This window comes from Gossypium hirsutum, chromosome A05, assembly GCF_007990345.1.
Source record: "Gossypium hirsutum isolate 1008001.06 chromosome A05, Gossypium_hirsutum_v2.1, whole genome shotgun sequence".
Taxonomy (NCBI): domain Eukaryota; kingdom Viridiplantae; phylum Streptophyta; class Magnoliopsida; order Malvales; family Malvaceae; genus Gossypium; species Gossypium hirsutum.
Window position 1 is genome coordinate 8,877,919 of NC_053428.1, and position 104,104 is coordinate 8,982,022.

General features: G+C 33.0%; 13 protein-coding genes, 1 long non-coding RNA gene and 2 pseudogenes across 19 annotated transcripts; 7 read left to right on the top strand and 9 right to left on the bottom strand.

The window, feature by feature from the left end:
• Positions 1–2,577: 2,577 nt before the first annotated feature.
• Positions 2,578–4,943, top strand: LOC107959136 (pentatricopeptide repeat-containing protein At4g39530). The gene is made up of 4 exons (XM_041111853.1): positions 2,578–4,355; positions 4,409–4,473; positions 4,598–4,713; positions 4,812–4,943. The coding sequence occupies exons 1-4, from the start codon at positions 2,578–2,580 to the stop codon at positions 4,941–4,943; spliced, it is 2,091 nt and encodes a 696-aa protein (XP_040967787.1).
• A 998-nt stretch (positions 4,944–5,941) lies between these two features.
• On the bottom strand, positions 5,942–8,687 carry LOC107959134 (transcription factor PCL1). Of its 5 annotated transcripts, none has more exons than XM_016895119.2 (3): positions 7,160–8,687; positions 6,616–6,673; positions 5,942–6,499 (listed from the first exon to the last, which is right to left on the bottom strand). In XM_016895119.2, the coding sequence occupies exons 1-3, from the start codon at positions 8,152–8,154 to the stop codon at positions 6,452–6,454; spliced, it is 1,101 nt and encodes a 366-aa protein (XP_016750608.2). In that variant the 5' UTR covers positions 8,155–8,687; the 3' UTR covers positions 5,942–6,451. The 5 variants fall into 5 exon arrangements, with proteins under 5 accessions (XP_016750608.2, XP_016750607.2, XP_016750610.2 ...); XM_016895118.2 differs by having other exon boundaries at positions 5,942–6,505; XM_016895121.2 differs by lacking the exon at positions 6,616–6,673.
• A 178-nt stretch (positions 8,688–8,865) lies between these two features.
• On the bottom strand, positions 8,866–15,540 carry LOC107959133 (pumilio homolog 2). Its single transcript, XM_016895116.2, has 9 exons — positions 14,251–15,540; positions 11,814–13,306; positions 11,599–11,740; positions 11,405–11,512; positions 10,787–10,999; positions 10,569–10,679; positions 10,179–10,373; positions 9,585–9,759; positions 8,866–9,331 (listed from the first exon to the last, which is right to left on the bottom strand). Exons 1-9 carry the CDS (start codon positions 14,911–14,913, stop codon positions 9,294–9,296), a joined length of 3,138 nt encoding a protein of 1,045 aa, XP_016750605.2. The 5' UTR covers positions 14,914–15,540; the 3' UTR covers positions 8,866–9,293.
• A 1,379-nt stretch (positions 15,541–16,919) lies between these two features.
• LOC107959132 (zinc transporter 2) lies at positions 16,920–18,407 on the top strand. The gene is made up of 2 exons (XM_041113214.1): positions 16,920–17,788; positions 17,873–18,407. Exons 1-2 carry the CDS (start codon positions 17,158–17,160, stop codon positions 18,262–18,264), a joined length of 1,023 nt encoding a protein of 340 aa, XP_040969148.1. The 5' UTR covers positions 16,920–17,157; the 3' UTR covers positions 18,265–18,407.
• A 2,847-nt stretch (positions 18,408–21,254) lies between these two features.
• LOC121229304 (uncharacterized) lies at positions 21,255–22,101 on the bottom strand. Its single transcript, XM_041113215.1, has one exon. The coding sequence runs from the start codon at positions 21,872–21,874 to the stop codon at positions 21,551–21,553; it is 324 nt and encodes a 107-aa protein (XP_040969149.1). The 5' UTR covers positions 21,875–22,101; the 3' UTR covers positions 21,255–21,550.
• A 19,525-nt stretch (positions 22,102–41,626) lies between these two features.
• Positions 41,627–43,086, bottom strand: LOC107959130 (uncharacterized). The gene has a single exon (XM_016895113.2). It carries the CDS (start codon positions 42,884–42,886, stop codon positions 41,708–41,710), a length of 1,179 nt encoding a protein of 392 aa, XP_016750602.1. The 5' UTR covers positions 42,887–43,086; the 3' UTR covers positions 41,627–41,707.
• A 767-nt stretch (positions 43,087–43,853) lies between these two features.
• LOC107959129 (ATP-dependent zinc metalloprotease FTSH 10, mitochondrial) lies at positions 43,854–48,934 on the top strand. Of its 2 annotated transcripts, none has more exons than XM_016895110.2 (8): positions 43,854–44,231; positions 44,335–44,572; positions 44,935–45,006; positions 45,466–45,596; positions 46,074–46,553; positions 46,723–47,490; positions 47,853–48,080; positions 48,288–48,934. In XM_016895110.2, exons 1-8 carry the CDS (start codon positions 44,181–44,183, stop codon positions 48,768–48,770), a joined length of 2,451 nt encoding a protein of 816 aa, XP_016750599.2. In that variant the 5' UTR covers positions 43,854–44,180; the 3' UTR covers positions 48,771–48,934. The 2 variants fall into 2 exon arrangements, with proteins under 2 accessions (XP_016750599.2, XP_016750601.2); XM_016895112.2 differs by having other exon boundaries at positions 43,870–44,231; positions 44,338–44,572.
• Positions 48,935–50,362: 1,428 nt separating this feature from the next.
• On the top strand, positions 50,363–52,311 carry LOC107901737 (uncharacterized). The gene is made up of 5 exons (XM_016895109.2): positions 50,363–50,591; positions 50,882–50,970; positions 51,380–51,461; positions 51,563–51,627; positions 51,924–52,311. Exons 1-5 carry the CDS (start codon positions 50,550–50,552, stop codon positions 52,165–52,167), a joined length of 522 nt encoding a protein of 173 aa, XP_016750598.1. The 5' UTR covers positions 50,363–50,549; the 3' UTR covers positions 52,168–52,311.
• Positions 52,312–55,132: 2,821 nt separating this feature from the next.
• Positions 55,133–57,786, bottom strand: LOC107959127 (scarecrow-like protein 33). Its single transcript, XM_016895108.2, has one exon. It carries the CDS (start codon positions 57,374–57,376, stop codon positions 55,412–55,414), a length of 1,965 nt encoding a protein of 654 aa, XP_016750597.2. The 5' UTR covers positions 57,377–57,786; the 3' UTR covers positions 55,133–55,411.
• A 6,935-nt stretch (positions 57,787–64,721) lies between these two features.
• On the bottom strand, positions 64,722–67,406 carry LOC107959125 (scarecrow-like protein 14; annotated as a pseudogene).
• Positions 67,407–68,794: 1,388 nt separating this feature from the next.
• Positions 68,795–74,845, bottom strand: LOC107959124 (telomere repeat-binding protein 5). The gene is given in 11 exon segments (XM_016895102.2): positions 68,795–69,199; positions 69,202–69,235; positions 69,810–69,873; positions 70,118–70,423; positions 70,917–71,158; positions 71,512–71,591; positions 71,695–71,757; positions 71,855–72,061; positions 72,178–73,012; positions 73,123–73,319; positions 74,665–74,845. Coding segments are annotated over 10 exon segments (2,097 nt in total). The 5' UTR covers positions 73,204–73,319; positions 74,665–74,845; the 3' UTR covers positions 68,795–69,014.
• A 5,488-nt stretch (positions 74,846–80,333) lies between these two features.
• On the bottom strand, positions 80,334–85,940 carry LOC107959123 (oxysterol-binding protein-related protein 3C). Its single transcript, XM_041113216.1, is given in 11 exon segments — positions 80,334–80,978; positions 81,675–81,771; positions 81,774–81,852; positions 82,252–82,396; positions 82,836–83,012; positions 83,128–83,249; positions 83,453–83,571; positions 83,658–83,730; positions 83,813–83,929; positions 84,157–84,250; positions 85,568–85,940. Coding segments are annotated over 11 exon segments (1,368 nt in total). The 5' UTR covers positions 85,666–85,940; the 3' UTR covers positions 80,334–80,731.
• Positions 85,941–86,904: 964 nt separating this feature from the next.
• On the top strand, positions 86,905–87,689 carry LOC121229305 (uncharacterized). The gene is made up of 2 exons (XR_005927035.1): positions 86,905–87,187; positions 87,259–87,689. It is a non-coding gene; the product is annotated as an uncharacterized lncRNA (long non-coding RNA).
• Positions 87,690–87,966: 277 nt separating this feature from the next.
• LOC121229306 (respirasome Complex Assembly Factor 1) lies at positions 87,967–90,017 on the top strand. Its single transcript, XM_041113217.1, has 4 exons — positions 87,967–88,335; positions 88,615–88,718; positions 89,600–89,729; positions 89,829–90,017. The coding sequence occupies exons 1-4, from the start codon at positions 88,219–88,221 to the stop codon at positions 89,865–89,867; spliced, it is 390 nt and encodes a 129-aa protein (XP_040969151.1). The 5' UTR covers positions 87,967–88,218; the 3' UTR covers positions 89,868–90,017.
• A 421-nt stretch (positions 90,018–90,438) lies between these two features.
• LOC121228848 (xyloglucan galactosyltransferase KATAMARI1 homolog) lies at positions 90,439–93,075 on the bottom strand (annotated as a pseudogene).
• Positions 93,076–97,280: 4,205 nt separating this feature from the next.
• LOC107959119 (RHOMBOID-like protein 1) lies at positions 97,281–101,329 on the top strand. Its single transcript, XM_016895096.2, has 6 exons — positions 97,281–98,062; positions 98,641–98,804; positions 99,561–99,724; positions 99,816–100,075; positions 100,340–100,466; positions 100,862–101,329. The coding sequence occupies exons 1-6, from the start codon at positions 97,647–97,649 to the stop codon at positions 100,985–100,987; spliced, it is 1,257 nt and encodes a 418-aa protein (XP_016750585.1). The 5' UTR covers positions 97,281–97,646; the 3' UTR covers positions 100,988–101,329.
• The last annotated feature ends 2,775 nt before the right edge of the window (positions 101,330–104,104 follow it).

Genomic DNA, 104,104 nt, shown 5'->3' on the forward strand with positions numbered 1-104,104 from the left:
TTTGCCATTATAGTAAAATTATATTTGCCCGTGGTTTTTTATCCTCTTTTGAGGGGTTTTTCCACGTTAAATTTGTGTGTTCATCTTCTCAATTTCTTCTACTATTTTTACTTGTTCGTTGCTTAATCGGGACGATCCTAACAAGTGGTATCAGAGCTAGTTTAACTTTCATAGATCAGCCCGGTCAGAGATGGCAGCAACAAGGTTTGAAATTGAGAAGTTCGATGGTGAGACAAATTTCAATCTGTGGCAAGTTCGGATGATGGCAATTCTAGTTCAAAATGGCTTGAAAAAGGTTGTTACAGGGAAAAAGCCTGATAATCTAAATCAAACAGAATGGGAAGAGCTTGATGAAAAGGCCTTGTCTGCAATCCAGTTGTGCCTCGCGAATACAGTATTGCAGGAGGTATTGATGGAGAAGACCTCATTCGCCTTGTGGAAAAGGTTAGAAACTCTTTATGCGACTAAGTCTCTGGCTAACCGTTTAGTGTTGAAACAACGTCTATTTACGTTTCGCATGAACGAAGGTGAGCTTCTTAAAGATCACATCAGTCAATTCATTACTCTTTTAAATGATTTAAAGAACGTTGAGGTTCATATTGACGATGAAGATCAAGCTATGCTATTATTGTGCTTTTTACCCTCTTCATACAAGTCTTTCAGGGAGACCCTGATTTATGGCAGAGACAAACTCTCGTTCAAAGATGTGAAGGGTCATTTGTTGAGTAGAGACAAACTCGACAATGAGTTTGATTTGAATAGCAAAGCAGATAGACAAGCTTCCATTTTGGTAGCATCAAAGAAACGAGACAAAAGGTGTCGCTATTGCAAAAAGTTAGGTCACGTCAAAGCAGATTGTTATAAACTGCGAAATAAAAGAGCTGCTGAGAGTAACGAGGAAGATGTAGCTGGTGCTAATTTGGTCGATGAAGGCGGTGATGATTTCTTGTTAGTGTCAACGAGCGATAACTCCAAGCTTACGTCTGAGTGGATCCTAGATTCAGGATGTTCTTTCCACATGTGTCCCAATAGAGAATGGTTCTCCACATACAGTTCAGTTGAAGGTGGAGTTGTGCACATGGGAAACGATTTATCTAGTAAAATAATCGGTATTGGTACTGTTAAAATTAGGATACACGATGGGACGATTAGGACACTCTCAGATGTCAGGTATGTACCTGATTTACGAAAGAATCTCATCTCCTTGAGTATTTTAGACTTGAAAGGATGCAGAATCAACATCGAGTCGAGCAACATTAAAGTATCTCGTGGAGCTTTCGTTTTGTTAAAAGGTAAAAGAACCGGCAGTCTTTATATTCTGGAAGGTTCTACAGTGACCGGTGAAATCGGACGTCCCTCGTCCATTACGGAGTCAAAGTCAACTCATTTGAAGCGGAGACAACTTGGTCATAGGAGGGAAAAAGGTATGACCGTTTCGTTGAAGAGAGGTTCTCTTTTGGATGCAGGTTTTGAAAAGTTAGGGCACTGTATTCGTGAAAATCAGACCCGGGTTAGTTTTGATTTGGCAGTGCACAAGTCGAAGGCTAGAAGTCTTCCAGCTTCTAAGCATAGATTCGACTCAGTTAATTCCCTGCATAGTTCAAGATAGGCCCGTGGCGGGTTTTGGCAAAGATGGCATTGAAAGAATTCGTGTCAAGGTGGAGATTGTTAGAATTGTGTGACCCAAATTTTAAGAGATTGCTTGCAAGTCAAGTTAAACAAAAATATATTTTCTTTCTAGAAGATTTAGTATTTATTAGTATAATATATTTAGTATTTATTAGTATAGTTTATTTGACTTACTAATTTAGCCTATAAATAGGCTCCTTTACAATCTTAGAATTAATAGACACCCATTAGATTAGAACTCATAACACATTCAGAGAATTTTGTGTTTACGTTTGAGAGTTCTTTGTTTTTCGGGTTTTCGGGGTTTAGTTTTTATCTCCATCTTTTGTACTTTTTATTCTTTTGCCATTATAGTAAAATTATTTTTGCCCGTGGTTTTTTATCCTCTTTTGAGGGGTTTTTCCACGTTAAATTTGTGTGTTTATCTTCTCAATTTCTTCTACTATTTTTACTTGTTCGTTGCTTAATCGGGACGATCCTAACATTCCTCTCCCAAGCTTTTTGGCTTTTCTCGTCAAGACACTACATAAATCGAATCAAAGTCAAGTCCAGTTAAAAAAAAATTGACAATCCATTTTTCTTTTTTTTAATATAAACGATTTGACTTTTTTCTTTTAAATGAAGTTTATCCGTATCCAAGAATAACAGAAATAAGCTCAACTCGTAGCAAATGATGGCAAAACATATAAACCGTGATCTTTGGATGCAAAGTGCTCTTGCTTTGGTTTGTAAGAGAAGTGAAATGGCTTGAACCAAAAAAGAAAAACTGAAGTGATGGTGGAAGGTGGTCCATGGCTTGTAATAGCTTATATCAACGGTTCACTAAGGTTGTCTAATGTCTCCTTAGACGGTAAGGAATAAAACCCAAAATACCAAAGCACTCCATTATCCATATTTTTAAGTCCTAAAAAGATAGTTCTTTTGTACTAGGGACCAAGAACGCCGGCCATGGCGTCGATTTCTAAGATTTGTCTGTATAAACCCTTCTCTTTGTCCTTTTCTGGTTCTGTTAAAGATCAAACCTTGCTTCAAAGATGTAACTTTCCAGCAACATGCATATTAAGAGAACAAGTTCCGTTAAAGAATGAATGCAGGGTATTTGCTCGAATGCCTGAAAGAACTGGTACTGGTGTGTTAGCATATCTTCGTGAAACTGGAACTGGGGAAAATGGTGATTATGCTAGAAATGATTTGGACATTAGTCATTTGATTAGCGTTCTAAAGTTTTGTGGTGGTGAAGGATGTTTAGAATTTGGAAGGACTTACCATGGTCTGATTGCAAAGACTGGACTTGATGGGGATGAGTTTGTAAATACCAGCCTTATTGATATGTATGCTAAATGTGGAGACATAGATAGTGCAGTTATGGTATTTAATCAGATGCCTCGTCTAGATGTTGCTTCATGTAATTGTTTGATTTCTGGTTATGCTAATTGTGGATTATTTGAAGAAGCTTTTAGGGTGTTCATGAATTATGAAAGCTGGGGTAACAGGCCTAATTCTTATACATACTCAAGTATGCTAGCAATTTGTGGAATCCTTTCGGCTATTGAAGAAGGAAAACAGCTTCATGCCCAAGTTGTGAAGATGCAGTATTTATCAGAAACAGCTGTGAGTAATGCACTTTTGACAATGTATTGCAAGTGCGAGGCGATGGCGGATGCTGAATCACTGTTTGAACGGCTTCCGCAAAGGAATATTGTTTCGTGGACTGCAATCATTAATGGATTGTACCAACATGAGGGTTTTGAGAACGCTATGAGGTTGTTCTGCTTGATGAGGGAGAGTGGGATTGAACCAAATGAATACACATTTACAATTGCCCTTGCATCTTGTGGAAATATGAAGAATATTGATTACTGCCGTTTACTTCATGCTTTAGTTATTAAAAAGGGGATGGCTTTAGGTGAATTTGTAGGGACCGCACTCATAGATATGTACTCTGAGCTCAGAGAAACAGATGATGCTGAAAAACAGTTCAAAGAGATGGGAAATTTGACCTCTAAAGTATCAAGAAATGCACTAATCAAAGGGTTAGTTCAGAATGGGAAAGCCAATGAAGCTTTGGATGCTTTTAGTGAACTGGTACGAAAAGATGCAGCATGTGATGAGTTTACCTTTTCCCCCATTCTGAGAGCTTGTGCTTCCTTGCCATCATTCATGAGTTGCCAGCAGATACATGCTCAGGTAGTCAAAGCTAACTTTGACAAGAACACACACGTCGGAAGCTCATTGATAGAAGCTTATACCAGATGTGGGAGTGTAGAAGATGCGGAGAAAGTATTCAGTCGTATTTCAGCACCAGATGTTGTATCATGGAACTCAGTGATCAAAGCTTACTCGCAGAATGGCAATCCAAGAAGGGATATATCACTATTTAGAAGGATGATTATGAAAGGATTTAGACCAACAGGTTCTACTTTCCTTGCTGTTCTTTCAGCATGTAGCCACTCTGGCAAAACCCAAGATGGCCTAGAAATTTTCCAATCAATGATAAATGAATTTGGTGTCTCACCAGAAGAAGCACATTATAGTTGCATGGTGGACTTATTGGGTAGATCTGGACAAATAGAGAAGGCACTAGATTTCATAAACAACACTCCCATCAAGCCTACAGCTTCAATATGGAGACCTCTACTTGCTGCTTGCCGGTGCCACAACAATCTACGAATTGCAGAATTTGCTGCAAAGCACATACTAGCTATAGACCCAAATGATGCAACCGTGTATGTTACCCTCTCAAATATGTAGACTGAAGCAGGACTACTGGAAAACGCAGAAAACCAGAGAGAGCTGATGAAACTGAAGCAGATTACAAAAGAACCAGGATGCAGCTGGATAGAAGTGAACAACAAGATACACAAATTCTTTTCGCGTGATAGAACACACCCCGAATCTGAAAAAATATACGATAAGTTGAAGGAAATAATGATGCTAATAAAAGGCACTGCATATTCTACTAACGCAGATTCACTGCAGGTGAAGGAAGATTTTTGTTTATACCACAGTGAAAAACTTGCAGTTTGCTTTGGCCTTATAAGCTTGGCAGCAGGGAAGCCAGTTCGAATTTTCAAGAACCTCAGAGTTTGCACTGATTGTCATATGTTTATGAAGTTTGCATCTATGATTACAGACAGTTATAATATTAAGCGACAATTATAGGTTTCATCACTTTAATAAAGGTGGTTGTTCATGGGGAGACTACTGGTAATGGAAACGTTCTCAGTGCATTGTCATTGCTTCGTTGTATGCTTCTACTCCAGTTCATCCAAGTCAGTGCTATTATCAAAGTTCAAGCGGCTCATATCAATTAGATTCTGCGTAGTACGTAATAGGTCCCACTTCATGTCGAAGTATAAGTAATGTAGATGATTGTCCGATCATTTTTTGTTTAATTTTAACGTTTGAGATTGTATTACCCAAGTGGATTAGGGGCTACATGGTTAAACCCTTAGAACGCATCTGCCCTTTTACCGTCTTTACAGGATATTGACGGCAAAGCATTTGTTCGGAACCTACGTATAGAAACATAGGCTGAATATCAAGAACAAACTCAGAAAATTTATTTAGAGGGCTGGAAATTAAATTGTAATTTTTACTATCATAAAAATATAATTTTTAAAGAGTTAAATCAAAATTTTATCATTTTAGAGAGTCAAAGTATAATTTTACCTTTATTAAGTAAAAATTTTAAAAATTTAAAAAAGCTAAAATAATTTTTATTTTATTTTAGGGGGATCGGGGCTCTTATCAGCCCCCTAAATTCGCCCCTGATCGAATGATAAAATCATGAAGACTAACCCAGCTGCACCTGATCATCGATGGGTTGGCCCCTTTGATTTAGTTTGCCTCCAAAGTTCTTAACTTTTTAGCGGTTTGGCAGAACATCAGATGCCCATAAACTGTTGGATAAAATTCTGAAAACAAACGTCTACCGTCGGTGTCCCTCGTGCTCTAGTAAAGCATGTGAACGTCACATATTGTACTGACGGTGGCTGGTCTTCCTAGTGCTCTATATTATGGTTTTCTCAAGCTCGCTTGCCTCCCTTATCACCTGTTTGGCTTCGTGCATACAACTCATCCATGCCTTCCATTCACATGTTAAGGTATGATTGGAAGCTAAAGCAGAGCGCGAAGTCAATGCTTCTACTGGTTTCTTTAAGTGCATTTTATTTCAGTTGAGTTGCTCTGTTTGTAATCTGCTTTGTACAACTTGCATCCAGTTGCTACATTTACTTGAAAGAGCTTGATATTGCCACAAACTAAGTTCCATATGAAACTTGGGGATTCTCAATCATACCCATAAAAAAGGTAGAATAAAGTTATTCAGGATATCGAGTATCCATCATCCATATGTGTGGAGGGGACCATATAAAATGCCTGAGGATGTGCAGACACTCCAATGAACCAAGAAACTTTGAACTGTGGATAAGTCCAAAGGTACACATACTATCATCTCGGGAATAAAGTAGCTGAAATCTCAAACCAACAAAACTACATAAAACAATGGTATAAAGTACCCAAGCTCGATTTGTTAAATTCTTCATTGCTAAAAGTTTGGGTAGAAACACAAGTTGGAGGTTGGAGTGACCACTGGCAGAAATTCCTCATGTGGCATTTCTACTCCAGCAAAAGCGGCGGATCAACATGTGCTCCTTCCGCTATCCTTATTTGGCACCAAGCTGTATAACTGGATAAACACAACCTCCTGCCACAAATTCCCCAAAATAGGAATATTGACAAAGAAACGGGAACTTGCCCAAAGCAAATCTATGCGATCCATGCCCAACAAGTCCACACAACTCGTAACTTTTGTATGTTTTCATAAATCTATGAATAGTGAATGAACACCAAGCAGATCAAAAGTTTTCTGAATCTACAAAAGAATAAAATCCATGATTGATTTTATAAATGCAACGGTTTAATCAAAATTCTGAAAACATAAGAAAGAAAGAAAGAAAGAAACAATAAAAAAGAGCTCCGCACATTTACTAAGATACAGGGGATGTTTATGGTTTTACCACCAGTATAGTCAAAGAGGAACCTGAAACAAACCAACTTAAGTTATTGAACCAATCCGGCTACGCTAACAGGGGAGAAAAAAGAGAGGCTCAAAGACGGTGCTGAGGCAAAGACAAGCTTCGATACAAACAGGAGGGGGTCAAACTATCACGCAAGTCGAGATTCTAGACTTTACCAACTAAACACTAAACCCTACTTACTGTAACCTAAAAACAAAAGTGATTCCTTTCTTCTATTCGAGTGCAAATGCGAAATTATTGCTTCTTAATTCTGTTCTGCTTTAAATCATACATCTCTTTCCATTTCGTTTCAGGGAAAATAAACCAGTCAAGTTTGGGGACGAACAGTATCATATATCAGGGTATATCGCAAGATTACTTGACTTCGAAGAGGATGAAAATTCATATTATAAAAATGATATAAAAGAAAAGGACTGAACTTGGAACAAAAATAGAACTAATTTAACTTTTCACGGGGAGCTATATGATGGGGATACGACACTACTGACCCATATTTATTCCCGCCAGACCAATCTCTCTGCTGCATCATCCCATACGAATTGGCTTCGTATCCATTCTGAGGATGATGATTTCCTCCTTGATGAACAGGTCCATACATCGGCATCGGCATTGGAATCATTGATGCCCCATAAGCCATCGGTAGAGTCATTCCAACATGCCCATTACTATTCACGCTACCACCACCGACACCACTTCCTCCTCCTCCTCCGACGCCGGCTCCATTCGCATGCATACTCTGCGGCACCGGCGTTGATGCAAACAGCTGATCGGAAGCTGATGGGCCTTCGTTGCTTAATCCTTGCATTCTTTTCAAGTAAAGACGATATTTTTGCAAATGACTGGCCACGTTCTCGCGGGTCAAGCCTTCTACGTTCATTAACTGCATGATTGTTTTGGGAACCGCGTTTTTTATCCCTAAATGGGCCACCACATGCACGAATCTCTTATGCAGTTGCGGTGTCCACACCAAACGCTGTCGTTTCACTGTCTTCCCTGATGGGTCGTCCGAATTCTCCGCCGTCCTAACCGCTGAATCCGCCTCCTCTGCAATCTCCATCATCCTCATTTTCTTCGGGTCCGACCCGGAACCCGAACCCGAGCCGCCCCCTTCCGATTCAACTACCATCGGATCGTCAAAAGAACGGAAATTGTTATTATTGTTGTTGTTGTTATTGTTATTAGTAGTGGAAGAGTGGGCTCCGGTGGAGCGGAGGGAGGAGAGGGTATCCTGAGAAGCACGGTTAACGTCAAGAGCGGTCCGACGAGGCTCCGGAGAGATGCTGAAAACGGAGGCGAGCTCCGGTGGTACTAACAATTGAGATAACGGAGTTAAATCATCGGAGTTAGGCAATCCCATCTCCCATTCAAGAACTCTTTCGTTAACATCATCCTCTTCGTCAACGACGGCGTCTGTGGCTGTTGCGATGGCTTCATCGTCTCGGCCTTTAGCTTCAAATACACCAATCTTCACTTCTCCTCCCATACTTATTTTCAGCTTTTGACCTTAAAATTAGAGATTTTTAAAATTTTTGGAACAATTTTTCGGGTGTTATTTAGAACAGAAAGGAGGGTGAAAGCAGAAGATATTTTGTGCTAAAATGAGGGCTGTTTTGTCAGGGAAGAAAAAAAAAAAAGGGGGAAAGGAGAGAGATAAAAAAGTGCAATATCTTTCCAGATTAGTCTAGCGGTAGTGGCAACGTGGACGACTTAGCCAGATATATTTGATCTGCTAAATATGAAGGATCTACATCCTAATAAGTATCAAAATCAGTATCCTCCAATTAAATTCTGACACGCAAGTGATTTGTGGGTGGTACCAATTAAGTCGGTGACGCCGGATCGTCTGTCTTTTATTACCGAAATGGACATGGTTGGATTGGAAGAGAAGTGGCCAAGTAAGCAAAGTAGTTGCAGTTTCAAGGATGTTTTGGGGAATACGGTTTTGCCATTCGTTCTTTATTTTTAATCCGACTAACCAAGGGGAGAAGAAAATCTTGGTGGAACGTATTTGGAGAGAGACATGGATATGCATATGGGAGGAACATCGTGGAAGCCTGTGGACTGTTGGATGGAAAACGACGAACAATCCAATGGTGATAACATAGGATGTATACGAGAGTAACAGGGTCTACAACTTGAAGACAAACAAATGTCGATCATAACTTGGGATAAAAGAAAGAATGGCAGTATAAAATAAAAGAAAGGGTAAATGTCATTGAACATAAAGAGCTCTTCACAACATGCCAAGATTTTGTACAGTCACGTTATATTCATATAAACTACATTACCATTTTAGAAAATTTTTACACCTTTTAAGAAACTCGTATAAAATCTTTAATTTACTCTGGCCGGGGGGGGGGGGGGGCAGGGGCATCATCAGTTGTATTTCAACAGCTGAAACTCTCAGCTTTGGCTCCATTTCTATGTATAAACCCTTAAGCTACACAATGTACAGTTCTTTTTCCTGGTACAAGGCAAGCAACACCTTTATTTTCATACAGTTCTTACTTACCTGTCTAAGAAGATAGGTAGAAGAACCATGGCCCTACATACGGAGGGAAGAAGGGAAAGCTTCACATAGATTCTGTTAGCTGTACAAACATGTTTCTTTCCTACACCGATTTAAGAAGGGTGCACAGACTGAGCAGCAATTCTCCTCTCTGAAAATAATGCAAAATCCTGTATTAGAAGACTTCGATGTACAGAGAAAAGAAGATGAAAGAAAAAGTTACGACAGCAAGGAATAAATTCTTGTTGATCAACACGAATGGGGAATGTTTAAGTTTTGCAGTAACCAAGGAGTCTAGAAGGCAACTTTGGAAGAGTGCTGAAAATTTTCGTATTGGAGCTGCTATAATAAGAAATTTACAGCAATAAGTGAACAGACCATGAAAGACAAGAAAGAATTAGTACCTCCAGCAGCAACAAGTTTCTCTACACGCGCAACAATATGCTTCCCATATGTGTACTTCTTCAATGCGTTTAAATGGACCTTAATTCGAGAAAGAATCAGCTCGCGTTGCTGGTCATCACAAGTCTCCAGTACTTTCTGTACAACGTAGTTTGCAAACTGATCCTTCATCATTGCCTGGGATGGAACAACAGCTGTCAGTAAATATGACATTGGATTACATGAATTCTACAGGAACTATTTCTAGAAACAATTAACTAAAGCTAAATCCTGAACACAATGCAATCAATTTAATACATACACTTATAATATATATCCTGGTCACAAAATATGACATGACAACATCCATGAGATAAGCACAAGTTTAAAGTTTCCAGAAACTTTAGCAGAAGTCCCAACCATGCAGGAAAGGTGATCGATCCCTCAAGCAAAATACACACTCAGATCACGATATGAATGTTCTCACCAACAAAAAGATCACCATAATCAGCCAAACCAAAACACAAATGAAGGCATCTTGGTTCATGACTTTTCTCCAAAGATTTAAAACCATATGGTATTCCTATTCAAATGATATATGGGCAGAAAAGACAAACCTGAAGAGGCTCATTCTCATCAGTAGAACCAAGCATTTCATTCACCAATAACTGACGTTCAGCAGGGCCACCAAAAGTTAAGCACTTCTCGACAACATTAGATGCAAACTTCTGCTGACTCATCTGGACAATCTTTCCAGCTAGCTCCTTAATGATAATTGACCGTTCATGAGGTTTTCCATGCTCCAGCACATGCTGTCGGGGTCAGTTAAAGTGCCAATCAGTACAGCAAATAATATAGACATGCTTAATAGACCTGTAAAAACATAAACATAAACTACAAATATTGCAGACAGTATTTTAATAGACCTGAATTCAAAAGAGTGAAGACCCTCGATCAGGTTAATCCTAGAATATACAAACTATAAATTCCAAAAAAGAATGACAAACCTGGACAACGTAATTGCCATACTGGTCTTGGGCCAACAGGCTAACAGATCTTAAAATCTCATCCATAACCTTACTCTGTGTCTTTTGGTCCTCGCAGTGCTCCAATATTCTCTGCAGAGTTATAATAATAATAATACAGAACAGTAACACATTGCTCATTTACATGGAACAGTTCCAGAGGTCAAAATATAAGCCAAAAGGAAAAAATGTTCCCGAACCTGTATAACTCGGCACCCATAAGGATGAGTGGAAAGTGTCACAACTTGATCAAAAAATGTTGAGACTATAAATTGAATGTTTTCCTCAGGAACACATTCGATACATTTCTGGATGACATGGTTGCCGTTCTGGTCTCGTACACAACGCATAACACTACCATCAAGCTCATGCACCATGTTAATCTTCTGATCCAGATCAACAACCTCTATGGCCTTGAATGTTAAACAAAGCATATACATAATTGTCAGAATGCTGGGCAGTATTCTTCTTGTAACCATTCAAATAGCATGAGTGCTTTTAGGAAATCTATATACAACCAAGATAAGGCGATAACAAAGTTAAGCACAATTACCATGATTGAAGCATAGTTGACGCATATTCACGATACAAACATATTTATATATGACTTGTAGAAGTTTTATACAAAATGGAAACCATAGCTCGACCAATGTGAACTTTTTCACTTAATCAATTATAAATTGGGCTCATGTTATTTAGAAAGAAACTGCAAAATAATTATGAGAAGAGTTTGATGAATGAAAAAACTCAACAGGAGAAGTTCAACAATGCAACTTAATGATTATGAAATGAAGTGTAGAAGAATAGCAACCATATACCTTCTGAATCACTCGGCAACCATACATTTGAAGACTGAGTGATAAAACATGACCTAAAAGCTTGCAAGCAAGTTCTCTTCTCTGAGCTGGAAGTCCATGCTCAAAAAACTGTAGCAGAAACATATTTACTTGGTAAATAAAAAAAATTAAATTATACAACTAAGCAGATGTGCAATGGATTAAGAAGCAGATACCTTTTGAATGACATAATTACCAAACACATCAGTCATCAAAGCAAGAGCTTGAGGCATGATTTCCTCATAAACCATATTTTTCTCTTCAGGTGTAGCAGTTTCAAGTTTTTGCTGAATAAAACGGCTTCCATACTGATCCGCACTATTCATAAGAAGAATAAAATTGTCAGGGCAACAATATGCAACGTAAAACATGATTTAAGGCAAGAAAATACCTGAACTCAACAACATGACCAGAAATTTCTGAAAGCTCAAAACACTTTGTTTTATTGCTCTTAAACTCTTCAAGTAGGGAGGAGGCAAAGCTCTCATCCAGGTTATATCCTGCATCCAAATGCCAGGTTCCCGTGACACCCCCAGGAAGATTCCTCGTCCCAGAAGGAAATCGCATATTCAGGTCAGTGTGTCTGATAGGACTACCAAGTCCAACTGGAGAGTTTGGAATAAACGTATTTGCTAAGGGACTTCCAGGATATGACATGCCAGCTCCAAAGGTGGAATTTCCATAAAAACCATGAATATTAGAACCACCAGATTTTGTTCCCAATGGAACACCATACTGAGATTTCTGTGGTGATAGCAGAGACCCGAAGTATGCCTTCTGCAGCTCAAGCAAGTTCATGTAGGAATCACCTAGGAAGTTCCTATCCATACAGGGATCATTAAAAGCTGGAAGCTGTGCTGCAGGATAATCAGATGTCCTCAAATACTGAAGATACATAGGATCAACAAAAGGTGCCTGCAGAGCATTCCCAGATATTTGGCTTCCAACTCTCCCCAGATTAAGCGACTCAGATGCAGCACTTGAAATGTTCTGTCCAGAACCCAAACCTCCCCCAAACACTCTTGAGTCCATCCCAGGGACTGGTATAGTTGATGCAGCTGGCAGATTACCAGTCCCAAGTTGGCTAGCCATCATAGAGGCTAAACCAGGATTTAAAGAGAAACCACTTATTCCATAGTTTGGAAATGATGACTTTGCACCATCACCATGCTGATACTGAGCAGGTAAGCTGCCTCCGCCATTGAGAGTGGAAGTAGGAGATCCTTTCAAGTAAGAATTGTTTGAGGAGGCAGCAGATTTCTGGAACTCAGCTCGCCTATTATTCTTAACCAAAGGCATATCTAAATGGCCAGATTCAGACTTCTTCAAGTATGCCTGCTGTTTGATATAATTCTGACCATCTTGCAAACTGAACAAATAATTTTGGCTATTTTCAGCATCTTGTTCAGTCTGGGATGGTAACCTATTATCTTCATCTGGTGCACCATTTGATGACAGGGTCATGCCTGACAAAGCAACAACCAGATCTGCAGACTCACTGACACCAGATGAGACACCACCAAACGTGCTTGGACTATTTAAGTTTCTTTTGTCTGAGTTACCGACTCTGCCTCCTCCAATTGGTGTCAAACAAGGACTAGGAGCCCTTGCAACAAGTTGGGGATCAGGAGTTGTACTCCTAGACAAGGAAGTGCCTACTGCAGCAGCATAAGTGTAAGAAGAAGGTGGCCCGGTGATATGGACTGCAGATGAACCTTGAACACTCACACTTGACCTTAAAGCATCCACAGAAGCTAGTTCATGGCGCAAATGAGCCAGATCAGATTCAGCAGAACCAAAATTCTCGCAGTTCTCATCAAAAGCATTACGACTAGAAGGACGAGACGGTATTCTTGTGACAGGAGTAGAGTGTCCCAAATCAGCCTGCAAAGATACTAAATGTTAGATCATTGCAGCAGCAGCCTATGAGTTATGGTTCATGAGTAGCTACTCATGAACCAGCGGCAAATTTGATAAAAAATATGCCTAATGAGTTTAGCACATGGTGATATAGCTACCTTAGGAATAGAAGAATGACAAATAATTGTATGTCATGCATATGATCATTTTACAACTACATGCAAATACAAACATTGAGACAACCGAAACATAAATGCTAACCGTGGACTTAAAAGAATTGACCCATGGAACTATAAAAACAACCACATTGACTGCTGAAACTTAAACACGGTTAAAGAAATCATAATAATGAAATAACTTCCATTGTTCAGGGCTTAAGAAAGTAGACAAAATTAAAAAGGACGCTGTTATTGGCTTCTGCTGCCCAATTTACTTTCCTTCTTAAATATTCTTGTTCAACTAGAAGACAAATCATCACCAATTCAACAAGCCGAGAAGTCAACTACCTCTAACTCCACTCACATTTCCAACGAAATTAATGAAGTCCATACAACAGCATCAATGGGCAAACCAGTTATGAGCAAAAGACATACAAGTTAATTTTCAACAACAATTAAAATTAGCATCTAAAAAAAAACAGCAAGGCAGCTGGCCACAATTTTTACCAATAGTAGAATTTCCTCATGCCATTTGCTATTTACATGAAAAAGGCAAGCCGTATGGTGCACTTAGTACTCTCCAAACTCCACAAATGTCATTATGTAGATTTTCAATCCAAAGTCAGCATGTAGTCTAAGGACATGCCAAATTACAGCATGAAGGGGGAAAAGGTCACTACAAATAATCCATAAAGCAAGAACCATTGGATAAGCAAACTGTTACCACTTATCAGCAGCAAAAGGCAGAGACAAAAAGAAATAAATAAATAAATAAACATTAGAACAAGTGGCACTATGATTAAGATTAACCTGAAAATTTTCAGCGAGGCTTTTCTGTTTGCTTCCAAGTCCTATACCAGACAAACCAATCAGTCCATCACCACCCCAGTTTGCTGAGTTATGCACTTTCTCTGCTTCTATTTCATTCTCTAGTTTCCTGGAATCAAACCCTGGTGGCATCGAAAACAGCGACCTACCGCTACCATTATCAGCCCTATTCACTTTCCTCCTATCTCCAATCCCCCCTATCACTGAACTCCCTCCTTTCAACCTTTGTGCAAACTTCCAATCCTCCTTGGAAAGCAAAGGAGGTGGGAGCCTCGGGTTGAGATTCACATTTGAGTAATAGTATGAATGATAAGCTGGATCAGACCTAAGCTCTTCCTCAGATGCAAAACCATTTCCATTTTTAGCTCCAGCAAAAGCTGAAAAAGCAGTAGCCCCAGTACCAGCAGCAGTACCAGCAGCGATAGTGGCTCCACCCCCAAACAACCCGCCGACTGCACTCAGTGAACCCTCCACGGTAGGAGGTGCAGAGCCACTTCTATACAAATTCAGCTCTCGTTCGAGATCATCAGCGTCTTGCTTACTACGCTGTTCACGGAGCAATAGCCCCATCTCCGCCTCCAAATCATCCCCAAATGATCCTTCGCCACTTCCTAACATTGGTCTCCTACCCAATTCAGATAGCATTCTCAAATTCCTAATTGATCATTAACCTTTATCAGAACTCCCAAAAATGAGCACTACCCAAAATCAACAATTAGATATTGAACCGGGAAAACCAAAACTTTTCTACACTAATTCACCTAAAACCCATATTTACAAACTTCAAAGATGCTAACTTTAAGCTATCAAAAGGGTCAAAGGTCAAATTTTTAATCACCTTGAACTCATAAATAGCAAAAAGAACTCATTCCCCAATGTATCGGAACTAAGAAATCAAAAGCACCCAAAATTAAAATTTCTTCAAGCTTTGCTAACATAAAATTAATCAACAAAAAACAGATAAGAACACCATGTTTTCCAAGTAAAACCAGAAACAACAATAATTAAAAATAAAGTAGGATAGTTCGGAAAGGAGGAAATTTTGTTTTTGAAGCTCAGATCAAAGAAAAGAGTGAAAAGAAACGTGAAATATAGAGAGAAAGAGTTAACGGTTGAGATCAAATCCGGCGGCGGCTATTGGTTCTTTCAAGAACCCTTTTAGGGTTTTTTACAATTAAAGGAAGCTGAGATTAAATACAGTGGGATAGTAACATGGAAAAAATGTTTTTCCTTCTTTTATTTCTGGAAATTGATTATATAACTGGTTTATAATTCCTAAAAATAAGGGATAATTGACCAAATGATAACTGACTGATGTAGGTGAAAATTTTTATTTTTGTTTACCTTGTGTTCCAGAAACAGCAATCTGTAACTGACACCTCAACACTTTAGATTCGATACCACTTTAAGTTGTCTTAAAATTTTGACATTTGATGAACAAAATAAAAATTTGCATTTATGTCTGTAATTATCTTTAATTGTTTTATTTTCAGTGCAGGTAAAAAAGCCTTGGTTAAATATCAGAATTTACCATTTTGTTTACTTTTATTTTTACAATGGAGCTTTTACTTTTTTTCCCCTCCGATTACATTAACTCCTTCAGATTCCCCCCCCCCCCAAAATCTTTAGCTAATGAAACTTTTCCACTTCAAAAACTCTTAAAGAACATACCAATCAAATCATACGTTTTCTTCGTTTCTTGTTTTAATCTGGAAATTGCTAGTTTTGAGCCAAATTTGCACTAAAATGCAAAAGATTAAAACATATTTCTTGTTTAAAAAATTTTCCATATTCCCAAATAAGGTTGGGTTAGGCCTAAGCAGAAGCAAAACCTTTTCAAATACCAAATTGAGAGTTGAAAAACAAGGTGTCGATTTATTCTTGAATGTAGAGAAAGATTGATTTGGTGAATAAAATGACGATATGACCAATTTGACAAAAAAGTCTTCAATAAACTGCCACTTTGTATTCTTCTGGTAGTCAAATAAGTAATAAGCATATGCATTAATGTGATGTTCATTTTATGTGGTTTGTCTATAAATATCCCATAGGATCGATATGTTATTTTGGGCTTCAATAAGTTCACTATATATATCGCGGGCTTTAAGAAATGAAAATGAGGGTATAGGTTGGTCGTGCTTAGCCTTCTAAAAAATTCCATATGATCTCATGTACCATATATGTGTGTATTAAGTCATTTGTTCCTTTTGGATAGATTTGTAGCTTTATTTTCCTTTTCTTATTCCATCCAACAGAACTCTTTATTCTACTTTTATATCAATTTCCTTATCCCATCTTAGTGCATGAATTAAAGAATTATGGTGGTGATTATGGAAGATCTGTCTTTACTTACAACATTAATTCATCACGTCACATATTCCATATTCTAACAGCATACACTTTTTTTTCTATGCTTAATCAGATGTGTTTGACATCCAACAAATTCAGGCTTAGGTAAAAGAAAAAACTCTGAGAATCAGCTATGATATTTATAAGATGCTCTGGAGAATAAAACTACAAGACTTTTGGACTAGAATATATAATAGCTTGCAATAAAATAATACCAGGTGATCTTGTCTCTCAGCACGAACTAGTAAAAAAGTTGTTTGAAGATAAGATTAATAGACGAACCCATGGAAAAGGGTCGGGGGTGGTGGAGCCTAGCCCAAATCCAATCCAGTCACTGCTGCCATTGACATATTGGCTTGAAAATGACGCCAAACCAGATAAACAAATTGATCGTTAATTTGTGTAGTACAATACTACAATCTTTGGAAAGTCAATGCTGTACTGCAAATCCGGAAGTGGCCAGCAAATCCATCGTTAATATATATAATTTTCTCTTCTCCGCGTTTAGAAGGGATAGATATATTCATTAACTCTATATCCATGGCTATAATTTCCACCACCGCAAAATTTAAGTCAACATCCTTGTTTATTATTCTTCTTCTCTTGCAGTTCTCCATAACGAAAGGTCATGGTGGAGACGATCACGACGAGAACAACGGCGACCATACAAACTTGCATGACAAAGGCTTAATCTTGGTGAAAACATGGTGTTTGATCATTCTTTTAGTAACCACTTTTGCAGGTGGAGTCTCCCCTTATTTCTTTCGATGGGACGAAAGTTTCCTCCTCTTAGGCACACAGTTTGCCGGTGGGGTTTTCCTGGCCACCGCCTTGATCCATTTCTTGAGCGATTCTAATGAAACTTTCGGTGATCTCACAACCAAAACCTACCCTTTCGCCTTCATGTTGGCATCGGTGGGGTATCTTCTCACCATGCTTGGTGATTGCATAATCGTTAGTGTTACATCGAGTAGTAAAAGAGAAGTTAGGGTGCAAGTGCAAGTGCAAGTGGAAGAAGGTAGGACAGCTGATGACGAGCATTCCAAAGATGTGGGAATGGGTTCGAATAATCCAGTTTTCTTTAAGACATCGTCTTTTGGGGATACGTTACTCCTTATTCTCGCCTTGTGTTTTCACTCAATTTTCGAGGGCATTGCCATTGGTGTTGCAGGTAAGTTAATTTCTGTACCTTCCAATCAACAAAGAAGCAACGATGTTACCTGTACCTATTTCAATAAGTTTTTGTTTTTTTAAGGTACTAAGGGAGATGCATGGAGGAATCTTTGGACAATTTCACTGCACAAGATTTTTGCAGCCATTGCTATGGGGATTGCACTGCTGAGGATGATACCAAAGCGGCCGTTTTTGTTAACCTGTGGTTACTCTTTCGCCTTTGCAGTTTCTAGTCCCATAGGTGTAGGGATTGGCATCGCCATTGATGCCACAACGCAAGGTCATGTTGCTGACTGGATTTACGCAATCTCAATGGGACTTGCTTGTGGGGTTTTCATTTATGTTGCCATCAATCATCTCATCGCCAAGGGCTTTAAACCACAAGCTAAATGTTACTTTGACACTCCTTCCTTCAAGTTTCTTGCTGTACTTCTTGGAGTTGCTGTTATAGCAGTTGTTATGATCTGGGACTGATAATTGTAGCCCTGTTGGTATAAAATTTGTTGCTTTTTAATCAATTGCTACCTATGTAATTCCAAGAATTATCTATATTGGAGTCTATTATGTACTTTATCATATCAATAATTGAAATATATACATACAAGGTTGTTCATCAACAAAATGGTTTACAATGACTGCAAGTCTGCAACATCAAATATGAAAAATACCAAGCAATCAATTACAAGGATTTGTAAAATTACTCTTCATTTTTCATCAAAACCATATGTACTTATCCCACTGAGATTTTCTGGAAAGTGATCATCTATCTTAAAGGCAAATTTTGGTAACTTTTTATATAGTTTGGTAACCTTTGAGATAATTTTAATTGGTAATAACTTTGAAACATTAATTTTAAAAAACATTGATCCAACTTTGTTTGTGTAGCAGTTCATCTGCATTTGGATAAATAGAAAATTCAATACTTATCCAAAAAGAAACTTCGATACAACTTTACACCAAAAAAGAACCATCTAATATAAATTTACAAAAAAATCAAATATATATTTAATTGTAAATTACATATAATAAGTTAAACAATATTGAGATATTATATCATTCATGTTTAAAGCAAATGTACCATAAAATTAGCAAAAAAAAAAAGAATAAAAGTTTGCATTGGCAATAAGAATGAGACACATCATAGATTGATGGAGCAGCAGGTGGCCTAGTATGTAACTTGTTGATTTGCTGTTTCTTGAGTGACCAGTGATGAAACAGGAAAGTGATCATGCATATCTAAGAATGATAAAACACGGAAATTTTTATAACATCTTTAATAGTTTATTTAACAGTAACTTACGATTCTGTATCTGATAAGACATATACTCTATTGTTGAGTTTAATGATGATAATGATCAATTGATCATACAATGTTTCAAAATCCAGACTTTATGGAAAAAGTTGCCGTGTTACCTACTGGTTATCCAAAGATAAGATTGCTAAACTTAGTATTTTCTTATATTCCCCAAAAGTCTTTTCTGTCATTTGTTCTCAACCTCCCTGCTTTGATCCTGTTTTGGCTAAAATCCTTGATTTGGGTATATTTTCTGAATGCTCCACAAGATTTTGAGTTCCTACAAATGGACTTACCAAATTCCTTTCATTTTCTTATATATTCCGTCGTCGAGATTGTTGTTGGTCCTGCAGTAGTCAATCTATCCGTCTGGCCGATAAAATCAAACAGTTTGGAGGGGCCTTGTTCATAAGGTATGATTCTTACTAATTTCTTTTTGTATACCAAGTTTGCTTTTTAGAAAAAAGTTGTTTTGGTTGGTCTTTTTGCTTATATCTCTGACAAAATGCATAGGATTTTAAATTTGTTAATTCTAGATTCTCAAAGTGTATATACCACAGAATAAGATCTTAGTTTAGTTGAAATGATTTGAGAGCTTTTATAGCTTTTTTAAATTGTTTGACCCTCACAGTTACTTATACTAGTCTTTTCTCCTCGTAGACTTATAGATATAAAAGCTCAGGAGTCAAATGCTCTTTTAGGTTAGATCCTTATATTAAATGTCAGTTGCTTCCAGCTCTGTCAATGGTGGTTTACTTATGGTAATCACTTTTATGTTGAGCCCAGTTTATTTTTGGATAGCAAGAATATATCAATAATCTAATGGTTGGCTTTTCATGTAGAACCTTAATGTAAAAAATAAAACATCAGTATTGCCGAAGATGAAGTTGCAGGCTTGCAGCAATGGTGCTAAGAAGTTAGAAACATAATGAAAAACATATTAGTCTACTGTTATTAGACAGATATATCTCTGTGTTTGACAGTCATGTCGGATATATATTGGATTTGAGTACTGGAATATGATTCTCTAAGAACCCTTCAAAAAGAAAGAAAAAGAAAACTAACATACCCTATCCAACATTAGCACCAAAATTTGAGAAAATTTTATGTGAAACTAAGCTTTGGGGAGCTTCATTCCATTCAACTTGCTATTTCCTTAATGCTATTAGAACCAGAACACAACTTACAAATTTACTGTCGTAGACATAGTTGTGGTATCCCCTTGTTTTGAAGAATCAGAAGGCTAATAATATATTCATAGTGTCAGAAATTTTAGCTTAAGAAAAATGCTACTATTTGGTGAAGGCTGGAACTGAACTGATGCAAGCATGATGGAACAACATATGATTAATGACTACAATACATGCATCTCAGACACAATTCTTGATCCAAGTGTGTTTTTTTTTAGTTTAAAAATACTTTTTCTTGTAATTTGTTTCTCACGTTAAGAAGGCTTAGCAGTCAGGATTTGCTGCTCCTTCCAATTAAGTTTTAAAAGAAATGTTTTTCACTGATTCTCATGCTTATCATTCATCATTTTGTCTACGTTTGAAGAAATCAAATCCAACCCTCCAATGCCTGAAAATTTTAGAGAAAAAAAATTAAATATACCCTTGTCTAACACACACCGAGTCCGAGTATCTTATAGTCATTGCTACCCCAATTTGAAGTTCTTAGCACTAAGCCTGGATTGAAAAGAAAGATCCTACAAAGTAAGTTTTAGCTCCTCAACAAAAACCAGTTTCAGGGTTGAACTAAAAGGAAACGACCTAGACCCTAATTTAAGGATCAATCCATGGTTTTTGCCTCAACACTTTCAGCAGAACACTCATTTCCTACCTCTTTTTTTTCTGAAAGGGCAAAAAGATGGTTTTTCATTCCCAATGCAGATCCAATATCCAATTATTTCCTATTATTATAATGGTAGCTGCAACAGATGAAAGGAATCTCTGTACCATCAATCAACACACAAGAAAAGAAAGAAAATAGGAACAAAAAATGAAAAAAATACCAACCAAAAGCCACTGCAAAAGGATCAATTTTAAGTAGGCCTCCTGGTTTTTGAGATCTGCTTTGATTAAGATCTAAAGGGGAAAAAAAAGAATCACAGAGTTGGAAATGGAGGAAGAAATTATTATGAAAATACAAGAAAGACTTTGCTAGTTTAAGATTTGACAGAAATCTATTTGTTGATATAGTCTTTTCTTACAACTATAAAACTTCGTAGCAGCTCTTCTCATTTTATAATTACAAACTAAACTGAACTAATTAGAAAATGAAGGTAAGCAAGAAAAACTCGGTGACATTTATTTGTTCTTGATGCAATGGATGTAAAAATCCATGAGTTCAAGACAAACAAATCCAAAGAACCCATCCTGCATAAACGAGTGGAGAAAAGGGGAAGGAACCTTAATTCCCTACTGATCTATATATGATCGTATCTCCATTGATCTCTTTTGTTTTCCTTCAAGAATCTCCATGTTTATGCCAGCAAACAAGCATGGCAACACACCGCCTCATAATGTAGAACCTTGCCTTCTGCTCCTTGGCTAAGCTACTGCATTTACGGGAAATGGAAGTCTTTTGTGAATAACTTCTTGGTAGTGCACATTTAGATGATGATGAAGATGATGAAGAGGAACATGAGTTCTTCTGTGAAGAACTCCTAAGAAGAGGAGACTTGGAAGAAATACTCTTTGTTGAAAAACTCCTTGGAAGTGAGAACTTTGAAGAACTTGAACAATGGGTACCCGAAGCTTCCTTCTTAGATAGCTTCCACTTCTCATCCATGTAATAAGCTTGGAAGCTTCAACACTAGAGATAATGGAGCTCTCACCTCACCTCAGAGTGTGATCTCTTTAACTTAAAACTTGATAACCTCTTTGTCTGCGCGTGGGGAGAGATGAAGAAAGAAAAAGAGAAGTTTAGAATGAGATTTGACTGAGAAGGATTCTCAGGGCTGCAGACAGTAGTGGGGCTATATGTTGTAATATATATAGTAAAGTAGGGCCTCTTTCCTTAGAATTTGAGCTTTCTTAGTTTGATCTGATCAATGTTTATTTAGCATTTAAAGTGCCAATTCTCAACTCTCCCTGGGGGTTTAGAACTGAGTTTTGCATGTCATATTATAGCCTATAGGTACCGTTGTTGCTGGCCTGGCATTATAAAATTGGTCGGTTGATGAGGATTTGGGAAGTCCTCCTCATTCTTGCTGATATATTAAGATTTTGCCTGATTTATGAATCTCCTCACTCTGGGAGATCCATCATTTCTTTTTTTTTCTAGACACTATTGTCGTAGGGGGCTCCATAATCATGTCAGTATTTTAAGTTTACATCACAAAAAAACACACACATGAGAGTGAGAGAGAAGAACAAAAGGGGAAGGAGGGGTGGTGGGGTGGGGTCACTCTATTGTTAGCTGCTTCTTGTGATAAGGAGTGTGTCCCATTGTTGACAGGGTTTTTGAGGTTTAAATTTTCAAATACCCCCCCCCACCTTTTTTTTTTCCTTTTCTTTTTTGCAGTTTAGTGAATGGAACATACACTTTATACAGTGCCATTTTGATTCTTGATTGAGTTCCACAAACTATAAATGGGGGTTGAGGGGGGGGGGGCTCTTTTGGTCTTCTCTCCACAGTTCCATGTTTGAGGCTCAAATTCTACATATACCTTTCCTGGTCGTAGTTGTAACACTTCTTTGTATTGTACCACAACTTCACTTTACTAAGCTGGACTCGTACACTTAGCAGACCCAACAGTTGAGAAGCTTCCAAGATATTAAGTTCCCATATTAAGTTCCCAATCCGAGTAGATACCGAAACCCACTATCATTCATTTGGTTATTCTTTGTCCTTAAAACACTTTGATGTTCTACTGATTTAAGTATCGAAGCACGCTTTAGAGGCATTTCTCCCAACATATGACAAGTACAGGAGTTTATTCAGTAAGTCTTCCATTACCAAATATTTTTATCTCAAGGATATATTAATTTTTTGTTGCGCGGAAGCGTGTGAAAGAGTAAAATTATTGTACTGAAAAATCACACTAAGTTCAATTCCCAGGAAAGAGAGGTGGATCACGAGGATCGCTTACATACCAGATCTTTCCTAGCCAGAATATCCCTCTATCGTAATTTAATAGCACAATAAATTACTACAATGACACTTGCAAAATATGCAGAACAAAAAAATAAAGAACACTAGAATTTTAACGAGGTTCAGCAAATTTTGCCTACGTCCTCGGGCACTACCAAATATATTTCACTCCAAAAATACAAGTGAAAGTTTACAAATAGGGAGAGAGAACAATTGCCTTAAGTAGAGAATGGCAAGTGTGGGATGAAGAAAGTAAGAAATGGTTAGGCCTATTTATAGTTGAGGTTCAAGGATCAACTTGCAATGTCCCTATACAATTAGGGACCAAAATTGCAATTATCCCATGCCAACTTTTAACCCAACTTGCCAACCAATTTTACTTTCTACTTTCAGTGCCCACCCTTTTTGACTTTTCAAACAATGGGTGGGTTCCAATACTTTTAGCCTCACAACATATTGCATAAATGATCGTAAGAGACCCCATGTACTCGATTAATGTTCATGCCGATACATAAGATTTCTTAACTTCATTGATTCTCAATTTAATTAAAGAAGAGCAATCAGTGTAGTGAAGCAGAGAATCTCTTGCAATCCAATTTTTTTCTGGTCTGATTTCATTGTGTAACTTAGTAGATATTGTCATTTCTCCTTCCACAATGTTAGGTAAAGCAAAGAGCCTTTACCCCTTTTCTCTATAAAGTTTCCCGCAATGTGCAGGCATGATTACAAAGAGGATGTCAATTCATGTTGTGGTATTTCTTCTCCTTTTAATGAGAAATATTTGGCCCTTAGACACTTGATTGATGCATGAATGAAATTCGGATTTGAATCCCTTAAGCCAACATATAAATATATATACATATGTAGTCCCACACTTTTTTACCTTTTCATACATCAGAAAACAACGGTTGAAAAGTCTGATAAATGTGTCCTACTGACCAAACCCATTCAATCATAAAAACTTTGGGGCTTTTCAACTTGAAATTTTGGTCAGAAACACTTAAGATTATTTATAGTTGATATTCTAAATGACTAGTATATATTAAGGATCATAACAGCTGAATTAAAAGCATAAAATTATCTATGGGAATTAGGGATTCACATGCACATGCAACCTTCTGGATCAGCAAACACAAGCTTGAATTTTCAAATATATATAAATAAAAAGATTATTCTTCAATATAAAAATAAATACACATCCTCATATTTAACTACTGTGCCCTGCAGAACTTCACCATGTGATGAAATTGATTTCTGCAATAATGCTTCTTCTGGTATGGGGACAACCTGCAAAGATTTTTCAACAAAAAAAAGGAGATTGCTAATCCTAAACACTTTCCATAACAATCTTCATTCACTTTGCTATTTATTATCTTAATTATACATACTACCTAGTTTTTAGTTTACAAAGGAATTACTATCTTAAAGACTAATATTATGCAGTTTGGGATAGAAAGAATTGAAGTCTTGCTTTTTAAGGTTTAAGTTTTTGGTGTTGGTCTAATTACAGAGTATGCAGTGTTTGCAATTTGCATTAAACTTTGATTGTTTTCCTTAAAAAGTGGTATTGACTGTCCAGAAGACTATAATCTGAAACCAAAGAAAATAACGGGGGAATCTGGAGAAAGTAGAGAAACAGCATATTTTGTTAATGAGACAATTTGACTGCTCGATGTTTTTATAATGCAAGTTTTAGTCTTTTGCTTTCATATGTTTTCAAATCAATGCTGCCTTTAATTGCTGTCTATATTGGTATTTACAAAACTTAACATGTTATTGAAAATTAGTTATTAAAAAGATCATTCTTCTTTTTTAATCCTATTGTATTTATTAAATGAATTATACTCGTATCCTATTTTTGTATTATATCTACAAACTACTAACCTAATTTCCTTTTTCTTTTACTTTATATTTCTTTTTTCTTTTACAGCCTTATGGCACTCATAATGTATGGGTAAAAAAAATTGTAACAACCATATTTATTTAAAATATATAAAAAAATTAAATGATATTTTAATTGAAATGATAAAGCACATGAAAATTTTAATCTAAATTTCACGATATATAATTTTTTATTGATTTATAAAACTATAAAATCAGGGGTTATATTATAAAAAAGAAAACCATTTATGTATACATATAAACTGTAGATTTGATTGGTCAACAAATTGTAAGGATGGGTCAAAATCAAATCACATGGTATGTTGTGGATGCAATATAATGCATCTTTTTAAACCTTTTTTTTTTGTTTTAGTCTATTTAGGGTTTAGCTAAGTTTTTTTCCACTTTATTTTTTATTTTTCCTAAATGATCATGTGGGCTTGAGAATATCACCATTTGGAGCCCCACATGAGAACATGTGAGCTGCATAAGAATGGGCAGAAGAAAGCCTGTTAATACCCTTCAATTTATTTATTTGAAAAAAAAAACATCATGGGACCCTTTTTGTACCACAAGTGAATTAAAAAGAAAAAATAGGTCAAAAAAGTCATAAATTTATGTCATAAAGCCTCCATTAATATAAATCCATCAAAAACCTCAGTCAAAAAGACTTGCACATTTTCACATTGTTTGTTCACTGTCTATTTTCAATACCAAAGATTATTGAAACACCCAGATCTTCATGATGTTCAGATTTCCCCATTGTTTTTTTTTTTAATTACAGGGAAATCCAGGTCTGAGAATTAATTATTATTTTATTTGTTTTGAATTTGTTAAAAGTAACAAAAGCTTGGAAATGTAAAATGTGTAACAAATGCTTAGCACCAGTAGGACGCCACAAATAATTGTTTGGTAGTTTAGGTCCACGATGATTCAAAAGGTACACCAATGGATTTTGGCCCATTCTTTTTATCCTTTATGAAATGGCATTTCTTTAAAAAATGAATAAAATAATTAATTTGCGGATATTAGAATTTGTATTCAAATTTTACATATCATTTTTTTTAGAAAAATCATAAATCAATCCAACTTCGGGTTTCATTCAAAAAGATTTGTATTACCTATGTGTACTTCATACTATTCGACCAATAAAACAGTATACTTCATCCTAATTCATAATTATTTTTTTTTAGATTATTAGCCTCGCCTTCCTGTTCTAGGCCAGTATTTATCATCATCATATTCTACTCTCTTTTTTTCATGAAATCATCATGTTCAACTTAGGGTTTTTTTCTTCATTTCCAATTTTAAACTCAAAATGAATTTATGTTTTAAGTTTCTCTTTCCTTTATTGCAATAACAAAATAACCTTAGATTGGAGAGAGTCGAAAGATTTAAAATAGGGTTGCTTTTTCAATGCATATATATATATATGATCACTAGAAGAAGTAGATCATATATATGCATGCAATGATCAAAATGCAGCCATATAAAGCAAAACTGATCAATAAATAAATGTAAACTAATTGTCCGCTTTTATATATACTAAAAAGAAGTGCTACTGTATATTATTTCATGTAGTACCAAATTCACAGACAAAAGAAATTGATAGTATAAAGTTTCTTTCGTACCTTAATTACCAATGTCCTGCTGGTTGCCAACAGTGTTCTGCTTTTTCCTATAATCTCATGGATGCATGCCTCTTGTCTTACTTGGATGCTGAATCTTACTTGTACTACTTGGTCCCCTCTTTTTATCTAAACCAATATAAAAATTTAAATAAAAATGTTTTTTTTTCTGCGGATGCAATAAGAAATCTGTGTGCTTGTATTGTATTCGATTAGATTCGTAACTTTAATTCATTTACGGAAAAGTATCCAATCGATCAAGATGAATGGCTCTCCGATGTTAGTTCAACTGTTAGATGAAAAAGAGAATTCTCTCTCCCATATGTACCAATATCCATCCAGACGGTACCTGTTTATAAGTTGGAGACCAACATGGTCCACTGTACCAAATAGAGGTCGGCTCCCAGGGGTATTATTTGGATTTAAGATGAGTATCGTATTTAAATACATGCAGTACAAGTATATATACTCAGCTATCTAAAAAGGGTTTGTATTTCATACTTGTGTTCAAATATATACTCCATGGAATCCTGATAAGATGATGAGAACTTTCTTATTATTTCCCACAAGCTAAAGAATGAAAGTAGGAATGTCAAAGCCTTCTCGCTAGCTCTACCAGGCCAGTCTAATACTGTTTCTAAACCTTGATTAATTGACTAGAAATGCTGAAACCTCATTTCAACTTGTTCCCATTGACTGAACTCTAAGGTTAGCATACAGGCCTAAAGTTCACAAATGTATTAGGATTTAGATATATGCATGTGTTTGTGTAACTGTTTATACGTATGTCTCGTAACAGGACTGGGGATTTATTAATAAAATGATTTTGGGGGAAATTTGAGAAACTAATATTGATTGTTTGTATAGCTTTTGGCCTATGAGAAAGAAGATAAATATAGATGCTTGATGTGGTGTCAAAATCTATCTATAGATACACACACATATATATGTCTAGTTAAGCAATATATTATGTGACTGTCAGAAACACCAAGATGTTGTCTGTTGTTCCTACCTGCAGAATCAGATGATTTGGTCAGTTTTCTTCATCAAAAAGGCATATTTCATTACGAATTTTGCAGGCCTTTAGAAACTTCAAACCCATGCTAGCTTATATCTGTGTGTGTGTGTGTGTGTGTGTGTGTGTGTACACACACTAATTACATTCCCTAAATGAGTACTGGATAACCGCCAGTTCCATGCTGCCACCAAGTTAGAAATTAATAATGTTTACACTGATCTTATTAACTGGAAAATCTATCTAGCAGAAAACATATATAGGGCTTTCCATAACATATATCTACATATATATAAAGATGCATGTTGTGATTTCATACTAATTTTTCTTTTTCGTTCATTCAAATTGGGGGAAGGGGATGGGTTTCAATTTCATATTATCTGGGTACTCTTTGTTATTACCAAACAACATTGTTCATTCTCCCGTTACAAGCTTTAGATTGCAATAACCATTGACTAGATAAATAATCAACATTTTCAACTGTGAATTCATTCCAGCTTCTTGTTATATCTTTACAGAGAGCATAATGTCTATTCCTAATGATGTTTATATTGCATGAACTTATATACACACATATATATATGACACTGAAATATATACCAACCTGAGGAAGGATGTTCAGCTAGAAAGAAGCAAATAAACAGAAAATAAAATCTTTTTTCAAATGCACCACAATATTCACCAATTCCTGAAGAAAAAAGCTGCTACAGATTTCAGATAACTAAAAGCAAAAAGGATATATCCAGATCTTCAAGTTGGTCATTTTCTTTTGCTCTTCATAAAGTTTAAAAAGAAAAAGAAAAAGGAAAAAAAGAACAGCCTTCGTACCCTTAAGTAAACTTATTAATACATAATAGAAAGGGAAAACTAAACTAAACAAACCCTGATTGTTTCAATCGACTAAAGCTGCAATCAATCAGAATGATAGACTTAGATGGTAAAGATATTTATTACCTTTGTTGTATATATATGCGCATACATATTAATATTACATCGGTATGGTATGTGTAAAGGAGTTTCACCTTGATCAAAGTGGAAATAATCTCCCTTTATTTGCAATTGAAAGTAGCCCATACGTTCGCTGATGCAGCATCATCAAGATTCAAGATTCCATTTGAAAGGACACTTGGAAGAAGAGAGAAGCCCTTACCAAAGCTTGCGAATCTTGATGATGCCGCACCTGCAAACGCGGACTGATCAAAATGGTCTTGATGTGATGAGATCCCATCTCCCTCATGCAAAAGTGCTGAGGAAAAGGATAAAACCCTAAACCCTTTCTTTGGAAAACCCTAAAGGGAGAAATTAATTGGTAGAAGAAGAAAAGGAACAAGTATATATAGAGAGAGCCCCTATACTGTCAGGTTGGCTTATATTATGTGATCTGGTGTACCAGAATACCGATCCTTGAGGAGGGAATCATGAGTCATCCATACCTAGCCCACTTGCAAGTACAGGTGTCTAATAAACAACTGCTGGCTTTTGTTTAAAGGAGATAATAAAATAATCATGATTCTATTCTGCAAGAGACCAACACCCATGGGTTGGTTTTTATGCCCCTCAAATTTAATTAAAGGGTAAATTAATTCTGATATTACTAAATTATTAATAAATTTATATTTTAATTATTTAATTTTAAAAAATTAAAAATTAATTTAAATTTTTATTTTAAAGCAAATTTCATATTTAATCACTTATGTATTATTTAGATTACGTTTTATTCATTAAACTTTAAAAAGTTATGATATAAGCATTAAGCTGTTAATTTATTATATTTTGATTATATTATATCAGAAACCCTTGTGGCAATAAAATTGTCATTTAATACCAACGTATGATCCACATAAATGCCCATTTGGTGATTTCATCACCAGTTCCATCCTTTATTCACTGCCACCACCACCAACCATCATCATTCTCCATAGTTCATTCACACACAAATTAAAGCAATTTACAGTTTATTTCTTCAATAATCCTCAACCTTTATCAGCTCCAATCACAAATTCCTTCCCTGTTTACCCAGAGCATTATTTATTGTCGCCAAAGCAACTTGGCTTTTCTCATTGAAATTTTAGGTATAAATGAATAATTACGTGGAAACCAACTTCTTCAAAGTTGAGAAAAAGCTAAGAAACATAGTTACATGCCTTGAAAGAAACATAGTTACATGCCCTTGACATTGCAAGGTCACCCAATCGAAGCAATAAAATAACAGATCAAGGGAAATGGTAGAATATACAAAACCAGAACTGTGAAAATAACACACTCACATTAATTTGTACACTTAATATAAACTAACACACAAGTATTTCTTCCTTTTTTTTCCAACTAGAACTCTAGTAATATAAACTACGCAAAACAGCGATGCAACATCACCAAATACTAAAGCAACTAAAAAACATTCAACCGAAATATGTAACACGTATCGGAGATGGAAACTAATCTATTACGTACCTTGCGCCAGTGTAGAGTATTCCCGCAATTGCAGTTGTGATTATGCTTTTTACCTGGTTCATGGGTGTTCGATGGTTCAATGGTTGTGCTACTCAAAGAAGTACTTGAACCGACATCCTAATATTGGCTCATACCCAAGACCGTTTCAGGGTTTACAAAGAATATAAGATTCTGGATTTGGTTTGGATATTGCAAATTGTTATAGCTTTTAAAGTTGAGATTTGAGATGAATAGGTGAAAAAAAATTTAATTTTCATATCTGAGATGAAAACAGAAAAAAGATTTGAAATGAAGAATAAGATGAAAAAATAGAGTAATAAAAGAATAAAAATCAATTAGTTCAAAAGTCAAATTATCTAAGCGTTTATGTGGATTAGACGTGGGTATTAAACAACAGATTTATTGCTGTTGGATCAAAATATAAAAATTTGATAATGTTAATATCATACCGTAATTATTTAAAATTTAGTGATTTAAAATGTAATTTGAACTCTATGTAAGTAATTAAATTAATTTCAAGTGAAGATTCGATGATCGATACAGTGGATCAATATTTATCAATGAGTAAAATAACACATCTTAAATCTAAGTTGCTCTAATAATAAATATCGGAGATAAAAAAATACTCTTTAAATTTTGATTTATATATTTTTAATATTCAAAGTTGTTTAATAAAAAAAAACTAAACTATAAAAAAAATAAAAAATTATTAATGTAAATAATACGAACAAAGAATACCGTAGAATAATAATAAATGAAACTTTTCAAATAATTTAACATCTATTTTTACAACTAGAAGGCAAAGCTATTAATAGTTGATAAACATTGCAAAACCTTACCCTGAACTAAATTAAGCTTTTCATGTGGATTACTTTTGTAAGAGATCCAAATCCCAGATTAAATTGAACCAAAAAGCTGCCTTCCCTTGCCATCCCAGGGGCCCACACCAACCAAGACCTAGCAAGCTTTCCATATTTGCACCCACTCACATTTCTAAAATTCTTAAGTTTTTCTTTGTCCTACCCTACCCACGGTTTATACTTGCGATATTAGTTTGTACAAGCCATCCTCCGTATATGCTGTTTTCCTTTTTCTTTTATTTATACAAATAAATAAATAAAAACAAGTATATTAAACTTCAAACTCTAAAGTTGCATAACTTAATCCAATTAAAAAAAAATCTTATTCATTAAAGTTCAGACTCTAACGACCACAAATTTACCGAATTAAATTAAATCTGTTTGTCTATTTAAGAAGGATATCGGACTGACGGAGGCTACCTGACTGACAAGACAAGGAAATAAACTATAATTTTAATAGAGATCACTCTTATCACAATTCTCCTACTCCTATTCCTTGTCATTTTGTTGTCTCCATCTCTATGTTTGGGAGGATGTGTGGAGACTCATCTATGCTTGATTGTCAAGCTATGCTTTTGGTTTCATGTACATTAATAATAGGATCTAAGCTCTTGACCGGTATTTATTTATGTACATTATAAGAAAATAATTAAATATGACGACCGGTTAAATATGCTTAAAATTTAAATTTAAATTTTTACTTTAAAATTTTATTATTATTCATTATTTAAATCCGTATTTTTATTAATAAGAGTAAAACATATTCAAATAATAAATATCCTAAAATTAATATATTCGTTATATTTATATACCACATTTAGAGTTTTCAAATATTCGTATTGTTGCTGTATTCTTGAGGCTGTTGGTCCCTACTAGCAGACACATTAACTGTTGAAACCTTTGGTGCCATATACTTTTATATATTATATATATATATAAAAGTGAATTTTGTTTATTTACCTTTTAATTATCAAGCTGTAATTGGTTAAAAGGGTGAGAGGTCAGCATACATTATTGGTAGTGACTGCTCCACACCTGAACTCCCAAAGATTATGAAATTCCTATGACGTTAAGGCAACTTGGATACTTTCTCACCACACATTTTAGAGATTTTTGTAATGGATCATAATGCTTGCAATCATATATGTTGAGTACGGATTCTATTTCTAAAACCATAAATTTACAAAGGTAAAGATTATGGATTAAGAGTACCACTTGCAATATCCCACGTTAGTGGAACCGTAATTAATGGGAAAAAAAAAAGATAATGATCGTTACCCACTTTTTTTCCTTTTCCTATTTACACTTGATCTTTGTCCACTTCTTAATGAATTCATGGTGTGCCACATTACTTTTTAACCTCACCATTTCAGCCTATTCTACTTAATGAATCCATGGTATGTGACACTGTTTTTGAACAACACGATACCAAGTTACAACTAAGTTATAATTAATATTTAATTATTATAAATATTAAAATAAACTACATCAATTAATTAATCAAAATAAATTTAAAATTTATATATATATTGTTGAGTTAAATTATAATTAAAGCACTCAAAGTCTCAAATCTCAGTGAAAACAATCAAGACCTTTAGTTTTTTTTAGTAACTTTTGATTTGAAAAAGTTAGCACGTTAGCATATATATATTTGTATAATTAAAGTATATTTTATTTTTATGATCCATAAAAATTAATTATTTTGAAATTCGTAATTATCTTTTTTAATAATATCATTTTTAAAATTCGAACATAATTTTTTTTTTCTAAAAGTACCATGTATCTTATCACTACTTTAACACTTATTGGTAAATATCAATTTTTTTAACGAATTGGCTGAATGAATTGATATAATAAATTATATTATTATTCTTTAAAAATATATATATTTGAGTTTTTTTAAGAAAATAATATTTTTAAAGATAATCATAATTTTTAAGGGAGTGGTTTCTTTCGAGAGTGGAAAGTTTTTTTTTTACGAGGTATGCATAATTTGTAACAGCCTAATTTTCAGTGGTATCGGGAATAGAGATTTGAGATCACCAAATCCGACGGGTGAGTTAAAAATTTAATAAATTAATACCTATGAGTCAAATGCGAATATAAAAGCATTTTTGAATTAGTGAATTTGGTGATTTAAAAGAATTAATTAGGTAAATTGGGTCGAGAATGAGGTATCGAGACCTCGACTTCATAAATAGAGCCATAAATATTTTTAGAAATATCTATGGAGTGTTGGTGAGGTAGTATTAAAATTTAGTCAGAAAATTTTGACGTTTGGGTGGTTAATTAAATAAAAAGGACTAAATTGAAAAGGATGTAAAAGTTGCTAGAAGGATTAAATAGCTCAATTGTCAAATGAGGAAGGACCTAAAGTGAAAATAGTCCTAAAGGAGATATTTTGGGCGGCAATAGCTGAGAAAAATCAGGAAATGGATGAAATAAGGGCAAAATTGGAAAATTGCCAAAATTGGCTAAATAAAAATGGGACTAAATTGGAATATCTAGAATTCTCTTCATTTCTCTTCATATTCATCAGCTGAAAAACAGCCATGGAGGAGGGTTCAAGCTGGTTTTCATACTCTAGCTTCATGTAAGTTTAATTCTTGCTTTCTCCTTGAAATTTTTATGTTTTTGTGACTTTTACAACTAGGTCCACTTGTTGAATTCATTAGTTTTTGATTCTATGAAAGAAATTGAAAGTTGCTATAAATATGTGCTGGAAGTATATGATGATTTGGCATGGAATTAGAGCTTTAAATTATTTATATGCTAATTTTATTGAAATAATTGAATAGAAAGTGAATGTTTGGGACCTAATTGTAAAAGAGTTTAAAGTTAGAGTTTCATATGGAAATTATGAATTTCAATAGTTATGAAATAACTTATAATGTCTAGAAAAAGTATTAATTGAGAAAATTATCTTAATTGAGGGGTTAATTAAGCAAGGACTGAATTGTATGAATTGTGAAATTTGGGGCAAAATGGAAATCAACATTTTGCACTAAAACTGTTTTAGACAGCAGCAGTAGTCTAACTTTGAAAAATCACCAAAAATTATAGAAATCGAATTAGAGGATAAATAAAATATAAAATTAAAGCTTATTGAGTCTAGTTTCTATGTAAGCAATGAAATTGTAAATCATGAGATACAATAACTTTTGTGAGACAAGGTCAGAATGATTTCGAGTTCCCCTGTTCTGAATTTGGAAAATCATCAAAAATTGGATAAAAATAATTAGGGGCTTAAATTTATATGTTTAGAATCCTGAATGAGTCTATTTTCAAGATAAACAAACGAGGACATCATTCGAATCCTGTAAAAGAAGATAATTAATTTTTAGTGAAGAAGGGTCGGAACTGTCAGACAGCAGAACAGGGGAAACTTTAATGAATAAACTGTATTAATTGGCCCAACCAAAAATTATGAAATTTTTATGGTAAGAAGGTATATGAGTCTAGTTTCAGGGAAAATTATAGGATATTAATTTGGAGTTCTGTAGCTCAAGATAAAAATAATTTAGTTACTATGACACAGATGGATAGCTTGAATATTCACATAAGTAGATAGTGAAAATTATGGATAATGTTACCTACAAGTGTGTTGTTTATACTAAGGATGTGGAATGGAGAGGAGGAGGAGGAAAAATATGTATGAATATTCAGCTAGCATGGCTAATTTGTATGTTTTTGGCTCAAGGACTAAATTGAATAAAAGTAAAACTTTATGGGTAATTTTGTAAAAATGTCAAAAAAGACTAAATTGAAAGGAATGAATTGTTTTATTATCTAAATTAATAAATTGAGTGAAATTATCAATTTAATAGTAGGTGAAATTTGGGAATATGGTAAATCACCAAGATGCCCCTAAATCTTGGTATTTCTGCAATTTAGTCAGATAGGTTCGTATATCCTGCATAAGCATGTAAATATGAAAATTTAAGTATTGTATCGTATTTTATATGATATTTTGAATTGAATATATGAAAAGAATGTTACATGAAACATGAAAATGAATACTAAATAATATAAATTAATTGAAATTATTCTGAAAATCTCGGTAATGCCTCGTATCCTATCCCGGTCTCAGGTACGGGTATGGGGTATTACATAATTTTTTAATATAATTGATAGCATAGATATAACCAGAGGTGACAAGCATGAACTTAAAATTTGAACTTGAAAAATCTAAATCCAAATTCAAAATTAGTAACAAAAATAAAATAACTAAGTAATAATTAAATATTTTATAAAAGTTTTATCTAATATTTTATTGATAAATTAATTGTTTATTTTGTATATAATGAAAATCTGTTTTTATAGAAAGTGAGATTACCACTACCACCCAAACGCAAAATCTCCATAATATTGATATCTAATTTATTAAATTATTTTATTTAATTAATTGTCATTGTATTGTATTGTAGGGAATTTAATTGCATTACTTTAACTTCAATTATTTAAATAGAAATTCGAATCATTTAATTCTCAATTTTGATAAATTAAATTTAAAGAATATTTACCAGCTCTCCCCTTGTTCTTAATGGTTAGCTGCTTCTCACTTAAACTTATTCGAGAGCTGGTAAATATAAGAAAAAAAAAAACAAAGATTTAAAAGAATATTTATATATTATCAAGTAAATTTTTTTACCAACTATAATAAAAAAAATCAGGAAAAGTGCAAATTAAAAAGAAAAAAACAAAATCTACATTTAAGGTTGATAACTAAACTTTTATGTCATAAAGGAAAAGTTCCAGGGGTGAAATTAAAAAAAAATTAGGAGTCGAAATTAAATTATAATTATTATGATAATAAAAATATAATTTTATCATTTTAATAGTCTATATCTTTATAATTTTTAGGGGATCAAAATATAACTTTACTTTTACTACTTTAAATTTTTTAAGTGTGAAAAGAAAATTTCATATTTATAATCACAAAAGTATAGTGTATTTTAAAATTTAAAATAACACATTTTTTACATAATTATTATGTTTTTATTATTTTTTTGACATAATCAAAAATTTTCATGTCTATTTTAGTTCCATGAAAATTACACTTTTTCAAAATCCATAATCCCCGCAACAATATTGCCTTGTCCACTAGGAGTGAAATCCAAAAACAAATGGCCCATTTCAGTTTCCCATTTCTTCTGTAGCATTCACAACTTAGATATAATTCGGCCTTTGGATTGTTAGGCCGAATCTCTGGTCCAAATTATATTCTACTTTGTAAAGACACTACTCCTTCGGTTGGTTTTAATTTCGATATTAAGAATGCTTGATAAACAATTGGAAATTTTTTATTTTTTTATATTTCAAATATATATGATAATTATTTTAATTTTTTATTTATTATATTTTTTATAGAAAATGTTAAGAAAAATAAATAAGTAAATAACTATGTACCATTTAATATAAAAATATTAAGGTGATTTTATTTTATTAAAAATTAAAACAAATTATATTTTTTAAAGGAAATATTCAGATTATCATATTTTTCATCTAAAACTATTCAAAATGATATAAAAAATAAAATAAATAATTTTAAAGAACCTATAGTTGCTTTTATTAAATAACATAATTATATTTAATACTTATATTTATTAATTTACTAAAAAATAATATAAATTTAACACTTATAAAATTTAACGCTAAAAATTCAATACTTAATTTTCAATATTTAAAGTTTTAATTTATTAAACACACAATTGATTGCTCTAAAAAAATTAAAAATAATTTAATTTTTATTAATTTTAAAAATAAAAAATTGAAATCAATTAATCATGACATTAATATTTCTTGTCAATTATATATGTATTTTTACTAATGTAATAATAGATTTAATCAATTATAATTTTACATGTATAATATTTTATTAAGTTAGTGTTACTCTTAACAAAATCACTGTCTTAGTTATAAAATAAATTATACGAATATTTTAAGCCATTTCATTTTAAGAAAAAATAATTAAAATATACCTATTGTAAATTTACTCGACGATTGAATTATTAAAACATTAAATTATCACTCAATTAAAATTTATTTTACTGTAATTTATACATTTTCATTTTAATATAAATAAGTTATTCTCTCAATTGTTTATTTAATTTTAATTTCAATTTCAATATTATATATATTTAATGTGTTATTATAATTAATTAATTTCAAGCAATACATTTTATTATTTTCATTATTCATTATTTATTACATAAATATTTATATTTCAAATTTTTAGCTTCCATATATATACATTTTTAAATTTCCATACATATACATATACAATATATTTATATGCAATTTATATTTATATATTTAAGTTGATGCAATATATAATATTACGAATTAAATTAATTAAATTAAAACCACACTAAACTTTATTAAATTAAGATGTGAACTAAATTAATTTATTAAATTAAGATAAAATTAAATAATTAAATTTATTGTTATACTAAAAAGGAGAAAACTAATGAAAAACGTTTAGTCTGATTAGAATTCTTTTTACCTATTATATTTTTAATTATTTTTTGAAATATTTTTCAGGACAGCTTCTAATAAAAAATAACAACACACCTAAATTTAACTAATTCACTGTTTGTTAGTTTTTAATGAATGAACTAAATCCCTTCAAAGTAAATTCCTTGGATTGAAAGGAAATTCCTTGAAATAAAAGATAAGAATAAAGATAAAAGATTTAAGTTTAGTTTATAATAATAATAATAATAATAATAATAATAATAAAAGACATCACTAAACATCAAAGTTTATACTCAGGCCAAAAAGAAAAGCATCATAGTTTATACAGATCTATTACATTGAAGATTTTAATTACAGACATTATAATATAAACATTTTTGTTTTTGTTGACCCGACAAACCAAAAAATAACCAAGTCAATCAACAAAAAAACAAACAAACAACAGAAGTTACTTCCAAATTCCCGTTAACTAAGAGCTACTACTTAGCTGCTACACTAATTAATCCCAAGCTTGCCTTCTAGTACCCATTGAGAAAATCATCTCAAGATCAGGCGGTTGAAAATACCCATTCTTCGGCGGCCCCGGCCTTTTCTTCCCAAAAGTAAACGGTTTCTTCTTCGGCGGCGGCGGACAAGCTTGCAGAGCAGGTATCCGACACTCCCCACGTGTCGGCGTCGACCAACCTTCTTGAATCATCGACGTCACCACATCCTCGTACGACACCATCTCATCCTCCATTTTTCTCCTAACTTCAAACGCTGTTATGTGTTATTTTTTCATCCTTTGTTTGAGAGATATAAAGGGTTTTTCTTTCCGTATATATATTTGTACGTGAAAAAAAATAGTGTGGGTGGTTCGGGAAGTTGCTGGGATTTTGTGGATAAGACAGTTACAGATAAGCAAGTTGAAATCAGTAGGTGTCACGTAATGGTTGCGCTTTGGTCTATGTGGATACGCACGTGGCGAGCTTTCGAGAAGTGTCTTCTCAGTGCAGTTTTAAACTATGGCGCCAAACTTGGTCGGTTCTAGCGCGGGAATTCCCCTGTACCAATAGTTTGAATGTACCTCACATCTCACAACCGACTACTATTTTTTTATTCTTTTTATTTAGCTTTTAGTTTTAAGTTCGAATTTTGGCCACAAGTTCTTTCCTCAAGTGTGTATTTATATAAGTTTCTCTTGAAGTCGGCAGAAATGACCAGAGAAGAATTTAACAACAGAAATGGTGAGCGCATTTTGCATTTAAATTTTAGACTTATGTTAAAAAATTCCTTTAAAAATTACAATTAATTAAACTTTTGTATTAAATTCACACTAAATTAAGTTTTAATTGTTAATTAAAATAGTCATTTAATTATCTCTCCTAATGATTTTCATCATTAGTTGTTCTGATTGTTAAAATAATTTAATTAACCAATCAGATAGTGACACGTGGTTTACACATAAAAATTATTAAAAATAAAAAAATATAAAAATTATTAATATAAAAAAATTATAGAAAATATAAATATTAAAAAATGAAAATTTGTATAAACTTATAAAATATTAAAAGATTATAAAAAATATTAAAAATATAAAATTCTAATATATTATAAAATAATTTATATAATTTATAAAACATATTTAAAATTTTATAAAAGCATATTAAAATTCTTTAAAAATCGTAAAATACTAAAATTGATATAAACTTATAAAATAATCATAACTTGAATTGAACCGGATTAGTTGGTTGGACCATAGACCGTAATCGACAAGGATATTGGTTCAGAGAAAGCCATTAGATCGATTGACCTGGGAAACAAATGGTTGAATCGATCTTTTTATTTTTATTGTTTTTTTTTAATTGAACTAGACAGATCAATCAAATTGACAAATTTGTGACCTAATAGGTTATAATATTTTTTAATATTTAATAAGTTTTAACATATAATATGTAATATATAATATTTTAATTTTTATGTTATTTTTTAATATATCTTTTTATTTTTATGGAAAGAATATTAGATTAAACCAGAAACTACACGTGTCACCATCTAATTATTTCATCAATTTGTTTTAACGGTCAACATGGTCAACGAAAAAACCGTTAATGGTGGGGCTTAATTGACTATTTTAATTGGATGTGAATCTAATATGGGGCTTAATTGAATTTTTTTCTTACATTTTCTTAAGGGACTTATTGACATATAATCCTAAATTTTATATTTTAATTATAAGGTAAATATTAGATTAAAAATTTTGACAAATATTAACAGTATTGATGGAGATTAAAATTAGTTATTTTTTAAACATAACCTAATCAAACCTAAATTTAAATTTAAATTTAAATTTATGAATCTATAGTTTTGTAGGCCCAATTGAGATTCAAGATACAAGGTAAGGCCCTAAACTTCAGTGTCGTCATGCGCAGGGCTCAATACCATAGTCCACCCCATTTGTGTCATAACCTGTTCTGGTTTGAGACTTGACAATTAAATTATTAGAAAATAACACAAAAGGGAAAATGTGCACGATACATATATGTGGCATATATAATGAGAGATGTCTTGATGATTTATTTTTGGATTTCCCTGATGACGAACCATTCTCCAAACGCCACAGTGCAAACATCTAGAAGTCAAACCGGGACACTCAGAACGTACCTAATATTTTTAAATTGACAAGAAGTACAATTTGCTGACACCTGCTCATCTAGGAAGCTCCTGTACAGGGGATCTAAGCAAGCTAGTTGGTTCATACAGAATGTTGGCAACCACATCTCGGTTTGTGCAAATTTGCTCTGTATGGCCATTTGAGGAATACAAAGGATAGAATTTTCACCTTTCTTTTTTGCTCTATATTTGTGTTTAATAATAGGAAAGATAAAGATGGGAGCTCTTTAGACTTCAAATGATTTAAAAATAATATTCTTGCAGGATATCAAGACTAAACTATGGCCAGCTAGTCAAAAATCATGAAATTGCTGCACCACCGCTTATTGTCAAACAAACAGATCAAACTTATTTGAATTCCACAATGGTTAAGAATATACCTTTTTCCTCGTGTTCATAAAGTGCAAAACAAAAAAGAGGCACCTAAATTAATGAGTGTACATTAGTTGACTTGTAAAATGTAGTTTTCCTTCGTTGTTTTTAGTGCCTTCATAGCACTTACAAAAGCAATATCCTAGACGCAGAGCACTAAAAATACACATCTAACCATTCCAGAAACCACAGTGTAACATTCAGGAGGTTATATTTGTATGCAGTCTAATCTCATGTCTCATTATAAACGCTTTTATGGGTCCTTACTGCTATATGAGGGACACTGATAAAAGTTGGTAAGTGGTAAGAATTAGCAGTAATACAAAGCAAACAACCTGATGTGAACCATCCTGCCTTAGATTAACCTTTACCTCACAAGACTCTCATCACACACACACACACACATATACACATATATATTGTCTTTTCTTGTGTTATGCATTGCTACTTATACCTGTATCAATATCCCAGTAGTGTTCATTGCTCAAATTTGTAGTAAGTTAGGAAAGTGGATCTTGTCTGACAAAACTTCAGTGCTTCACAAATTAAAACACCTTTCAGTAATTTTAAACTTGGAATTTCATAATTTAAAGTAACTCATGTTCCTGAGATCTTAAAATTGTAAAGTTTAGCTCCTCTAGTACTACAAATAAACCAACAGTATGTTCGGATTTCCTCAATGATCATTCTCTACTCAATGAATATGTCGAATAAAAAGTGAGCAAGACTCCAAATTCCTACATCTGCAGGATCCAGCCATATCCCAAATACTTGTTAAGGAATATGCTTATTCGAAGATGGCTTCTTTCTTAAACACCAATCTAGAGATCACTTCCGTGTGCACAACCTAACTCTGCATAATGCACTTACAAAAGACTACCAGAACTAACTGAATTTTTCTAAAGAAATAAGATATTAAGGTGTGATTTCTCCATAATGAATACTAAATTAGATAGCTCCCGACCTTGGCAAACGTGAGAGAGCATTTTCCATAAATGATCATAATCAATAGGTCAATTCATTTTATTCAAGAAGTTGAAATATATATGTATCATTCAATGAACAAAGAGAGCTTCAACCAATATGAAAATAAACGGAAAAGCAACAAAAATTTCAGTAAAAGCATTAGCACTTACCTAAGTCCAAAGCTTAAATAGTTCAATAATTTCATTAATTGCATACCTGTTTGCCGCTAGTACACAAAAGGTATGAATTTGCACCTAACTTTACTCGCATACTCCAAATAACTCTCTCCAAAAGTCTCTACCATTAAAACCTCCTCAAGTTTTGCTTTCTGCTCATAATACATCAAACAAACTGCTACAACGAACATCAAACTCAGAGGTGCTCTAAGTGCAAGGCAATAAGTTGCAAATAAAAGCATTGTAGATGCATATACTGGATGCCGTACACATCTGTATGGCCCAAATTGGACAACAGCAGTTGGCACCACAACCTTCTCTGAATACTTTGCAAGATACAATGTTGAATTATATTGCATCAAAAGAGTTACCACAATCAATATCCACACTCCAACATTGCTCCAACCTCCTGGGATCCGATGAAGCTCCGGTGCTTCAAATGCAGCAAGCCAGTGCCCAACCATGACTCCAACACAGAACAAAAGGCGATACCATTTGGGTGGGTTCACATCCCACTTAGGATCATGTGGACGGGCATAATAATCCCCATACAGTCGTTTTCTAACACTGACGTTGAAGAAAAAGAAATAGTGGTAGACAAAGAAGAAGACAAAGGGCCAACCTTCAAGATAGCCATTGAAATAAGCAGGGGGTACTAGAGTTAGCCAAGCGAACACTGAAGTGACAATTGCAAGTTGCTCCACAATGCTTGCTTCACCAATCGAATGTTTTCGGAAACAATACAAACCATAAACAGCAAGGGCTATGGCTACAAACCATGGCCAGAACAACCAACTCCAGCTAAAGTACATCCAAAAGAAAGGGCTGAAAGCCAAATTTACAGTCCATTTGGTAGCTGCAATTCCAAGGGAAACAATAGTAGCCCATTTGACAATCTTTATAGGCGTTAACTCAGAAAGACTTGATTTGACTGAATCAAAAGAGAGGTTTTTGAAGGGTTTAAGCAAAGGGTTTGGAGAATCTGAGCTAGGAATGTCGGAAAATGAGCATTTGAGAGGCGAAAAAAACTGGGTTCTTGTTTTATGAAGTGGTGATGGTAAGAGACTGAAACTTGATGGGTTCTGGATGGGTTTGAGGCTCTGATGGGAATAAAAACCCTTGCTTTGAAATTGTTTGTTGAAATGCCTGCAAGAAACAATTTGGTTGCATTTCAAGTTGAAGCCAAAAGGGATTGTTCTCGACTGCAACAGCACTGAGGCAGTTTCCATGGATTGGTTGAACAATGGGGTGCAAAAAACTATTATGGAAATCTACGGTGAAACATTTGTTGCTTTCTTTGAAGATAAAATGAAATCTCTTCTGCAGCCATTGACAATTCGCAGATTTCTAGCAGGGAAAGAAAGACCCTCGGCCCAATCACCAACTTGGGAATCTATTCACTGGCCCAATATTGTTTTCTTTGGTAACCCAATTGCAGTAGAACTAACTTTTTGCGTATAAAATATTATAGATTAATTTTCTTCTTTGATTTTTTTAAAAGCTTTGGTCGCATGAAATGAATTCTTTAAGCTATTTTTTTTCACAAACTTGTCCCATTAACACAATATAATAAAAACAATAATAAATTACTCACACTAGCTTTCAACTAATCAAACAATTAAAAAAAAAATCACATATTAATGTCATTTTCAAATGTTCCTGAATACTTCACGTTAGACATATATTCAGAGAGAAGAATAAAATTATGAATGGCTTGACAAAAGTAATGTTCTTCAAATTTTTGAGGAAACATATTTATACGTAAGATTCAGATAATCGTATTGTTTAATTTATTTTTGTTTTAATAATTTTTTATAAAAAAAATCAAATAGGAAAAGAAGACTAGAAATTTTGGTAATTATTGATACTTTTTTTCATTTTTTTTTGAAAAATTACAAATTGGATTGAAGTATTATGTAATATATATTTGGAGTTAATTTGCTATTAAATTAATTTTCTACGAGTTATTTTCCTATACATCATTGTCTTTTAAAATTTTATACAAAGGAAGAAAAATTACAAATTTTGTAATTTTTTTTAACTTTATAAAAATTTGTGTCATTTTATTAAATCCAAAATAAATTTAAATTACTATTATTCTTGTTATCTTTTTTTTAAAGATATTATTATTGAAACCATGGGCTGGTTGGTCTTGTGTCTTGTTTGCCAAGAAAGTGCAAGAAATGAACCTACCCATTTGGTCATCTTTATACAAATTCACGACCATACCAATAAATTCCGTTTTGAATATAACCCAAAAAATATCTAGCGCCCGTACTGATACACCCCACCCTACTTATCATCTTCCTCCCATTTCCCAAAAGAAAAAGAAAAATTTCACGCAAATACCTCTTTTTTTGTCGATTTAAAATCCAACCCAAAAACCTGAAAAAACGAAAAAAAAAAGAAGACGTTAACGCTGTTTACTAGATTATTTCTTTACTGAAAAAGCTCTTTTTTTCCCCAAAAAATCTTCTAATTGATATTTTACCTTTGATTTTTTCTTCCTTAAATCATTGAATTATGATATTTTCTAAGCTTGGCCGATCAGCTCCCCGATCTTCTCATTCAAGAGTATGTTTTCCTCTTCTTCTTTTTTTAATTTAAATATATTTTTTCTCAGTTCAATTTTTATTTTTTTAGGCTTATTTATCTTTTTTTTCCCTCTAAAAAATAGAAGTTGTTGTACCGTGGCGGAGGAGGTGCCATTACCGGTGGAACGTCGCCGAGCTTGCCGCTTTTGAGCGGGAGCGTAGATCGAATAATTGGGCAATCAGGGTATTTGAGAGGATATCTAGCTTTAATAGGAGCTGGAAAGGAGTTTACTTCAAAGGCTTATTTGTCAGATTTGAATTTCGTTCTTGCTAACCCTAGAATTCGTCGCTTTTTCTCAAGTGAAGCCCCAAAGAAGAAGAGTAAGCCAAAATATCCCCTTCTTTATTTATTTCGAAGTTTATAGGTCATTAATTTGTTAGTAAGTGTTGATGAATGCTGCCATTATTAGTTTTTGTTAGCAAAATTGATAGTTCTTGATAAATTGAGGCGATTGAAATGGAATAAAGTCTTCATTTTTCATTTTTCTTTGATATGAGACGTCTTGTTCTTAAGTCTTAAGCGTTAAGCAAGTTTAGAGTTTTAGCATTTGGGATGTTTATTTTGTTTTTTAATAATAACAGTTTGATGGGTTGGTGAAAAAATAACTTTAGAAAATTTTGATATTTGCATTGGCTTGAACTTGGAGTTCTTACTTTTTGCTATTGTCTTTTATTATTTGCAGATTATGAAAACTTTTACCCTAAGGAAAAGAAGGAAATTCCAAAGCAAAATGACCAAAAACCTGACTCCAAAGGTGATTTACGTATTCCCCTTCCCCTTTTTTTCTAATTAGTTTTTTCAATGTTATAAATTTGCAAGGACATCACGAAGATGTTAGTTTTAAATTCTTTTCTTAAAGAGAAATAATGTCATTGACATCTGACAGCAACAGTTAGCATTGAGAGAAGTGAAGCGTGGTGTCATTTTCTTAAAAGCTATAGGTGATGGTAGACTTATCTATCAATCTTTCCCTCTTGCAATCATGCAATGTGAGAAGCTACAAGATAGGATTTTGAAATGATATCTTGTCGGATGATTGTCTTAGCCCTGTAGGCTTTTACTATGTTGAGGGTGTATCAGAGGATAGCACTGTGACTACCTTTGTTTTTACTATTTAATGTATATAAGTGTTCTTTGAGTCTACTCTTATATTCCCCGCATGATAGCTTGCATAGAACTTTAACATTTTTCAACTTTTTTTCTACAATTTCAGAGGATTCGAAGACAGATGACCAATGGAATTTTCAGGAAACTTTCCTGAAGCTTTTTCAAAATTTGGTTACCCCTTTGCTTGTACTTGCATTGTTTCTTTCTATGTCTCCCTGGACTGTTGAGCAGCAACAAGTAAGCGATACCCGAATTATTTCATCTTGTTGATTTTCTGCATGTCTAAGTGGGTTAATTTTTACTTTGATGTGCGGGTGATCTTTTAAATGCTTTAGGACTCTTCATATTTTGAAGTTAGAGAGTAGATATTTCTAGAATGGATGTATGTTTATAAGCACATTTTGGCTGCATTTAAGAGATTTCTAGAAAGTAGATGTTTACTATGTAACTTTTAGGCTGCATTTAAGAATTTTCCTCCTTTTACAGGTGATTAATGAATTGAGTTTATCGAAATCTTATTTTAAAGCACGTCCATCTCTGATATTTTTGGTTTTGAGTTCTGGATTCTGGAATTGAGTATTAGGTGGATAAAAATTTTAAATGTACCTAAATGTATATTGAATCACACTGGCTATTGCCAATTTAGAATTTAGTTATTTCTTCCACGTGTATTTGGTTTCTAGATATAAGCAAAGTTCATCTCTTTTCTTGCAGATTAGTTTCCAAGAGTTCAAGAACAAGTTTCTGGAACCAGGTTTAGTTGACCATATAGTTGTTTCTAATAAGTCAGTTGCAAAAGTGTATGTGAGGAACACACCATACAATCAAACAAGTGATGATCTTATCCAAGGTCCTGCTAATGGTTCTTCTGTCAGAGGACATGGAGGTGAATACAAATGCTTCTTCACCATTGGAAGTGTTGAGTCTTTTGAGGAGAAGTTGGAAGAAGCCCAAGAAGCTTTAGGGATTGACCCACATGATTATGTTCCCGTGACATATGCCTCTGATGTGATGTGGTACCAGGAGTTGATGAGGTTTGCACCAACTTTATTGCTTCTTGGAACCCTCATGTATATGGGCCGGAGAATGCAAGGTGGATTGGGTGTCGGTGGAGGTGGTGGTAAGGGTGCCCGTGGAATTTTCAACATAGGAAAGGCCCATATAACCAAGGTGGATAAAAATTCCAAGAATAAGGTCAGTTTTCTGTTTCTTATCCAGGTGCATAAAAAGGAAAACCTGAACATGAAAATTTCCAGTCTCTATTACCTAAACTTATGGGCCTTCTTTTTCCTTTGTGTTGCAAGAATATGAGAAGGTAATCACCGAGTCATTTTCCTATTGTTTCTGTTTCTGGTATGTGTAGGTCTATTTCAAAGATGTTGCTGGCTGCGATGAGGCTAAACAAGAGATCATGGAATTTGTGCACTTCCTTAAGAACCCAAAGAAATATGAGGACCTAGGAGCTAAAATTCCAAAAGGTGCTCTGCTGGTGGGTCCTCCAGGTACGGGAAAGACTCTCCTAGCAAAAGCAACTGCCGGTGAGTCAGGTGTACCTTTCCTATCAATATCAGGTTCTGATTTCATGGAGATGTTTGTTGGTGTTGGACCATCCAGGGTGAGGAATTTGTTCCAAGAAGCAAGGCAGTGTGCTCCTAGTATAATATTTATCGATGAGATTGATGCAATTGGTCGAGCAAGAGGTCGTGGAGGTTTCTCAGGTTCTAATGATGAGCGTGAAAGTACGCTTAATCAATTGCTAGTAGAAATGGATGGATTTGGAACCACTTCAGGAGTAGTTGTCCTTGCTGGTACCAATAGGCCTGATATCTTAGACAAAGCTCTATTGAGGCCAGGGCGATTTGATCGTCAAATTTCAATTGATAAACCTGACATTAAAGGCCGTGAGCAGATATTTCTGGTCTACTTGAGAAAGATAAAGCTTGATCACGAGCCATCATATTACTCTCAAAGACTTGCAGCTCTCACCCCTGGCTTTGCCGGAGCCGACATTGCTAATGTTTGTAATGAAGCTGCTCTAATTGCTGCAAGGTGTGAAATGGCACAGATCACAATGGAACATTTTGAGGCCGCTATAGACAGGATCATTGGTGGTCTTGAGAAGAAGAACAGGGTAATTATCTCTTGTTTATGTGATTGTTTTATTGTTGCTTTTCTGTGCTTGTGTAGTTGTTTTGCTTTTGATGACTATATGATACCTATTATCCTTGAGAATATTGAAATTAAGTCTTCTTCATGTTATTGAAATTAAGTCTTCTTCATGTTCACTTTTGTTTGGTAATGGTGAGAAGTACAACCTGCGACTTCTTTCAGTTAAACATTGCCTTTGTACCGGTCATTAGTATGAGATGGTGATTATTGCATTACATGTTATGTCCAGAGGAGTGATAATTGACTTCACATCATTTTTTTTATATATCCTTCTCATTTTGTTTTCTTCACCCTAATAACTAGATTCTTTTGGGTTTCAAACAGGTAATAAGTAAACTTGAAAGGAAAACGGTTGCTTATCATGAATCAGGTCATGCTGTTTCTGGCTGGTTCTTGGAACATGCTGAACCCCTCTTGAAAGTCACAATTGTTCCTCGTGGTACAGCAGCACTTGGATTTGCTCAGTATGTTCCGAATGAAAACCTTCTCATGACAAAAGAGCAGCTTTTTGATATGACGTGCATGACCCTTGGTGGTCGAGCAGCTGAACAGGTAATTTGAAATTTTCTTATGCCATGCATGGGTTGGTGCAAATAAAAACAAGAATTCAGGGAAATAGTTACTTGAATACTCCCTTTTTGGTTTTTGTCATACCTAAATATTCCAACATTGATGTACAAACTAGAATTCAAAACGTAAATCAAGTATTTCGGTTATGATGTCCATGCATCTAAACTAATATTTATTTTCATGATTCAGGTTTTGTTGGGAAAGATATCAACAGGTGCGCAAAATGACCTGGAAAAGGTGACTAAGATGACGTATGCCCAGGTGGCAGTTTATGGCTTTAGTGACAAGGTAGGTCTCCTCTCTTTTCCTCAGAGAGAAGATGGATTTGAGATGTCGAAGCCCTATAGCAATAAAACGGGTGCCATCATTGATGGTGAAGTGCGTGAGTGGGTAGCAAAGGCGTATGAAAAAACAGTACAACTTATAGAGGAACATAAAGAACAAGTAGCCCAGATTGCTGAATTGTTGCTTGAAAAGGAAGTTCTTCACCAGGAGGATCTGGTTCGAGTTTTGGGCGAACGACCATTTAAATCAAGCGAACTTACCAACTATGATAGATTTAAGCAAGGTTTTGAAGAGGAAGAAACTAAGAGCATGCAAACCCCGGAGGGTGGGATTGCGGACGATGATGGTTCCGCACCTCCCCTTGTTCCTCAGGTTGTCCCAACTTGATGGATCATTCAGGTTATTTTGATTTTGTACATTTGGGCTAATAAATTGTTACCTTTTTACTCGAATCTCTATTAATGACCATGTCTTGGCTGCTTTTTAACATTGTATCATTTGTACATTATTTTAGTTGTCAACAATAGTTAAATTCAGAGATGTTTCTTGAATTGAAGTTTTATTTCAAAAATACAATATGAAATATAACATGTTTTAATAAGTAAAACTTTTAAGGGATAAATTTTAAATCACACATGAATTTTGATTTAATTTGTAATTGTATACATGAATTAATTTGGTGTAATTATACATGTAAAACTCCAATTATGATTTAAATATATATCTAAAAATTTAATTTTGATTTAGTCATACGCATTTAAAGAAATAAATACATCAATTTATTTTTATATTAGATAAATATAATTATTTATGTATTTAATATATAAACATAAAATGATGTTATAGTTGTGTTAATAATTTACAAGAATTAGATCAAATCAAAATTTTATATATAAAATTGTACAGAATTAAAGTCCATGTATACAATTACATATTAAATTATAGTTCATGTACAATTTTGAGATTTATCCTATTTTTTAAAAATACAATTTCTAAGAAAAATTAAGAGATTAGGTCAATTTTATGAAAATACTTCTATTATCTTTTTATTTTTATTTTTAAGGTGTCATTTCTTGTGAAAATAGAATTTATAAAACATGTTTTTAAATAGACCCCAAGTCTCATTTTTTTTTCTTTTCTTAAGTGATGTAGGATATGAGTTTATGTAAGCTCATAATCCCATATATTTTAAGAAAATAAGATAAATGAGACTTAAGAGATTTATATAAAGATCTGTTTTGAAAGTTTTATTTTTATAAGTGGTGACATAAAAAAAATATGGTAGAAAAATGATTCTAGTTGAAAGCGTATTCGTAAAATTGGCTTAATCTCATGATTTTTTTTAAAAAAATAACTTAATCCAATAATTTTTTATAATTTTTTTTTTAAAAATTGGCATTTTTCATAAATTCACTCCATTCTTTCTTTCTTCTTTTTCTTTTTTGGGGAAAATATAACCAAATGAAAATTAGCTCGTGGATATTGTAAATAATTCGGTGTAATCATAGTAAGAAAATTGTGTAGAAAACCATTATTTTTGAAGTGTTGATTTCACTTCACTTTTTGTTGGTTACTTAATTTTAAATTTTCATCCATTAATTATGAGATTTATATTTGTTATATCTATTTTAAAAGTATTCATATGTCGAGTTTAAATATAATATAATATATTTTATATATTTTCAAGTCTGTTTCATTTGAAATATAAATTTAATTTTTTTCTAAACTCATTTATATTTACAAAAGATTAATTTTTAGCTCATTTTAGATGTTAATAGTAATTTTTTTTAAAAACAACGACAATAAGGTGAGTATGTACCCAAAATTGCAGAATGCTTTGATTATTTGATAGGCCTTCTTTCTAAACCTTGAATCCGCAAATGGCTCATTTACATTGGGCCAATTTGTGCTGCTGACCTAAAGTTTGAATTCGTCAGCCCAAGAATGAGCAATTGAAAGCCCTAAATTAGCTGTGATTAAAACAGAACCCAACTGAAATTGTGTTTCCCTAACCCTAAATTCTCGTTTTTCCTTCCTCCTTTTTCCCTCATTCAAAATAGTAGACTGAATTTTCCCTTCTCCTGCCGTAAAAGAGAAATTACGCGATTCAGATAAATTTAATTCCGAGGTCCTTATTTGACACTGAAGGAAATTTCGGATCCTTAAATGGCGAAGCGAGAGCTATCCAGTACTTTGAGGGGCTTGAAGGTAATAATATAAGAGAAAAAAATTTTCTTTGTATTATTTTTCCCCTTGATAATTGAGGTTGTTTTTTGCTTTAATTTATCTGTTTTTTTGTTGATTTTCTTCTTAATTTGCCAAAAAAAAAGACGTTGTATATAGATTCTGGAGTTCCAAATATTTGAGATTTGAACTTGGCCTTGTTTTAATTCATAGGGGTTTTGTATATTTTTTTAATTCTTTTGAAGATGGAAAAAGTAAATAAACCTTTTAACTTTTTTGAGTTCTGTTTTATATTCTACTTCATGCTATAATAGTTCATGCAAAGGGCAGCTCAGAGAGAGGAGAAAGTGAAAAAGGAAGAAGAGGTTAAACCTGAAGGGATTAGTACTATTACTAGAAAATGGTATTAAAATTTCCACCCTTTATTTATGAATTATCTTAAATCTGTAAATTATTTTAAACATTATTCTTTTTTAAGCGATTGTTCAGATTGCATCCAATACGATTGTATGATCGCATATAGCGTATACTTCGTTTGTTCCATGAACTTATACTGTGAGAGAGAAAACTAAGAGTCCATCTATGTTTGTTTCCTGGGAGTTAAAAGATTCTTGCAATGCCAATCATTGGACTAGATCCTTGATAATTATATTTTTGTGTAGGACAAAATTTCTAGTGTCCAGAATATAAAGAAAGAGGGATCTTTGTAAAATTGATTTGCGAGGATGTAATTACTTGTTGCATCTGCTCGCTTATGAGCTTTTCCTAGTTTCAATTTGTTTCAACTACAATTTATATTTGCAAACTTTCAGTGTGGTGATTATAGAAGGGGATCCTCGTCCTGGAGCAACTGTTGGGCGGATGTCATTTCGAAGTTTCAATCCTTCTATTGATGTGAGTGTATAGGTCATCTGAACTGATAATTTCTCTAACGACTTTTCACTTTGCTGGTCTCTTGTTGATTATGTCCTTACATGAACGCTATGTCTTGATAGAAACTGAATGAAGAAGCATCAAATGTGTCTCAGCCGGATGCCTCTGGTGGAAGAACTTTGTCTAGGTTGGTCTTCTTTTTTTTCCTTTTTTTTTTCTCCAGGGCTGCTGTAAATGTTTTGTTATTTCCTCCAAGTTTTTGAAAATTATATTGCAGATTGTGTTGTAATTATATAAGTCTAGGAAAGGATCTTTAATTTGGAGGAAAATCCAACATCAAATATTGGTAAGGAGCGTAGAGAAGAAATATGGGCATGTTGAGATGGAAATGCTAGTGGCATGTAGGTTTAGTTCGCTTTGAGTGCATGTGTTTGCACAAGATGTGAATTTTTATCTGACATTTGGTTCCTTGAATTGAAACAGTGAAAATGGATCTGCATCTGAAGCAACTCACTCAAAAGTTGGCACTGATAAACACGAAGGTAATGGAGACCTTAAGAGAAAACAATCTGTCATGGTTTCTGAACCAGAGTATCCAAATAAATCACCAAAAAATGGTTATGGCATTCAATCTACCCCTAGCAGCGGTAAAGCCTCATCCAAAAAGCAGTCAAAGCGCGAGAAACTGGACTGGAATGTTCTCAGGCCACCAAAGCCTAATAGGTGATCTTAATTAAGAAATTGTCTTCAACATAGTGTGGCCATTAGTATTACTTTTCAGGGTTCTCGTGAACGTGTAACGTTATCTCATATTATTAAAGCTCAGCCTTGTTAACTTTCAAATTTGTTTATTGAAGATAATTTTTATCTCCATCCCTACTAAATTAAGCTTATTCAATTTATAGTCGACAAACAGCTTTAATAAGCTTCCAGCATTTCCTGCAGGTTGCAATCTTATGAATGCTATAATTTTCTTCAAAATATTAAACATTGCTGAAGTATATCTATGTAACAACTCGAATTTTCAGTGGTGTCGGAAATAGTGGTTTGAGGTCACCAAATTCGGCACGTAAGTTAAATATGGTTTTAAAAAGATTTTTTAATTAGTAATTTGTATTTTATAATAATTTATTAAGTCAAGTAGTTTTAGAAAATGAGGTATTTATAAATATTTACGGAGTTTCATTAAGATGATATTAAAGTTTCTTTAAAAAATTTTAATGTTTTGATAATCAATTAATGAAAAAGGACTAAATTAATAAATAAGGGAGGACCTAAGTAATAAATGTACCTAAATTTAATGGATGAGGTGGCATAAGTCAAAAAATAATAAAATAAAGCCATTTAATGGCAAAATTGTAATTTTGGTGAAATTAAAATAAAACAAATTTGAAATTAGAAAGTTTCTAAACATTTTCTTCTTCAATTTTTCGTTCAAAACAGATATAGAAGAGAGCTTAAGCTGGGTTTCTTCAACTTTTTCTTCATGTGAGTTCAATTCTTACCCGTTTCTTATAATTTTTATGTTTTTGAAATTGTTACAATTAGGTCAAATTAAACATTACCCTAGTTTTTTATTTTATTAAAAATTTTGGAAGTTCCCATTAATAAATATTAGATGTTTTTCATGAATAACATGAATTTAAAGCTTTGATTATGTTGTATGATTTTTTTGTACAGTGATTTTGTTAAATATTAATTTTCGGATTAAATTGTGAAAAGATTAAAAATACAAGGGTTTGTTGTGAAATTATTGCATAAATGGGATGTTTTGAATATCATGAACATTTGGCTAGCTTGGTTTTGTATTAAAAATGATTAATTTTCATGTTTTGGGTTTAGAGACTAAATTGAATAAAAGTAAAACTTTAAGGATAATTTTTCAAAAATGACCAAATTACATAAAATTAATTGTTTTATTGTCTAAATTAATATATGGAATGAAATTATTAATTTATATCAATGTCAAGTGGAAAATAGAGGAAAATATAAAATTACCAAAATGTCCCTAAATCTTGATATTTCTGCAATTTAACCAGGTAAGTTCGTATGAAATGTATTCTGTAAAATTTTCATTAAAGTAAATGTTAATTGGTGATTGGTATTATATATTTATGTTCTATTGTTGGAATTGAATTATTGTTGAAAACATATTCTCAAATTTAATACTCGGTTTGGATTGAACATGGGATTTGAGTACATTCGTAATTTGGTGTATCATGGTATTGGAAGGAGACAACGCATTTACCCAAGTAAGCCAAGATTCAACATTTTTTGTGAACTCTCGTGTTTTACTTTCTGTTCAGCTTTCGAGCTTCTGTTGGTGTATTTGGGAGGACCAGCTCTTATGAGCTTCTGTTAACGATGTACTTTTATCCATAAGTCACTCTTCGATTTGAAAAATCCTTGGTAAAGTGATTTATTTAATGAATTTGAAAGTTATCTAACGATATTTTAAATAGTTCAACGGTTAATATTCTGTTACGAGAAGATATGAGTTTGATACAAACTAATACAAGTATATTGAAATGGTCCATGATATATGTATATGAAGAAACAAGTGTTGTTGTTTGATACTTAGACAAATGCCAAGCTGCTGGTTGAATAGTAATATGTTTAGTTATAAGTTGTATTGAAATGGTAAGTGTTCAAATGAAAATATGCTTAAGCTCATAAAAGAGTGGTAAGGTTTAAAGTTATTTAAAATCCTACTATGCTAGAGATGATATGTATAAGTGATGTTCTGGATTTTTTCACCTTGTGAGTTGTTGAATAGAGCTTCATGAATCTTGTGGTATCGATATTGGATTGTTCTTGATATGTATAAATTTCATATTTGAAATGGATTGATATGATTAAAGTTTATACGAGCTTACTAAGCATTCATTGGTTACGTAGTTGTTTTCCTATACTTTTAGATTATCGGAATCTCTATTGAGTTGGAAGCTTGTCGGAGTTATATCACACTATCCATCAGTTCTATCGGTACTTGGATGTTTTAATTTTGGTTATAATGTCATGTATTAGTATTTTGTTTAATGTTGGCCTGTATGTAATTTGTTGAGATTAGCCACTTATTTTGGCTTGTCCTAGTTGCCTAATTATGGCTTATTGATATGCAAAATGTTAATTGTAGGTTGCACAAAATTGGGTGAGAAATATGACTTGTAAAAAGGCTTATTTTCGTCCACACGGGCGTGTGTCTCAACCGTGTGTGACACACGGCCAGGTGACACGATCATGTGTCCCTTATATCTTTTAAAAAGTGCAAGTCAGTATATTTGCACGGCCTGGCACACGAGCGTGTGGCTTGGCCGTGTGGCACAAGTCAGTGAGTTACACAGGTTGGGACACGGCCGTTTGTTCCTATTTCGAATGTCCACACGGCCTAAGACATGGATGTGTGACCCTTGCAGTGTTGAAAATTTTAAATATTTCTGAATTTTTTTTAAATTTTCGATTTAGTCCCAATTTGTTTATAATGTATAATTTGGGCCTTAAGGGCTCGTGTAAGAGACAATATTTATGATTTTGATTGGTTTTTAACATAAATGCTATGTGATATGAAATATTTGCATTTTCTGGCTGTTTGATTTGTAAACTCTGATAATATTCCATAATCGTATTCCAATCGACGGATTCGAGTTAAGAGTGTTACAATATGATTATGAAAAATGATCACAAAAAAAAGATTGTCAAAACTCCAAATTTCATTGTCTAGTTTCACTATCGGTTACCTACAAACATGGGAAAAAGGAAAAGACAGAAAAGCTTAGGATTGTTTGCTATCTACATGCTTGATGCGAAACGAGCTTTAAGCCACATGCAACGACCCTTCTTAGAGTTGATATTTTACAAACATTACCAAACAGATAGGTGACTAAATTTATACAACAAGCGAGTCTTCATATCAGATGACCCCTATTACGGCTATGATTTGCCGGTTTAACGGCCTTAACTTTTACTCCTCATCACAGATACGGGTCATTCTTAACTGGTTTCCAAAAAGAAAGGGCATAAATAACTCTCCCTTTCCATCCCTGTAGCATCCACCGGCCATCTACGTCTACAGCAAAATCCCTATGATAATTACATTGGACCATATTCCTCACCTTCTTCATGAGCTCTTGTTCCAATGGCGCCTGCTTGAACCCTGCCCTCAGAGTCTTCGCTTGCCATTGCTTATACGTCTCCGGTCTTTCAACCCTCTCACTACCCTCGCATGCAACCACATTCATAACGTCCCTTCCAAGCACTTCCTTCTCATACATCATCCTTTCTGCATCTTCCCTACAAACATTAGCTTCAAATATATCGAACTGAGCAGAGAAATGGAAGAGGGCTTCTCGGAACCTAGTGACGAAGAAGGGAGCATTATATGTCCCATTTGCAACCCCGTGGATGAATATCGCTGGGTTAATGCTTTTGATCAGTTTCAGAACAGTGTCCCTCGCACTGGTCGGCGCCATTGTATCATCCGGAAGGTTCTTTAGCCGATACATGCAGTTAACAACAACCACTTCGTCGTAATTAATCTTTAGTTCTTCAAGTTGGATGGTTTCCCATTTCTTTGCTATCACGTTGTACTCAAACGGGACATTGAATCTCTCACAATACCTTTTCAAGCGACGCCCCGTCTCTTCCACCCTTTCTGCAGGTCGAAAACCTGGTTGGGGGAACTCAATACCTGTAATACGAAGCTTGGGAGGTCCACCGGCCCTTGCTGAGAGACGCTGGATAAGGCAAGGCCATTGGAACCCATAGCAAATGCCGAAATCAACGATGTGGAGCGTGGTTGCCATTTCTGCAACTTCCATTATCTTTTTATTGGCGCAAAAATTCGACATTTTCTTAGAAGGGCAAGCTAAAACATAGACGCCGTAAGCTTTTAAGACATCAGCAGCGGAAGTCTTGTTGCTTCCCAGATGTAAATACGATGGTGCTCCCTTGCCAGCCAAACGCGTTTTAAGTGCATTACCAAAGTAATGTGCCAATCTTTGGGTTCCATCTCCAGAATCAGAAGAGTGTTGACTTATCTGTTTCAGCAGCTCATTGGCAGTTCTTTGGTCATTAATGGCTACAGATTGTGCACATTGAATTAGGAGACTCCACAAATCCACCACTTCACTTCTTTTACTGCTTTTCTTCCTGCGTGACCCTGTTCCGCCATTGATAGACCCTTTCAGCTGCCCATTCTTCGGGGAGTTCCCGTTAAGAGAAAACTTTGGAGAGACCTCATTTTCACCTTTGCAAAGCAGCACCTCGTCGAATATGTCTGACTGTTCTGAATCTTCAAGTGAAGTTGCAGATTGCTTGCTTATCCTACCTTCTTCCAAATAATCACCATCCTCACGCTGATAATTTTTCCTTCCCTTTGAACTTAATGGTGATTTATACCTTCCATCAGGAACACAAGGCGATGATAGGATGCTTTGTGGAGGCAAAAGCACCTTGTCACCACTGTGAGGGGACTCAGTAAAAGGCTCAGATAAAGAGGTTCTTTCAAGAGAACCATACATCCCACTACTCGATTTAACCGAGTTGGTGCCAGTAATATTATAGCTGTTACTGGTTTGAGCGAGATTATCGTCTGGGAATGGAGAGATGGGGTGGAGTGAAAGTGGATATTGGTGGCCAAGGACTTCATAGAAGGATTTTTCAGCAGCTTGGAGAGCTAAACAATCCTGCAACATGCACGACTTTTCCTGCAGGTCTTCTTCCATTAGCATCTCATTTATGTACTTGAGCATCTCATTGGCGAAAGGGATATTATCAAGCGGATGTCCTTGGACACAGCTGCCTGATGATGAAGCATAACCATCAGGAGACTCTGGACTACCCTCTTTAAACCCATTAACTAGGTTGTGATTTGTATACGTTGGCTCTGACCCATTATCAAAGTTGAACCGAGGAAAATCTTGGAATAGTGTGTCCATCTAAAGCTAGAAATTAACTTATCTGATACAAAACGATCCGACTGAAATCGGATTGAATGAAAAGAAGGAAAAATACTAAAACCCGACCTACCTGATCTTGTTGGTTGCCAAGAATCTTGAGGGTGAAAACAAAAATGACGAGAGAGATGAATGTTGATTCAAGAAGCTAACAAGGCTAAGAATTGAAGTGAAGTAAAACTTGGGGGGAAGTAGTCAAAGAGCTAAGTAAAGAAGCTATATAATTTTCGTAGTTTGAAGAAACGAAACTGAAGATGCACTCCACTATAAAGCTCAACTTGATAAGCTTTGGAAAAGAAGCTTCGAGGAAACTACAGTTTGTGGCACAACAGCAGCCGCCTCCTACTCCGCGTTTTGAGACAAATTTTTTTGTGTCACCGGAGTCAAAGGAGAAAAATTGATTTCATTGGAGACAGGCTTATTTGACCCCCCTTCACTCACCTCTTGTTTTTATGATTTATTTTTTATAGAGTAAATGTCACTCATTAATCCTATATCAATTTAATTTAAAAATCATTAAGATACTAAATTTTTTATAGAATAATAAATATTAATACATAGTTTATACTTATATTAAATCATTATTGAATTAATGTGACTAATTAATTAAATGTAAATTCAATTTAAAAATTATTAAAAATTATTTACTTTTACAAAATAACAAATATTGATATAAAAGTATTTTTTTTCCGTTTTCGTGCTTTTTAATAAAATAAAATTATAGTAGAATTTCAACTACAGAGATATGAATTTTTTAAAAGAATTAACTTAAATTTTTATAAAGATTTTCTTTCACAACAACAACAAGAGTGCAAAGCCGTCTGTTATTCTTATAACAATTACAGATATTTTTCATGCAAGAATTACAGACAATTTCCGGTAATAATTAAACTGTTAAAATAAACGCCTAACTTTATTAAAACCATTTGAATATAAATAATATTATTATGAAAAAGGAGACATCCATTTTAACCTCTATTAAATTAGGATAGTTTTATATTATTTCTTATATTTTTACATAATTAATATTTTAATGATTTCATAATTTAATTTATAGATATAATTGTATTTTTCATACATATAAGTTTTTGATTTGATCCGATATCTCTATCATATCAGTAGATTAAGGTCTATTTTATTATTTTTTCATTCATTAATATCTAATAGAATGTATAGGACCCATGTAAGGCGCATATATTAAACATAAAAATTAACTCATGACTGATGATTAATAATGATTTTTAAACCAGATCAAGCCGCCAGTTGATCAGTTCAATTAAAAACTATTAATTTTTTTTAAAAAAAATCTGGTTCAATCGGCCTGTGATCTAACCGGTTCAAAGCCACTCTTTGGAATGATACCCTTATCGATTACAAATCTAATCAGTCTGATCGGTTGGTCCGGTGAAATTCAAACAACACTGATAATTAAACATGCAATGGATATTAATGGATGAAAAGTAATGGAGTAGAGCCAAATCTTATATCGATCTAAAATAGTATATATATTAATATTTATTGAATAGTTGAAAGTTCTTTCATATAAAAGTAAATGATAAAAAACTCTTAATTTATATCAAATTTGACATGCGTCATTTATATGAAAGAAATATTTAGTAAATCACAATAAAATTTTTAAAATAAAATAGATATATAAATGAATGGTTAAAATTTGTTTTTAGTCACCGTATTTTGCAAAAGTTGTAGATTTAATCCCTATACTTTAATTTGATCAATTTTAGTCCTTATCCTTTTCTAGTTTTGAAATGTTAGTCTTGACCCAAACAGTAGCTGTTAAAATCTATTTGATTAAATTTGATTATTATTCATGTACTATGTGTATAGTTATAGATTTAGTCCATATTTGTAACACCCCTTACCCGAGACCGTCTCCGGAATCGAGTACGAGATGTCATCCAATTTAACTTACCGATTCGGAGCATAAAAATTTGCTTTTAAAATTAAATTCACTGTTCATAACAACACTGTCCACCTGCGCAACTGTCACTAATTTAATTATAACTTGAGTTACGAAACTCAAAATTTAAATCTGTAAATTTTCCGTGAAACTAGATTCATATTCCTACTTACCATAAAAGTTTCAGAATTTTTGACTTAGCACATCAGTACAGTTTATTCATTAAAGTATCCCCTGTTTCACAGCTCGACAGATCTGACCTCTTGGCGCTAAAAATCAAATATCTAATTGTACAGAATTCATATAAGGTTACCATTAATTTATTTTGAAAATAGACTCACTAAGGAATCTAAACATATAAATTATGACCTATAATTATTTCTGTACAATTTATAATGATTTTCTAAAGTTAGAACAGGGGACTTCAAAACCATTCTGACCCTGTCTCACTAAAATTTAAATATCTCAAAATATAAAATTCCTTTGCCTACACCGTTTCTTTCATGTAAAAATAGACTTGATAAGCTTTAATTCTATATATCATTCACCCTCTAATTCCATTTCTACTATTTATGGTGATTTTTCACATTCACGTCACTGCTGCTGTCAAAGAAACTGCTTCTTTGAATTAGTTACCATTTAAACATACATAACTCCAAAACATATTCTTTAATAACTACTTCAATAGCTAACATTAGCCATATCATTTGGACATGCTCAAAATGATTAAGACTCTATACATGCCATAGTTTAAACATTTTGAAAAGCACATAATACCGAGATGGTTATGATAGTGTGATACGAGCTCCGACGGTCCACTATTCGATCAAGTTCAAATCACTATAAAACAAAGGAAAGAAAGAGATGTGTAAGCTATAAATAGCTTAGTAAGTTACATGTAAACAATAATTACTCAATTAATAATTAACACTTTTAACATATAACTAATCAGAACATTTCTTAGCAATTTCAATCACTTACACATACACAATCTTACCAATTCACTTGCATATACATTTTCACACTTAACATTTCATATTCACTTTAATTCATTATTAATCCCGTTGAACACTTGGAATATACACGGATACGTAGAGATTTAGCACATAAGTGCCACACTGATATGTAGCCGAAGCTACCACTGATATGTAGCCGAAGCTACCACTGGATGTAGCCAAAGCTACCACTGAAATGTAGCCGAAGCTACCACTGATCAATAACACTGGAAATGTCCACGGGTCTGCTCACACAAGCTGTCAGGTGTCTGCAACACATGCTAGATCACCCAGCACCCGGGACTCACTGTAACACTGTAACACTGGTCTCTAGTGACATGTCACTTGTATCCAATTCTATTCCTAAGTTCAACCGGGAATTTACACTTAACACTTTATTTTCAACACTTTATCACTTGAATAATTCATGAACAACTTTCCTTCCACATTCAATATTAATTCACATATCAAATATAATTCACAATTTATACAAATATAACTATTATTTACATATAACTTACCTCGGATGCAAAACGACTATTTTTATAATTTAGTCGATAACTTTCTCTTTCTTGATCAAGCTTCAATAAGCATAAAAATACGAAAATAATTAAAAACGGGGCAAGAAATCACTTACAATTGATATTAGGAAAATCAAAACCCTTAACTATGGTAACCTGAAACTTTCGGCAGCAAGCTTCTGATTTTTTTGAAGAAGATGGACACTTATTTTCTCTTTATTTTGTCTTTTACCCAATTTGGACAAAAATGCCCTTGACCCATTACTTAGATATTTTTCTAGAAATACCCTTTTGTGTCCATAACACTAATTTATGGTCTAATTGCCACATAAACACTTCCAATTTCATGCAATAATTCAATTAAGTCATTTAATCACTAATTAGACACACTTTGCATTTTTCTCAATTTAGTCCTAAAAATTCAATTAAGCACTAAAGTATTAAAATTTCCTATCCATATTTTCACACAATATTTCAATCAATCAGTAACTAATAAAAATTTATAAAATTAAACTATTTCACTTCGGATTTGTGGTTACGAAACCACTATTCCGATTAGGCCCTATTTCGGGCTATCACAATATTCTTCAACTAAATCATTCTAAATCTCTATATATTTTCCACTTTTAAAATTTTAATCTTAACAAAAATAAAAATCATTAATCTATGAATTAATTTTTTAATAAATAAAATATTAAAATAAAATTATACATATAATAATATATTTACCTCGTCAAATTCATATAATACAATTAGCAAACGCAATTGTGGACCATCACCAGAAGCGAATGCTTCCCATTGTCTGGAACTTGAAGCAGAGGGAGGGTCCCTTCACGATTCAGTATTTGGAAAAGGGCATTTCGCTCAATTAGTAGCAAATTGTGATATCAATTGACCCCACCAAATATCATAAAACATAAAGGCAATATTCCCATGGCCGAGCCTAATAGAAAATGGCGGTATCTGTTGACCCCACCAAATTTAAAACAATAATTTATGAAAGCGATCAATTAATTGAAAAATAATTTGTATAAAAATAAATTAATTTTTTTTACAAAATAAAATAATTAATATTGGGTCTTCTTAATTTGATAATAACATTTGTTTCTTTTCAAGCTTTATTAATTAATCTTTAAAAATTTTAATATTTGACTTTATTTGTAATAGATTAAAATTTTTAAACGAGATTTACTTTTTTTTATATATAGTTATTTTGGAATGTTAATTTCGTATGACATTTTGATTGGGTAATAAATGGTATTAACTCAAAACCTTGCATAAATTAAGATGGATTATCTTTAGAAGGTTGAATTTATTGAATATTGATTAAAAATTTAACATTTTTTGTTTTTAAATTATTATTCTCAATATAATTATTTTAAATCTTGTATTTGTGTTTATTTTGTAATTGACATATTTTATCCTTATGATACAAATACTTGCAAATAGAAAAATAACAAAAAGAAACATTAGTTTTGTAATAATTTTTCATTTAATTATATTATATATTAGTTGATCAAATATTAATATTATATATTAATATTTTTCAATTTTTAAATATTTTTATTTTTCAAACTTTGATAATATAGTCAAAATTTTCTAATTCAGACTTATTGCATGAACACATATTGATTTGTGGATTTATATTTAATTATTGACTTCAAATAACACATCATCAAAAAATTTAAAATTAATGTATTTATATAGATATTAATTTGAATATGAATGTATTAAAAATTCGAGTGAGCAGATTCCATGTACTGCCTTGATAATTAAAATATCTATTTGCGAGTGAATTGAATTTGAGTTGCGCTAATTGTATTATTGTTAGAGAAAATTAATGGCCAGGTTAGGAAGAATTTGCATAAAAGAACACCCACAGATTTCAATCCGCCAATGATTCTCTGTGCTCAAGTACACTAGAAGCACATGTTTGAAAAGTCTTAAAAAAAGTTTTATCTTCAATAAAATTGTGTTTCCTAACAATATTAACTTTTTATTTAATATATATTTTATAAAAATATTAAATGTGATAAGTAAATAATTACTTATCATTTAATCTTGAAAAATATTAAATTGTTTTCATTTTTAAAAAAAAAATATTTTTAAAATAAGCTATTTGCTCTTTTAATATAAAATATTTAAATTATAATATTTATCTTTTATCTAAACTATTCAAAATAAAATAAATAACATCATATTAAAAACATTAAAATTATGAAATAATAAATTTTTAAAATCAAAATTTACTATTATCAAACAAATGAATTGCTTATGTCAAAAAGTTTTTATAATATAAATTCGGTACTTATAATGTTTAGTGCTTATTTCAATATTTACTTTTTCAGTTTATCAATCACAGACTTGCTTGAGGATGATAAAAGACTTGGACACAATAAGTTTTCATTGGATCCAATTTGATAGAGTTGATTCTTTTTCTAAAAGGTTGAGTTGAATAAAATGTAATTTTTCAATTAGTCAAATCAAGTTTAGGAAAAACCCGACCCACACAAAATAATTATCAAAGTACACTTTTAGAAATAATATTAATTTTAATATATATAATAATATTTATATTAATATTTTTCTAGCACAATTATAGCTGGAAACTATTAACAGTCTCACTAAAAATAAAATATATAAATATATAAAAGAAGTAATTAAAAAATTAAAATGGTACTCAAGTATACTTTAACTTTTAAATTAAATTAAATAAAAAAATAAATATTTAATATTTAATTTCGAAAAAGATGGATTTATGTTAGAATCTAAATGGCATGATTAAAGTTGATGAAGTTAGCTAATGGTGATTGTCCGCTATTTATAAAATTAAGTTTCAACCATGTACAATGGATGAGGCACTGTAGTTTTGACGTTGGTATGATTTGGGTCAAAGTTCAAAAAGGGAAAGAATAAAATGAATGAAATCCAAATCCGATTCAATGAATCTCATTCACAAATCCATGCTTTCTTTGAAATTAAAAAAAGGGTTCACGTCTAATTAAAGACTCAATACAGAAAGCAGCAGCAACAAAACAAATTTGCATTCGACTCTGCTTTCATGCTGATAAGGAGATGCATTAATGTTTGTTTATAGCCTCCAAGCAAGGAAAATTAGCTCATCTAGCTTTGCATTTTCACTCATTTAGGTTAGGTCAAGAATCTTAATTTTGGATATGCCTATACAATCATCGAAAAATATTTCTTTTTAATTTATTTCATAATCATAATAACATTTCATTTAATTTAAATATTTCAAAACAAAAACAAAAATTATTGAATAGAATAATTATCACTTAATATAAAAAAAGCTATAATAGAAATAAATTATCTATTTTTCAAAACTTTTTTATTATAAAATTTAGCATTTAATTTTGGGATAAACATCAAAATCTAACGTGCAATGTTGTACATGAACTTTGATTTTGTGTAATTTTATATATGAAATTTTGATTTAATTCAATTTTCACAAATCACTAATAATATTATCGAATTAACATCATTTTACGTTAATATATTGCATCTACAAACAATTATATTAATCTAATTTAAAAATAAATAAATATTCATTTCTTTAAATGTATACAATTGAATCAAAATTAAAGTTTTATGTATACATATGATTTATAATTTAAATTTCACGTGTATAATTATACCAAATCAAAGTTCGTACATCAAATCACACATTAAACTAAAGTTGATGTATCAATTTAATATTTAACTCCTTTTTAACTTTTGATAAAAGAACATAAGTATATTTATAAAATTCAACACATCATTTTTACTAAGAAACAATTCAAACAGCCTATAATATATCCAAATATAAAGAAAACAGACAAAATTGATCTGTTGTATTTATAGGCTAGATTCATGGCATCCTACCTGAAATGCAACTTTCTCTTGCATTACCTGACCAAGCCCAGACTTTTGTTATTATAATATCATTTAGTCCCACTACTACAACTTTGGGATTTTCTTATTATTACAATATACATTGTTAATGATAAAAAGATATTACCTTCTTTGAGAGTCGTTGATGCGTCCATACATTTAGAAGTTTACTGCTGATGAGTAATGCATATATAACTTGGGGATTTTCTTATTATTATATTATACGTTAGGGAATAAGAATGGTATGTTATTGAAGAGTGAAAGATTTGCTTTATTTGTATTGAACTGATCTGAAGTTCCCTTTCCTATCAGAAAGATGTAATCTGCACAAGTATAGGTTACATGAAGACTGCTACATTACAGCCCCAGCTATTTTGAATCATGTGCTTGAGTTACATTCCAGGAGTCATAGAGAAACAAGGCCTATTCTCAAGATTGTGGCATGCCATGTTCTTTTACTTGTCCTAAAAGTTTAGATTAAACTTCGGATACTGAGTTATTTCAGTTTGATGTATATGCAAGCAGATTAGTCCTTTGACAGGTTTCCAGCAAGAAAGTGCATGGATAGCTTTCCCTTTCCAGCCTTGAAGCATCCACTGGCCATCCACCTCAATATCAAAACCCTTGTGGTAGTCCGATTTCAACACTGTCCTTGCCCTATTCAATATATTCTGCTCTAATGGAAGCTGCCTGAAACCAGCTTTCTGGTTCCTCAACTGCCACTGCTTGTATTTTTCTGGTCTGTTAATTCTGTCCATCCCTTCATATGCTATAACATTAATGGCATCCCTTCCAAAAGTTTCTTTTTCAAGAAGCAATCTATCTGGATCTTCACCGCCTACATTGGCCTCCAGGATGTCAAACATTGCTGAGAAGTGGAAGAATGCCTCTCGAAATCGATTGATAAAGAATGGGAAGTTGTAATTCCCATTAACAACTCCCTGGATGAAAAGATCTGGATCCAATCTCTTGATCAGCTTTAAAACCATGTTCCTTGGACTGTTCAACATAACTGAATCATCAGGAAGGTGCCTTAGCCTCTACATACAGTTAACGACGAGCAACTCTTCTCTTTCGATATTTAGCTCCTCCGCTCGGATGGTTTCCCATCTTTTTGCTATGGCATTGAACTCGAATGGGACATTAACATTCTCACAACACCTTCTTAAACGACGACCTATTGCTTCAATTCTTTCTGCAGGACGGAAACCAGGTTGGGGAAAATCAATTCCCGTGATGCGAAGCTTAGGAGACCCGCCGGACCTTGTTGAGAGCCGGTGAATAAGGCAAGGCCATTGAAAACCATAGGCAATGGCGAAATCAATAACATGGACCGTGGTTGCTTTCTCTGCTAGCTTTGCAATGTTTCGATTTGAAAACAAATTTGATATACTCCCGGAAGGGCATACTGAAACATATAAAATGTGGGATTTTAAGACATCAGCGGCCAATGTAGTATTGGATGGAATTTGGGTGAAAGGCGCCCTGGTACCATTTAAGCGTATTTCGAGACCCTTGGCAACGTAATGAGCCAACCTCTCAGTTCCATCACCATAGGGCGAAGAATAGTACCTGATCTTACCAAGTAGCTCAGTTGCAGCTCTTTGGTCATAGACGGCAACAGCTTGTGCGCATTGAGTTAGGAGACTCCCAAAATCCACCATTTCCTTTCCATTGCCGACTTGTTTCTTTGCAGGTATTCTTTTACTATTATTTCTTTTCAACCCTCCATTATCTTCCAACTTGCTGTTGGCTGTTCTATTCTGATATGCTTCATAAAGAGGACATGACATGGACACACCATTCCCAGTCTTAACAAGGAAAACCTCGTCGAACATGTGTTCTTCAGACAAACCTTCTACGGCCATTGCTAAATGCTTGTTTTTCCTCCTTTCTTCCAACGAATCAAAGTAGCCGTGTGGATCATTACTCCAGGTTGATTTGTTTGGGACTTGTAAATTGTGATGGAAATGAGGAGGTGAAGAGGGATACTTCTGAGTTAGAACATCATAGAAAGCTTTCTCCGCAGCTTGGAGAGCTAAACAATCCTGCAACATGCAGGGTCAACACTACATCTTCTTCCATAAGCACATCGTTTATGTAGTTTTAACACAGCGTAGGAGCAGTAGGCGTTTTCATTACCGTATGGACAATTTCCCTCTGAGTTGGAACCAGGATGGTTGTTTGATTTTGCTGAACCAGGATCCACCCTACAATTGGACCCATTAACAGGATTCTCAGCCATTGTTGAATGAAAATGTCGACCCAGGGCAATTACAATAATGAATATGTTGAACCGTTTTTGAAAGTCCCAAGGTAGGACCAAACCTTTAGCCGCCTGGTAACAACAAAGCTGGAGAGACGACATTCAATGGAGTTATTAAAGAAGCAAAAAAAAAAAAATGTAATAAATTTCTACTTTGAAAGCTACCTAAAATCATTGTCTACACCACAGAAAGACTCCATCATTGAATATTATATTATGTTTCTATATGTATGCTGATAAAAGAGAAAGGTATTGCTAGGTTAATTGAGCCAGAAAAAGTGAACCAGTCTCATCTGTCTCTGATGTATTATATGACGTACACCTGAGTTTGCAGAGCTCTTTATTTAATTGAAAAGATAATTTTTCCATCTCATAAATCTGACTACCACTGATTCTAATTGTTTATCATATTCATTCATGACAAAAAAAATCTAATATGTTGATGGGGACACAAACTTATCGAATAAAGGTGCACATAAAATCAAATACAAACATCTCTTGTAGTAATTAATTTAATTTTCTTAATCATTGTAATGTTTTCAGTTACAAAAGTATAATGATTTATCATTTTCCTTAACCAAGATAATATAGTTTATAGCTACATAAATAGCCACCAAAAAAGAAAGAAAAACAAAATTATTGTGGGGGGAGACATCATTCAAACTAATTAATTATAGGATTCATGTTAACCAATAGTTTTCAAACAGAGTTTCTCATCATTTCTTGTCTCCAACAACAGTAATAATTGCAATAATTAATATTATAAGTGGATGTTATTTAGAATAAAAAATTTGACTTACTACTCATTAAAAGTAAAATATACTCATACCTTGGCTTATAAATCATTTGAACATGTACATTTAATTAAGTATATTGGTGCTTTGAAAAGCCTTAGGCCGACACTATGGTTTGACAATGGGCTTATAGTGCTAGGACCTCAATTCTAGTCTGTTTGGGTTTATTGAATTAAAAAATAATCCAAGTCTAGCTGAAAAGGTTTTAAAAAAAATCCAAATTTTGATTTATTCTCTTTTTTCATTGAAGGTAATAATATGTATGTTTTTGCTTGTCCAATGCCATATATGTTTTTTAAATTTGTCTATCAAACATTGCACAACTTCCCAGGTTTTATTACATCTACTCTCTCTCTCTCTTTTTTTTTTTTATGTACCAAATTATATAAAAGTGAAACTTTTACCCTGTTCATTATCAAGTCAAACCAATGATACTTCTTAATTAACACGAAATTGTGATCCAAATGATCCATAAATAAACAATGGTAGAATTTCATTTAAGACCCCCATCTAAAATCTAGTCCACAAATATTTTCCCTTGGAACAAATCATTTGACATTCATCTACTTTTCAAGATGAGACATTTTAAAGACTCGGAAAATAAAAGAAAAGAAAGCCAGCCCAATTTCAATTAAGTCGAAGGAGTAGGAATCTTGTTTTGTCTTCATTATTTTCGCTTTTTGAAAATTTCAAACTCAAATAATGTATAAATAGCTTTTTGTGAAAGAGACTGAGGGTGACATTGCAAGTGTTAATAAATGCTACCACTAGGAGAATAAATGCCTGAAAATGCCACAATGTAATATTAATGACCTTAGCCTAGCAAATAGTAGATGCCAAGTGAATCCATAATTTATTTTATATTATATTCACTTCTTCAATTAATTTTCTTTCTAAAATAATGCATAATCATTTTTTAAAAATAAAATTCAAATCACAATTCTTTCTCGGTTTTCATTTGCAGCACGCTATACATCATGTGTAAGCCAAATAACATGAATGGGAAATGATTATGTGAAGTTTAATACAGTCAGCAAGCCTTTATTTAATCAACCATTCACAGAAGGGCCAAATATTTTTGTTCCAAGAGAATAATCACATGCTAAGAGCAGACCATAAAATATTACATAGATTTCTTGGTACTTCTATTTCATCCTTGTCATACCTATTATTTTTTACATAATCATAATAAACATACAGGAAATTAATAATTAAAAAAAATCCTAAACCCATAATCAACCTAAGATATTTTCGTCATCATCACATCGGCCACTACCTATCATTGTAGAGTTATAATGGGGAAGGCAGCTCTCTGGCAGCTGCTGCTGCTTGGCTTGCTGCTGAGACCAGTAGGTGTGGGCGTTTAGAACCCTGTCCAAGAGTTCTTGGGGTACCGGCTCTCCCCGCCTTTGCTGCGGGATATTCTTGCCGTGTGCAGTAGTGTTTTCCACTTATCCTGCACGATCCCATTGAATACCATCACAACCACATGAAAATGCTTTTGATCTACCAATCAACAGACTACAAAGGAACAACTCATGCTGTTTGTTCCCCTTTTCCAACTGAAATACCAAAAGCAGCAGAAATTTCCAACTAGCCGAGTAACCGTGTATTATTCATGTACAATCATACATCTATATAAACACATATTTATTGGGAGAAATCATGCAAGATTAAGATTCAAAAGATTCCTTGTAGTGATCTTACAGATAAATCTACAAAGTTTGTAAGAGCTCATATAAACCACCAATCAACCTGTTGTACAAACAACTATGTGCCCAAAACAAATCAAACTACGTACACTGGTGGGTCCAAGCCATAAACCAGACCTTTTAAATTTTAAAAAGAAGGGGTTTAAACAAAACCCTTTAAGAAACAAACAAAGGACCTTATAACGGGATCAAAATATAACATACAAGAAAATATGAAAGAGAGAAGCAGAATTATCAGCAGGTAAAGAGATTAGCCCAAAATAAGAACATAAGAGTTTTGCAGTTGCTTTATGAAAAGAAAGTAGAGTTTTGACTTACCTTCAAATCAACATAAGTGCGATGCTTCGCATTATCAAAAGCTCTTAGTTTAACATCACGCCACCTGCATATTAATAAAGTATAGAGTGAGTGGCAAAGAAACCAGTTTCTAAGTTACATACAGTATATTCCTGATAGTAAAGTATGGTGTGACAAGAAAACAGTATCTTCTGAGTTCTTAGTACATAGTTTTCCATAGAGCAAGCATTCACGCAAAGTTCGGATTGGGTATCAAGCTGAATCAAATTTCAAAGACACGGCCACAGTTCAACAGCCCCTCATAGTTTCTTCATTTAGTTCAAACATACCTTCCAGTTCCAAGTTTCTCAACGGCCTGAACCAAGGCTTCAACTTCAGCAATAGAGAAAGGTCGACGAATTCTTCGCTGCGCAACTTCAGATTGCTTGGATTTCTTATGAACGGGAACTGCAGCTAATGTTTCCACGCTCATTGCTGGTACAGCTACCAATGCTTTAGATTCAGTTGTGCTTTTGTCAAACATGTCAGCTGTACAATCATTGTTGCTCTCAATAAAGTTGCCCGCATTGGGTATGCAAGGCTCAGTTGAGGGATGACAAGTAACCTGATTAACTAAACGAGGATTTGCCGGATACCTAGCAAGAAACAGTATTAAATCATAAACTGAATCTGCACAATAACCAAAATAACTCTTATTTGATCTGACGGTCCAGGCTCAAGAGTATTTAAGAGAGATATGCATAAGAACCTTCAATTCTAACATGTAAAACCTAGGCATTTTTAATTACATGAACCATGGGATACTCATGCTACAACTTTCCAGGACTGACAAGCTCCATGCATTTAAACCATGCAGCCTCATGAATGAGAATACTGTTATCGGACAAAAAGTTAGCCTCCTCTCCAAGGCTGTATTCAGGAGAACAAAGTTAATCTAGAATACCAAGATTCCCATAGTTGCAAGTAATAGCAACGTTTTCCCCTTTTTCCAAAAATAGAAAGAAACTACCTAATTAGAAATGACTGTTCTTTTCTATATGTTTTAACTCTAGAAAACAACGAAATAAGACCCTTATTTAAACCATCATGAGTAGATATCTGCCAAACTTGTAAAACTATTTTTATTACCTAGCTAGAGGTAGAGGTATGTCATGGGGAAGTGTTAAAGGAGAACCTCCAGGGCATAAAGAAGGGGAAGCATGTGATGGGTTAGGCTCCAGGCTAAAACCTAGAGCATCCATCTGATTATCACGAGAAATTCCCGTCTGCAGCAGAGTTTTATTATCATCCCTAACCTTCTTTCCTTGAAGCAGTACACCAACACACAATCCACCTCCAAGTATCGCTGTTACTGCCTCCTTAACAGTCCTCTACAGGTATTTCACATCATTAGAAGGAATGTAATGATGAAGCCAGCCAGTAGATGAGACAAGTCACTGGAATTATAATTTAAAAAAGATACTACCCAAAGTATTCATCATGGACTGAAGATATATGCTGCTCTCAGAAGGACATAAAATGCATGCTGATAATGAAACAAATAGAACAGACATAATTTTTCAAGGTCCAAATGAAGCAGAATGTAGTAAGTAAAATCCATAATAGCTTCACTAACAGCATACAAAAAATTAAATGCCAAAAGTATTTGAATGCATTCTGTGTCAAATTATGGAACAGCGGCCAAATGTTTTACCACAATAATCAGACTCTGAGATCATTATACCTTCAAAGAGCCAACAGTTGCAGATTCTGGAATTTCAATAAATAATTCTGGTACCCTGAAAGATTTGATCCTGAGCTTCACTGAGTAAAAGGAAAGATATCTTGATGTAAGAACCTCTTTGTATGCCAGACACCAATCAAGTGAAAAGATACATATGGATAGCTCCATCAAAGGCTTTCATACCATGAGGGTCCCTAGAGTTGAATGATTTGCGTTGGTCTGCTAGTGAAGATGACTCTCCAGTGACTGCAAAAGGTTTAGAACCAATATGCGTAATACTGATGTTAGCAATAAACACCAAGAAAAGAGAACAATAGTGACAGATGAAAAGTACACAACTCACCTCCATGCATCTTTGAATATAGAATGGAAGCTTTTCCATTGATATTCTTCTCAGGTAAATCAGAAATGCCCTCACTGATGGTTCCTCCATCTGAGTTTGACTCTGAGGTATAGTGTAAAAACTTTCTTTTTTTGAAGGGGAAGTTCCTTCCAGACCTTAGGCGTTTATAAGTGCTCCTATTGCAGTAACCTGACTTCAAATTCTCATCTGAAGGATCAAGATATCCATTTAATTAAAAATTACGTACTTGTCAATATCTGTTGAATGGCATCCAGACAATATACTCAAAATTGCAATGATTTTGATTACAAGAAGCCACATACCATAATTGGAATATGTTGCATTCTTTGATCTCAGAGCCACTTTCCAGTATCTAGAAGCCAGTATCTTCCTAATTCTTCGGTCTCCAATCCGAGGGGTTGACCTAAATGGTTCTCTTATGGGGCTAGGGTGAGTACACCCTGAAGATTTTTCATCATCATCTCTACTAACTACATTTACATCATACTGCTGTACGGGAAAGGAAATAAAGGGGTCGTGTTCCCCAAATGAAGGTGCCTTAATACTACTGTCTGAGCTAACTACAGCAGGGGGTTTACCATCCAAGACAAGTGGATCCTCCAAGGGGCATTTATCAGCCACTTCCCCAGTTGAAGCCTTATTAGTTCTATCCAGTTCCTCATCCGTCAACACTTTATTTTCAGAAACTGGTTCAACACAATCACCAGGTGTCCTAGAAACAAATGGACCTGTCTCTAACTTACAAGCCAAACTTCCCATTTCATTCTTGATTTTTCCATTTATCAACTTCTGAGAATCGAGTCTTTCAAAGCACTCAGAAGTTGTTAAGGCAGAAGTAACTCCAAATTGGTTGCCATTTTGTAGGCTACGGGATTCCCTAGAACTATAATTTGGGTCATTAGTTTGGGGAACAAGTTCAGAAACATTGCAAGTTTCTAGCTTCAATGACTGATCTCCATCCTGCCTTTCCTCTTTTACATTATTTTTTTCAACTGCAGACTGATCTTCAGCATTCCATGAGTTATTAGAAGCAGGAGAACTTTCTTTATCTAGCAATAACGTCCCAGCTACAGTGGCCAGTAAATCAAATGCACTAGTTTGGTTGCCTTCAACTCTCTTTCTAAAAGGAACCCTTTTCTATAAAAATAAGTAAAAGTAGTAATTTAAAATAGATCAGCATTTTCCCAAACAGAACATGGAAATGGAGTAAATATGAAATACAACACCATCATACTAAAATATATTACCCTAGCTGATCTGGTTGCTCGAGGAATAGCGGGCACCTGATAGCCATTGAATCCATAGTCTAACCTCTTCTGCAACACCATGTCTCAAAGATGGAACCACATCGAACACATTATAAGCAATGAATCAATTTCCAAGAGATTGAAAGTATATGTGATTATATCAATCAATGTCTCGACTAAACTCAGATGATTGGACCCTGATAAGAGATTAATGTAAGAGTTAGTCTAAAAGACATATAATTAACAAATAAAAAATTACTACCATTTAAGAAATAATTGGACAACAGGATTTGAAATTCAAGGCATGACAAAAGAAATCAAAAGAACAGAAAATTGCACTCCTATAAGAAAATAAACATAATAAAAAGTAAAAACATATAGCAAAGTAGAATTCATATGCCGCTGCCAAAGACGGGGAACCCTCTAACTAATAAAAAGTAATTACAGATTAAAACTGTGCTTATGACTTTTAAGCTTTTACTGGTTATTTTCAAATTTTACATGGGAATTCAGGCCTCCAACTCCAACCAAACTTTCTGGTTGTCGGTAAGCTTCAAAAAGATCCACATGATCTGATAAGAAATGGAAAATTCCATACTCAGCAGTCAACCCTCCATCTCCAGGTGGCCTTCAATGAAACTCTTTATACTTAAAAATAAAATAAAATTCAAACACAAGCTTTTGCATCAAACCTTAGATGGATCAAACTAATAAACTTGCCGACTTAAAAAAAAAACGTCGAAAAGGAAAGAGAACAGATGGAGACATTTGAAGAAAAGTTTTCTTTTCAATTATTTTTTCAAAACATCTAAATTTTCCAAATTGAGAAGAGAGATGAAGAAGAAAGTAAAGAGAAATTAGCAATTTTTTTGTTAAAAAGGAAAACCCTTAAACCACAACAAAACCCCGAGAGATCAGATTCAGCCCCAAATAACTAACTCAGGCTTCAACGCTAGAAAATGGAAATTCTTGGTAAGTTCGATAAATTTTGGTTTTAAGAAGATCTAGAACCCTGAAGAAAAGATCTATCTTGTAAAACCAAAATATACAAAAAAAAACTGAGAAAAAAAAATTCTTTGATCATCTCTTCGGCTTTTCCAATAGGTTGTCTCCAAAATCGCAGATCGAATGCGTTATGACCCAAAATTATCGACGAAAGAAGAATTTAACGTTAAAAAGTGGCAAAATTTTAAGAATTTTCAAAAGAAAACGAAAAACAGAGGAGGAAAAGAACGGACATTTGAATGCTTAAAAGTTGTAAGCTTAAAAATATTAAACCTTTGGGGTCATTTAGCAACTTTCTCCTCGCATTACCAGCCAAAATCGAATTTTCCCTTCCACTTTCTCACCGTTTCTAGGCGGCCAAACAGAACAAACCCGAGAACTTTCGGGGGAAAGATAATCAGGAAAAATAAATTATTTTCTCACCTATAAGCTATGAACTTTTCGCTCAAAAAATGAAACTCGAAACCAAACTTAAGATCGCAGAAACAACTAACCAAAATGAAAATTCTCTTACCAGACGAGAAAAAAAATACTCACTTCCATTTTCTACCCCATATTTTCCCCAGAAAACAGAAGGGAAATCTTCTCTGTGCTTATCAAGCAGAAGCCATCTGGAATTTTCTCTTGAAATGTCAGTTTATTTTTCTCACCAAAAACAAAACAATTTGCGTTCTTTTTCCCCCCCTCTAATCGCCTAAACCCTCTGAAAACCACTCAATTTTTGCTTAAACCCCAGGCCTTATACCATTGACCCCTAGTTACCGGACCTATCGGTAGTCACCATGAACTTCACCGGTTATAACCGGTATGAAGGAACCACCTAAAGACCGGTTCTTCGTTATTGGATGACCCCACCAGTGTTTTAATCCTCTAAGATTTCGACAGGTGTATCAAACTTAAATCATGCGGCTATGGAATAGTTGCAGCATCGAGAAAACCGACGGGTGACACAGAGAGTGATTTATTTTATATTTAGTATTTATAGTATAATTTTGGGGATTGGGGTTTTGATAATTGCTGTTTGGTAAGCCATTGTCATGTCCACTTAGGTTTTGTTTCTTAGTAAAGTTAATATATAATAATATTATTATCCAGAATTTGAAAAACTTTTGGCTCTAAAAAATCTACAATAATTTTATTATAATAAATAATATTATATTTAAATTTTAAAAATAATATAATGTTCTGCATTTTTTTGGCACTAAATTTTACTGTGTTAATAAAAATTCGTAACTAAATTGATGTAATTTAACATCGTAGGAAAAATACAACTTAAAATAGAAAAATATATATTTATAAGAATATTCTCTTTTTTTCCCTTATCAGATTCTTGTGGACGTGGAATAGTAAAAAGGAAGACGATGAAGAAGCTAATCATCACGTGCGTAACAGATCTAGACCATATATTTCTTCTTTGTTTTTTGGGAACACATTTATTTATTCCCTTCCCTTAATGATTTTTTTAAGTATTAAAATAAGCCTCAATATTTGGTATATTGGTATTATATTTTTTTAGTACCACAAATAGAATTGTAAATTTACTGGTATCCTATTTATTTTATATATTTTTAAAAAATTTTTATTATAGTTTATATACATTTGGAATTTTTAAATATCATTAAAAATTTACCAAATATTTTTTCTAAAATCAATTCTAATAAGTTAGGTATACGTTTTATATTATATTTTTTTTACTTATCATAAATACAGTAAGTAATTCCATAAAAAAAACAAATAAATATTATAATATATTAAAATTTAAACATAAATATAAGAAAAAATATTTTGTATACATTAGGATTTTTAAAAAATATTTTGTATATATTAGAATTTTTAAACTCTACACGCAACGTTAATATAATAACAAGTATTCTATAAAATATAATAAAATATGAGACAATGACAATTATTCAAGTCTACTTGTAAAATTTAAAAAAATACACACTTAATGTAATAAATATTAATCTAATACTTAATGCATTAACATGAAAAAATGTTACCTAACTATTTAAAAAAGAAAAAGAAAAAAAACGTTATCTAACTTCTTAAAAAATAAATTTGAGATCATGTCTTTTTTTTTAAACAAAAGCCAAATGCCAGGTCGGAAAATGCACAATAATCCTACGTGGTAAATGGGAGGCTATCATTGGTCGCTTTTTAGTCCATGTTATCAACAACGTTGTGGCTGGGTTTTTTTTTTTTTTGTTCTTAATTTTTTGAAATCCAAATGGCTTGGGGGCCTTCTGACGGTGAAATAGGAAATTCCGTCAAATTTCAACGTTGACGGCGTGGTTTACTTGCGGAATCCGAAAAGGCAGGGGGGGGGGAGCGTCCGTTAAATTCGAGGATAAGGGTTGGGGAAATCGTGGCGGGTCCTACACCACTTATGGACCCTAAAAAAAAATTTATTGAATAACGAAAAAAAAAAACAATTTAGGAGAGAGCTATGGGAGGACACTTGGTGGGACGTGCAGAAAGAGCGATTAATTAGGAAATGTGATTAAAATAAAAATGATTTACTTTTTCTTTCTTTCTTTCATAGAGCTACAAAGGATGTAGTAGGTGTAACCAATTAAACTAAGAAAATTTTTCCTTACACCTTTATGCATGCCTTCCATAAATTAAATGTTTTATTCATGGATTTATTTTTTCAATAATTAATTGGATGAATTTAATATATTAATAAAAAGAGTTTTCGCATTGAATTTGATAATTATTTTTATATTAAAATTAAAATATTTTTTTAAAATTAGTCTTTAAATTTAGCAATTACTTTTATATTATGGTTTGAAATTTTTTTTATCCAAATTATTTCATAAACTTGACAATCATCCCACGTTGAAGTCTAAACTTTTTTCTTATCCAAATTACTCATTGATATTTCATTGAAAACTCTAAAGTTTAGATCCCGATGTAGAAACAATTATCAAGTATAGGCTTCAACATAAGAACAATTGTCAAATTTAAAAATTAACTTAGATAATAAAAAATTCAAATCCCGATATGAATACTATTACTAAATTCGTAAATTGACTTAAATAAATAAAAAAATTAATCTCAATATAAAAATTGTTACCAAATTGAACCTTACTGAAAACATTTATGAGTAACTTGTTTACTTTTTATTAGTTGAGGACAAAATTCGTGTTGTCACTACAAGGCAAGAGATTTGAATGGCAATACTTGTTGTCCTGTAATTGTTTTCCTTGTGGAACATGTAAAACTATTAGAATGGAGGAGAAAAGAACAATGGCCGCAATTTAGATAAAAAGTAATTGGTATTTTAGTTGCAATGTTTGGGATTCTAACTTTTGTTATGATTTATTATATAAAACATAAAAAATTAATTTAATTTATATATAAAAAAGGTATTAGAGTAATTTCATAATTAAATTTGTATTATATGAATCTATGACTTTTAACTTAATAAAATATCAAAAAAAAATTGAATAATAAAAATTAGTTTAAATCCACATTATTAAAAACAATTCATGTGACAATGCCATGATAAGTTTATCTTTAAAAGTGTATATATTAGTTGTTCATTATGATAATAAAGCACATATTCTTAAGCACAAGATAGAAGCAGCTATTCGTTTGTATTTGCATGTGTATGTCCAGATGAATCAGCCGGATCATGGTTAAAATAATATGTTTCAATTTTATCTATATTTACATTTTTTATAAACGATTTGACTTTTTAAATATTTTTCTTATACAAATTTTCGTTACTCTAGAACAACGATGCATTTTTGTTGAATTTAATAAAACAAGTATATATCTATCTAAATGTGTTTACATTATATTTTTTGGTGTGTATTAGTCTCTATTTCAAACACTTAACTGATTAGATAGTATTCACATAATTCACACTTACATTATAAATAAATTTCTCAAAATTTATTATTTTAAAGATTATAGTTTAAAGTTATTTATATATTATTTTTTATATAACAACATCTATTATGTATATACAACTTATACTTTAAATTCACACTTACCCTGTAAATAAGTGTCAATTTATTCACGATTTATGATATACTCTATAATGTACATATATATTATATTGCAAGGTTTTGGCAAAATAAAGAAAAGAATATTGTGTTATCATTACAATTTTTTGATACATTTATACATACCACAATGGTCAAAGAATACTCACATAATTTACACTTACACTATAAATAATAATATTAAATCAAAATATTGTTTTAAATAATGAAATAAATCTTTTATAAAAATATAAATTAATTAAATGTGCTTTTTAAATTAAATATAATGAACCCATATATCTATATATTACATTATTATTAATTAAATACATATAAATTATTTTATAAGTATAATCAATATTATTACAATGTTAAAAAAAAGAAATGTATTATACTTATAAAAGCATTAACATATTTAATTTTTGTCATTTTTTAATCATTACTATATTAAAAGAGTGGGAAGATGATACGATTTAAATTTATGATATTTAAGTGTTAAATAAAAACTCTAATCACTGCTTCAAATATAAAAATTATACATGCAGATTGGATATTATTATTTAACAATTAACACATTTTGCTTATTTTCCTTTCTGAGAATTGTGATAAACTTGATGAGGTGACATTAATAAATACTTTACTCTTTTGGTTTTAAAAATTTTGCTTATATTAATTTAATTATTAAAGTTAAATTTGGATTAAAAAAGTTAAATGGAGTAATCAATCTTATTTAAAATAATAATTTCAAATATTATATCTAATATTATGTGACAATTGATAAGATTTTACCAACACAAATAAAATTTCATTAAGATAGAATAATTGAATTACACTTGAACGGACCCGCTTTTTTACTCAACTTAGCATCCTTCTTTTAATATTGAAATATTATTAAAACCCTTGGCAAAAGTTGTGTTGTTTACTTGATGAGTATGCTGAATGGCAGCATGTTAGACGACAAGCTGCTGAATATATATATAGAGATAGAGAGAAGGGCATAAAAAAAGGGAATTATATATAAAGATAGAGATATGAGAGAAGAAGAATTTAGAAGCAAGTGTGGCATTTCTTGACGTAAAAGCAATGACCAAAGCTGATGGAATATTGATGGTCAATGAAAATGGTGTGAGGTTTGATTAGATGACCAATTCTGTTTCATTTCACCTTTCACCATACATTTCCTAACATTACATAATTTACGAAAATTAAAGAAACTTTAATTATTTTTGATGTAATTAGATGGTAAGGATCCCAGATTTAGCTTTGGTAATTCATCCCACCTAATAATCACTCTTAAAATACTAATAATTCATTTGAAACTCAAATGTCAAAACTAAAGAAATATAATCACTCTTAGAATCCAAGGTATTTTTTTTTTTGAAAAAAAAACCTACTTTTCTTTCCATTCGCTCCAAGAAAAGCTAATCGAAATTGGAAAGAAGAAAAAGAAAGCTCCACAAAATTCAAAGCAAATTGGGAATCTGTAAAAGTAACGAACCAATTAGAGAATAGGTTTGGAGGCTAATGGGTTGTTGTTCCAATCATCAATTATCTTTTCTTGTGACTAAACTCTAATCTCCAAGGAATTACAAAATTGAGAAACAACCCAAATTTTTAACTTCACTAGGACATATATTTAACAACTTCCTCTATAGTGCAATTCTTTATTTATTTGTTATATATATTATTTGGGTACACTTTTTACTTATTTATTTGTTATATTATTATTTGATATGCTAGGATTTGGATCAACTTTAAGCGGTTTAACTAACACCTTTAGTGAAAGGCAAAATTAAAAAAAAATGTTGAAAAAATGGGACGCAACTTAGTCGATTAAACTGCAATGGAAAACCTTAAAAATGGTCAGAGCTATCGGGTGTGGTTTTGGGGTCAAAGGCAACGTTGGATGCAAAATTATTTTGGATGATGACCAGATGAACAAGAAAAGTGTGCATATTAATTGGGTCTCCTCAAGATGGTACAAAATAACAACAGTATAACAAAACCCACCAACATATGAACCTATACAAGCTTACGAGTTTAGAATCAAATCCTGGATAATGGCAAATTCCAGCATGCATTTTTTTTTTGTACATGGTTTGGGCACATCAACGAAAACAACCATGCAAAAAGCCAAGTTATGACTAAAGTTGCTTTATCATCATGTCAATTACTAAAGCAAACAACACAATCCCAGCGAGTAGGAACTATAAATACTTCAAAATGCCATCTGGTAGATATACCCCATGATTGTAAATATGTACAGAAATTTAAATCTGCAAGATTGCCATGAAATTTCCAAGACAGTTACCCGGATCATCTCGGAAAGTAGAACCCAGCAAAAGAGCATATCCTTTCTATCCATCTATTCTAATGCTAGTCATATGCTGTCATCCGCTATGTTTATGAAAAACACAAGTTTCTTGAGAAATTTGGAAGAGAAGTGATGAAAAAGTGTTCTGAAACAGTTTCAAATTTCCCCAGGGGTGATTATGATGGGATTATGGAATGCGGTACACTGCACGCATGCCAACAACATATTGCTTCTAGCATATAACACCAAACGGTTACTAACTGCGAAGTTTTAGAAGTATACATTAAAACACCAATACCTATTCAGTTGACAAGTTACCATACTGCCATGGGTTGAACTCGATTGAAGCCATGTCAACCTCATCAATGCTGTCTGAGCTATCTACAGTAGCCCGATGCTCAGTGTATTTGCCATTGAAACTATAGATTTCCAGGTCACCCCATGGTGTGGCTGAGATTTCATCTGTCAAATCAAACCATCTAGGAGTAAACTGATGTCCCTTGCCTTCTCGTGTCCTCTTTTCCGCTCTCTGCCTCTCTTCCAACCTGTAAAAATTAGCAAAAGGTACAAATTATCTTGACATTGTAAGATTTGATGTTCTGAACACTATGAGAGGCAAGTAAACATTCTAAATACGTAATTCAATGATCTATAGCATTTCTTTTTAATTTAACCATACAAGGAATTAATAGAAGGGTCTGAAGAGAAAATAAAGAATAAAGTTTAATATCTTCCACTGCATTCATTATTTTCATTTCTTCCTGATCAAGGTACAAAGAAAGCAACTTCCTGTTGAAGAGCCCCTCCTATATTTATTTTGCTTTGAACATTTGTGGATGGTCAACCCAGATGGAGAGTTCATCTTACAAAATTCTCAGAACTACAACCCTTAAGGAAGCTTATGCATCTGTTGATCAAGGTATTGACATCAAAAGTATACCTGCAAGTATTGTTGCATCACCATAGGGTGCCAGGTTCGTATTTTAAATGGCATTGACAATGTGAGATTAGATAAGAATAGTGCATGGTTATAGACTAAGATCTAGTTTCTGGTATTTCATTAAATGAAGCAAGACGGAGACATGTACTAATTGCTACAAACCCTTCAATTCCATTTCAGAAGTTGACATTTTCGATGTATGCAAAAAACTGTTAAGCGTCTTTTTTTTTCTTTTTTCGTGTGTGTGTGTGTGAGAGAGAGAGAGAGAGAGAGAGAGAGAGAGAGAGAGAGAGAGAGAGACCTGCTCTTCTCAGAACCGGCCTTGGATAAATCACCCTTCTCAAGTGCAAATCTATCAGGCCGGAGACGAGAGTCTGATGCTAGCAACTTCTTAGGGCAGTGTCAAAGCTATTTATTTTGTGTGCAAAATATGTAAACTGGAATTTGTCGTTTTTTGGAGTATCAGCAACATGCCACACCTACAGACCAAAAATAATAATAAAGAAGTCATAAATACAATTAGTTCACTGGTCACGACTCTCTTGATGAGATTTAATGTAGGGTAAAATTATCAGGGTTGAATTTCGCATTTATAACATTAAGGTAAATGCATGAAGACTCAAAGGCTTTGACAAAACAAAAAGCCAGCCAACCAAACATTAAACATGAAATGCATCAAGAAGTATTTCAAGGATTTATACAATATAGAAGATAGCCAGCCATCACCATAGATATTTACAGAGGAAAATAAAAACCTGATGTCACAATGCATAATTACCTAGGAGAATGAAAAAGATGCACCCATTCCACACTGTAAAGAATAGGTTAAATAAAGCAGATGGCCACTATTGTATGGTAAGGAAGGTCTAAGAAAGAACCTCTTTCAATTCTGTGCCCTGAAGAGGTTCTCCTTCCATATCACATGGCTGATAACTCATTGACTCATTCCACTTCCCTGTCATCAATATTTTAGGTTCCTCAGCAGCATTATAAACATAACCATCCACTTCATAACGACCAGCTCTGCAATGAAATAATGCCATAGACCATAAATCAACCTCCAGTTCGACAGTAATCAGTAGCCAGATGCAACTGATGTAAAAGTGAGCATACCAGAAACACATATAATTGTAGAAATAGATTTAGGGGGAAATGGACCAATCAATTATATAAAATGTACGTATCTGACTGGCATGAATTGCACGAATAAATAAATTAAGAGTGCCATTTTGCACACGTAGAAGCCTCATCAGAGACAGAGAGTACAAGAGTGGATGACATCGGAACACAACGTGGTGCAAGTCAAACCTTCAAATCAAATTTCATCTCAGGGCACTCATTTTAGAAAATCCCAGATATAATAATGCTATTACCTTCAGTTCCATGTGAAAGTACACTGCTTATAAAAAAAAAGCAAATGCTTAAACTAGTCTAAAAGATAGTATCAAGTTGTTAACAATACCCAAACCAGCCACATGGTTGAAAATAAAGCACAACTTTGTCCCCAGTAGTCAAATTCGTCATGATCATCTCTCCTGGTGAATCAACCCAAGTTCGTCCAAAAATCAGATTGTTAACCTTTGTAGGAGGAGGCACCAAATCTAAAACGACCCCATCTCTTTTAAGAGTAACACGTGTTCTGCAAAGAATAACAGACATGAGTATTACCTTCCAATAGACATTAACCATTATACCAGAAAAACAAGAAGACATAAGGGGAAAAGATGGGTTACAGATAACAGCACGAGTATTACCTTCCAACAGGATAAACATCAAGAGAATTTCCTAAAAATTTTGTCTTTAACTTTGATGTGACATCATAAGTAAAATGTTCATTTTCAGCATGCCCAGCACTCATTGGAGGATGATGACTGACCTGAAATGATAATATAATAAATAAAGAAAACTTTGGATGAGCTCAAACTGATAAAACTGAACATATGTGATCCAGTGTTGCTTTTGGAACAAGAAAGAGAGTGGAGAGGAAGGCATAGGAACCGCTAGGCACTAAGTAGCGACCAGAAACATTAAAAAAAGAAAGAAAGCATGCTTAAAATAATCAAATAACTCAAAAGTAACCTGTTCAGAAATGAATGTAATCCCTCCATGATTAACCATCTCATATGTTTCCCCAATAATAGGATTAAAAGGTTTCCATGTACGTTGGTAGGCATGGTACACAGATATAGCCCATGATGCTGTACAGGATCAGGAATTCCATTAGTTGGAAACTAAAACTAGTACTTACCTCATTAATTAATTAAAATTGATAAAGCATACTCACAGGCGTATACCAGCCGGAGATAGGGGTCCTCACATTCGTCTGCTTGGTCCAATAAGTAGGAGTATTCCATCAACTGTAAAAGGCCTGGAATATCACATATTGAAAAAGAAAAATACTGCATACCAAGTAACAAACCTCTGCAAAGTTAAACAAACCTCAGCAATTTTTTGAAGCATAGTCATTGGTTCAAATATGAGGACAGGAAGAGTCACCATTGATGTAACATCTGAACCTATATATTTGTGCATCATTTTCCAGTAGCTCTCTCGCTCCTAATAATAATAATAATAAAGAAAAGAGTTGTCAAATTATCAGCTTCTAAAACTAGTGAAATTAACGAATGTCTCTCTTGATCTCCATTGCCCGTAAGAAAAGGTTACAAGTACAATTAACTATTCTTAAAAGTTCCCAGAGATAGAGAGAGCAAAGCAAAAACAAGAGCATCTGTTGAATTGGTCTATAAAAGAGAGATCTAAATAACACGGTTAAAGATGCATACCTCCTGCTTCCATCTTCCTCTATGAGCTTCCTCCTCAGCATCTTCTTTTCCTCCTTCTGGATTTATGACTTCTACCCCTTCATAACCAAGTAACCTGAAAGCCATGGTAAAAAGAAAAACATATAATGCCTCCTTCATAACAGGCAAATAAGAAACTTCATTAGAATTGAAACTAAAAGGTAAAAGGAATCAAAGCATACCAATTATTCCTATAATTCACAATGACAAGAGGTAAGCAAATAAATTGTGCAAGACACTTCTAAAGTTATAAAATAAACCAAATGGACGATCTGATCACCTTTCTCATGAAGTCCACAAAAGCATGCTTTACGATTAAACTATAACATGAATTATGAAGTTTCCAAACACAAGAGGCAGTATATTACTAACTGAAGCTTCTACACCTAAGCATACATAGAAACTGAAAAGATTTATTCAATCAGCGCTCTTAATAGCCCAGATGAAGCTTTTGATTAGTGAGAATTTTTGACAACTTGCCCAGAAACCATCTAAGTTTCCTAAGCAGTAATCAACCATGACTTCCATTAACAACCTTTAGGCGTCCTATTTGAAAGGCTACACTAAGAAGGGGGGAAATGAAAAAAAAAGAAAAAAAACACGCAAGAAACAGACTGAGTTTCCCCAAACAGGAGGACGCTAGGAAAAGTGAAGTTTGGGGGGGGGGGACCTGCAAAGGACACAATTTACAGACAAAATTTAAGAAATACAAACCTGTAAAATCAATAGATATTCCCTCTAGACACGTAAATAAACAAAACTAGGAAATCAAATACTTCAAGTTGATAGTATATAATATTTGACATAGCCCTCTTGTTTAAAAAAAGAAATGATTACATAACTGGATTGACTTCCCTAAAGAAAAAGAAGTAGAATTGAGCTGAGGAATATTGTATGAAACAAGTAAAAAAGTAGATTTCAATAACCATTGCATTGCATACAAGTAAAAAAAGCAAAAGAGTCAAGGAAGAATCGTAAACATGAAATCAAGTGCAAAACCAACTCTTTTGTTGTTCAATTTTAAACAACTTTTTGTTAAAAAAGAGCAAAATTAAATTCAACCTATTTAATTTGGAATTTTATGCATTCAAATGAACTAAAACAACACCATATTAATTGCCAAAGAAACCCACAAGTTTTTGGCAAACTATTTCCAGACGAACCGCGTTATTTTAGTTTAAAAAACGATGTACATTGCAATTAAATAATGAACCAAATAAAAAAAATGTCAAATCACCCAAACTAACAAATCCTGGAACAAAATTTGATTTTTTTTTAAAAAACATCGTGTAATTCGAACAATCAATTATGGAGTTGATACTTAATTGAACAATCTCATCCAATTCAATGAAGGGAAAAAGAAAAAAGTCCTAAGTAGAAAAAGGGAATTTACCCGTTGACAGATCTGTGCATGGCGTTGCCAAACAAAGATAAACCCGAGGTCATCGCTGAGAAAAACCCTTTATTCTGATCTTTCTTTGGACTTCCCATATTGTAAATTCCTTTTTAAAATTGTTCAAGAATTCAACTTAAAAGCTCAATTGAATCGTTATTTGTTCAGCGAATCGAAGCAAAGGGACGAATAGAGAAAGGGAAATCGGGTTTTGAGAATTGATAAAATATTTTAGAGTGAAGAAGAAGAAGAGGAGGGTAGGCTCTGTAATTTTAGTCCGATAAGGGGGGTTTCAAAGGCGGTATTTTATAAATACTATCCTTCTTTTTTTATTTTATGATATTTTTTATGGGATGATGTAGTAAAAGCTCACGCTCTTCGTGGAGAATCCGAGATGAAATATATTTGAATTTTGGGTCAAAGTCAAACTGGCGTTTGTGCTTCACGCCTCCTGAATGGGTATACATCGGTCTAGAAAGTTGGGCTGAAGAACTTGGCCCATCTCTACACTCCATATAGCTTTTTTCTTTTCTTTTCTTTTTTCATCTGTTAACTCAATTTTGCAGTGAATTTAAATATTAAAAATATTTGTTTTAGTTTATATAAAACACAAGATTTTCAAATTTTTTATTTTATTATTTCAAATAAAACTTCATTTATTTTTTATAAATATTTTTTCAAATAAAAAACTTTTATCCAAATTGTAAATGTGTCATAATCTAATATTTAATTGATAAATATATATATTCATGTTTGAAATATTAAATTACTACTCTTCCTCATAGTCTGTGGTGAAAAAAATCTTCTTTTAAAATATTTTTTTAAATAATAATATCTAAAAAATAAATTAAAACTTAAAATTTTGAAAAAAAAACTTTTTAAGTTATTCATTATTTTAAATAAATTAAAATTTAAACACAGAAAAGGTAAGTTTTTAATTATATGATAATGTTTAAAGTAGTTATTTGTAAAAATTTAAGTGTCTTATACACTCTTATTTATTTCTTATTATTGTAACTTTGATTTTGGAGACAGTTGATTCATAATATTAATTTAATTAGAAACTTAAATATAATATAAATAGTTATATTTATATAATTGGTGTAGAAAAAAATACAAAATATTAATGCTCATACACAAACTACTAGTGTGTTTCGATCGTTTCATCATATTTTGGCTGTGCTTATTAATACAAGATTTTAATATTTTAAATTAATTTTAATTTGGCACTTCACTCGTTCGGGAGAGTATGAGGTAAAATCGGGGTATGTGCTGCCTTTTAAATACCATGTCTATTATTATGAATTTGGCAGTTAATGGACCGTGGAACAGTTTGTGGAACATAAAAGTCCCTACAAAGGTGGTGATTGTTGATTTTTGGTGGCGTTGCTTACAACGGTTGAAACTGTTGAGCATGTACTGCTATATTTGAAACTGTTGAGCACGTACTGCTATATTTGCCCGATTGCCATGGAAGTTTGGGGGGAGGTAGGAATGACTCGTTAACGGCCGTTTCTTTTTTCAACAATATTTTAGCCATTCCTGTTGTGGGTTCTCGATGTCGACTGATGAATATTGCCTGGAGCTTATGGTTGCATAGTAACCTTCTCGTTCGGAAAGGTAATGTTGCCTCTTTTCATTCTATCATTTCAGCCGCTGATCAATTTTTACAAGATTAGTCTGATGCCCAGAGAGTTGGCGACGGAACGCAGCAGCATGCTGCTGTAGGTGGCATGAGCAGCGAGCATTGGGTTAGACCTGCAGCGGACTAGCTTAAGTGCTATATAGATGCAGCAGTCCCTAATGATCAGAGAGGTTCGTCTTTTGCTGCTATTATCCGGGCTCACTCGGGGCCTTTTGTCCGGGGAGTTTCCTGTCCACCACGGCTGAACTCATAGACATACCTGAGGCCTTGTCGTGGCTGAAAGAAGAAGGGTACGATAAATGATCATTGAGTCGGATTGCAAGCCGGTTATGCTTGCATTGAGTTATTCAACGACAGATTTATCTGAATTCGGAAATGTATTACGAGATTACCTTTTTTCTCAGTGCATCGTTTGAGCTTTTGTCTTTCCTTTGTACACATTTAACTGCCAATAAAACTGTCCATGAGTTAGTTCAAGTGGCTTTAATTCTCTCATGGTCGACATACTCGGGATACTTCGTCCCACTATCTATCATATTCTTGATTTAGATTGTCCTTCACCCATTGACTTTGAAGAACATAGAATTCTTCCTTTCAAATTTTTTTTCTATAACGATGATTACCAATAGACGACTTGATCAATTTTTAATATTTTATCTTTAACTATTTTTATTATATAATTAATAAGGTTAGTAACGTAATTGTCCAAAAAAAAACATAAAATAGATCTGAAGCGAAAGAAAAAAACTGCATCACGTGCAGTGCAGTGATAGAAGAAATAAAGTATCGTGGAAAATTAAAAAGAAAATATTGATAATCTTCTACCACTTTCTTCTTCACGACATCCAATCTACTCTTCCTTTTAGATCAACATTGAAGCATTTCGAAAATTTTAAATATTCTTTCCCATCCAAAATCCTTCTTCAAGTTTAACCTCAAATTAATCAAAATCTGGTTTCTTTATTTTACTTGTACTAAATTTGTATTTGTTTTTAAAAAATTGACTATGAAAGAATCGAAATCAGTTAAATTGAATTCACAGCAACATCAACAGCACGAAAACGGTCACTTCTCTCCGTTCAAATTCGCTAAGTTATTAGATCCAGAAGCTTCTTGGGACAAGGTTAATCTTCTTCTTCTTCTTCCTTTTTGTTCGTTAATTTTGTTGACTTTATTTAAAAGTTTCACTATTAATTTGACTCAGATACTCTTAACAGTAAGCTGTAATTATAGTCATTTATACTTTAATTATGCTCTTAATTGAGTTTATTTAGTTCTGGAAGTAGTTTAATTTAATGGGTTTTTGCTTTTCCTGTTAAATTGGGGGAGTGGGGGTTAATTGGATGATCATGAGTTTTCGAAAAAGAAAATTATGATGGGTTTTGGTTGATTGTTGGTGCAGGATCAATTAGGAGATGTATTGCATTGGATTCGACAAGTTGTAGCTCTTTTCTGTGGCTTGTTATGGGGAGCAATCCCAGTGGTTGGAGGCATTTGGATCTTCATGTAAGTTCTTAGATTCAGGTTGCATGCATTAGTAAATTGACAACGCTTCGGATTTGTATCGGATTGTTCAATCTGTACCAAGTTCAATGAGTTCACTAGTTATGTAGATGTCATATTGTGATATGCGGTGTGCTCATGGTATGACCCTGCATATAGCACTGTACCAAGTTAAGTGAGTTCACAAGTTATGTAGATGCCATATTGTGATATGAGGTATGCTCATGGTATGACGCTGCATATAGCAGGAACCTAGTGTATTGGGCTTTTGGAATTTATACTAGTGTAATTAGCTGGAACTATTGCTTTCCGTTGACAAAATTTTAGATTGGCTGAGGATTAATCGCCAATAATTTTTAGCTATTGACTTGGGTGTAAAATAAGGGTTTGAACATTCTCTTAAGCTATCAGACTGACAAAGGATAAATAAATTGCTTTGCTAAAACTATACCAGAGTGTGTTTTAGTTCATGTGCATATCCCAGGTTTGCTTTGATATATATTTCCTAGAAGGTAGTGAGAAAATTTTGAATGCAGTATCTGTCATTGGGGTTTTGAAATCGATAAGTTAAATACATAACTTTTCTACTTGCATTTATGGATTATGCAATGTCTTATGTCACCATCCCGTTTCTTTGAATATCTGAAAGGACTATGATGTTGTCTTCATGTGCCAACGATTTTTAAAGCTAGCTTACCAGTTTTGTTGAGGGTTTTATGCTGCCAGCTTCCAGTATCTTGAATGTCTTGACATCCGCCCAGTGTTTTTGAAGAATTCATTCAATAAGCAATAGTAGTAGTATTTGTCGTTGTCCTGCCTTTTTTTAGTTCTTATTCTTTGCTGAACCTTTACTCAATTATTTGATGTTGTTATAATGCTTGCAGTTTTCTGGCCATATCCACTGGTATTATATATGGCTATTATGCAATGATACTGAAGATCGATGAAGAAGAATTCGGTGGTCATGCAGCCCTTCTCCAAGAAGGGCTTTTTGCTTCAATGACTCTCTTTCTGGTACTTGTTTAACTTTTCATTATTTCTTTCATGTTCAAATGACAGTTTTGCATAACATTCTCATGTTTATAGCTAACAAAACCATCTTTTCCTTTTCAGTTGGCATGGATTCTCGTATACAGCTTGGCCCATTTTTGATACGTATTTTAGCATCAACTCCGCTTCCCTCTGTTTCTAAATTCACATTTCAAGGATCTCTTTAGATGAGGAACAATTCATTATCTCTGAAAACAGTGCGAAACTTTCTTAGTTGAGAAATGCAAATAGCCTTTATTTCCTTTTACGACATTCCGATTTTGCAGAACATGAAGTTTTTTTTTTCCTTTTATCATGGTATGTGTATGTTTGATTTCAGTTTATGGCACAAAGCACCCGATGCTAAACTAAAACACCTTTTTCTCTTGCTTCAAAATATCTGTTACTGGAGAAATTTCTGATAATGCATGGAACTTGGGCAAATTTCAATAACGTTCAAATTGCCCTAGATTTTGTCATTGTTTTAAACAGATCAAGTACTGTGCTCTTTGTCCCCCAAATCCACTGTTTCTTGAAGATTCTTATTATTGTCATTGTTCTTCATGAATGCTTGCTTTGATTCAATTGAGTTTAACTCCGATTTCTATGATTTTCCCTCTACAAGTTACCCTTTGTCACATTCCACTGTATTTGCCATCTTACTGAACTAGTAAATTTTCAAAACTCTAATTAATGAAATAAAAAAAAAGACTTTTGGAGTTCATAGATAACAATAATCTCCAATAATTACAGAATCTAAATTGGTACTACTACTATTTACAATAATTAAAATAAAATTCCTCTTTGTTTCTTCCTCTAGTTTCATTGCTAGTACCTCTCCCTACTTGATATTCGCCAGTTAAATTTGATTTTCTTTCTTAAAAAAATTAAGGGAAATTAGGATCAAATTCAAGGGCCATGTTTCCCAATTTTTCTGGAGAAATAAGTATCCCATTCATGGGGCCCAAGTTTCCCAATAGCAAAATACTTCCAAGACTCTTCTTCCTCAAAGTCATAATTCACTAATCTCCCTTCATTCATTTGATTCCTCACTGTCTCAACTCTGTCAAGAATACCCTTAATTGTTAGATCAAATGCATCTTCAATTTCCCCCAATCTTGATGATGGATCTGCATATATCACCTTTGGGATCATCTTTATAATTTCATCCTTCATAGCTACTCTTCTGTCTCTAGAAACTCTTGTTAATATTCTTTCAATGTTGGCTTTCCCGGTTTTAACATCACTTTCCGGTATCATCACCGAGTATTTATTGTAATCCCTGGGGAAATGCCATATATATTGAACATAAGCTGAACCTGGATGGAAGAAAACTGGGATACAACCAGCTATAATTGAATCAAATATTGACCTCCTGGTGTAGGAATCTCCTGGTGGTTGTAAACAGAAGATGGAATTTTGAAACAATCTCATCACGTTAGCTGGCTTGTGGCACTTCTGCGTTTTATCACATTCAAGGAACCTGCATCTCCTTCTTGAAGCAAGACACTGTTCGATGAGCTCATTGCGGATAGATTCGTGGCGACCAGGCCGTCGTGCACCTGCGAAAGAGAACAAGAATCGTCGTTTCAGTCTTCTCATCTTGTTCTGCCATTGAAACACAGCGTCATCTCTTGAAGGATGGAAATATGTTGGATACGGTATCGCAAAGTCATTGTAGTTCCATGGACTCGACTCGAGTACCAACATCGTCATGTTCCTCGATTCATCAAAATTCAGAAGCTCATTGCCCCAATCAGACTCGTTTTTCGGGTCTCTCCTGAAATCCCAATTAATCCTTCCTGCAACCAAGAAATGGTCTCTCCCCACATTCTTTTCCATTCAGGTCTAGATGCAAGCCACTTGACAAGATTAAGTGCATCATAGTCCCTCATGAACCCATCAGGATCCCAAAGGTAACGGCCAACATCAAGGCCGGCATAATACGGAACATAGATTGCTGAAGCAACCAATGGATCTTTAGTCAAGCACTTGTACTGCTTCATCCTGTTGTGGAAAATGACTTCTAGTAAGAACTGGTTTGTAGCAAACCAACCTGAGTTTGAATCAAGCTTTTCATCATTAGAAAGACGGGCACCTAGGCCTAGATTCGACGCACATTCACACATATCTGTCCAGAAACTAAGCGAGCGGCAGTTTTCGAGTAAATCTTGGTTAAATTTCCTAGGAAGATTATGAATATATATATACCGCCCCGAACATGAATCCGATCCAACTTGTACTGGATTTTGTCTTCTTGGTTCCGCAACAACTTTCTTTATCCTTTTCTCCATGACAGGATCCAATGAATCCGCAGGTTTATTCCTTTCTCTTCTCCTGGGACGTTGAGGCCTTTCGGTTTGGCTCTTAACAGCCGGTAACATTTTTTCAACAGGTTGATCCTCAGGATTGTCTTCCCTTTGTCGTTCTGAAACATCAGCATTCCCTTGTCGTTTTGCCGTTTGATCTTCAACATTCTCTCCCTTTGTCGTTCCAAAAGATTTGCCGCCCCTTTCCGTTTAGCTGCTTGATCTTCAACGTTCTCCCCCTTTGTCGTTCTAAAACATTTGCAGGCTCTTTTTGTTTTACCACACGATCTTCCTTTCTTCTTTCTTGATCCTCCTCAGACTTCTTGTCCCTTTGTCGTTCTGAAACATTTGTCCCTTTTCTTTGTTTGGTCGAACGACCTTCCTTTCTTTTGTCTTGCGCTGAAGATCGAACAACAGGTTTATCATCTTCAGCCATATTGTTAACCTCTTCATTACTTGTTACATCTTCGTTATCTTTGGCAGAATCTGTGTCGGTGTCGTTCTGATCTTCAGACAACATGGAATCAATGACCTGATTAACTTCTTCGATGTCGGAAAACTCAGTAGTTTTATCCTCGTCAGTTTCGGTTTCATCATCGTCAACAACATTATCTACAATATCAATATCTTCTACATGAGAAGGATCTTGAGTTTCATCATCTCTATCAACAACATGAAAAGACTGGGATGAATCTAAAAAACCCGTATGGTTGTTGGCTACGAAACTATGTCCCCTCTTGCGAAATGTTACAGATGAAGAATACAAATAACACATGTACAGTGTGAACCACAAAAGGAAAGAAGCCAAAACAATGTACCAGGACTGGGTTCTGCATCGAAATTTTCCACTCATCGGTTTCTCCATTAACGTTTCACTGCTCATACCAATATGATGGTTAATTCAAAATAGATTTTATTCATGTGTGTGAAGAGATTGTATACACAGAGGAAAAGCATAGGCAGAATCTGGAAAGTCGTGAAATGGAATTGCTTGAAAAGCAATTAAGGATTTTTGAACCATTCAAGAATTTTTGGTACTGAATTAAATGTTATTAAAGGAAAAATTCTATATATTATTATGCCTTTGCCGGGAAAAAAGAAAAAGTAGTTATCTCTATTCTGAGTCAGTGTGAATTAAAGGGTATCGACTTCATCAAAAGAAAATTAGAGGACTGATTTAGAATATATGGTTTCCAATTGAGATCATTAATCTTATAAATTAAGCCTAACAATGAGACCTTGGATTTGATTGGGCCAATTTGCTTTAGACTCCATCCAAAATTGGGGTCTTAAGCTCTTTGTTTTCGTCCAAAATTGAGGAAAAGAGCAGCTTTCAATCCTGTGGGCTTTATCTTTAGTCTCTTTCAATTATTTATCAATTTGCAAGTATAATTTTTACAGTTTACATATGTGCAAAAGTAACCAAAAGGAAGAAAAATCAGAAATTTTGTAATATGAAATCGAAAAAAATATATAAATTTTCAAAAAAGAGATTAAAATTTTAAAAAAATTATATTATGAGAGTCTAAATTAAAAATTTTAATAATATACAATTTTACTATATGAAATATAGATTGGTGTGATTCATTCGGGGTTCTTTTTTTAAAATAAAAAAAAATCACAAATGAATCAGAAAAAAATAATTAAAGTAACTCAAAGTCAGAATAGAATTGATTTTGGTAGACAAGAAGGCTTTCTCTTTCTGGCAACTAAAATTGTAGCGTTGAAGAAGTGGTAGTACACAAATTTTCTATAATTTTTTGATAAGGAATACTTGTAACTATTAGCAAAATGTCTCCATCACTGCTTTCTTTCTTTTATGGATTTTAATAATCGCATGTTGAATTTTTTTAAAATAGTTTTATGATCATATATGACATATTTAAAATTATTTATAATTCTTGATGAATGCCTGTAATTATAGTATGTTTGAAAATCTTTAAATTAACAATTACAAAAACCGACCAAGATTTGAGGAGTTGAGAAGTCAAAAACTATCTACTTGTTTATTACCATTTCTTTTGTCTTCAATATGTTGTCAACTTTCCTAAATTAAATCTTCCAAAATCATGGTCCCAGCACGTGTCAACCTGAGATGATTTTAAAGGGCAAACACAAACTTAATTTCGAAAATACACCATAATATTTCTGTATAATTTATGTTAAAAATCTAAACCATCAACTAGCACCAAATATTTGTTACAATAAATAATTATCAAAATAACATCACCGAGAGAAATTTAATACTATCAATTTAAGGACATCTGTTCCAACCAATCACAAGAAACAAAGATTCAATTACATATATTTTCTTTAATATAGATAAATATTTCTATATAAAGATTAAAACCTCGAAAATCATATACTGCAGAGCCATATAATTTTTATTTTATTTTTACATAACTCCCAACCTAACTTTCTCCTCAAAAGATTATGTTAACCATATGTCTATATACATATATAATTTTCTATATCAAATCAGTGATATTAAAGTAGCCACTCAATTTCTTTAAATATATTGAAAGTTCTGATTTATTCACCTTTATCGGGTTTTTTAAGTTTTTGTTGTTAGAAAAATATAGACATATAATAAGATCAATTACATGTTATTATTTACTATCATGAAATGTTAGCCTAAATTAAAAGTTAATTAAATTTATTAAGGTTTATTGGATTTTAATTATTAAATAAAATATGAGCCAAATATGTGTAAATACTCTAGTATCTAATTTTTAATTAATGATGGGCTGATTAGAAATTATAGTTAATGTGTAAAATTTATATATTAAGGTTATAGACCCCAATTTACACACGAGATAATTTTTCTAACATCCCATCTTTAGAAATCTTTAGAAAAGAGAGAGTGAATTTTCTTTAAATTTCTTATGCATTAATTTGGAAGATTCGAAAAAATTTAAGGAACCAATAGATTTAAATACGCTTCTGCATCCAATTTTATTATTAAATTATTATTGATAAATTTACATGACAGATATTAATTTATTAAATTTTGTAACATTTGTATACTAGAAATATAAAAAATTCAAAGGCAGATAAGTTCTCACTAACAACATAATCTACGGCTATATATGATTTTCAAACATTATACTTTCCTTATTGTTTTTGAGGGTTGAAGTTTCATTATTATTTTAAAACAATGTTTAATTCATGTGACATAAAATAATTTTACCATTATATTTAATTCCAACCTTAATTTAGTTTCAGTGTAATAACAAAATTGTTTGATAATTTTTTATATGCAAAGAAAAGTTTCATTCAATTTTTAAAAACATATATTAATCGAGTATTAATTCGATTACTATTAATATTGTTTTTTTTTAATTTTCATTGAATAATTTATTTTTACTCTATAATTACCGCTCTACACTACATTATTTGAGATATTCAAGAGATTATTTATTCTTCTCCATTCTAATCTTCTCTTACTTGTAACGCATCAATCATTTTACTTTTTCCAATAACATTTGTATACTAGAAATACTCTTGTTACACTTGTAACGTATCAATCATTTTACTTTTTTTCGACATGTTTTTATTGATAAATTATAATATTTCTCTTTCACAAACCTCTTAAAATTAAAAGTCAACAACTTCAACATTAATTGCACCCTCATTTAATTTAAGATTATTCATCAATTGTTCTACCTCTTGGTCTTTTCCCTAAACTATTACTTGATTATCATGACCAGCAACTTAGAGAATCTCAAATTGTTAAGAGTTGTATTTGGTCCATTTAATAAACATGATTTAATTCTCATAACAAAAAAAATAAAAAAATAAAAACAATAAATTTTTCATCAATACGATAAAGATCATGGGATGATAGGATTTGAACATATGTTATTTAGATGCCAAATAAGAGGTATACTCTCTCTCTCCTATTTTAAACAAGTATTAGCTAATAAAATGAAAGGCAAGAACATCTCTTCTATTTTTCTTAATTTTGATATTGAGTAAATTAATCATTCTTAAAAAAATTGAATAATTTAATCACTATTATTTTTTAAAGTGAACAATTAAGTACAATTAAATCTTAACAATATTGTTTCTGGTTAATTATACATAATTGTGATTGATATAATAATTAAATAAGGCTTTAATGTTTATATATTCTGTCAATTTAACATTGATTCTAAAAATATATAAAAGAAAATTCAAAATGAATATATAAAAAAGTTAGCTTAAAAAATAAGAAAGAGCATGTAAATTTTCACAACAAAATTTGTAATTATATTAATTATGTAAAAATATTAATTAGATTTTATGTGGGAAAAGAAATTTTAAAAAAGCAATGATTTAAAAAACAAATATTGATAAAAGTAATAAAAATGTAAATCAATTTATTAACTAGATTTTGGTTGTGTTCAATTTAACCAATTTTAGATCTTTAGGTAACTGATTATTTTTATTTTAAAATAAATTTAAAAAATTATATAATTTTTTTTGGAAGTTTGATTGTTTAATAACTTTACAACTTTTTATTTATGTTTGATTCACATGTGAGGTTAATTAATCAAATACTCAATTAACAATATATCTATTATTTAACTAAATTATTTAAGGTAAATTATTCTCTTGGTTTTATTTTAGTAACTCATTTATTATTATTTATTTAATCCCTTAATTTTCTGAAATTAAATAATATAATTATTGTCTTGTTAGTTGAGTTGGATGAGTGATGGAAAGTTGGCTTGATAATAAATTTAACCCTATAATGTTTACATAATCTATCAATTAAATATTAGATTTAAAAAATTTAATAAATTTTGCCTTCAATATTTTAAAAATTGGTCATTTTAGTTCGAGTTCTAAAAAAATTCAATAAATTTAGCTCTCAATGTTTACAAAGTTAGAACTAAAATGGTAAATTTTATAAACATTGATTGCTAATTTTGTTGAATTTTCTATTTTATAATGAAATTGATAAAATATGCAAATATTAGAGGGTTAAATTTGTTATTAGGTCAATGAAAAAGTCCAGACCAGCTTTCTATTCCAACTTAATAACGGGAGAATGACTAAAATATTTAATTTTAAAAAGTTGAGTAATTAAATTAAAAAAAATAATAGTTGAGTGACCAAAATAGAACCAAAGGTTGAGTGATTACTTTTATAATTTACCCAAAATTATAAGAAGAATTAGCTAGCGAAAGCGAGGCCATGAAAACTTATACCGAAATAAAACCAACTGTATAGTTCCGAAAGCATTAAAAATGAGAAAACATAAAATAAAGAAAAAAAAACAATAAAAACCAGAAACTGAGAGACAGAAATGAAGAGGTAGAGAGAATCCGTGTCATGTCAGAAAACCAAGGAACCCTTTGGGGAAAGAAAAAAAAAAGCAGAATCATTCAAATTCCAACAATACTAAAACAACATTTAAACATTGGGAAGTCGCGTTATGTTTGTTTGCTTTTGCTTTCTCTTTGGTTCATCCTTTAACTAAAAACCAAATACAAGTATCCCAAAATAGTGAAAAAGAAAATCCCCATATGTTTTTTGTTTGTTTGTTTGTAGTGAAATAAATTAAAAAAAAAAAGGTTCTTCGTTTCCTTCTTGGAGGTGTTTTTGAATGGGAATGGATTCTAGGATCGAAATCAAGGTGACGAATCCAAAGAAAGTAGACAATGTGGTGCATCCGGTGGGACAAGGGCATGCCACATCAGCATCATCACCACCACAGCCATCCGCATCGTCTCCGCCGACTGATGGGCAGGGGAGGCAGCAGCAGCAGGCGCTGGAGGAGGGTCTGAGGCACAGCCACGGGCGAGGACGGCAAGGTCGAGGGTTGATTGATTATATGCCGTTCAAAAATTGGGTGCCTTGGCTGATCCCAGGCTTTGTAATAGCTAACGTAGTCGTTTTCCTAATCTCCATGTTTATTAACAACTGCCCCAAGCACTCGTCTTCTTGCGTGGGTCGGTTCTTGGGAAGGTTCTCTTTTCAGCCAATGAAAGAGAACCCTCTCCTTGGCCCTTCAGCTGATACGTAAGTCAAATTATAAGCTTTTTAGGGAATCTTTGGTTTTTTGGTTTTTTTTTGGGGGAGGGGGGATTGTGCAAAAAATTCAATCTTGGTGGTTTAAAGGTTGATACGTAGCAGATGAAAATCATGATCATATGGTGGGAATACGTAAAGATAACTAATGTAAAAGCCATTTTTCGGAAATGAACATTAATTCAGCTCCTAGAGAATGAGTATGGGGGAAATTTGAAGTAATAAAGAGAACAGTTTAGATTTTTGGGACTGCCTTAATCGGTCTGTCAATTCTAAAATAGGTAGAGCTGGATTTATACAGATTAATATATGAAATCTATGGTCAGTCATGATATATTATAATCTACTTTTAGAATGAAATTTTTGATCAGTTTTTACAATTTTCTGCTTTAGCTATAATCTTGAAAGGTCATATAGTAAACAAATTATTTTACAGGATGATCTCTTTGAAGCTGTTGACTATATATATGTAGGCTACTTTAGCTAGGAAAATACATCTCTATGATTATTATGAGTTCACTGTTGACTTGTCCTAATATGCTTTTTCTTTCTTTTTTTTCCTTCTTCAGATTAGAGAAAATGGGTGCCCTGGATGTAATCAAAGTTGTCCATAAACATCAGGCATGGCGTTTGATTTCTTGTATATGGTTGCATGCCGGTGTTTTCCACATACTTGCCAATATGTTGAGTCTCCTATTCATTGGAATTCGGCTCGAGCAAGAATTTGGATTCGGTATGCATATTATTCCAGCTTAAACTTTGTCCTGTTGATAACATTGACCTTTATGACATTTTCTGAACTAAATACACCCTCATATCATGTAACCATTCTTTACAAAATCGAGACTCTGGTAGATTTCTATGACTAACTTTCCTAGATCACGCACTAAACCGGTCATAATTTTAACTCATTTTCCTTGTATCCACATGTGTCAGAACAAATTTCTTTTTTCTACTGTAGTATTTGTGTAGAACTGTTGAGTGGTCATATTAGGCCTTAGAAAATATCAGTACATAGCTTTATTATCTTAATTTTTGCCAATTTCTGCATTGAGTTAATTAGCTTTGCAGTAAAATAAAACATGGCTAATCCCTTAATATTTAATTCGACATAGTGATGACAATTACATACGTGTGTTTGCTCGTTATTGTTGTTAATTTCTGTGAGATCACAATGCAAAGTTTTAGAAGTGAAGGATGTGAATGAAGAAACTTAGATTACAAACACAATGCATTCTACATTGCTGCCAAGTGGTTGAAGGAACTTTCTGCACTTGGTTGATAAAGGTCACATTGTTTTGCAATGTGCTATACTTTCTAAATGCCCTTTCCTTCTTCGAAAATCAGCATTGTTGTAGGATAATGGTTAGATAAGGATGGAAAAAGCTCTGCACTTTCTTTGAGAAATGCTTGCAATTTACCTACTGAAAAGTTGTTTCACTAGTTTGAAGGTATTTGATCCTAATTCCTCTTTAACATCTTTCTGCAGTGAGAATCGGGTTACTTTATCTGTTTGCTGGTTTTGGTGGGAGTCTGATGTCAGCTCTTTTTATTCAAGCTGGCATATCTGTTGGTGCCTCTGGTGCACTTTTTGGTTTACTAGGTAGCATGCTTTCAGAACTCATCACAAACTGGACAATCTATGCAAATAAGGCGCGTAAGATTCCTGCTGTTATTTCATTCTTCAGAATCTGGTACATCCCTTAGCAAATTATCTTACACTTTTGGTTTTGTCTTTCTGCAGTTGGCAGCGCTGTTGACTCTCATTTTTATTGTTGTAATAAATCTAGCTGTGGGACTCCTCCCACACGTGGATAACTTTGCTCATATCGGGGGATTTATTTCCGGGTTTCTCCTTGGTTTTGTGTTTCTAATCCGTCCCCAGTTTGGATACGTTAGCAAGAAACATATTCCTACGGGATACATTGTAACTTCTAATAAACCTAAACACAAGCCATACCAGTACATCCTGTGGCTTGTCTCTATGATACTATTGGTTCTCGGGTAAGTACCTGGAAACCTTTGTTTTGAATTCAAGAAAGCTTGTATATGTAGTATATAATTACGCTATTCATGATCGAAATAGGCTATTGCTTTGTAAATGTACATGATTGATTTTTAAATCGATTCTTCTCCAAACTTCATGACGAACAATCACCTAGGGAAGACATTATTAATTGTTGTGACTGACGAGTTAATGTGAATTCTTTATTACTAGGCATATACCTTAAACACCAGTTTCGTTATTTATTTTTCTTTTCTTTCTAGATTCACTTTTGGCCTTATCCTGCTCTTTCGAGGGGTTAATTTGAATGATCAATGTTCTTGGTGTCATTATATGAGTTGTGTCCCGACCAAGTTATGGAACTGCAAATCACAGCAAGCGTATTGTGAGGTGAGTTGTGCTGCTCTCTTCGTTTACTTATGTCTTATCAGTTTAGTTTCTTAATTATTATTCCTTCTCGACCAGATTAAACCAAAAGGTCTTAATAAAATGTTAAACAAATGACTTGTTGAGATTCTTTATGAGAAAACACATTTTGATCTAATGCATGGGGAATCATCACATACACAACCAACTGCCATATTGAATGTGAAATATCACTTGATGCTGCCCTTTGACCTTTTTCTTTTCATCAAGGCACTCGCCATCCTTTACTAAGTTTAACTAATATTTTCTTGTTCATGATAAATTTTGCATATGGGCACGGTTCAATGTTCATTGTTTCTATACCGTTATCGCTAGTTGAAATGCACGGTTTATCGATATATTCGCTAATTTTATTGCAGTCAATTGAATACCAGAATCAACTGAACTTAACATGCATAAGCAATGGTAAAAGCAGCATCTACAATTTATCAGGTGAAAGCACTTCGCAGGTTCAACAGCTATGTACTAAACTCTGTAGTAGATGATGGATGCACAATCATGTATAGGATAAGATTTCTTTGTAGAAAAATATTTAAAGTTTCGATAGTTTATGTTGAATACATCACAGGCTCATTTTTAATACTCCATTGTAGACGAAATATTCTTCCAATGACCAAGTGTTATATATTTTCTTGGAGTACACTTTAATCCCTATCATTTATCCATACCTTATGTTTCATAACCTTTGGGGAACCCTGGATTTGTTTATGATGTTGAAATTGTAGGCAATATAGCTTTGATGTAAAGAAAAGTTAAACATTGTTCTGGGTCCGGGATGCTTACACTTGTTGTTATATTCATATCCAACGCTCATCTAAATTCGAGAATCAATATTGTATTCAACTTGACAAGTACACAAACTCGAAGCTTTGCTGAGTTTGAATCTCGGTATCTGCAAGTTGGGGTCTCGTGTGCAATTCTAACAAGTTTTGAGCTGTTTTCGAGCAGATTTGTTGAATTCGGACTGAATTTAAGTCTCGAGAGCCAAACCCGATAATCTTGAGATCCTCCTCTCCATGTACTCGTGTTATAAAAATGTTAGTGAAAATTTGTTTAATGGGTTATTAAATAGAGAGGTTATACCCATCAAAATTGATGGTGAAGCTTTTAATGAAAGGATTCTATTACAAGAAAATGGATATGAAGAGCGCATTCAATAGCAGTTGAGCATAATAAATCGCTCTGTTTATGCAATTGTATTTTCTAATTCAAAGATATTTACAACCACCGCCCATTGCTCCAAACTCACTTTTAAAATTTGCATATGAACAGCTCAACACAATCCAAGCTGTTCCTCCGAATTTAAAACAGTTTTATGTTTCCACTTGGCAAAGAAAAGGTATTGGTGGCCGTGATTTACTCCACACTTCTCTAACTCAATAGCAACTGTCCGATTTTGGTGGTTTTGGCCATTATTGTTTTGTCCAACTCATTATTATTATCTCAGAAATTATAGTTAGTGTTTGAATTTCCCGTTTTATAAAAATAATTATATTAAATTTAGAAGTTGGACTCTCCATACCTTTTCCTTATATAATTTAGGAGAGGTAGGTTAAGTTAGTTAGGGTAGTTGCTCTTTACTAATCAATAGAAAAATCTACGACAACATTGCCTTGTAAAGAACAAAAAAAGGAGAGGAATAGTCCAAGTGGTCAATGATTAAGTACATACATATGCATGATGAAGGTATATATGGGAAGAAAGAAAAAATATGATGCCGTGTTTTGCTTGCTTGTGAAACATTTAGAAAGCTTTATTATATATTCCCATGGGAGAGAGATTGCGTAAAGCTGAAAACTATCCCCCTCAAAGCATGCAAAGTTTCATCCGAATAGATTGCATGATTTTGGGAGGAAAAAAAAAAAGAATGGCCCCTACACCCAACCAACGGTTTGACAAAGACCAAGCATGTGCTTTGATGGACATCCCATGCATGCCAGCTTTGGAAAACACTAATTATAACTTCATTTTAGTTCTTCAATCTTCTTCTTTTTTCGAAAAAAAAAATGACATAATTAGTTGTTTTGGGACATAAAACCAGATTAACAGTGAAATGTTTAAGTTGTCCCAAACATAATCAATGAGTTTAAAATTTTACAATAAAATTAGAAATACAACAAACATAACCAAGTAATGATATGATCGACTTTTTTAAGCTTTACCTTTAATCCATTAGGTATTCAAAGATCAAAACCCAAACTTGTTCTTAATCTCAATTAATGAACTACGTATATTCCTTGTGTACATATATGAATATGAAAAAAGGTTTATATAAAAAAGCATGAATTGCCAAATTGAACATGTTTGCTTCATGTCTAAGCCACACGCAAATGAATATATGATCATAATGTGCGAATGTGGCGAATTATATTCTCCATGATAGGCTATACAACCCAAGCTATATATTACATCATATATCTACCAAGCTGACAAATCAATGCCTCAGTATAAATGTATTTAGAATGTTGTTGTATTATAGGGACCAGATCAAATTAATCGCTCCATTATTAAATGAATCAATTTAATCTCTATATTATTAAAATGATTCAAATAAACCCAATTTGAAATAAAGTTAACATTTATTGTATAAAAATACGTTAAAAATTAATTTTTTTTTCAGTTGTACAGTAACTTTTGGACACCCGATATGTTGGAAATTAAAAGGTGGTTGATAGTTGTGAAAATTAGACAATAGAGATGAAGCATCGAAGGGCTTATTGCTACATGGAAAGATGTCATGTAGTGAAAGGACCATAGACAAGGATAGGTACTGTGGGGGCAAAACATTAATTTGTCCCCTTGCCAAGTCTCCTACAGCCCAAACATGTTAACGCCTTTATTATCCATCTTTTCGTCGACATGCATTCTCAAGTATCTCACCTCCGCTTTGCTACAGCTTCATGGCCTTTCCTTGTTCCTTCAGCTCAACTTTCTCATATATACGTGACAAAATGCATGTGATTTTTTAAAATTATCCCCTTCTTCCAATGCCCTTTTCAAACCATCTTCTAAAGCATTGAAATTAATATTCCATGTGATTGCACGTTATGCACAGTTGTAACATATTGGCTAACATAAACATGAAACTTCCTAAATCTAATCCCACACAAATGAATGAGAATATGCATCCGTATCACCTTACCCCTGTACTTCTCAAGTACGAATAATACAAATAATAGGTGATAAGCTTTTATTTTCTGCAAAAACGTGGAAGAAATTAATTATATACCTTGTTCTTTATAAAAAGGAATGGAAACATATAAATATATGTCCAAACAACTAAAACGTGAAATTAGATTAGTGTAAAACATAACGAATAAAAAAATCGAAAAGAACTTATCCACTACACATCCTCACGTTGCAATTAGAGACTTATATATCGCAATTGCGAACGATGGAAGTTGAGCTTTGGTACTAAAGATAGTTCAAAAAACTCAAAATATAATTTTACTATTATACTAGTTTATAATTTTATATTTTTACAATAATTAAATCAAAATTTAATGCATAATTTTTAATTTTAAAAGCAGCTATGGTCGGCTGCCCCTAAATGAAGGACCCAAAGCTTCTACTTTTAGCCAACAATATCCATGCCTCTTTGG

Coding starts and splice junctions, on each gene's coding strand:
- LOC107959136 (XM_041111853.1), top strand. CDS start 2,578: ATGGCGTCGATTTCTAAGATTTGTCTGTATAAACCCTTCTCTTTGTCC. Junction 4,356..4,408: donor GACCCAAATGATGCAACCGT/GTATGTTACCCT, acceptor TGGAAAACGCAG/AAAACCAGAGAGAGCTGATG. Junction 4,714..4,811: donor GAATTTTCAAGAACCTCAGA/GTTTGCACTGAT, acceptor ACTTTAATAAAG/GTGGTTGTTCATGGGGAGAC.
- LOC107959134 (XM_016895117.2), bottom strand. CDS start 8,154: ATGGGAGGAGAAGTGAAGATTGGTGTATTTGAAGCTAAAGGCCGAGAC. Junction 6,674..7,159: donor TCTGGCGGGAATAAATATGG/GTCAGTAGTGTC, acceptor GGTTTGTTTCAG/GTTCCTCTTTGACTATACTG.
- LOC107959133 (XM_016895116.2), bottom strand. CDS start 14,913: ATGCTATCTGAATTGGGTAGGAGACCAATGTTAGGAAGTGGCGAAGGA. Junction 11,513..11,598: donor GTAATTATGTCATTCAAAAG/GTATCTGCTTCT, acceptor TTTCTGCTACAG/TTTTTTGAGCATGGACTTCC. Junction 10,680..10,786: donor ATGGGTGCCGAGTTATACAG/GTTCGGGAACAT, acceptor ATAACTCTGCAG/AGAATATTGGAGCACTGCGA.
- LOC107959132 (XM_041113214.1), top strand. CDS start 17,158: ATGGCTATAATTTCCACCACCGCAAAATTTAAGTCAACATCCTTGTTT. Junction 17,789..17,872: donor CATTGCCATTGGTGTTGCAG/GTAAGTTAATTT, acceptor TGTTTTTTTAAG/GTACTAAGGGAGATGCATGG.
- LOC121229304 (XM_041113215.1), bottom strand. CDS start 21,874: ATGGATGAGAAGTGGAAGCTATCTAAGAAGGAAGCTTCGGGTACCCAT.
- LOC107959130 (XM_016895113.2), bottom strand. CDS start 42,886: ATGGAAACTGCCTCAGTGCTGTTGCAGTCGAGAACAATCCCTTTTGGC.
- LOC107959129 (XM_016895110.2), top strand. CDS start 44,181: ATGATATTTTCTAAGCTTGGCCGATCAGCTCCCCGATCTTCTCATTCA. Junction 44,573..44,934: donor TGAAGCCCCAAAGAAGAAGA/GTAAGCCAAAAT, acceptor TATTATTTGCAG/ATTATGAAAACTTTTACCCT. Junction 45,007..45,465: donor CCAAAAACCTGACTCCAAAG/GTGATTTACGTA, acceptor CTACAATTTCAG/AGGATTCGAAGACAGATGAC.
- LOC107901737 (XM_016895109.2), top strand. CDS start 50,550: ATGGCGAAGCGAGAGCTATCCAGTACTTTGAGGGGCTTGAAG. Junction 50,592..50,881: donor GTACTTTGAGGGGCTTGAAG/GTAATAATATAA, acceptor ATGCTATAATAG/TTCATGCAAAGGGCAGCTCA. Junction 51,628..51,923: donor GGTGGAAGAACTTTGTCTAG/GTTGGTCTTCTT, acceptor GAATTGAAACAG/TGAAAATGGATCTGCATCTG.
- LOC107959127 (XM_016895108.2), bottom strand. CDS start 57,376: ATGGACACACTATTCCAAGATTTTCCTCGGTTCAACTTTGATAATGGG.
- LOC121229306 (XM_041113217.1), top strand. CDS start 88,219: ATGAAAGAATCGAAATCAGTTAAATTGAATTCACAGCAACATCAACAG. Junction 88,336..88,614: donor CAGAAGCTTCTTGGGACAAG/GTTAATCTTCTT, acceptor TTGTTGGTGCAG/GATCAATTAGGAGATGTATT. Junction 88,719..89,599: donor GGAGGCATTTGGATCTTCAT/GTAAGTTCTTAG, acceptor TAATGCTTGCAG/TTTTCTGGCCATATCCACTG.
- LOC107959119 (XM_016895096.2), top strand. CDS start 97,647: ATGGGAATGGATTCTAGGATCGAAATCAAGGTGACGAATCCAAAGAAA. Junction 98,063..98,640: donor CTTGGCCCTTCAGCTGATAC/GTAAGTCAAATT, acceptor TTCCTTCTTCAG/ATTAGAGAAAATGGGTGCCC. Junction 98,805..99,560: donor CGAGCAAGAATTTGGATTCG/GTATGCATATTA, acceptor ATCTTTCTGCAG/TGAGAATCGGGTTACTTTAT.